The sequence below is a fragment of the Bos indicus genome, chromosome 13 (assembly GCF_029378745.1).
Source record: "Bos indicus isolate NIAB-ARS_2022 breed Sahiwal x Tharparkar chromosome 13, NIAB-ARS_B.indTharparkar_mat_pri_1.0, whole genome shotgun sequence".
NCBI classification, from domain to species: domain Eukaryota; kingdom Metazoa; phylum Chordata; class Mammalia; order Artiodactyla; family Bovidae; genus Bos; species Bos indicus.
Window position 1 is genome coordinate 44,012,167 of NC_091772.1, and position 144,179 is coordinate 44,156,345.

General features: G+C 38.5%; 1 long non-coding RNA gene across 1 annotated transcript; it reads left to right on the plus strand.

Annotated features, from left to right (window-relative positions):
- The first annotated feature begins 11,991 nt into the window (after positions 1-11,991).
- LOC139186508 (uncharacterized) lies at positions 11,992-70,408 on the plus strand. Its single transcript, XR_011570091.1, has 3 exons — positions 11,992-12,367; positions 27,931-28,028; positions 69,202-70,408. It is a non-coding gene; the product is annotated as an uncharacterized lncRNA (long non-coding RNA).
- Positions 70,409-144,179: the final 73,771 nt, after the last annotated feature.

Consider the following 144,179-nt stretch of genomic DNA (forward strand, 5'->3'; position numbering starts at 1 on the left):
TTCGGAAAGAATATTCATGGTTTCTTATTTTCAAAAGAAAGGCTGAATAGAAAGCTTAGTCTATAGGCGAGTGTATAGCCAGACTCTTAGAATAAGTGTGATGATCAGTCAAGGGCTGGGGTGGGTGGGGACGCTAGAAAGCCCCACTGTGTCTCATCTCTACCATGTCCTCTGGTTGAGACCAAAATGCTTTTCTATGCCCCAGGAAGGCACGATGATGTAAGTACCCTTCATGCTTCAGTGTGAATTAAAGAACTGATTAAAATTTTAACAAAAGGGAGATTAGGTATAAGGACACAGGTTATTGTAGTCTAGCAAATTCCTCATAAGAAAGGATTAAGACTATAATGATAAAGAAGGTTCAAGAAAAAACACTCTGGAAAGTTGTTTCAGATTCCTCTAGCATGTTTGAACAACAACTCAGTGAATATATTAAAACGGTGCATGATGCAATTCTAATGCCTTACTCAAATGGAAGCTAAGATGACCCACATTTATATTCTCATACTGCATTATCAAAGTCAAAAAAATATTCTCCTTGTGTTGTCAAGATTTTAGTTCTTAAACTCAAAATGGGCTAATGCACAATGATTACTACCTTAACATAGATGATATACATTTTAGCATACATTATTCAGCTACAATGATTTTTAATCCTCAGGCACTCTGATGATTATCTGATAAAAGTTTAATGGTACATTAGAGTAGATAGGTTAGATTTATTCCTACAAATATCAAAGCAAGCCTTGGTTGAACCTGTCTGTCCATTATCTTTAGGGGACTTATAAAGTTTTCTATTACTTATGTTATTATTTTTGTGTTTTTGTGGTAATCAGAGAAAAACAGTTTCTACTGGAATTTATTATTTTTGTTGTTGGCTTAAAAATGTTTTATTTATGCAATAGGGTGTTGATGTTTAGTTGCTAAGTCTTGTCCAACTCTTCGTGCCCCATGGTCTGTAGCCTGCCCAGCTCCTCTGTCCCTGGAGTTCTCCAGACAAGCATATTGGAGTGCATTGCTATTTCCTTCTCCAGGGGATCTTCCTGACCCAGGGATTGAACCCATGTCTCCTGCATTGCGCTCAGATTATTTACCGCTGAGCCACCAGGGAAGCCTTCACGTAGGGGACAGATAGATAAATGTTCGGCTGTTGAATTGTAATTGCTCACCAATTGTTCTAATGAAGGTTGACTGAAATGAAATGACATATAAAATGAAATATATGAAATGACATATAAAAATATCATTTCACTCACCATTGTTTAAACGAACGTAAAACAAATAATACTGTATACTCAGACATTTTCTTTCAGAAATCAGTCCAAAGCTGTATCTTTCTCAATACTTCCTTATCCCCTTGACTGTTTTTACATCTTTCCTTTCCTAAAACAAATAATTTTAAATGTTTCCTAAAACAAATATTCTCAAATATTCATTACAACGATCATCTAAATAACTAAAATAATGAAATTATCCCCTAAACACCGTCTGACATTGAACAAGTCTAACTCACAGCAGCTATTACTTTATGACCTGCCCTGTGCTGACATGGGAATTCCAACAATGTCAACATGGCCTGGCAGTAGGAGAAATTGCAGTTCATCTGGCAATTATGTTGGTTTTTTTAGTTGGGTTGGTTTCTGTGGATACACATGACAACAGATTTTTTGAATCTTGAGTTTTTAAAAACATTAATTCAAATAACCTATAAACCTTTCAACAGAGAGAATTAAATTTCTAAAGGAAAACCATACAAAAACCTAAGAGTTTTGAAATAGCAGCATATATTCACTTCACTTTAAAAAATCCAACTTGAAGACAAAATAAGGAACTCCTAAATGTTTTAGATGGACATTTTAGGGGAGAGATAGTTTCATAAATTAAGTGAAAATTCACATAGTATTTTTGATGCCTTCATGTCCTCATAAAAAACACTCGGGAGAACCAATGTAGCTTAAGATATTTCTTCTTTTTCAAAGGTATAGTCTTTTTTACAGGTAAATGTAAAGCCCTTGAATCTGATTTTTACTTACACCTCTAGCATGTCCTCGAGACACAATGAGCAATACGCTTTGACCTAAGAAGCAGTGGTAGTAATGGAGTGGGTGTGGGAATAAGGGGTATTAGGAAGGAGGAGAGGGTGGGGGTATGTAATACTTAATGAGGGCATGTTTTCTCACAGTCCTTGTCATAGGTGCCAAGGATGTACTAGCTAATTTAATCCTCTCTACAGTTGTGGGAGACAGGTATTTTTATTCCCAGTTCACAGATGAGGACACAGTTTCATCAGATCTTCTGCCTCATTCACTGTGGCCCAACCTGAACTCCAGTCTCCTAAAGGCTTTGTTTTCTTCTCTCTCTTTCTTAGCTGGTTGTTATATTGAAAAGATAAGGCAAATAATTTACCCTGAGGTAAATAACTGGTGGTGCTAGTGGTAAAGAATCCACCTGCCAATGCAGGAGACACCAGACATGTGGGTTTGATCCCTGGGTCAGGAAGATCCCCTGGAGGAGGAAATGGCAACCCACTCCATATTCTTGCCTGGAGTATCCCATGGACAGAGGAGCCAAGCGGGCTCTAGTCCATGGGATTGCAGAGTCAGACACATCTGAGTGGCTAAGCACACACAAACTATCTAAATCAGGTATGAGTTAAATTTGCTATGCCTCATTCTGGGTCAAAATTTCTTTTCATCCAAAAAAGCTGTGAAACTAGAAAACAAATTATCTGTTTCCACAATACAGTAATGGAACAGGCACAAGATCAACATTCGTATTTCTAAAGGGATAAAATAGAGTTAATAAAGGGGTCAGGTCATCAGTACAAGTTCCATTAGGTTATAAGACAATTCCCTGTGGCTTGATGCTCAATCCTCTGAGTTCTCCAGGATAGTAGCTCTGCCTTCTCCGGACTTTGGGTCCACAGTTCTGCCTTTGGAGTGGTTTCATCCTTCATTTCATCTCATTTCTGTTCCTCTCAGTCCAGGCTGGCTGTGTTTCTGCTCTTATAAAGTTCTCAAAAACATTGTGAGTTTCCCATGGAAGGCAAAGGGATCTACAATGATAAACAAGGGCATTCTACACCAATTGTCCCTGGATCACCCATCTCTATTCCTGATGTCTGCTGAGAAGGTTGTTTGAATCCATGAGTCATGCATCTAGTCTCTTTAGCAAATGGTTTTCCAGTCACACCCTTGGCCCTAGATCCAGAGCACATTATCTGCAAAGACCGAGAATTTTCCAGATCATCAAATGCTGGTTCCTTTTTGCCTAACAGTTCATTGCTCAGTTGATGTCATTCTTCTAGCATTTTACTACAAGCAGCAAGGAGAAACAAGTTCACATCTTCCAGCCTCACTTGGAAATCTCAGCTAAATATCCAAGTGTATTAATTACAAGTTCTTCTTTTTCACTCATTGGTAGAAAACAGTATGGCCAAGTTTTCTGCCGCTTTTAAACAAGGTAGCCTTTCTTCCAGGGTCCAGTAATATATTCTCCATTTCCTCTGGAGACCTTTGTTTGTGTCTCTTGTTTCTATTTCCTCTTCCTTAGGGTGATTTGTTCCTATGTTGTAATTTTTTAAAATTCATCTTCAGTTGCTTTTGTTGTTCAATACATCCTGTGTTGTGGAATATCCAAACAATTTGATTTTTTAATTCTCATATGTGTTTAGTGCTTTACTTTATTATATTCCTCATTTTGCTTTTTTGTTCATTGTATACAATAGTACAATTGATGTGGTATCTTTTTAAATTAAATTTTGAGTTTTGAGATTAGTAGATTCCCTAGAATACTTTGTGTAAACATTCATGTCATTTTCCCCACTGTCTTTCATTGCTCCCTGATGATTTAAATACTTCCCTTTTGTATCATTTTTCTTCAACCTGAGGAATTTACTTTAGCATTTTGTAAGTACAAGTCACTAATGAATATTGTCCTTGTTTTCTTTTATCTGAGATTGTCTTTATTTCAGCTTCATTTTTGACAAATATGTTTGTTGGATGTAGAATTGTGGTTTGACAGTTTTTTTCTTTATCAGTTTGTTATGTTGTTCTATTTTCTTCTGACTTTCAAATTTTCTGATAAAAAATCAGAAGATATTTGAATCACTTTTGGCATATAGATAATGTGTCATATTCTCTGGCTTTAAAAAGATTTTTTCCCTTTGGTTTTTAGCAGTTTGACTATGGCATGCTTACTCATTTTATGCACACCCACACTTGGGATTCACTGAGTCTTTTGATTCTGTAATTTATATCTTTCAGCAAATTGAGAATTTATTATTAATTCTTTCATGTCTAGTTTTCTCTTTTCTCTGCTTCTGGGACCCCAGCTATACATATGCTGGAAATTTAGATACTTTTTCACAAGTCCATAAGGCTTTGTTCACTTTAGTTTTTAAGTTTTTGTTGTTCTTCAGATTGAAAAAGTTCTATTGATCTGTCTCCTTATTTAATGATTCCTTCCTTTGTCAATTCCATTCTGCTGTTAAGTGCATATGTGTTTCATATACTGAATTTTTCCTTCTTGAGTTACCATTTGAGACTTTTCATAGTTTCTATTTTTTGATGAAACTTTTTATATTTTTATTTATTGAGAGCCTATTTTTCTTTTTGGCATTGAAAATAGTAAATATAGTGAAAATAAAATCATGTCTGTTTATTCCTATATACGTTCATTTAGGAATTGGTTTCCATTGATTGATTTTTTTCTTAAGAATGTATTAAATTATCATCTTTTTACCTGTTGGGTGACTTTGTATTGTTTCCTGAATATTCTGAAGGTACAGACTCTAAATTCTATTGTATTCCTAAATAAAATGGTGATTTTCTAAATTTTGGCAAGCATTATCTTGGACTCATAAAGACTGTCTCTCTGGCACAATTCAAAGTTTGCTTTAGTTTGCCCTGTTTGTGCATGGCTCAAAATCAGCCAGTAAGTTGGTAACTTCTTTACATAGGGATTCAAATCTGTACCTCTCTATCACTCTTTCTGAAATATATATGTATACATACACATATATATTTCATGCACAAGTCTTGATTTAGTGTGTAAAAACATTAAATTACACACACAATGATTTTTTTCTGTAAAGCTTAAATAGAATCTTAAAAAAAAAAAATCACTATTCAAGGGACTGGAAAACAAGCTTTTAATAAAATATGGTGGCAATATTTACTCCATACTATGTCCTCTGGTTTTTTAGGTCAGAGAAATAATGAATTTTCCACCAATGTTTTTACTTACAGTGCTGATTTCAGCCTGTTCTCAGGCTTAAGTCATTAAAAAATAGGAAAATCACCATCCACCATTTTGACTTCCAAATAGATTCTCTGCTATAATCTTCCTTTTTTTTTGTCTTCTCTGTTCTAATTCCAGGCAGTTAAAGAAAATCATTCAAGTTTATGACTTTTTTTGTGTGTGTGGGAAAATTGGTTTAGCAGGAACTTCCCTGGCCACACCTAAAGTGGAACACATGCAAAGTGATTTTGCATTTTTCTTTTTTTGCTGGAGCCACCAATAATTCATCTTTCCCAAATATATTTTCTCTTAATTTATCAGCGTGGAATTTCCACAATGCTTTGATAATGTTAGTTTGATCTCTATAGTTGTGAAATTCAAACTAGGATTTAATTTCTCACAAAAAGTATTTTTACTTTAAGTAAATGAGAGTACCAAGCAGATGGCTTAGTTCCCTTGTAGTATTTCTGGTCATTTGGGGGCATGTTTCTAGCACTCTTATTATGAATAGTATTCTTTAAAGAGTCCCAACATTTGCAAGTATCTATTTGAAGTTTGCATAAAATAAGACATTGACTATACTATCCTCTCCTCATATGGATGCTAAAATACCAACCACAATATACACTTTTGTTTTCATATCAAAGAAACTATCTTACACACACTAGACATTCACAATCTTTAGAAACTGGAAGTACTAGAAAACTGTTAATATAGGTATCCAGTTACCTTACACAAGAGACATCTTGATAACAAACAGAAAAAGATAGCCCCTGCCTGATGAAACCACTTAGAAAGTGATACAATGACCTATTTTCTGAGTATATCAGAGCATACACGTTTCTGGATCCACTACAAAGACAAGCCTCAGTCACACAGAGTTTATGGATCTTACAAAAATAGCAGGTCACGTACACTGCCAGAGTCACCACCCTGTGTACAAGTCACTCTCTGAGATAAGAGAAAGGGCCAGCTGGAATCATGGGAAAGTGATAATGTTACTTGTTACGTATTTTGATGTTGTTTAAAAAGAACTTCAATATAATTTTTGTGTAAGAATGTAAAACATCAGTTGATATGAATTTGTTTGAAAAGTCAAAATCCCTATAAGAAAGTACTGCAACATTAAGAAGAAAGTTATCCTAGGACAATGACTCATTTGAGTGCCATGTGCTTAAATGCTGAGAGCATTCCAAGGAAATCTTAGTGGTTTGGAACATTAGTTTTATTACAGGTTTAGCGATATTTTTGAAAATCCAAATATGTAATTAAAATGGCTAAAAGAAATATATTAAAATAAGCAGTTTGGGCACTTGTTGTGAACAGGGTATATTTTGATAACAATGCCTAACAGTCTATTATCTGCCTACAAACTCTAGGCAATATTAACATTCATTTGTGATTCATGTTTTCCTGATAATAATGCATTCTTTATTGAGCTATACTCTGTGACCTGCAGAACAAAGATTTTACTCCTGGTTGTTATCTAAAAAAATCAAGTAGGAAAATAAAATCTGTATACTCTAACTTGGAAAAATCCCTTAAACTATTTTTTTTAATTTTTTTTTAAATTTTATTTTATTTTTAAACTTTACAATATTGTATTAGTTTTGCCAAATATTGAAATGAATCTCCCACAGGTATACCCACGTTCCCCATCCTGAACCCTCCTCCCTCCTCCCTCTCCTACCCTCCCTCTGGGTCGTCCCAGTGCACCAGCCCCAAGCATCCAGTACCGTGCATCGAACCTGGACTGGTGACTCATTTCATACATGATATTATACATGTTTCAATGCTATTCTCCCAAATCTCCCCACCCTCTCCCTCTCCCACAGAGTCCATAAGACTGATCTATACATCGGTGTCTCTTTTGCTGTCTCGTATACAGGGTTATTGTTACCATCTTTCTAAATTCCATATATATGCGTTAGTATACTGTATTGGTGTTTTTCTTTCTCACTTACTTCACTCTGTATAATAGGTTCCAGACGATTTTAAATTTCATGGAAGTTCAAGAAATCAGAAGATGTATTTATCATTAAAGTTATTTTCAAAACCAAAGCCTAATAAAATGAAAAATGAACTTTTTTTTTTTTTTGACTGCACCGAGAGGCTTGTGGAGTTTTAGTTCCCCAACCAAGAACTGAACCCATGCCCTTGTTAGTGAAAGCATGGAGTCTTAACTACCTGGACCACCAGGGACTTCCCAACAGATTGATTTTTGAAGCCTGATTCTATTATTTGCTAGTTGTGTAACATTGGACATCTTATTTAAAGTCTTCATTTTGTAATTTGTAAAACAGGAATTTTTTCTATTCTTTGAAAGATTGTTGGAAGTAACAAATTTACATGACATGTGAAAATTAATCCTAGGCACAGTATCTAGAACATGGTAGTAGATGCTCTAGAGATGCTGCTGCTGCTGCTAAGTCACTTCAGTTGTGTCTGACTCTGTGCAACCCCATAGACGGCAGCCCACCAGGCTCCCCCGTCCCTGGGATTCTCCAGGCAAGAACACTGGAGTGGGTTGCCATTTCCTTCTCCAATGCATGAAAGTGAAAAGTGAAAGTGAAGTCGCTCAGTCGTGTCTGACTCTTCGAGTCCCCATGGACTGTAGCCCACCAGGCTCCTCTGTCCTTTGGATTTTCCAGACAAGAGTACTGGATTGGGGTGCCATTGCCTTCTCCTCTAGAGATGCTAGCTTTTTTTTTTTTTTTTTTACCCTTTTCTTTTATATTCATAGTTTACAAATTTAAATTGCATTGTGCTTTCCAAAGTAGACCATGGAATTTTGTAATACATCTGATTCTGCTTTAAATGGATTTTAACCACAAGGTTGTTTGAACTATGTAGCTTCTTCAGATCAATAATCATAATGAAGGATAACAAAATTTGAGTTTGAAATATCATAGTAAAAGGCACTAGCTAGGAATTCAAAGATACAAGGAGAATTCTATTGTGAGAAGTAACAAATTCAGCTCATTTGGTTTAAGCGATATCTGGAAGAGGAAGAGAATAGACTACACTTAGTTGCCCAGATTTATTCTGGAGGATAAATTATATGCTTACATTGAAACCAGGAGTGGTTTGCTCTGCCTGTAATCAATATAGAGATGACTTCCAAAAATGTAGCTTTCCCAAGGTTAAGAATGGAGCTTCTTATTTTATTTCTAGAATAATGCATATGCTACTTAGTCAAATTAAGAACTTAGCATTTTAAGGCTATTTTCTCTAGGTTCTGATGAACTCAAGTAAGGGAATTATTTATTAATTTGAAAAGATATGGCTGCACGATGTCAGGAGGAATGACAGAGTAAGAACTTTTGAAAATTTTCTATGTTATAAAATCAATGAGAATGTTGGCAGAAACGATCAGAATAGACTTTCTCAGATCTCAGAAATTAATCAAAGACAACAATCCAGGGTGTGTTAATTCAAGAAAAGCTACCTAATCTTGGGAAGAAAAGCAAGTCTGTGGAGTCTTATTAGAACTTCTCTCATCTCTCTTCCTCCCCTCCCAGCTCCATGGTAACCTTGGAAACAACATACATCTTGGGGAAAACCAGCAGCCTGGCAGCCACTGATGGTCCAAGCCCAATTCCCAGGGAACTGTCATTATTTTAATTGTCTATGGTTCCCCTTCTCAGCCTTGTCTTTATTAGACTTGACTCAGAGTCCCTCAGAACAGCAGCCTTTTGGCAGGGTATTTGCTGAAAACAAACATTGCTGTAGCAATATTTTAATAATTCAGTGATGAGGAACAGGAGGGAAAACAACAGGCAAATCAAAAATGTGAAAAGGAAAAGTTGGGGTAAAAGATGCTTCAGGGAGATTTATAAAGCTATGACATATCTGAGAGTCATGGAGCCGTGCACATGCCCAGGGCTGTGCTCATGCATAGAGGTAAGCCCTAAGCTGTAAGCCATAAGCTCTCTCTTCTGGCTGACCTTGAAACTCTGCTCAAATAAAAGTAAGGGATAAGGCAGAATTTCCAAATGCCAGCTGAGTCTTGAAGGGACACCTGCATACCAACACAAAACCCAACAATCAAGATGGGAACTCACTGCTTCTAGGCATTTAAGGAAATTTCTTTTGAATCACTAACTAACCAGTGAGCTAACAAAGAAGAGTATTAAAGACATCTAGTCTCATGGACTGGAAGACTCAATATTAATAACAAGATGCTTGGCTACCCAAATTGTTCTACATATTCAATACAATCTCTATCAATATTCCTCTTGGCTTTCATTGCAAAAACTGACATGCCGATACCAAAGTTCCCATGGACATGTAAGAAACGAAGATAGCCAAAACAATCTTGAAAGGGAGAGCAAACTGCTTATCCTCAGTTTTAAAACTTTCCAAGCTATAGTAATCAAGAATGTGTGGTACAGGCATAAGAGTAGACATAGAGATTAATAACAGAATTGAGGCTTTAGAAATAAACCTTGACACACACACACATACATATATATATAATGCCTAATACCCAGACAGCGTATTAAAAAGCAGAGACACCACTTCGCTGAAAAAGGTCTGTACAATCATATATGTATATATGAAGTGACAGTGAAAGCCACTCAGTTGTGTCCCCCTTTCTGTGACCCCATGGACTATACAATCCACGGAATTCTCTGGGCCAGAATACTGGAGTGAGTAGCCTTTCCCTTCTCCAGGGGATCTTCCCAACCCAGGGATTGAACCAAGGTGTCCCGCTTTGCAGGCCGATTCTTTACCAGCTGAGCCACCAAAAGCGTGAGTAGTAAAAGAAAAATTAGATAAATTGGAATTTATCACAATCCAAAATGATTGTGCACCAAAAGATACTATCAAGAGAGTGAAAGGACAGTCTACAGAATATGAGAAAATATTTGGAATATCCTAAAACATGGATGCACCTTGAAAACATTATGCTAAGAAAAAGAAGCCAGGAATGTTAATACGAAATATTCAGAAAAGGAAAATCCTCAGAGATAAAAACTATCTTAGTGTTTGCCAGGGACTGAGGGGAAGGGGGAAGGAAAGTTAGGGCTAATGGGTGTGTGATTTTTTTTTCTTTTTTTGGTTTGAAAATATTTGGGAAATGCATAGTGGTGATTGTGTATATGCTGAAAACTCCTAGAGTATACACTTTAAAAATGTGAATTTCATGATATGTTTTAATCTCACTTTTTAAAATGTATAAGAGAAAACATAGCCATGACAGGGCATCTGGTCCCATCACTTCATGGAAAATAGATGGAGAAAAAGTGGAAAAACAGTGACAGATTTTATTTTCTTGGGCTCCAAAATCACTGCTGACATTGACCGAAGCCATGAAATTAAAAGACACTTGCTCCTTGGAAGGAAAGCTATGACAAACCTAGACAGCATATTAAAAAGCAGAGATATCACTTTGCCAACAGAGGTCTGTTGGCAGTCAAAGCTATAATTTTCCTGGTAGTCGTGTGTGGACGTGAGAGTTGGACCATAAGGAAGGCTGAGCACTGCAGAATCAACACTTTCAAACTGTGGTGGTAGAGAAGACTCTTAGTCCTTTGGACTGCAAAGAGATCGAACTAATCAATCCTAAAGGAAATCAACCCTGAATATTCATTATAAGGACTGATGCTGAAGCTCCAATATTTTGGCCACCTGATGCAAAGAGCCCACTCACTGGAAAAGACCCTGGTGCTGGGAAAGATTGAAGGCAAGAGGAGAAGAGGGCAGCAGAGGACAGATGGTTAGAGAGCATCACTGACTCCATGGACACGAGTTTGAGCAAACTCCAGGAGATAGTGAAGGACAGGGAAACCTGGCATGCTGCTGTCCATGGGGTTACATAGAGTCGGACACAACTTAGTGACTGAACAAGAGCAACAATACAAACTGTTTATGGCTGGAAATGAACATATCTGGACATAGACTTTTTTTTTTTTAATATACAGAAACACTACGAATACTCATTTTCTATATTCCAAGAAACCTTAATTTTGTTACAAAACTCACAGCGACATTTATTAAATAACCATTTAAAAGATACTGATTTAAATGAAGTCACTGTATCTTTAACACCCGTTTATTTATGTGTTAGTCATGAAATCTCACCACAAAACTCTAAGCCTTAATCATAACAGGATTTGACATATTTGGGCAGTTGTTGATATATGTTTCATATCACTTCATTTCAAACTTTTGGCAACCTTTTCACATGGGTTCAGGCTCTTTTGTTCTCCTCTTACATATAAGGAACTCAAAAGAACAGAGCAGTTAAGGGGCGTATTCAAGAATAAATAAATCATGGAGACAGCACCAGTCTTCTGATTCCGATTCTTAAATTATTTCCAAAACACGTGGAAAGGAGAACTCACCCACAGAAAAGTCTCCACTAATTTAAACATTTGGTGAGAGCATTTTTCCTACAGACTTAAAAAACAAAACAAAACTAAACAAGCCACTATATAGTTTCCTCATTGTGAATGAGATATTCCCGCAGCTTTATTTTTAAAGCCATTCTTTTTTGAATGGCTCGAAGAACCTTTAGTAGTTATCAGTTCTACACCATGAAACAGAGTGTTCATAGCATCCTGTTACTCTTTAAAAAGACATTTCGAGTCTGGGAGGGTTCACAGATTGGAATACGTTAACATGCAGGACATGAATCTGTGTACACAAAATACCAGGGCAGATGGTGAAGTCATTGTGAATAAAAATAGGTCTATTTCTCACACAAATTCCTTCACAGAGGCATTCAGAAATCAACAAGGAAACTGAAAACACCCGGTGAAACCTGGCCGGGCGCAGTGACACCCTGCCCTTCGGGGACACACAGGATAGTGACAGGCAAATCTGTTTCAGCCTGCAGCTCTATCTGCCGAGGACTCTCAATAATTTCTATTATCGGTCGTTTTTGTGCCACCTAGCTTCCTTGGCTGTGTTGCTGGAATCTCTGAGTGGAGACTGAATGAAAGCAGCGTTTGTTTGCTGTGATTGGATCAGCTGTGATTGGATCAGTTACTCAGGGAGCCGAGCTGTGCGAAGGGCCCGAAACCCACTCCACCCTGAGTCAGAGGTGGAGCATCCCTGGAGACCTGTTCTCATGACTCACCAGCTGCTATCTGCAAACAGCCTCTGGGGGAAATGCCAAGTAAGTGTTTACTCTCCACGGTTACTTCACCCTGCCACTCTTGCCTTGTTTTGGTTTGAACTGAAGAAACAACAACTAAAGTGAGAACAAAATGTGACCAAGAATGTGTGCTTTCTCCCGATTATGAGGCTCTTTGGAGAGTCGCATGTGACTTCCCTGGGCTGGTATGGGGATTTGCTTTTAGAGGGAATATGACAATCCAGGAAACAAAGATAGAAGTCATCAATGTGAGGGAAGAGCTGGTTGGGATGGTGTGTGGTGTGGTTGATATACTTGTAGTATAAATCATGTTTATTGGTGCCATTCTTAAATAGAAGGCATTATAAATGAAGTCACATGATTTTATCTTTTTTTTTTTTTTTAATACTGCTTTTAGGTTAACTGTTTTTTTAAGATTTTTTTTTCAGAGTAGTTTTAGATTTGCAGAAAAATTGAGAGGAAGGTATAGAGATTTCCCATATTCCCTCTGTACTCCCCAAAGCCTCCCCATCAATATCCCTACCAGATGGTCCCTGTGTTACAGCTAATGAACCTACATGGACACGTCATCATCACCCGGAGCCTATAGCTGACATGGGTCACTCTCGATGTTGTACGTTCCATGGGTTTGGATAAACATATAATGACATGTATCCACCATTACAGTGTTAAAAAGTAGTTTCACTTCCCTAAGTATACTATGTCTTCTTCCTTGTCCCCCCCTTCCCCACTCTCTAAGCAATCCCTGATACTTTATATTCTCTACATAGTTCTGCCTTTTCCAGAATATCATAGGGTTGGAATCAAATGTTTGTATAGTTTCACTCTACACACTCTTAGAGGGATGGACAGGTTAAATACCAGGCAAGTGTTAAATGAAAAACAAAAATGCTTATGCTTGGAAATGACAAGTTCTTATTTATAAGTGTCACAAAACTTCATCCTATGTATTTCTGAATCATATGTTCTACATATATATGGATTCATTTTAAAGGAATTATCCCAGGTTTTAAAAGCAGATTTAAGAATATGATATGGTATAAAAAAGTCTAGACTAAGTTTTAATATTTGATGATGAAATCTCGTAAAATAACACAACAACTGTTGAGGTTATTAATGCTTGGTTTTCATGCCTCATGGTTCAGAATCTGCCATCAGGAAATACTGTGTAAGCCTGTTTGCTTTCAAATTTAAATTTTTCCCCTTGTTTTCTTTTCAGTCTATTTGGTTCCCTAACTACCACTGTTGAGGCAGATATTTTAATTTGGTTATGGCCAAGGCAAGGCTGTGTTTATCACATTGCCCACATTTTTCCTTCAGACCAGCACATGTAACTGAATTCTATGGGTACTATTGAAAGCATGTCTAAGAAAGGCATTGGGCTTCAATGTCTTTTACTGACTGTAAATAAATTGGTTGTGAGACTGGAGATCTGAAGGCTTTATTATATCAAAGCTGGCTCTGAGGAAATGCTGAATTTCATAAATAATAACAGCCAAAAGAAACTCAGATGTGTCAACTTCTAAAGCAAATTGGGACTTCGAATAACTTCCCAAGGAAGAAATGCTTTTACCAGCTGTAGAATTAAAATGCAGATGTTAGTCACACTTTGGGCTCTTCATTAAAATAAAACACTGACAAATGCAAAATCGTTTGTAAAAGTATGTGTGTGTGTGAATGCTGTGTATATTCTACATAAGTGTTAGTCACTCAGCCGTGTCCAACTCTTTGTGACTGAATGGACTGTAGCCCGCCAGGCTCCTCTGTCCATGGGGCTCTCCAGGCAAGAACAGTGAAGTGGGTAGCCATTCCCTTCTCCAGGGGATTTTCCCAACCCAGGGCTTGAACCCCCTCCATCTCCTGCAGCTCCTGTATTGGCAGGTGGATTCTTTACAGTCTGAGCCACCACATACATACATACATACATATATATATATATATATATCATATATAGTATATATACATCATATACAGTATATATACATACTGTGTACTCTTCATATAGAAAACTACATCTATATAAATATATACACAAACATAGACATGCATTTAAAAAGCATAGTACTAGGAAAAGTACATATGTACAAAGCTTATGAAGTATATAAGATATATACAAGTACAGTAAAGTATATATGCAATATAAAAGTACACATGTAACATTAATATTATTAATACATATAGTGTTTTAACACATACAATGTAACATTGTTAATATTAATAGTGTATACTCAGTATATAGACTAATATATTTTAAAATATATTCTATATTAATGTATAATCTTCCAATGCACATCGTACTATATACTAGTATGTTTTTAAAAAATGGAAAGAAACTTAGGTTCTCTGCGTGTCCCTATGTGTGACATCCATATTTTGCCTGGTTTATCTATCTGTGGTCACGATATTCTTTATCTGAGAACACATTTCTCAGTGCAGTCCGAAGGTCCCCAGGCTGGGGATCACTGAGGAGAGGAGGAACCACAGGAGTTTGTGATTTTGTAAACAACAATCTCCTTGGATCTTCCTACTAAGAACGGATGAAAGATCACCAGGTACTTACTGAAGGTGAACAGTAGGGGGCAGAGGTGTCCACAATTCTGTTTTGCCCGCTCTGCTTCTCTGAGGCCAGGAACTCTGACTTCAGACTACTTACCACACAAGAGTTTTCAGGTGAAGATTTCTTGTCTGTTCTCTTTCCAGCCTTGAAACAAATAACTTTTTATCTTGGTGAAGGTAAAACAAGTTCACCGAACAAAATTTGAAAAATATCTAAGGTACAAAAATAGAAACAAAACCAAAAATGACCACTGAAATTTCCATCGTCAAAGAATAAATATTTTGATAATATTGTTTTAGTTGGCCATATACTTGTGTGTGTATATGTACACATATGCAAAATTATAGTATGTACATAATGAAGTGAAAGAAAGTGAAATGAAAGTGTTAGTTGCTCAGTTGTGTCCAACTCTTTGCAACCCCGTGGACTGTATACCACCAGGCTCCTCTGTCCATGGAATTCTCCAGGCAAGAATGCTGGAGTGGGTTGCCATTTCCTTCTCCAGGGAATCTTCCTGACCCAGTGATTGAACCTGGGTCTCCTTCATTGCAGGCAGATTCTTTACCATCTAAGTCACCAGGGAAGCTTATGTACATAATACATACAATAACATATCAAATTACATTTTATATATCCTATTTATATCATATTATATATATCATATTCATTCACACACATACAGTTTTCAAAAATGCAGGTTGCTTTGAAATATTCAATTACATTTTGTTTCCTTTCTCACCTAAATTATACTTTTTCTGTGTCTGGGTGACCAACAGATAAGGTTCCTTACAAAATATACCAGGCTAAGCACTCAACAAAAGGAGTTCAATACTGTAGTGACCTCAGGTCACATGAAGGGAAAAGAAGATGTATTTCCCTTTTCTTTTTTTCAGAATGTCTGGGTCACCGAGACCCAGGCACCAGTTCATTATAAAGTCACATTCTATTATATTTGTTCCAGAAAGCCTCAAGTTGCTTGAGAATGTCAAAATCTTAGCACGTCCTATTGTCTACGAGCTCTGGTGTGATGTTCACTACTCTTGTATGAATTTTGTGCCTTAGAAATGTCTGTCTTGGATATTTTACCCTCCTGAAGAGATGTTTCCTTCAGCTTTTACTTAAAATATTTTTTAATCTTTTTTGTTCCCTATTGAGTAACTAGGAAAGCTTGACTAATATAATTGTTTAGACTGCCAAGAGTCAACAGTCAGAAATTAGATCAGCTAAACTTACTCTTTCTCTTAATAAATATTTTGTGAAATCCTACTACCATCTGATTTGTGGACGAATATTAAACAAGGTGGACTCTGCCAATGTTCTAGCCTGTACCTGAAATGTCAGTCATGGCAACAAAGTGGTGTTTTCCCCATAACTTTTATGTACGCTTAGAAAAACTTTATTCTGAGTTTTACTGACTCAGGGACACAAGCCTTTGAGAATTTGTAGGCCTACAGGGAGGCTGGAGATGTAGTTAGTCCCAGGGTTACACCTCAGAGCACCTGCCTTGTACTCTTGGGGCCCAGTGAAGAGTTGTAAGGCTTTCCCATAAACACCAAGCCAATTAATTTAATCAAAATTAACTTAATTCAGTTAACATCAGATTCTGTGAGAGAATTTGTTAGGTATTCTTGTGGATTAAAAAAAGATCTTCTTCTCATTCAAGAAATGTTACTGGAAATCAGATACCCATGTGCAAAAAGTAAATGATATTAGGAAATAAATCGTACTTTATGTGGAACTGGATGTAAAAAAGCAAAACTTTAAAAATGTAGAAGAAAAATATAAAAATCTCTTTATGTCCAGAAGGGAAAAAACAATTACTTAAACCAACTGTAAAGGAAAAAAAAAATGAATGCAGTCAATTTATCAATAAACAAAAGTTAATATATTAAATGGGCTTCCCTGGTGGCTCAGATGGTAAAGAACCCACCTGCCAATGCAGGAGATGGAAGAGATGCGGGTTCAATCCCTGGGTCAGGAAGATACCCTGGAGAAGGAAATGTCAACCCACTCCAGTATTCTTGCCTGGGAAGTCCCATATGGATAGAGGAGCCTGGCAGGCTATAGTCCACAGGGTCACAAAGAGTCAGACACGACCGAGTGACTGAACAACAACAGCAATATATTAAATATTTGATTAAATGTCCCCAAATAACAAGCCACAAATGGGAAGAATCAATAGATTGACAGTGCATGTAATCTCTAAATAAAACTAGCAGTCAAACTATTTGAAGTTCTCTAACACAGTTCTTAGAAAAAGAACAGGAAAGAGGGGAAAAAGTGAAGAATAAGAAGAGCAATTCACAGAAGAAGAATTTTTATCAGTCAATAAAGTGATTCAGAAGTGTTAAAATAGTGAAAAAAAAAAAGGAAATAAACTGAGTGTTGACTAGCAGAATATATGAGTATAGTTTTGTATTTGTAAACTATGTTATTCCCTGAATTTTTGTGTTCCTGAAATTGTTTATTAAAATAGTCTTGGTTGCCATAAAATTTTTTCATCTTGTTTTATGTCCCTGGATATGTTCTAGTGTTTCTGAGTTTATAGTCTATGGAAACTTGAATATAATTTGTATTCTACTGTGTTTAAAAATTGTATAAATCTTGATTATGTTGAATAGGTTCATAGTGCTTTTCAGGTCTACTATATCCTTCTCCTTTTCTGTATATTCATTCTAATAATTTTTGAGAGTTTGATATAGAAACTTCAACTAAAAATCTTAATTTATCTATTTAAAAAATAATTGTAGTAGAATTAAGTGGAACTATTTGTAACCTTGTTCTATATTTTCCAAGTCTCCTGTAAATGTGTTATCATACTTTCATAGTTTAAAAAATAAAAAAAAGAAAATATAAAAAATTAGTCTTGGTCCTTCTTCCAACAATTTATAAACAGAGCCGCTAAAAGGTTCTGGTGCTAGCCACTTAGGTTAAAATGTATGTGCCAATGGGGAGAAGTGGGTTTAGTATAACTTTGTTTACAATTTCTCAGGGAATATGATTTTAAGAACAAAAGAATTGAACTAAATTTATACAAAAGAAAATGTGTGCTTTTGATCAACAGCCTGATGGCCCTGAAATCTTAGGTATCTTCTGCCCAAGGAGGAGAGATCTAAATGGAAAGTTGCTTTCTAATCATGCATTTGTGTTTGAGTGAACTCTAATCTCAGCGAAGAGTGGAGAGTTCATGGAATATTAAGATCTGAAGAAAGGTAATTCCCAGGAAAAAAAATATGAACCAGAAGGAAGGGACAAGATGATATTAATATACTTGTTTGGAAGATAGGCAAGGTGGCAAGCCCTTTAGTTTAAGGGCTGTGAGGAAGGTGATTAGGGAAAAAAGTCCAGACCACTGAGTGCAGAAGAAAAAAAAAAAATCCAGTTACCATCTTCCAAAAATACAGATCTGATCTTACTTGCCTTCAATAGCTTTGCCCAATTGCTTATATTTTTGGTTTCATACTCTTTCCAGAGCAAGTTTGGTAAGACTGAAAAGTTATTACTGTGACTCCAAAGCTTTGGCATAGATCATTTGTATGACTCTGCCCTTTGCCTCCTCTCTGGACACTTCATGTGCTATTCTAGCATTCACTGAATATAGTGGGCAAAAAGATGATGTTGCTAATGGCTCTGAGATTCCATCTAAATTTAAAAGAGCTCCTTACAATTAACTCATAGGTAAATCTTTTTAATACCTTAAAATTCATATAGGAGGTTCCAGTCCTGGATCCTGTGTATGACTCAGTGTTGTGCAGAGCCTAAAACCTCAGGGTGGGACCCGGGACATGCCAGACCAGTGACGACAGATGGAATTTCCTCATCTTTTAATTATTGCTTGTGAAGCAGATCAGTGGCCGAAGGGAATCGCGTGTGATTTCACAACGCCATTGTGTCCTCGAGCTACCATGCTGCACAGAATTTCACGTGGTGGTAGTGATAGTGCTGAGATTGCTTTTCAGGATTATTTTATTAAATTTATCTAGTCTTCAGATTAAATAACATTAACTTCACAAAAGGATTATTTGGTGCCATTTAGCAATAGGCTCAGAGAAGGCAATGACACCCCACTCCAGTACTCTTGCCTGGAGAATCCCAGGGACGGGGGAGCCTGATGGGCTGCTGTCTATGGGGTCACACAGAGTCGGACACAACTGAAGTGACTTAGCAGCAGCAGCAGCAGCAATAGGCTGTGTTGCATTGAAATGTTTTTATATTACAGGCAAAACAATGTAAAAATTGGACATCTTATCAATCTATGAACCTCTATTGAGTGAGGTACAACCTTAACACTTTACAGAATTCAGAAGCAAAATCTATCGAATCTGTTTGAAAACATATATGCATGTATTAAGCAAGATGTGAGTTTATTTCTCCACTATGTAGCTGCAAATTTCTTTTTCATTTTCTGTATTTAATTTTTATTAATGGAGAACCCTTCACTTTAAATTTTAACTCCACATTTTTACATAGTTCCTAAGAGAAAATCAGTAAATAAAAACTGATGAGAGCAATAGGTGCTTTTCTCCCCAGCAACCTCCGCTACATGGGGGATAGCCAGCCTCCCTTATGTCACAAAAACTGAGCTGAGAGCTTCACGCTTTACTGGCTTGAGAGACCCTTGGTCTGTCAATCCCCAGAGACTGCTTTGTTTCCTAATTTGCATCATAATGGAAACAGAAGACTATTGGATGAAAGTTTGGAGGATAGATTCTAGCTGTATAAGGTAGTGAAAGCTGGCTGACTATGGAGAGCAACATGGAGTTTCTTTGAAAACTAAAAATAGAACTTCCATATGACCTGGTGATTCCACCCCTGAGTATATATCAAAACAAAACAACCAAAACTGCTAACTTGGAAAGATACATGCACCCTAATGTCCATTGCAGAACCATTTACAACAGCAAAGACATGGAATCAACTAAAGTGTCTATCAACAGAGGAACGGATAAAGAAGTTGTGGTACATATACACAATGGCATACTACTCAGCCATACAAAGAATGAAGTAATACCATTTGCATCAACATGGATGGACCTAGAGATTGCAGACTAAGTGAAGTAAGTCAGATAAAGACAAATATCATATGATATCACTCACCTGTGGAATCTAAAAAAAATTGTTTAAATGAGCTTATATACAAATCAGAAATAAACTCACAGACATGGAAAGCAAACTTAGGGTAACCAAAAGGGAAGAGGGAGGAGGGATAAATTAGAAGTTTGGAATGGACAGATACATACTGTTGCTGCTACTGCTAAGTCGATTCAGTCGTGTCTGACTCTGTGTGACCCCATAGACGGCAGCCCACCAGGCTCCCCCGTCCCTGGGATTCTCCAGGCAAGAACACTGGAGTGGGTTGTCATTTCCTTCTCCAATGCATGAAAATGAAAAGTGAAAGTGAAGTCACTCAGTCATGCCCGACTCTTAGCAACCTCATGGATTGCAGCCTACCAGGCTCCTCCGTCCATGGGATTTTCCAGGCAAGAGTACTGGAGTGGGGTGCCATTGCCTTCTCTGATACATACTACTATGTATAAAATAGATAACCAGCAAGGACCTACTGTAGAGCACAGGGAACTATATTCACTATATTGTAATAAACTATAATGGAAAAGAATCTGAAAAAGAAATATTTGTATAACTGAATCACTTTGCTTTTCGCTTGAAATTAACACAAAAATTATACTGCAATTAAAGGAAGAAAAAAAAAACCTCTCTGTCTAGAGGAAGCAGGTAAGCAAGGGAATATTCAGCAGAGGTACACATCTCAGTGGCCTGGGTGATGGGCATTGATAAAAGGTGAAGTCAGACAGTCAAGATGCTGCGTTTAGGGAACACTAGTCATGCCCAAGTATTGCTCAGGTGGAAATACCTTCCTGCTCATAAACAAGCCCTGCCTTCCTGAGGAAGGAGGAGGTCCTGGGAAATCAGTGTCGGGAAAATAAAATGAAAACATAAGCTGAAATGGAGCTTTTGGATGGTGTAGTATATTGAGAACATTAGAAAGCAGAAGAGAGTGGTGATCCAGGGAGCTGCTTACCCATGAATAAATGAATATTTATTGAGCAGGTTAATCGTCCCCTGTCTATTGAGGCAGAATCCGGATTAGTCATACACTTCAGGTGACAGTCTTGCCAAAATACCCTCTAGATTAGCCAAGGGGGTGCACAGCCTTGCAAAGCAAATTCAAATATTACAGCAAACATCTTTCCAGAAGGCACTGTCTTTCCCCTGACAAGCCTGCTGCCTTCTGTTTTCACCTGAAGCATTATGCTTGAGATGGAAAGCGACAGTGTGCACAGCCCTGCTACGTTCACGTCAGGGGACTGATTACAGTGACAGACAGGTTTAGAATGTGTCATGCTTCCCAACATAAAAGTCACATTTCTCCTAAAATCATTTAATATTTCATTCCTAGAATACTCAGTGATGCCAACAATCTGAGCCCTTTTACTTTGTGTTGTATAAAAAAAGAAACAGAAAACATTAATATCCATCAAAATCCCACAGCTGTCACTTAAAATCAAGTAGCAGATAATAGCGCCTGGCAGCCACCAGAATGCTCAGTATTTTTATGATTCAGAAAACATCACAATAAGGTTAAACAAATAGTATTTTTTATTAAATGTCACTCAATCCTAGGGCTGCTTATTCATCTGTTCATCTGTGTTCCACTCAAGTGACTCAAAGATGGTAGTTGCAATCAAAAGGCATCTTGAGCAGATACCTGAGAATTCTATCTGTCAGTCTTACTTAGGAAGTAAAAGAATAATAATAAAAAAATCCCAGGGGCAGGTGCAAAAAATGGCCTGATGAGATAGAAGGTGAAAACTTTGAGTCGTGCATTGAAGTAAAGCAAATACTTTTTAAAGGTTAAAATTAGTTGGCAAAGAAACTTAGGAGTCCTACATAGCTCTTTCCTTTCTGAATCCATGCATTTTCTAACTATTATATATAGAATAAATAAACAACAAAGTCCTACCGTATAGCATGGGGAACTATATTCAATATTTTGTGAAAAACCATAATGGAAAAGGATATGAAAAAAAAAAAATATATGTATTTATAACTGAATCACTTTGCTGTACAGCAGAAATAGCACAACATTGTAAATCAACTCTGCATCAATAATATTTAAAAAAAGAATCCATGCATTTTCTGCATAAAGAAAAACACAGGTAGTGTTTCTTTGACTGTACTTTGCAGATATTGCCTTTTTTTTTTTTTCCCCCACAAATTGAGGGTTGGTGACAACTCTGCATCCAGCAAGTAATCAGCACCATTCTCCCAAGAGCATCTGTTCCCTTCGTGTCTCTGTTGCATTTGTGAGAGTCATTCATTCGTGTCTGACTCTTTGCTACCACATGGACTATACAGTCCATGGAATTCTCCAGGCCAGAATACTGGAGTGGTAGCTGTTTCCTTCTCCAGTGGATCTTCCCCACCCAGGAATCAAACCAGGGTCTCTTGCATTGCAGGCAGATTCTTTACCAGCTGAGCTACTAGCGAAGCCTGGTATTTTGTAATTCCAGATATACTTCAAACTTTTTCATCATTATCATATTTGCTATGATGACCTATTATCAGTGATCTTTGCTCTTTTATGATTGTTTGAGGGGCCATGAAGTGAAGTGAAAGTCAGTCATGTCTGACTCTTTGTGACCCCATGGACTATACAGTCCATGGAAATCTCCAGGCCAGAATATTGGAGTGGGTAGCCTATCTTTCTCCAGGGGATCTTCCCAACTCAAGAATCGAACTGGGGTCTCCTGCATTGCAGGCAGATTCTTTACCAACTGAGCTATCAGGGAAGTCCAAGGGGCCATGAACTACATCCTTAAATGATGGTTAACTTGCTGAATTGCTGAAATGATCACAAGTGACTTAGATTACCACATGAACTTTGTTGATAAAGCAGCAGTCCTCTGACAGTCCTTGAGTAAGCTGTACCTTTCCAATCTGGTGATCTACATTTTAAGCTTAGACATTATGCCCTTTGTGAAATCTTCCTTGATTCACAGACATGCCTCCTCCATCAACTATCAGGATCCAGTATTATAAGGATCAATTCACTGGTTTCCACTGCTAGACTTCCCAGGTGGCTCCTAAAGAATCCGCCTGCAGTGCAGGAGACACGAAGTCTCAATCCCTGGGTCAGGAAGATCTGCTGGAGGAGAAGATGGCAACCCATTCCACTACTCTTGGGAAAATCCCACAGATAGAGGACCCTGGCGGGCTACAATCCGTGGGGTCACAAAAGAGTCAGATACAACTTAGTGGCTAAACAACAACAACAATAACAACAACTCTTAGACTGCACTCCTGGTTTGGGATTCAATGGTGTTTGATAAATAGCCTTTCAGTGAGGGAATATGTCTACATGGTACCTTGAAAGGAATTTGATTTTGTTGTTTTTAATCCTGGGGGCATAGTTGGTACAGTGAGAACTACAGACAGCTCCCTGTAAACCACGACTCATGAGTCAGCATTACCATTCTTAAACATCCACTTGTGTTCCTAATTCCAAATTAAATAAAGACCAGACTCTGGGGAAACCCCGTTCCTTAAAACAATAGCACAAGGATACATGTACATATCCATGTAAAGCTAGAGACTTCCAGGAGTAGAAATAAGTTGTGTATGTTTGGTTACAAAATCTGGGAAAAAGTCTGTGTACTAGGGTCTGAACTATAGTTTGAAAGTGTTTAATGGCAATCCACTCAAGTATTCTTGCCTGAAAAATTCCATGGGCAGAGGAGCCCCCTGTCCATGGAGTCATGAAGAGTGGGACACGACAGAGCACAACACAGCAGAACATTTATGGTTGGGATAGGTATCTCTAATTTGAATTTCTATATTTGAAACACAGGCAGTACCTCTACCACATTTCTTGTAAAGCATCCAGATTTGGAAAGTTCGCGTCGAGAGTTTCCAGATCCTCCGTGGAGCTGGCTTCTAGCTGACCCAGGGAGGGGCTGACTGTCCTTCTTAGGCCTCAGAGAGGAGGCGGGATGCCGGCGTCACTTAGAATCCCCACCACCATCTGTCCACTCATGTTCTCGCTTCCAGAACAGCAGCCATGGTCAGTTCTTTAGACTAAGATATATTGGAATTGGAATGTTTGGAAATGGGCAGAAAATAATTATTCTACCAAATCTTAAGTGGTCATGATCCTACCCCTGAAGAAATTCCAGGAAACCAACTTTGGGTGAAACAAAATACCACAAGGTGTGTGATGATATGTTGGGATGCTGTTCCATTTTCAAATGTTCTCACTTTCAAGTAGCTTTTCACCTCTGCTGTGCTGCATTCAAACATGTCGGCCAGTTCTTTGATCGTCTTTCCATCAAGAGTTGGGATCTGATTCCCTTTTTCTTGAATATGATCTGGGCTTTGGATGAAAACGATGAAGCTGGGATGGTACTGAGTGATTTCTGACACCAGCTCCTAGAGGGCAGTCATCTCTCTCTCCCTTTCTCTTTCTGTCTCTCTTTCTCTGTCTCTCTCTGTGTCTCTCTGTCTCGCCCTCTCTCCCAGAATGCTTACTCTTAGAGACTGGCCACTATTCATTGAGGGAGCCCCGGCCAATGTGGAATGGACAAGGGCAATGTTAATAATAATGTTAATTTTTACATGATTTGTCCCAACAATAAAATATAAATGGGGGAGGGGGATGTTTCTTTTTTGAGTAAAACAATGAAACCCCTTCCTCTCCCTTTTCCTCCAGCGAACAGGGGGTGCAGCTGGGGAGCTCCCAGATGGTGGAGTTCCCACCTGTCTGGGTTCTTGAAAAGAAAGAAGCCAACACATGTTCAAGACCTTGACCCTTTAATCCTTTCTAAAGGAAACGCAAGAAAAGGCAGAGGAATGCATGAAATAAGAAATGCAGTCAGAATAAAAGTCTAGAGATTTTCTTCCTGCTCGAGTCATCTGGCCACTCCCTTCTCACAGACAACAATCTTGTACGTTTGCTGGGAAAAAAAAAATGCTGGCACCAAAAGCCATCGAAGAAATTGATTTTTCTTCATGAGCAAATTTTTCTTTTTATATCTTATTTTCATTTTTAAGCCTCTACAGAAGATCCATTCTATGTTAGACAGGTTTTCCATCTTTTGGTTCATCTAAGTGGAGGATAAAAAAAATTGAACAACTGGAATGACTTTCCATTGCCAGGAATGGAATGCATTAACATTTAAAATTCACTAATTCCATTGATCCGCTGCTGGAGGACATTGTTTAAATTGTTCTGATTCTATCTCAGACTTGTGGGCAAGTGGGAAGCAAACCAGACCTGCAGGGGAATGAAACACTCTCTGTGTTTAGGATGGAAGGAAAGGGCAGCGGGGAGAGCCAGTGTTGCCTTATTCCTTTCATTTCAAGTTCTTCTTTTTCTTTGTTTTTGCCTTTTTGTCTTTGCTAAGGAAGGGGTTATTCTGAATTCACCCTCTGCCCATCTTGCCTGTAGCGTAGATCAGCGGCAGAGACGGTTCGTTTGCCCTAAACTATGTTCCTGCCAGGAGAATCCAGACAGGCTTTGCGTTGCTTCTCATTTCTATGGGGACTCGCTTTTTAGCTCCAGGAAGACTGATGACAAAGGAACTATTTTTGGCACCTCTAGGAAAGAAACATGCTGCAGCCTGTTATTTTCTATAATCCTGCTGTTTGGAGAGAAAAGTGCCCACAAAGCCACACTTTATCAGATAGCACTAAACTCTCTCTGCGGGTTTGTTCACTCTTCTATCCACTTGGCCGCAGTGCATCACATCAAGGGTGAACCAGTCCCACTGGTCCTCTGGCCCCACAGAGGGACCCAGGGTACACTGTTCCTTTTCTCACATCCCAGATTATACATCCTTCAGATATTGAAAAAAGAAGTTTTCAAGTGTTGAACAAGGATATCTTTTTTCCTTTTTCCTTCTGTAGTTTTAAAACTACATTTAAACTTTTAAAAATACTTTATTTAGGGCTTCCCAGGTGGTACAGGGGAAAAGAATTCTCCTGCCAATGCAGGAGACCCAGGAGACGCAGATTTGATCCCTGGGTCGGGAAGATGCCCTGCAGAAGGAAACGGCAACCCACGGCAGTATTCTTGCCTGGAAAATTCCATGAACAGAGGAGCCTGGTGGGCTAGTCTGTGAGGTTGCAGAGTCGGACACGACTGAGTGACAGCACACAGACACAAATATTTTATTTACATTTTAATATATCCCATGTTTCCACATGAATTCAATTTCTTTTTCTTAAACTCTATTTAAATTTATTTTTTAGTTGGAGGATAATTGCTTTACAATGTTGTGTTGGTTTCTGTCATGTAACCACCCAAATCAGGCATGGCTCAGTTCAGTTCAGTTCAGTCGCTCAGTCGTGTCTGACTCTTTGCAATCCCATGAATCGAAGCACGCCAGGCCTCCCTGTCCATCACCAACTCCCGGAGTTCACTCAGACTCACGTCCTTCGAGTCAGTGATGCCATCCAGCCATTGAATCCTCTGTCGTCCCCTTTTCCTCCTGCCCCCAATCCCTCCCAGCATCAGAGTCAGGCTATAACCACCCAAGTCAGTCATGGCTATATATATATATATATATATATATCCCCTCCCTCCTCAGCCTCACTCCCACCCAAGCTCCTGCCATCCCTCCCTACTAGGTCATCACAGAGCACCAGACTGGGCTCCTGTGTTATACAGCAGCTTCCCACTAGCTATCTGGTTTATACATGGTGGTGTATATATGTCGATGCTGCCTTCTCAGCTCATCTCACCCTCTCCTTCCCCTGCTGTGTCCGCAAGTTTATTCTCTACATCTGCCTTTCCATTCCTTCCTCACAAATAGGTTCATCAGCACCTTTTTCCTAGATCCCCCATATATGTGTTACTATACAGCATTTGTTTTTCTCTTTGGATGTCATTTTTGTATCTTATCATGGGAAGTCATTTGGGAATGTTATCCCTGTAGTCTTTTCAACCTCTGCTCCCACAAATATAACGCACCCTTGCATAGCCAAATTCAGGTTCGGCTAACGTCACCAAGTGGGGAAATCCCCCTGTGATTCCAGAGTGGTACGGTTGTCATAATCTCTCCTTGCATGGCCATAATTCAGCCACGTGTACCTGGTAATAGTCGTGGGCACCACTCATGTCAGCTATTAATGAAGACTATTCAAGAAAGAGGATGCTTGGGCATAGTAACCTGCCAAGAAAAAATAAACTTGATGAGAACAGCCAGTGAGAACAGAGTGGATTTACATGAAATCTCAAGCCCTGTACTACAGGATGAGAGCATGAGAGGCACGTGGGGACATAATTAAGATAATTTGGAGAATAATTTATGTCCATGCTGAGAACAGAAATTAAAATAACTGCAAGGCTTTAAACTTAGATGACTAATAGAATGTGGTGCCTTCAAATTAAAAAAAAAAAAACTAATGGAAAGAGATTTAGAAAGATACAGTATACGTAAAGAAAACTGGGATGTGTTAGATTCAGTTCAGTTCAGTCTCTCAGTCGTATCCGACTCTTTGCGACCCCATGGATTTGTAGCAAGCCAAGCCTCCCTGTCCATCACCAACATCCTGCAGCCTACTCAAACTCACGTCCATCAAGTTGGTTATGCCATCCAACCATCTCATCCTCTGTCATCCCCTTCTCCTCCCACCTTCAATCTTTCCCAGCATTGGGGTCTTTTCCAGTGAGTCAGTTCTTTTTCTTAAGAAGAAAAAACTGGTGATAAAGGATAATTAGCTTTCAAAATATTTAACACTAATGGAAGAGAAGGCTTCCCTGGTGGCTCAGTGGTAAAGAATCTACCTGTCAATGCAGGAGACATGGGTTGGATCCCTGGGTTGGAAAGATCTCCGGGAGAGGGAATGGCAACCCACTCTGGTATTTTTGCCTGGAAAATACCAAGAATAGAGGAGACTGCAAGGCTACATATAGTCCATAAAGTTGCAAAAATCAAACATGACTGGGCACACATACACAGGAAGGAGGAGAGGGTGAAAGCAGATATTTTTGTGTCTGTTTCTACAGGAGAATTGTTTAAGAAGAATCATAACAATGAGAGACGATGGATCAAAAACTTTAAGGAACATATCTGTTCTAGCCCAACGATGAATTAGGAAGCCTCGGTGAGTAGTGAGCACTTGTGATTTTCCAGTTTGAGGTTTGAGGTCCCTGAAGGTGTGGGGAGAATTCTTGCCTAGGATGGGAAGCTTGTGTCATTCTCAAATCCTCCCAGCCCCTCCTTCCTGCCACTTGATGCCCACATCCAATCTATGACTATTTACCATTGATTCTACATTGTTGTCTATTAAGCTGGTATTTATTATGTGCTGCATACAAAGTTAAGATACTTGGATGAGGTTGGTGAGAAGCACAGAGATGCTTCCTGTTCATAGGGGCTTATGCTTGAGTGGTAATGAGAGAGTGACTTCTTGGTCCATATTAGATGTTACAGACCTGGGCAAAACTTTGTTTATTTGTCCCTCCGGAAATTAACTTAATAATTATGACAGCTTGTGTACTTATTTGTTCTATCCACACTTTGAAAGCAGGATTGTATGTTATTTGCTCCTGAACATCCAAAGGTTAACTGCTGCTGCTGCTGCTAAGTTGCTTCAGTCGTGTCGGACTCTGTGCGACCCCATAGACGGCAGCCCACCAGGCTCCTCTGTCCCTGGGATTCTCCAGGCAAGAACACTGGAGTGGGTTGCCATTTCCTCCTCCAATGCATGAAAGTGAAAAGACAAAGTGAAGTCACTCAGTCGTGTCTGACTCTTTGCGACCCCATGGACTGCAGCCTACCAGGTTACTCCGTCCATGGAATTTTCCAGGCAAGAGTACTGGAGTGGGGTGCCATTGCCTTCTCCTAGGTTTCCCCAAATGGTAGGTTCTCCTTTCTAATTCAGAGCCAATGTTTACTAAAATTAGAACACACTGATAAATTCTAAAAGTATAATGTGATGTGTGTGAGTTTCTGTGGAGTTCTACTTAAATTGAACTTATTTGTGTTAGCTAAATAATTTGTCTTGCTTTAATGAAGATTCAATTTGTCAATTTTGTCAAGGGGGCTCTATCACAAACTGGAATGCTCCTTCTGTAGCCATATTCTGTTTGTCGTTTTAAGTAGGGCTTCCTTAATATCGTATAAATAATTACATTCCTCCAATATGGGTCTGGTCAGACTGTCTCATTCACTGTAAGAGAATCAGATTACATGTGGTGGGACAAAAAAAAAAAAAAAATGGCGTAACATTTTGAGTATTAGTTTTACAAAGCATGCAAAGTGTCTATTTTTGTGGTTTTAAAAAAATATTATTGAGCCAAATTTGATCTCAGAAATGTAAATGATACTAACAGCAATGCCCATAAACTTTAGGTAAATTTGCGTTTCACTGCATTACCAATTCTACTCTCATAACCATTTCAGCAACAATTGGTAAAAATATCTAGAAATAGACTGTACAAAAAATGAAAGCAAATTCATTTTTGTCGTGTGGTGAACTCATAATCCAAAGTTCCTATCTATAATTTCCTGTGCTGTTTGCACATTGATCTCAACAGGATTATTGTCAGTGAAACGATAGCAATGTTAAAAAATAGAATTTCTCACTGAGACAAAGAAATACCATTGAATAACTGAAAGGTGATACCTACTCTGAAGTTTATTATAAATATGTATGTCAGTTGGATTTTTTTCTCCCTTGCTCTGTGGCCCTGCTTTTCATGGGGTCATATATGTGAAGCCTGTAGACTTTCAGTATTACCAGCACAGGTTCAAGTGCAGTAGAAACTTGGAAACTGCCGCAGTGGTGCACACAGCAGGGACTTAACAAATAGGTACACACACGTCCCAATCTATATTTATGCTCACATTGTTCCTCTGTGTCCCAATCGAATGATTTCATTCCTTTATAAATTGGTTTACCCAAGAAGAATCTGTGTTTGTTCTTTCAATTATTCTCTCCTTAGCATTTACATTTATGTTTATTTAAAAAAAATACTTCAGCTTTTTCTACAGCAGTTTTAGACTCACAGTAAAAATTAAGAGGAAGGTATGGAGATTTCCCACTTACCCTACCCCTATCACAACATGCACACCCTCCCCCATCATCAACATCCCCACCAGGTGGTTCATTTGTTACAACTGATGACCTTATACTGACACGTCATCGTCACCTAAAGTTCACAGCTTATATCAGAGGTCACTCTTGGTGTTGTAGAGTCTATGAAGTGAAATGAAGTGAAGTGAAAGTCGTTTATTCGTGTCCCTCTCTTTGCGACGCCATGGACTGTCATGGAATTCTTCAGGCCAGAATATTGGAGTGGGTAGTTTTCCCTTCTCCAGGGGATCTTCCCAACCCAGGAATCAAACCTAGGTCTCCCGCATTGCAGGCAGATTCTTTACCAGTTGAGCCACAAGGGAAGCCCATACATTCTATGGGTTGGACAAATGAATAATGACATATAGTCACCACAATGATATTTTCTTTCATTTTTTAAATGATTTTTTTAATGTGGACCATTTTTAAAGTCTCTATTAAATTTGTTGTGCTATAGCTTCTGTTGTATGTTTTGATTTTTTGGCCACAAGACATGTGGGATCTTAGCTCCCGACCAGGGATCAAATCCATATCCCCTGCATTGGAAAATAAAGTCTTAACCTCTGCATAGCCAGGGAAGTTCCTATGGTATTTACAGAGTATTTTCATTGTCCTAAAAATCCTCTGTGCTCTGCCTGGACATCCTTTACTGCTTTAACCTTTGGCAACCACTAATCTTTTTGCTGTCTCCATAATTTTGCCTTTTCCAGAATGGCATAGAATTGGAATCATGCAGTACGTAGACTTTTCAAACTGGCTTCTTTCACTTAGTAACATGCATTTAAGTTTCCTCCATGTTTTTTCATGGCTTGATGGCTCATTTCTTTTTAGCACAAAGTAATTATCCATTGTCTAGATGGACCACGGTTTATTTATGCATTACCTACTAAAGGACATCTTGGTTGCTTTTAAGTTTTGGATATTTTGAATAAAACTGCTATAAATATTAGTGTGCAGATTTTTGTGTGGACATTAGTGCTCAAGGCCCTTGAGTCTAACAGTTGAAGAGTTGTCCCCCTTCCTTTCTGAAGTCAGTTTTGACTTTCTCATTTATTTAAGGTACACTAAGTGCTTCCAAAGCATTCCATGTTTTCTTGCTAACCAAGTTTCTTCTTGTTTCCTGCCATCAGAGAACTCTAATAGGACAGGCCCTATAGTTGGGCCAGAGCCAGTCAGCATGATTTATAGAGAGTTTTGTAAACAAACTGATTTCAGTTGTGCAATTCCAAGCTCAGAGCTTTGCTTGGACTGCATGCAGTATCAGCCTGGGAGGTGAGCATGATACATGAGAAAAGTCAGTTCTTACCTGCTCGTACATTATCAATTCTGTGTGCTACCTTTCTGCTGGAGCCATTCTCATGTTGTGTGAGTGTATATCGGTGACTCTCAACTGGCCTTGGTATTGTGCTCCCTGGCATGTGCCCATGCTACACACTTACATGAAGAACCAGTGGCCTCAGACTGTATGTGTGTATATATATATCATCATGTATAGATCTGAAGGGAGAAAGTTGATTTTCCATAAGATGCCATGTGTTATTTGTTTACTCAGACATGGTCATTATGGTACATGCATAACTGTAATTTCTGGTGGTGATTTGGGGGTCTGGAAGCTTGAACCTCTGTTCTTAGGTAAGTACTGGTTGTTCCACCTGCTGTTGCTGCCAGCTGCTGACTTCTGTATGATTTCCGTAGCTGGGTTGTAGTCAGTCTAGGCCAACTGGTAACTTATCAATCCAGTAGTTGAGAATTCATAAACTTGATGTTTATGTTGCTGTTCAGTCACTAAGTTGTGTCTGACTCTTTGCGACCCCATGGACTGCAGCACACCAGGCCTCCCTGTCCTTCCCTATCTCCCAGACTTTGCTCAAACTCATGTCCATTGGTTGATGATGTCATCCAAACATCTCATCCTCTGTCGCCCAGTGTAATTCTAAGTAATCTTCTCATAATTTTCTGTTATGCAGTATTTCCTACATTTGAACATAATTGTCTTGGAACAAGTAATCCAAGTGTTTAAATGTGAAAGATGTGAAAAAGAAAATGCTCTTCTCATGTTTGTTATTATTGTTAATTTGATTATTTTTGTTTTCTAATAGAGTTGGTTTCCTAGAAGAACTGAATTTTAAATATAGCCTTTCCCATGACCTTGTGGCCCTTAATATTCAAACTCAGTTATTGTTTAAATAGATACCAAAGAAAATTTGTTGTGTTAACTTTATGAGTTGTTTTAGAAATTGAATGATACAGAACCTATGACTTCTGTGCATAGAAGCAAATTTAGACTAGCATAGTTCAAATCTTTTCACTATGTAAAGTGATGTAAAATGGAGGTCCAGAGAGTGTGAGTAAATTTCCAGGATTGTGTGCATGTTAGGTTGCTTCAGTCGTGTCTGACTCTTTGTGACCCTATGGACTGTAGCTTGCCAAGGTCCTCTGTCCATGGAATTCTTCAAGCAAGAATACTGGAGTAGGGTGCAATGCCCTCCTCTAGGGGATCTTCCTGACCCAGGAATGAAAACTGGGTCTCCTGCATTACAGGCAGATTCTTCACTATCTGAGCCACAGTAGCCCTAATGGAAAACCTAACTAAAAACTTTGCAAAGAACATAACATATTTTCTAAATGTAATGTGCAAAATGAGCAAGCAAAAAAAAACCCCTAGAAACTGTTATGTGATGTAAAAAGGAGGATAATATTTTTATTTCCTGGAACTGTTTGTTCCCAATATAATGTACAGAGCAATTGAAGACTGAAAGCAAAATGGAAGATTGTCTCTGTTTGAGGTAAGATGACCAAACTGTGAATCCACTCTTACAGAACTATACAAATGGGAAGAAAATCTTTCTGAATGCTGTTTATATTTGCCATCATTTATTTTTTCTTCTCTATAAAATAATAAAATCTTTTGAAGTCAAAATAGTGATAAAGAAAAAGGGACTTCTTGGTAAACTCAGGAGTTTTTGCATTTGTTTTTATCTTCATTCCCTCCCAGGAGGAAAAATATAGATAGATTGTCTAATGTGTTTGACCTTATTAAGGGGTGTTTTGCATTTATATTGAAGAGTTTGAAAAGAATTAGAGATCAATGCTTAGGAAAGTAAAAACATTTATTCATATTTTAGTTCTTCCCTTCAGCAGATATTGATCAAGCTTATGCCCAGGGCACTGTTCTCGATGCTGGAAATACAGTAGTGACCAAAGGACAAAGGTGAAGTGGGGACAAGGATGTGGCTGGTATTCTGGGGAACCGCAAGGAAGCCAGAGGCTGGGGCAGAAGGCCCAGAGGGGAAGCGTGCCGGATGAGGTGGAAGGAGGTCAGGAGGGTAACAGATGGGCAGGTGGGACTCAGACTTCAGTCACTGAAGGGCTTGGTGTTTATGCTACTGGAGAAGGGAAGCCTTTTTAAGGCTTTGGACAGACACTTGTATGCCAACAGACTCCACTGGGGTTGTTCTGAGAATGGACTCTAGGGGACAAGAACAGATGCAGTGTGATTGCTTAGGAAGATTATTTGTGAAGTGCAGGCATGGACTATCGTGTCTTGAGTAAGGTGAGAGCATGGGGTGGAGTGAGATGAACCTGCAGGGGCCACATCTTGGTGTTGCACCTGGTAGGCTTTGAACTTGGCTTGGGTACTGGATAATGGGTGAGTTGAAGGAGAATCCAAAGGTTTGGACCTGAGCAACAGGAAGGATGGAGTTCCCACTTACAAATATGGAAAATTTTGTGCAAAGAGGCATTTTAGGGCTTGAGCTGGGTCTATGGAAGTGGTGTGTTGATATACCCCCATTCTAAGTAAAGGATTCTAAGTATTCTTTCTTGAATTGCTGATAATTAGCTATGTTTAAAAATGAATCATTAAACATCTAACAATTTATTTAAATTAAGTTTATTATTAGAGTGAGTTTTCTGGAATAGAAGGGGCAAGTGTTTTTCACTTTTGCTTTATAAAACAAGCACCGCTTACAATCACGTTTGTTGAACTGTTGGATTCTGTTTGCTTACATTTTATTTAAGATTATTTCCCATCAATATTCACAAGTGTAATTATCATGAGATTTTCTTCAATGCAATTTTTGTGAAGTTTTTGGATCAGTGTTTAACTTGATTTATAAAACAATTTGGGCGTTTTCTTTCCTTTTCCATGATCTGGCATAGGTCCGCGTTGGGGACATTAACTACGTCCAAAAATGCAATGTGACTTTTAGGGGTCTGGGACTCAAACCACTGGGCAGGTCAATGTCAACTCCCTTTTCCATCATCTTCCAGTTTAGAAGCCATAACCCGTAAAGTTGCTGTGGCCCACTTACAGATCCCACGTACAGAGGAACATGGCTGCAGGTAAAAGATAAGACTTAAGACTTATTAGTACTTACAGCAGACTGTCCCTCCTGGAGGAGGCAGGTGGGGGTGGCCCTGAAGTCTTTGGAGATGACAGCAGGCAATATGAGGATGACAAATCCTTTTGTAGGAACTGCCTCCAGTGATGGGACTTGAGATTTGCTCCTTCAGTTGGTGATCACATTACCAGACTGTTTACCCATATGAATAATTAATTCTCATGAAATTGCTTCCATTATTAACAAAAATATTTGCTACCCCGCACCCCACCCCCCCAAAAAAAAGCAAACAGGTGGCACAGTGGTAAAGAATTCACCTGCTATAGCAGGAGATGCAGGAGACACAGGTTCAATCTCTGGGTCAAGAAGATCCCCTGGAGGAGAGCATGACAATCCACTCCAGTATACTTGCCTGAAAAATACCATTTTGGGGATCTTCCTTCTATAGGGATCCTTCAAAAATCTCTGTAGCCACCAGACGAGCCTGGTAAACTATAGTCCATGGGGTCTCAGAGTAGGGTTACAACTGAACAGAGCAGACACACACACCTCAAAACATTAAAATTTAAAACAATTTATGTTCTTTACCTCAACTTCATTTATCATTTAAGTCAAGGCATATTTGGGATGGGTTGGGAGGTGAAAGAGGAAGAAAAATAACAGGTTTAACAATAAACCATGATGGTGACATAGCATGAAGTATATTATCTGTGAGTACATTTTTGTTAAGTTGTCACAATTATACAAAACACATTTTCAATGTCTAGGTTTATTGGACATTCCTGGATACGTATAGCGCCACTATGGGGCAAGTGAAATCTTAAATTCTATTTACTTACAAACCACATTTTTTTCTACATTTTTAAATGCAATTTACGAAACAATAGAAACTTGTTTACTGAGCCTCTGTCTGTAGTCACTGGGAAGTAAACTGTGCATGGGAAGGGGGTGGTTTAAATAATGAAGACAGAGTGGACTTCCACTTTTCTACTAATTTGCATTTTCACAAGGAAGATTAGACAGAGCACAAATTATAGGCAAACGTTTGCCTAGACAGTTACTTTAGGTTTATAATTAACATGTATTTGAAGTTTCCAGAAAACATGTTCTCTATGGCTTAAGGCTTTTTTTTTTTTTTTAATTACAGACTTAAGAAATTGCAAAAGAGACATGAATAAGAATTAAAATTTTAATTTATCAGATATACTAAGAATTTGTTTATTCATCTGATAAAGCCCTTGAATCATGAGGGTCAATTCTTGTATTGCTTTTCACATGAGATGGTGTTAAAACAACTTGATACCACAGCGTTCAAAAGGCCTTAACCATGCATTCAGCATTAGAGTGGAACTGTTCATAAACTCAAAACCATTGAAGAAGAGGAAGCTGTCTGTTGAATATAAACTGCCCTAAAGTCACACAGAACACACACAGAAGTTGCTCAGTCGTGTCCGACTCTTTGCGACCCCATGGATTGTAGCCCACCAGGGCCCTCGGTCCATGGGATTTTCCAGGCATGAATACTGGAGTGGGTTGCCGAAGTCACAGTATCCGGGAAACATGATTGCAGAATGAGGAGTGTCGCTCTGTAAGACTGTCCTCTGACAGTGAGACACCACTGCCAGGCTCAGGGCCAGCGCTGAGCCTCCCGCAGCCCACGCCTCACTCCCAGCAGGTGAGCATCTTTAGCAAATGTGCAGGAAGCTCCTCCTTTACGGTGACCTCAGACATGGGCTGTTAGAAACAGCGTGATGCTTTGGACAGATCCCTAACCAGAGTTTAAAAATGTCCAGTTGTCTTAGTGCTAAGATGGCCTGCTGCCTGGTTCGTAGAGTAACCTCATTGACTTAAAGCTAAGGGTACAATTGCCAAATGCCAGGCTTGATGCTAGGTGCACAGTCGTGCATTTATCCATTGAGGAATAGCGATCACAGGAACTTTATATTTCACTGACATTATCTACATTTTACAGACAGGAAAGCTGAGGCTCAGAGAGGTTACAGACAGAAATGTGGAGATCTCAACTAGGAAGTGAAGGAACTGGCCAGCAGAGTCTTTTCAGTACATCTGCTGGTTTCATGAAAACTGTGTAATACCTACATGAGAATTTCAAGAATTTGCTCCATTGGATAAGGAATCTGTAAAAATCTTTAACTGTCTCTTTGCTACCATGTACCCAAAGACACATAGCACTGTCCTCTGAGCTAGCCACATCCTCTAAGTGACCTGGAGCCAACATTAGTTCTCAAAACCACGTGCGTTTCCTCTATCTCTGTCTATCCATCTTTTTCAAAGCGCTCTGTGGTACTCCTGTTCCATATATTATCAGCAGGCAGACCAGAATCACATTCAGCAGGAGCTCAGCTTGGATTACAGATGTGCTGACTCAATCAAAACTCTCAAACTCAACAGCTTCCCTTTAAAAGAAAGTGTATAACACTTCAAGGAAAGTGCAATTTCAGCCATCGCTTCATCTAGTACAATATGAAGCTGTAGTAATGTCCAGTTGGATTAAGAAAAGGGAATACTCTGTTTAATTTTCCAAGCAAGTGACCTGTGATCCTGCTTTATATTAAAGTTTCTAGAAGGTATTTTCTTGTTTATAAGTGCTTAAGACTCACTTTTTTCCCCCTTTGGGAAATCTTCTACCAAACATAATTACTAACATTATATGCTAGACTGAAATGATGAAATAAAAATCAATTATGCAATTCAAAATGAATGTTCTGCTACTTTTACAAGAGGAATTTTTTGTAGCAATGTTCCCTATTCAGTGAGGAGGAGAGAGAGAACAAATAAAGACCCATCCTTCAATTTACCAATTAGAAGGGCACAGTCTTGACTATTTCCAACAGTAAAGCTCATTGCTTAGAAAACTATACTGTGCAAATAAGAGGAGCTAAGAAAGTCAGTGGGAGGTAACTCTAAAGCTTATTTCAGTTCAGTTCAGTTCATTTCAGTCGCTCAGTTGTGTCCAACTCTTTGTGACCCCTTGAATCACAGCACTCCAGGCCTCCCTGTCCATCACCAACTCCCGGAGTTCACTCAAACTCACGTCCATCGAGTCAGTGATGCCATCCAGCCATCTCATCCTCTGTCGTCCCCTTCTCCTCCTGCCCCCAATCCCTCCCAGCATCAGAGTCTTTTCCAATGAGTCAACTCTTTGCATGAGGTGGCCAAAATATTGGAGTTTCAGCTTTAGCATCAGTCCTTCCAAAGAACACCCAGGACTGATCTCCTTTATAATGGACCGGTTGGATCTCCTTGCAGTCCAAGGGACTCTCAAGAGTCTTCTCCAACACCACAGTTCAAAAGCATCAATTCTTTGGCACTCAGCCTTCTTCATAGTCCAACTCTCATATCCATACATGACCACTGGAAAAAATATAGCTTTGACTAGACAGATCCTTGTTAACAAAGTAATGTCTCTGCTTTCTAACATGCTATCAAGGTTGGTCATAACTTTCCTTCCAAGGAGTAAGCATCTTTTAATTTCATGGCTGCAATCACCATCTGCAGTGATTTTGGAGCCCAGAAAAATAAAGTCTGACACTGTTTCCACTGTTTCCACATCTATTTCCCATGAAGTGATGGGACCAGACGCTATGATCTTCGTTTTCTGAATGTTGAGCTTTAAGCCAACTTTTTCACTCTCCTCTTTCACTTTCATCAAGAGGCTTTTTAGTTCCTCTTCACTTTCTGCCATAAGGGTGGTGTCACCTGCATATCTGAGGTTATTGATATTTCTCTGGGAAATCTTGATTCCAGCTTGTGTTTCTTCTAGTCCAACATTTCTCATGATGTGCTCTGCATATAAGTTAGATAAGCAGGGTGACAATATACAGCCTTGACATACTCCTTTTCCTATTTGGAACCAGTCTGTTGTTCCATGTCCAGTTCTAACTGTTGCTTCCTGACCTGCATACAGATTTCTCAAGAGGCAGGTCAGGTGGTCTGGTATTCCCATCTCTTTCAGAATTTCCCACAGTTTATTGTGATCTACACAGTCAAAGGCTTTGGCATAGTCAATAAAGCAGAAATAGATGTTTTTCTGGAACTCTCTTGCTTTTTCCATGATACAGCGGATGTTGGCAATTTGATCTCTGGTTCCTTTGCCTTTTCTAAAACCAGCTTGAACATCAGGAAGTTCACGGTTCACATATTGCTGAAACCTGGCTTGGAGAATTTTGAGCATTACTTTATTAGCATGTGAGAAAGCTTATTTAGAATATGCTATTGTTATTTTTGGGTTTCCGTAGTGGCTCAGTGGTAAAGAATTCACTTGCAGTGCAGGATATGAGGGTTTGATCCCTGGGTAGGAAAGATCCCCTGGAAAAGGAAATGGCAACTCACTCCAATATTCTTGCCTGGGGAATCCCATGGTCAGAGGAGCCTGGCATGCTACAGTCGATGGGGTTGCAAAAGAGTTGGACATGACTTAGTGACTAAACAACAACAACATTGTTATTTTTATTACTCTATCGCCACCACCATCCCTAGTGAAACCTACAGACAGCTGTTACCGAGTGCAAGCTTGTACTGTTTGCCACGCAGCAGGTCAGTAAGTCAAGAGAATAGTGACTATATTCAAAAAGCCTCCTGAGAAGATGATGGCCTGGTGTCCCAGAGAACCAGCTCACCTGTGCTACGATACAAGCTTCTTTTATACTAAAAGGAGAGGGGGTGTGGTTGGTTGCTGGTGCGGGAATCCTTTGTTTTTACAACCATCCAGGGAGATATGATCACAATATTCCTATAAACCTCCAAAACAAGTGAGTCTCCCTTCTGTAACTTTTTATATATGTATGCATGGAAAGCTCTTATACCTTTAAAGGTCAGAGCCTTGAGAATGGGCTACCTTGTATATTTCAAGCTATAGGCAACATTCTTAACTTGTAGCAAAAACAATAAAGTACAAAGCTTTAAGTAAAAGAAACAGATCCAATATGGAGTCAGACTTGTTCCTCTCTATTACACAACCAGTCACAAGCTCCAACTAAGCTTTTCCAAATGAGGCAACAGCTTAAGCTACAATAATTGTTTTGCTTTGCTTCAGTATCTTCTGTATAAAAACCTCTCCCCAAGTCTTTCCTATGGAGTTCTCCTAAACACCTTTGGTTTGGTGCTGCACAATTTGAACTGATGCAAGCTCAAACTCTTGAAAAAAATTGTAATATGCCTTATCTCTTAATGCTATTAATCGACCACTTTCCAAAACAGTGATTTCACACTTTCTGAATGGCAGCCCACTAACAAGGAGCAAAACTTTCCATATTGCAAAATCCAGATTCTCTAATTTTCCCTAGAAAAAGACGTCAGTGAAGCACAAGAAAATATCAAGTCAAAGACATTTTGGGTAGATAATGCTAAGATGTTTATTTTATAACAAGATAAGGAGGATGAATAATTTTTGCCTTACATGTGCACGTTAATTGGGCAGTTAATTAAAACTGATAAAACATGATGAAAAAATGCAAGATGACACCCCACAATACGGATTAACCAAGTCACAACAATTAACTTGAAAATGATGAATGTACATTATTTAGCGCAAAAAGAGAGCCATCATTTCAAACTCTCACTCAAGACATTATTGATACAAACACAACCACAGTGTATTTTCTGTTGATATCCTGCAGATGCATCTGTAGGTATTCCTCCATGCTCTTGACAAAGAAACACTGAATTCTCTCCCAATTGGTGAAGTAGCCAGATTTTCCAGTAGACCAGTTCATTGAAATCCTCTAAAATTCCAGAAATGTGCTAATTTTGGTTCAATAATAATACATTTTAACAAACTTTAATAACTTGGTGATTAAGTTCTGAATGAAAAGACCTCATTCTATTTGTTTAGAATAGGAACACCCTTTAGAAAGATCATGAGTCAAATTAGGTTATTTGCTGACAATCATACAAGATGGGAGTGTTTGGCACAGCTATTTCACCATATGTTTTATAATTCTTAAAATGTCATCCAAGGAAGAAAGAAATTGTGTAGACTGCCATGAGATGATAATTGCCTTTTTGGAGGAGAATGCATAGTCAAGAACCAGATCCATATCAAAAAATGAAACATGGTTTATATTACCCCCCTACATTGATCACATCTACCAAATTATTTTGTGAAGTCACAATCAGGAAATAAGTTTTTAATACAAAAGTCATAGCCATCCAATTGCTTTAAAAAAATCATGTGTTTTTTTTTTTTTTTTTTCTGGACAGAGAAGGGAAGTGGGTGACAGGCTTTCCCTTGCTTCTACATTACCTATTGGGACCCCTGGTGACTGGGCTTTTCTCTTGTCTTAGGTATTCTCTGCTTGTTCAAAGGCCTTGGAAAAGTTTGATTTACAGGAAGAGCTGTGCAGCAATCAGAAAAGAGGACAAAACAAGTTACGTCTCAGTGTTAGAGTAAGCCAGTAAAAGGCACAGGAAGAAAAGCCTAGGAGATTGGGAGTTGGAGAAGGTGTTTGCTCCCAGAACAGTTACAGAATAGCAACCTCCAGGACCACTCAAAGAAATGTTGACTCAGGTCAGTCATTCCCTAGGATTTCAGTAGCTTAGTGCCCAGGTTATAGGAAATGGAAAAGAAAAGGGCACAGAATTGACAGAATAGTCCCAATGATCACAAGTAACATTGTCTTTTTTCGGTGCAAAAATTTCCAGCACAGATGTGCCCATGAGAAAATTCATCTAAGTAAGAAAATTAGACAGTTCCCAGACACTAGTGAGATAAGGTGTCACTTGTCAGAGCAGGAGCCCTTTGTGAGTGGTGTGGGGGCAGGGGTGTCAAGAAAGAACAAGAAAACATAAGCATTTTTAAAGCAAAGAAACCAGAAGTAGGGGAAGAAAATTTAACAGCTGCTGTTAAATTTCACACTTAAGTGTGAAACGTGGGGGAGAGTGAGAGATGTCTGAAGAATAATTTTGGAAATTTTGGATGTGTGAATGACTATGTCACCCCCTGATTCACCACTTCAGGAAGATCTACAGTAAATAGATGATTTTTCAAGGATATTGGTCTTAGAATATGATTTCTTTTGAATGTGATGTTGGGCTGAGGCTGATTTTGTCTGGGTTACATATATGTTTATTGGGAAAGTGTCTGTAAAGAAACATTTCCAGGTACGGTAAGGACCACAGTCACCTAAACATAAACTCATCAAATCCTTGCCCCAGGTCAACCAATCATTTCACGTGCCCTTATTTTGTTAATGGTGACACTAATTTCCCAGCAACAGAACAGTGTCAATAGCCTCCTTGTATTCTCCTGAGATTGCTAGTTTATTAGTATTATTATGAGCAGTGAATGGAGAACTGCTGATGGTTTAGCGTTGAATAAGTATGACATTTGAGTCCAAGTTCTATTATAACCAACATTAGCTGGTCAGCAATGACGTGCAGTATGCAAGTTCTTCCAGTAACTGCTTTCATGGAACACTGCTATGGCATCATTTTCATACCCTTAGTATATAGCAATATTAGTGAATTTAATTTGTATTGAAGATCACTTATTAATTATTATATAATAAGTGAAATGTTAAATAAATGCTTCAAAGCTTTTATGCCAAGGCTAAACAGATTGGTTCAAAATTGGGAAAGGAGTACGTCAAGGCTGTATATTGTCACCCTGTTCAGAAATGTGCTGTTAGATATTTCTAGAATGCACGGTTCCTAATCAATCAATTACTGCTTCATAATCTTGGTTATTGGTTCCTGTTGGAACCTACCTGATGTAAAAGTAGAGAAGCCAGGAGTGATACAGGAGCTGCAAAGAGGAAATTAACTCAATATATATTTGGCAGATTGGTCACAAACGTCATGTTCAGACATAAAAGCAATATATATAAAACATGAAAAAAAGAAGAAAGGTTAAAATCAATGGGTAGATAAGAGATACACACTTTCCTACATGAGGATAAATAAAACTGTTTTAGTTAGAAAAGTTCATGATTGTAGTAAAAGTGATGTAAATTGGTAGCCATTTCCTTCTCCATGGGATCTTCCTGACCCAGGGATTGAATCTGTGTCTCCCAGGTTGCAGGCAAATTCCTTACAGTCTGAGTCACCAGAGAAGTCAACTTTTATTAAAAAATATACAAGCAAGAAAATCAGTTGGTCTTCATATAAATAAGGATCCAAAGACTTCTTGCGTTTTTAAAAGACTAGTTTGATTCCTAAAGCACGTGTGTGTGTGTGTGTGTGTATGTGTGTGTGTGTTAGTTGCTCAGTTGTGTCTGATCTTTGCGACCTCATCGACTGTAGCCCACCAGGCTCCACTGTCCATGGACTCCTCCAGACAAGAATAGTAAGGTAGGTTTCCATTTCCTTCTCCGGGGGATCTTACCCACCAGGGATCAAACTTGGGTCTCTCGCATTGCAGACAGATTCTTTACTATCTGAGCCACCAAAATATCCTAAAGCATATTCTACTTCAAAGCATATTTGCTTTTTTTCCAACCTATAAACTCACTGATCCAATGTAATCATTCTTACAGAATAATGATGTGAAAATAGTTTTTATAAAAGAACAGGTATAAAATTATCAGGAATGGCAATTTCTTTTGAGGGATTAATACATTGATTTCATAATGGCATGTTATGGAGAAAGAAAGAGGGAAAGATAGAGTTAGATAGGTTGAAGGATAGATAGACAAAGAGAGACAGAAAGATGCGTGGTGGAGAGAGAGAGAAAAAAAGAGAGAGAGAGACAGAGGCAGAGTCTTAATGGTTCTCATTAAATCCAAAATCAGAACAAAGACTGAAAAATTGACAATAATGCACGTTGGTTGATTTCTGCTCTGAAATTAGCAGAACTGGCAGCTGACACGTCATCTATTTCAAAGTCATTGCAGGCAGAGAGGTTCTTAACTTCAGTGAAGGTAAGGCTTTTAGCAAATCTCTTGCATATGATCAATGATTGTTTAAGAATTACAGGCTGAAGATAATCACCCTGTACGATCCATTAGAGTTGGGGCCTTTTTTCCCTAAATGCTTTTAGAAATAGGAAGGGCATCATATTAATTCTCCTTGATATTTCATTAGTTTCATGTCACTTGTTTCATTAGTTATATGCTATTTCACATTGGTGTCAATGACACAATGCTAATTTCTTGACATGTACTTTTTTATGGTCTTCATGAATTGTGCTCATTATGGAAAATGGGCTGAATTTTTTATCGGTTTATCCTGAATGAATGATTATAGTGAAATAATTCACTTTGGAATTGTTGCCAAGAAGATACTTTTGCAAAAGTGTGTATATTGCTGTAGAAATTGTTTGTTGAGTATAAAAATTTACAGTATTTGACAGACAATAAATACTAATGACATAGTCACCATCTTCACTGAAATTTTCTTCCCTGACTACTGTCTTAGAAAATAAAAGCAATTTTTACAATCTGATCTATTCAAAAGACTCTTACTTTTAAAAATTGCTAACATCAGTGACATTTTAGAAGGTGGAAGAAAGGCTTTGAAGAATTTAGTATAACTTTGCTTATAAAATATATGAACAAAATTTGGCATCAGTATTTAGAAGGATATAAAATTGTTACAGTGCATTAAAACCTTGGAATAGTAACTATACTGGAAAACATTTTGGCTGTTTAATAAAATATTAAAGAGTTGTTATATGACTTAATCCATAGAATTGAAACTATAAGCCCATACAAAAGCTAATAATGCATGTGAATTGCATTATGCTTAATCACCAAAGAGTAAAAACAACACTAGCAGTTATCAGTGAGTGAATGGAAAATCAGAAAATGGTGTGTCAATATGATGAAATATTATGCAGCTATAAAAAGGAATGAAGTACTCATACATGGGACAACATGGACAGACCTTGAAAATGTTATGCTAAGTGAACACAGTCAAGCGCTGATAGCTATACATTGTTTTATTCCATTTTTATGAAATATCCAGAGCAGGCAAATCTATGAAGGTAGAAGTATACTCGTGACTTCCAGCTACTGGGGAGGGAGGTGAACAGGGCTTGACTAACTGCCAGTGGGCATGTAGTTTCTGTTTTGGGCAATAAAAATAATCTTACATTTGACAGTGGTGTTGACTGCAAAATCCACAGAATTTAATGCCTAAAAGGGTGAATTTTACAGTATATAAATTTGGCCTTAAAAGTATAGGAACAAGTGAAAATGACTGAAGATTGATTAATGTAAAATAGCTAGAGTTAGGATTCCACTGATATCTTGGTCTGGCATGTTTCCCATTAGATTGTGTTAAAACAAAACTAAGATTGGGATAGGAGGAAGATTTTTTTTAGGTCCATACTTGGGCATGCCTCTGTCCGTCTGGGTTTGTAGAAGTCTGGGAGACACAGAATGTGCAGAAATAGAGGGAGTGAAAATGAAGCAGAACTAGATATTTAGCAGAATGAAATAGATTTTGTTCTTTAATGTTTGAAAAACACCCCAGATTCCTATTTCTATTTTCCTTTTCTAGACTTCATACCTTTCTGGTAATTAATTAGAAAAGACACATTTCTCCATTTGAAAGAAAATACCCCCAAATCCCAGAGTCATTTCTATATTAAGGGTAAGTACATAGATTGTCAAAGAATAGCCATTATATTGTTATGAGTTGCCAACTGAACTTAAAAGCTATTGGGTTTTGAATTTTGTTTGTGCTTGGCAGAAGCCAGCTTCTTTGTTCAAAGAAAAAAAAAACATCTATAAGGGGTTTATGAGGTTGTCTGAACATCAAACAGCTCTCATAAAAATATCTTTGGATGATTTAAATATAAACAAATAAAAAAGATTTTAGTTTTCTTCTAATTATTCATGAATTTAACATTTCAAAAGCAAGGCTGGTGGAGAGGGTAAAGTGGAAAACTACTACATGAAGATTTATTTAGAATATTTTGCAAACCTTTGATGGGATAATGAAGAAAAACAATTTTCTTTAAAAGATAAGCATTGCAATGATCAATATGGCTACAATTTCTTTACAGATAAGGACCACTGGAAAGATAATTTTCAATTTGACAGCTGAATAAATTTCAACTTGTTGAATTTGAGTTTGAATACTTGTTTTCTTGCTTTTATTTGGAACAGACATAATTAAACTTGAATCCATGCAGCGGTCAAAGTTTTCATGCACGAAGTAAAAATATGACACATCACTTTCCTCATCCTAAATTTTCCTAATAGTTTAGGTAGGAAAATGTGATTTTTTTTCTGAATACATTTGGAAAGCTCTATATGGAATTAGAATTTTGTAAACAATATAGTGAACTTTAGTTTGCATTATTGCTGTTGTGTAGTCACTAAGTCGTGCCCAACTCTTTTGTGACTCCATGGAATGTAGTTCTCCAGGCTCCTCTGTCCATGGGATTTCCTAGGAAAGAATACTGGAGTGGGTTGCCATTTCCTTTGCCAGGGGATCTTCCTGACCCAGGGATCGAACCCTGGTCTCTTGCATTGGTAGGTGGATTCTTTACCACTGAGCTACCAGGGAAGCTCAGTTTGTAATATTATGCTACACCGAAAGAACACACTTATTAGATAAACCATATGTTTGATTCAAATACATTCTACTCAATATGACTTTTTTTTTTGTTAAGTGTGAAAGGAGGGAAAAGAATATATTAGTCCATTTAGAAAAAGAAAAACAAATACCATATATTAATGAATATATATGGAATCTTGGAAAAGGGGACCAATGAGCCTATTTGCAGAGCTGGAATAGAGACACAAAAGCAGAGAACAGACTTGTAAACACAGCAGAGAAAGGAGAGGGTGGGACAAGCTGAGAGAGTAGCACTCATATATATACACTGCCATGCGTAACACAGATAGCCAATGCGAAGTTCCTTATAGCACAGGGAGCTCAGCTCGGTGCCCTGTGACCACCTAGAAGGGTGGGATGGAGCGGGGGTGGGAGGGAGGTTCAAGGGGAAGGGGATATATGTATACTTATGGCTGATTCATGTTGTCATACAGCAGAAACTAACACAACCTTGTAAAAGCAATTATCCTCCAATTAAAAATGAAAATAAAATAAAAACAAGTGCATCAGTTAGTTTAATGAATCGGCACATTATGCGAATTCTACATGTCGGCCTCAGAGGTCCTTCTGCTTCTGAACCAGCAGCTATCTGGCACAGTCTGCATCTGCTGAATGCATCAAGCAAATAACAGATACATAATTAGTCATTAAAAGTGTGCTTGCATCAGATTGTAATTGCATTTGTTTTGAGTCAAATGTCCTAAGTGAGAAAATGTTTATGTGGAAAAATCACTGAAAATGATAAGGGTTGCAGGTAGCAGGAATCTAAGTTGTCTACCATTTGGATAATTCATGGATACAAGCAGGATCAAAACCAATAGCAAAAATGTATCTTTGTTGAATATTGGTAAAAAACAGAGATTAGATGCAAAATCGCTGGAGTGCACTCTCTCTGTAATCTGAGGGTCTGTGATTAGCCTTGTGTATTTGCTGAGTGTCCTGCAGAACATTTAATGTATACAATGCATTCTTGCCTCAACCAGAAAGCACATGTGTCAGACTTCGCTCCTCCTCAATATTCCCAAATCATCTCCTGCACCGAATCAATGAGGGTAACAAAATTACACAATACATGTAAAGGAATGCACGTGTCCAGGCTATTTCTGTTGACTTTACAGGACAGTACAGTACTTCCTTAGAATTATTTTTGCTCAATTTTTCATTCTCACCAAATTCATAGGGAAAGAACATGTGGTTGATTAGAATATGTCCCTTAACATATACACAACACTATATATAAAATAACCAACAAGTACCTACTGTATAGCACAGGGAACTACTCTACTCAATATTTTGTAATAACCTATCATGGAAAGTAATCTGAAAAAAATATATATGTCTGAATCACTTTGCTGTACACTTAAAACTAGCACAACTTTGTAAATCAACTAAACTTGAATAAAAATTAAAAAAATATATATGCCCCTTGCCTCCACCTCCTCCAGCATTTTTGTCAAGCTTCTGGGGATTTAGAACAATAGGAAACTAATTGCAATTGTCAATAACATATAAAATATGTCTTTTGATATGATGTGGAATTATATTTTTTATTTGTTTTTGGCTGTGTCTTAGTTGCCCCACACCATGTGGGATTTTAGCTCCCAGACCAGAGATCAAACCTGTGTCCCCTGCATTTAAGGCAGAGTTTTAACCACTTCCTGGGGAAGTGCCAGGAATTGCATTTTTATGAAGAAAGGAAACATTGTGATTTTAAAATTTTATTGTTGTAATGACTATCTAAGTACATTTTTAACTTAGTGTACATAAATCCCAAATTATCAGTTCTCAAGAAAAGAAAAAAATATATATATGTGTGTGTGTGTTTAATTTCCTTAATAATAAATGAAAGTGGAGCAACGAATTTTAAGCCAGATAGAAATAAAGGGTGATTTTGCAACTGGGGAGCTTATGACCTTAATATGTCACTGTTAATTAACCAAAAAAAAGTCTTATAAGTTTTAGTTAAGTGGTTTCTGCTTATTCTTTTTGAATTTCATCATGGAGCTAACAGTGTCATTAATCATGTAATTTTAAGTGAGCATAAACTCAGAAACTTTGAGAATGAAAAATGAAGAGAAAATACCCCCAAATCCAATGGCAACAATGACTTCTACAAAAAAAATTTACTAGAAAGGAAGCCTTTACACATGCATATTGAAATTGACAATATGAGGCAATTTAGGGAGCTAAATTAAATCAACTTCATCAGTCTGCGAGAGTGAACCAACAGCCTTCTTTGACAAATCCAGCTATTATTAAACCAGGCAGTGTACTCAGCCAGTTACCAGCTCAACTCTCAGAATGCTGGTGCCATGAAGATAGAGAGAAAATGTATTCTGTGAGCATCAGAAATTCAAATTTAAATTCTTATGTATAATCGGGTAGCAACTCAAATATTCCAGTTACTTGATTATCAGAGGTGAAGGCAGTTCAAATGCCTTTTGGTATGTTTTATCAATTCACATAAAGCTAGTACCTGCTTCCATCAATAAAAAAGGTGAAATCTTGAACCTAAACTATTGTCTTATCCTTCCTGGTACTGTCATTAAAGGCATCAATTCAATAATGGGGAAAAACAGTAGGCTTGGACTTTGGTTAAATGTAAATTTTGGGGATTATTTGATTTATTCATTGTATTTGTTTCATTCAAAGGGAAAAGAGTTGAAGATGGTAAATCTTAATTTCATGCTGCTGCTGCTGCTGCTAAGTCGCTTCAGTCGTGTCCCACTCTGTGACCCCAGAGATAGCAGCTCACCAGGCTCCCCTGTCCCTGGGATTCTCCAGGCAAGAACACTGGAGTGCCAGCACCCCACTCCAGTACTCTTGCCTGGAAAATCCCATGGACGGAGGAGCCTGGTAGGCTGCAATCCATGGGGTTGCTAAGAGTCAGACACGACTGAGCGACTTCACTTTCACTTTTCACTTTCATGCATTGGAGAAGGAAATGGTAACCCACTCCAGTGTTCTTGCCTGGAGAATCCCAGGGACAGCGGGGCCTGGTGGGCTGCCGTCTATGGGGTCGCACAGAGTCGGACACGACTGAAGCCACTTAGCAGCAGCAGCAACAATGGTAATAGAGGTAACTGATTACAAAGATGTCTTTTTGGCTGTGACCGAAAGGAACATTTCAATTCTAATTGTAGACAAATTAAATACACCAGGGATTTGGCACCTGACATTTCAGCCTGAGGAAGAAACAATGTATAATTTTCTCTTGGCAGACTAATTCTGAAGAGGCCTCTGTGTGTGTGTGTGTGTGTGTGCATGTCTGTTAAACAGGAGGTAAATGCCTTTAGAGCATGAGATAAACATCTTTAGAGCATGAGATAAACACATAGCACAGCACCTTCCACCAAAAAAAAAAAGCGAACTGCAAAGGAAAGCCACATATTTAATCTTAGATTTTCTATTAGCCACATGAATGAAAGGGAAAAAGATAAATGGGTGATATGAATTGTAATGATAACGTTTACTTATCCCAATATATCCAAAATAGAGCATTTCAAGAAACAACCAAAAAACCTTATGAGAAAATCCAGTGTGTGTTTTACACTTATTATTCAGTTTGGTCCAGCCCGTGTTTCTAGATTTCAACAGGTAGTGATGCCTAATTAGATGGCACAGGGACACAGGTGAGCAACTCTAGGTTTATTTGTGGCTTTGACACCATCTCAACCTACACTCATCCCTGAACAAATCACCCAAACATTATCCCTTCTTTATTCCACCTGTCAAAAGCGGGATTACATTTCCAACTATATAAAGTAGATTATGACCTAGAGCAATAGTAACAATAAACCTTTGCAAGGTTTTCAGACCTGACCTATAGTTATAATAGTTCTCCCAAGACCTGATGATCATTACTCATTACTAAATGTCTTTAATATTGTGATTAAAATTTGTTTTTTTAGGGCTGTGGGGTATAACTTTGTCAGGAATAAACCCAATTAGCTTTTACTATTTGTTTTCTTTGTGACTATGCCATGTGGCATGTGGGATCTTAGTTCCTTGACCAAGGATCAAATTAGTGACCCCTGGAGTCTTAACCACTGGACTGCCAGCAAGTCCTATCGATTAGCTTTTAGAAAAATGTCAGATATTTGTTGTTTACCTCCAATTCATTTTTGCATTGTTCTTTACTGACAGAACACTGCTTAAGAATTTGTGGAAGTGACTTAATCCCCTTCTTAGGGGTAAATCCTGTGATCCCCTGTGAGGTTGGGGTTCCCCAGTGAAGAGGCTGAGAGGGGGAGCCCTGTCTCTGCAGGATTTATTGGGAAGGTCACTCTTGGTGACCCTCTCTCAGGCACTGATAAAACAGGTGTGAGTCCCACAGGTGTAATTTGCTGAATGAGAGTGACAGACAGGCAGACAGAAACACACACACACACACACAGGACAGAAGGCAAACAAACTAGGGTACATAGTACTGATAGCATGTTCTGAAGCCCTGAGAATATCTAATTACAGTGTGTTTTCAAAACTGCCAGGTCTGTAAGAGACTAAAAAGTGATGAACAGTCAAGGTGCTGGTATAGCAATGGCTTTTATTGTCATTTCTTTTGCTGTTATTAAAGTTGAACAATGGTCTTTAGCAGCATGCCTGTAAGGTTGAGAATTTTAATCCCCTTTTAAGATGAGAAGAATGAATGAGAGGGAAATAGTTCAATCCTTTCAACAGATTAGTAGAATAGATTAGAGAGCAGGTAAGTGAAATGGCTCAAATTGCCTTGTAAGTCAGTGGCAGGACTTAAACTTTAGAGCCTGAGCAGGTATTTTTTATCACTTGGGTACCAACCTCTGAGCTGTGAGCATCTACATTAATTGATAGAGACTCTAGCGCAGGGATCAGACCAGGCTTTGGGAGTCAAACACATCATATTTGTTTCCCCGCTATTCCAAAAAGTTTAACTTTTATATTTCAGTAAGGGACAAAATGGGGAAATAAGGTAAAATGCTATAAACCTTTGTTTTTGTTTGTTTTGTCACTTTTTTTAAAAAAAAGGTAAATACGTGCTCTATTTTGTTGCCATGATGCTGGTCTTGGGTTTAACTCCTACTTGTTTCAGCAAAGATGGATTCTCCTCTCCAGGTTTATTACTTAAATAGTTATTCACTTGAGTAGCTGTGTTTCTGAAGCAATTTTGGTCATGTCACTGGACATGGTTAAAGTCAGACAGGCTGACAGGGGCCTTTCCATGTTCCTTACTACGGGTAATTGCTATTTCTACAAATGTCAAAAAGCACCATGTTTTCAAAGAGCTGTGAACACTGTTGTCAATTCAAGGACAGAAAATGTGCAAACTATTTCAACGCTTTATGGGTATTGATTTAGGAATAAACAATAGGAATCCATAGTTAATACTCAGGCCTCTTGCTTATAAATCCAGTGGCTATAAGCTGTAGACATCCATTAATTGGAAGGATCTAGAAAATGGCTAGGAGAGCATTGCCACCCTTCTTCCAGAGAAGAGTCATGATTTCTTTTAATCGTTCATTATCAAGCCTGCCAAATCGTAAGCAAACAAGAAAATATCCTAAACGGAAGCCATATTTCTAGTGGGCTCCTGTGTTAACATTTTTTGCTCAGAATGTGCTAATGTAATAAAGAAAGCTTGAGTGGCAGTTACGTCCACAAGAGAATTATAATACAGGCCAGAAGCTGAGACTCAGTGGCTGTTGGTGGAGACGTGGATTTCTTCCTGTGGTTTAATGCTCCGACCAGCCACTATTCAACCAGCAAAGACTTAAAGCAAAATACTGCTATGTGCTCACAAGGGATAGATTTCGTTTCCCCCACTACTCAGGGGAAGATAAGAAACCCATCTTCCAGGCTAGAAGGGGAGGTGACCATTTCTGTGCACAGGCGTGGAGGGAGCTGCTTTGGAGATTTTCACTCCTGGAAGGCAGGTGCCGGGCAGGCTCCATCATGGGCCACACTGGTTCCTGCTTCCTGAAGGCAGGCACTGAGGCCTCTGCGATCTCCGAGGACCACTGATGACACCTGGAGCAAGGGGATGCTGCCCAGGTCAGGGCCAAGCCTGCCCAAGGCCTCATATCACAGAGGGAAACACATCATGCTCAAAACAGAACACTTCCAATTACAGTGAGCAGACCTTTTGGTCTGGAGGTGACCGCTGCCCAGACCTCTCCATTTAAAGGGGAGCAAAGCCAGGATCCACCTTCCCTGAGCCGGCAGGTTCCTCCTGTGAGGCTCATAATTTGGGATGTGCATCCTGAGGAGGTAGAAAAGCCCTGGAGAGCTGAATCCATTTACCTCAGACTCTGATTGGTGTGTGTGCTTTGGGCCCCTACTGGTTTTGACAACTGAAGTGCAAACAAAATGATACAGAACCTGGATCATTATTTTCATCAATCATAAAACCTATACTGGATTCTATAGCCTGGTCTGGTTCAGACTTTGCAGTAAAAATGAAGTAGGAGGAAATGAACTCTGCAAGGAGAATCCACAAACCCCACTGTGTCTCTGGCTGTGGTAGGGAATGATTAAAAAAAAAAAAAGGTAGACAAAACTTCATACTTTCTTCTATTGCTTGAAAGTCTTCACTGTCTTGCCCTATTGTTTCAAGCATAATGTACAGTGTAAATTTCATGATTTTCTGTAAAAGTAAATTTTGCAGATTTTTTGTGACATCTTGGATCAACTCCATGGCCCATTTTTATACTGGTTTAATCTTTTCTTTATTAATTTTAAATAAGAGCATTAGCTCTTTGCCTAAGAATTATATTGCATTTATTACAATTTTTGTTTCTCTTATGACTTTGAGATATTTTAAAGTTAAAATGTTTCTATAATTTAAGTTATATATTTTGTCTATGGCATGTGTATTAATGTCAAGCTGAGAAAGTGCTTCACTCCATCTTTTTATTTAGAGATAAAATGATACCACATTTTCTTCTAAAACCTTTGTGGTTTTATTTTTAAAACTGTGCTACTTAATTCTCCTGAAATCTATTTTCATATAAAAAATGAACTATAAATCCAATTATGTGTTTTTTTAAAGAAAAGGTGAGACTGTTTCTCAACCACATTTATTGAATATGGGATTCAATATAAGATAAATATGCACCTAAATAAATCCAATTGCTTGCACTAAACAAAACAAAAACATATTGTCAAGCAAGACCATGCAATGGGGAAGGAGGAAAAATGATATAATTATGGGAACTTAAAGTTTTGCACTCAGAGAATATTATCATTACTATTATATATTATTAATTAATATTGAATGTTAATTTTTAAATGGGGAGCTGATAAATAGGAGGAGGATGAAGAGGTCAAAAAAGGAGGTGAGAAGTCAGCCTTAAACCTCTAACAATAATTTGGGATTAAAAGCTGTATGTAAAAAATCCATTAAATCTATTGAATAAAAATATACAGGATCCTAGGGCTTCCCAGGTGACACTAGTGGTAAAGAACCCACCTGCCAAAGCAGGACATGTAGAGCCATGGGTTCGATCCCTGGGTCAGGAAGATCTTCTGGAAAAGGGAATGGCAACCCACTCCAGTATTCTTGCATGGACAACCCCATGGACAGAGGAGCCTAGTGGCCTAGAGTCCATAGGGTCACAAAGAGTCAGACACGACTGAAGCAACTCAGCACATGTATACAGGATCCTGATAGTTTTGGGGTAGAAAAGAATGAAAATAATTTATTTCAAAAGAGTGAAAATAGAAAATTCAAATGGTTTTTAAAAGTTAAAACAACAGATAAGAAGATACATTGTATATCAGAGGAAAGTTTATTATCTATTGGAAATATGCTGAGTTTTTAGTGCAATGCCTGACTTGGATAAGTGTGCAAGAGGTAATTGACAGTGTCATGGTCGCTGTTGTTACTGTTCAAAGTGTACACTTTTAGCTTTATTTTTTAAATAAAATATTCACATTTACTTTATTAATTTATCACTTGATAGACACTTTAACTGTACTATTTTGCTATAATGAATAACACTGTTTTGAATATTCATGTACAAATTTTCACGTAGACATGTTTTTAGTTCTGTTGGATATGTACCTAGGGGTGGAACTACTGGGCCATATGGTGACTCTATGTTTAACTATCTGAAGAACTGAAAAACTGTCTTTCCAAAATGACAGGACCATTTTATGTTCCCATCAGCAATGTATGAAGTTTCAATTTTCTCACGTCCCTGCTAACATTTGTTACTGTCTTTTTTACTTATATATTATTATATATAAGTATTATATATTATATATATATTATATATTATTATATATTATATATTATATATATATTATATATAAGTATATAAGTATATACTTATATATAATATATATTATATATAAGTATATATATATATTATATATAAGTATATATATATAATATATATATATTATTATATATACTTATATATTATTATAATTATAAGTAATTATAATAATTACTTATTACTTATTATTATTTACTTATTACTAAATTACTTATCGATAATAAGTAAAAAAGAATATGCCCGACAATGCAGGAAATGCGGGTTCAATACCTGGGTTGGGAAGATCCTCTGGAGAAGGTCGTGGCAGCCCACTCCAGTATTCTTGCTGGAGAATCCCATGGTCAGAGGAGCCTGGCAGGTTACAGACCACAGGGTTGCAAAGAGTCAGACATGACTGAGCAAGTAAGCACAGTGAGTGTAAAGTAGTAGCTCACTGTGGTTTTGGTTTTCATTTCTCCAACAAATAATAATACTAAATGTTTTTTTTTTCAGATGTTTATTGGTCATTTATATATTGACTTTTAAAAATGTATTTTCAAATCCTTTGTCCATTTAAAAAATTGGGTTATTTGTCTTTTTTACTGATAAATTATAATAGTTGCAAATTCTAAGATTTATTAGTATTTCATCCCATTCTGTGAGTTGTCTTTTTGCTTTCTTGACAGTATTTTTGATGCACAAGCATTGTTAATTATTATGAAATCTAATTAATCTATTTTCCTTTTGTTGCTTGTGCTGTTGGTATTGTATCTAAGAAACCCTTGATTAATACAAAGTCACAAAAATTAACATCTGTGCTTTCTTTTAAGAATTTTATAGTTTCAGCTCTTACATTTATGTCCTTGATTCATTTAAGGATTTTTTTTAATATGATGTAAGGCAAGGGTCCAATTTCATTATTTTATATGCAGATATCCGTTTATTCCAGCACTGTTTGCCGGAGAGGCTCTTGTTTCCCTATTGAATTGTCTTGGCTCCCTTGTTGAAATTAACCATGAATGTAAAGATTTATTCATAGACTTGTGAGTCCATTCCATTTATGTGTATGGATATCCTTTTGCCAGCTCCAACCTTCTTAATTGCTATAGTTTGTTTGAAATCAAGAAATGAGTTCTTCAACTTAGTTCTCCTTTTCCACCATGGTTTTAGTTATTTGGAGTTCCTTGTGTTTTCTTCACTTCATATTAATAAATGTTTTATTTGGATTATCTTAATTTACCACCAAACAAATACATGTTCTCCAGCTGGAGGGATGTATGTAAGTATCTCACATTGCTTGAGAATGGAATGTGAAGTCAAGTGGGCCTTAGGAAGAATCACTACAAACAAAGCTAGTGGAGGTGATGGAATTTCAGTTGAGCTGTTTCAAATTCTAAGAGATGATGCTGTGAAAGTGCTGCACTCAATATGCCAGCAAATTGAAGACTCAGCAGTGGCCATAGGACTCGAAAAGGTCAGTTTTCATTCTAATCCCAAAGAAAGGCAATGCCAAAGAATGCTCAAACTACCGCACAATTACACTCATCTCACAAGCTAGTAAAGTAATGCTCAAAATTCTCAAAGCCAGGCTTCAGCAATATGTGAAGCATGAACTTACAGATGTTCAAGCTGGATTTAGAAAAGGTAGAGGAACCAGAGGTCAAATTGCTAACATCTGTTGGAACATCAAAAAAGCAAAAGTGTTCCAGAAAAATATCTACTTCTGCTTTATTGATTATGCCAAATCCTTTGACTGTGTGGATCACAATAAACTGTGGAAAATTCTGAAAGAGATGGGAATACCAGACTACCTGACCTGCCTCTTGAGAAATCTGCATGCAGATTAGGAAGCAACAGTTAGAACTGGACATGGAACAACAGACTGGTTCCAAATAGGAAAAGGAGTACATCAAGGCTGTATATCATCACTCTGGTTATTTAACTTATATGCAAAGTACATCATTCGAAATACTGGGATGGATGAGGCACAAGCTGACATCAAGATTGCCGGGAGAAATATCAATAACCTCAGATATGCAGATGATACCACCCTTATGGCAGAAAGTGAAGAGGAACTAAAGAGAAGAACAAATAAACAGCCTCTTGATGAAAGTGAAAGAGAAGAGTGAAAAGTTGGCTTAAAACTCAACATTCAGAAAACTAAGGTCATGGCATCTGGTCCCATCACTTCATGGCAAATAGATGGGGAAACAGTGACAGACTTTACTTTTTTGGGCTCCCAAATCACTGTATATGGTGACTGTAGCCATGAAATTAAGACACTTGCTCCTTGGAAGAAAAGTTATGACTAACCTAGACAATATATTAAAAAGCAGAGACATTACTTTGCCAACAAGGGTCAGTCTAGTCAAAGCTATGGTATTTTCCAGTAGTCATGTATGGATGTGAGAGTTGGACTATAAAGAAAGCTGAGCTCCAAAGAATTGATGCTTTTGAACTGTGGTGTTGAAGAAGACTCTTGAGAGTCCCTTGGACTGCAAGGAGATCCAACCAGTCCATCCTAAAGGAGATCAGGCCTGGGTGTTCATTGGAAGGACTGATTCTGAAGCTGAAACTCCAATCCTTTGACCACCTGATGTGAATAACTGACTCATCTGAAAAGACCCTGATGCTGAGAAAGATTGAAAGCAGGAGGAAAAGGGGATGACAGAGGATGAGATGGTTGGATGGCATCACCGACTCAATGGACATGAGTTTGAGTAATCTCTGGGAGTTGCTGATGAACAGGGAGGCCTGGCATACCACAGTCCATGGGATCACAAAGAGTTGGACATGACTGAGCAACTGAACGGACTGACTGACTGATCTCACATTGTCTGAGACAATCTGCACTGATGCTCAGTATCTTAGTATAATTAGGTGTCTTCCTTTTTATCCCCAAGGAGTCCTATTTTGAAAAGCAAATACTTGGGCAACCTCATTTTAGGTCACATCGGAGCTGCAGTTCTTTCAATATCCAAGTAGGGAATTGAGTATGTTAGAGAAGTAGGCACAATCCATTATCCACTCCAATTCCATGGCTTTTGAACCTATCCTTACTTCAGCTTTTTGAGATAAACTTATCAATCATTTATAATGTCAATTCATCTCTCATAGGATATCCTCTGAGTTAAAGTAAAAATCGATCTTTTAACTGACTCTCTCCCTTAGGACAAAGCATGGAGAAAATGTTTATTTAATTTCTCATTTTTATCTCCCTAAGATTATTACATTTGGAAATGCTTTAGAATGTGTGTTAGTTGCTTAGTCGTGTCTATTTGCAACCCCATAGACTGCAGTCCATGGGATTCTCCAGGCAAGAACACTCGAGTGGGTTGCCATTTCCTCCTCCAAAAGAAACTATAGAAAGAAAGAATGTGAAGTCACTCAGTCATGTCTGACTCTTTGTGACCCCATGGACTGCAGCCCACCAGGCTCCTCCATCCATGGAGTTTTCCAGGCAAGAGTACTGGAGTGAGTTGCCATTTCCTTCCCTGTGCTTTAGAATAGTATTAATATTTAAATATTTTCTTATTATGGCCATAAGAATTTACATAAAATATTTACACTTAGCAAATAAGCTTTTTAAAATCATACTCAACAATGTGCTATGCTGTGCTTGCTTGCTTGGTCGTGTCTGACTCTTTGCTACCCCATGGACTATAGCCCGCCAGGCACCTCCTCCAGGGGATTCTCCAGGCAAGAATATTGGAGTAAGATTTCATGCCCTCCTCCAGGGGATCTTCCCAACCTGGGGATCAAACCCAGGTTTCCCGCTTTGCAGGTGGATTCTTTACCAACTGAGCCACCAGGGAGGCCCATACTCAACAATACCCAGCAATAAATAACAGTCAATTAAATTTTAGCATTGCATTCATCAAGTATGATACAGTAACATAGACAATAAAGATAAATTTGGCAAAGACTTTAACCATGTAATCGACCTTTTAAAGTGAGTAAAGGGTGGAAAAACACCCAAGGCGAAGTATAAGAAGAGCAGTTTAATACTGTAGAGCAAATAAGATGAGGAATTTATAGCTACAGGAATTTGTGTATAGGTTGTTTGGTTTTACTTTTTACTTGGAAAATTAAAAATTATGGAGGCCTGGAAAAATATATGAATACATAGTTTTCTAATCCAATAATTGTGAGAAGAATGTTTGTGAAATAGAAATCAAGGAAGAAATATTAGAAATTTCTATTAAATATTTTAATTGTATTGGGTTTTGGTTTCCTATCTGTCTTTGGACATTGACTTAGAGAAGCGTCCTTCAACATAAAAAAAAAGTAGCTAAATAACAAGACATTATACAGCAACTTACAAGGGGCACTGGCATGTCCTGTGATATGAAGAAATAAAAAAGTGAAAGTGAAAGTTGGTCAATTGTGTTGGACTCTCTGCAACCCCATGGACTATATATTCTTTACCAACTGAGCTATGAGGGAAGCCCTTAGGTTAAATAATATTGAACCTGTTTTCCTGTGTGTGGGGGGAGAGAATTTATGAAATAAACAACCACCAATGTTGAGTACCTGAGGCACATTCAACAAGATTTTGGATCACTGTGTCATTTTAAAACTCTAAAACTTATTTGCTTATTGCAAAAGTCTTGTTTTATTTAAGGGGACAAGTGTTTTTATATGAAAGAGAAAAGATGAAGAAGGAGAAGAGAGAACGAGGATGCATGGCTCTTTTGTGTCTTTTCTTTTCTGTTGGGAATATTTTGCTTCTGTATTTCAGACAATTCACCAGTGGATTCTCAACAAGGTCAAGAATGAAAGGAACGTAGGTGCCCACTGTTAGAGAAACCCGGAAGAAGCCTCAGGATCAAGTCATGAACTTAGTAAACACTTACGTTTGCTTTTGAAGACTGTGTTAGTGGAAGTGTGAATTGAATATGTATTGAGTTCCACAGTTTTTCAAGTTAAAGGTCACTTCTAAAGCAAAAGATTTCTCCCTGACTCTCCCCACTCTACACACATTCTCTCTCTCTCTCCCTCCTGTAAGGTGACATTTGTAGATAGACAAAAAGATTTAGTTTCCAGAATTTATGTCATGTACTGAATGTCTTAAAGAAATGCATTGCAGGCCATCTAATTTCACATCAGTGATGATATTAGGAAGAAATGGCAAAGACTGATAAGGATTGAAGGATGGTGTATAAATAACCTGACCTGAATTACCAAAGAGATATTCTGAGGTCATTTATACAGTAGAATAAAAACTAGTGTATTATACTGGGTTGGATAGAGTGTCTTGCTCACAAAGAATTAAAATTCACTTTATTACTCTATGTATTTTGAGAAGTATGACATTTCTCTTAAGTAAAATCTACCTTGCTCTAAAATATATCATTGAAAAATTATTATTATATAGCTAATATATTTAGAATAAATGCCTATCTTGATCAAACTATAGAAACAACTCAACTAAAACAAAAATATTCTATTCAAGCAACCAAATGGTCATTTATCCTATATAAGCCAACGCATAGAGACACAGTCATGTTAAAAGTGTAGCCCTTATCCACCTGCAATTAGCTTTGTGGTAAAAATGACACCCTACTCAGTTATTCATTCATGATGGAAAATGCACACAAAAGAAATTTGGGAGCTAGAGATAGCTATTTCTTTTTATTATGGCACTTGAGTCTACTGGTTAATTGTTAGATATAATACCATTCACTGCCCCTGGAAACAATGACAACTTTCTTTTCCACCTCTGCAATTGCCTCATGAATCAAAGAGCTCTGGTAGGCTGCAAAAGTAATAATAATAAAAATGCACCATAAATCTCTCTAAGCAATTATCATATTTCATGCCTTATTATTAAATGGAACTTTGAATTTTTCAACTTAGGTAGAATGATGATTTTATGTTGCGTAAAATGTCTTTCATGCAAATGTATTGCAATATGATATTTGGGGGGAGGGCACAGGAATTCATAAGGGGACTCACCTCATTTGTGATAAAGAAGGCTGAAGGCAGGTGTGTATACTGGTCCTTCAGTATACATTCCACCTACATTCCATCATGCCTGGGCAAGCAGTATTATCCCAAAGGAGGCAAGTCCTTGACTTCCCCATCAGCTCGTCTAAACCATTGTCTTGGAGAAACGTATTCAGGACTATTTTACTATTCTGCATCAAGACTGAAAACAATATGAAAATATACTGCTCATTTCCTTTTTTATAGCAACCCTAAGGTAATCCTTAAGAATCACAACTTGTAGAGAGGGAAAATTACCCTTTCATGAAGCAAAATAAAACTTTTGACAGTTGATTTTGAAACACATCTTTCTTATGGGAAATTAGAGTGGGGACATTGTGAGATACAATAGACAGTGCTCTTAATAACATCATGAAGCAGCAGCAAGATGGGCATCTACAGTAGTAGATTGGTTCTTGTATTTTGAATAATTTCCCCTTGTATATATAATGCTTGCCAAAGTCTGAAAAGCGCTGCAACAGATGTTAATAAATGCTTTTGGGTTGACTAAATTTTAAAAATTTTTGCATGATTATTCACACATGACAAATTAGAAACTACATGAGATAACACTATATATATGGTCCCTTTTCTCTTAAGCATTCAAATCTAAGACCAAATTCTGAAAACAAAATAACCAGCGGAGGTCATATTTCAGTCTAGAGTAGATACATTTGAAGAATTCTAGACAAAGCTTTATACAAATAAAGATTCATACTGTGTGAGTCATGGTGTCTGCCAATATGCTACTTCATATGGATAACAACAGTAATATCACAAAGGCTTTGGAAAATCTTGAAGGGTGTGGTGGGTATTACTGCCCACTGAAATTGTGTGTGTGCTTGTGTGTGTGAGAGACACAGAGAGAACTAGAGACAGAGAGACGGAGAGAAAGAGAGAGACCTCCACCCTTAATAAATGTATACAGTCAATGTTATTTAGTTTATGGAAATCCATTCTTCTACTAGCATGGTAGAACTGAGACTCAAATTTTACATGAGGATAATTCTCATTATATTTAATGGGCAATTTTAAAGATTGGAAAGTATCATTTAACGTTATAAAATTCCAATTAAATGACTTCAAAAGAGTTGTTATTCTTGTAAATTTGGTTGAAGGATATTGTGCTATAACAGCTTTACATGAATGTGATTGTATTTAATTCCTACCACTGCTTTGTAATATATGCACAATCATCCTTACATAAGGAAATTAAGAGGTAATGAATTCTAATACCTATTACTTGCCAAAGAAAACACTGTCTGACTTTGTAAAGGTACACAATTTTCTTAAAAACATCAATAATACTTTGAATAGGCAACTTACATATTATATCTGTATATGTGACTTATAAATATATATGAAGTACTCAAATCACCCATAAATGCATGTTTGTTATTATTGGTCTCCTCTTTTATGTTCTTAATGATATATCATGAAATTCAGTACCAAAGCAGAATAATACAAACTGTGACACACAGGAATACAGTTCTTTATCAGATTCTCGATGCCAGGAGGTTAATTTGGAGGGCACTGAAACTTTTAAAAGAACTAGACTGAACCGTTACCTTATGAAGTGAATGCACACTGGTTTGTCATTTGAACAGATGCTGTTTGTCTCTGAGTCTCTGCCTGACCAGTAGAAGCTGTTGGTCAAATTAATGAACCAGGCTTCTCTGGTGACTCAGATGGTAAAGAATCTGCCTGCTATGCGGGACACCTGGGTTTGATCCCTGGGTTGGGAAGATCCCCTGGAGAAGGGAATGGCTACCCACCCCGGCATTCTTGCCTGGAGAATCCCATGGATAGAGGAGCCTTGTGGGCTACAGTCCAGGAGGTTGCAAAGAGTTGGACACGACTAATGATGCTAAAGCTAAAACTCCAGTACTTTGGCCACCTCATGTGAAGAGTTGACTCATTGGAAAAGACTCTGATGCTGGGAGGGATTGGGGGCAGAAGGAGAAGGGGACAACAGAGGATGAGATGGCTGGATGGCATCACTGACTCAATGGACGTGAGTCTGAGTGAACTCCAGGAGTTGGTGATGGACAGGGAGGTCTGGCGTGCTGCAATTCATGGGGTTGCAAAGAGTCGGACATGACTGAACAACTGAACTGAACTGAACTGAAGCTGCTAACACACAGTTAATGAATCACTCCTGCAGGCTAGCAAAGCACCTTCCATGTTTATTTTATATAATGCTCGTCACTATAGGGAAACTACTTACTCACCCCAATTAGACATTAGCTACAGGTATTGGTCTTCTTAAACATCTTCCCTAATAAGGATTTATTGCAAGATGAATACTATAGAAATTAAAATAATTGTTATGCTTGAGACAGACTCCCTAAGCCTGCAAAATTCTTACTATACTAACCCACTTCTTGAAAGAAATTTGTGTGCATATTCTACTCAGTTATTAAGATAATGTATGTTTATTATGAAATGCTAAACATGTGAGGAGAAAGGAAAGCAACCTGTAATTTCCCCGCCCAGAGATAACATTAATAGAATGAACACCTGTGTACAGACTTTAAAACTAGGATTCTACATTCCATTCTGTTATTACTTGAACATTTGTCCTTGCTAATACATGTTGTATGTCCTCTAAATTCTCATTTTTCTGACTTTATCATCATTTATATGGCAGTTTTCAGCTGTTAGACATTTAGCTTATTGTTTATTTTCCACTCATATTATAAAATGTGATAAACATATTTTGATGTAAATCATTACATTTATTTCTTATTTCTTTAGGGCATATTCCTAATGGTATTGCTGGGTCCAAAGATATAAATATTTACTGTTTTGATCTATATTGACAATTGCCTTCCATAATGTTTGCAGAACTTTGCAGCTTTGTCATCAGTATAAAGATGCCCATTTTCCAACATTCTTACTAACAAGGAATATTGCCCTTTTCAATCACGTTGGTTTGGAAGCAAAACTCATGTTTTGCTGCTTTTAAAATTAGAATCTTTTATTGTTAAAATGATACAATATTTTCATGTGTTTGCTTTTCCCTGTATGTATCATCTGTTCATACTTTGCCCCTTTTTCTATTGTAGTGTTGACACTTTTCTCATTGACTTACATGGAAGTTAAATAAAGGAAGAATAAGGACAATGGTATTGTGTGCATTTTAGACTTTGTATTGTGAGCATTCACTCAGGGGCAAGCTACACATACTAAAGATCAGGAAGTAGCCGATTGGTAGAGTCTGTGCACAAGTAACTGAGATAAAAATTTAGATTCTTTTATTTAGGAAAAAATCCCAATCCTTGAAATACACTTGAGAAGTGAAGGCACAGCCTGTTTTAAACCATCTTGTCCAGGGTATTTTAAAGGATAAAATAGCTTCATAATAATAATGATAATGTAAATAATAGCTAACATTTACTCTGAGTGTATGTATGAGGTACTTACCAAGTTCTTCACATTCTCAGAACCATCCAATAAGCAGGCAGTCTTTCTATTTAAATTTTATAAACAAAAAAGCTGACCCTTGTAAGGTTGCCTGAATCTTGTATTAAATTTAACTCATGTACTTTGGAGAAGGCAATGGCACCCCACTCCAGTACTCTTGCCTGGAAAATCCCATGGACGGAGGAGCCTGGTAGGCTACAGTCCATGGGATTGCTAAGAGTCAGACATGACTGAGTGACTTCACTTTCACTTTTCACTTTCATGCATTGGAGAAGGAAATGGCAACCCACTCCAGTGTTCTTGCCTGGAGAATCCCAGGGATGGGGAAGCCTGGTGGGCTGCTGTCTATGGGATTGCACAGAGTTGGGCACGACTGAAGCAACTTAGCAGCAGCAGCAGCAGCATGTACTTTACGATTTTTATGCTACCCTAAGTCACAATTTTTAAAAATCCCTCTATATCTGCATTCATTTTTCCACATTTTTGATGCTATAGTACAGAAACTCAATTGCTTTGTCTTTTGATCAGGCATCATACTATTATGATTTATTAGTTCTCATAGCCATTTTGTAGGTTTCTAAGGATTGTGTTTATTAATATAAAGGGTAAGGATTACTGAGAATAAGCACAGTTTTACCTCCATGTCTGGAACCCATTTCTCTCATGTGGCCTGTGGATGAGTTCTGAAGTAGAGGTCAGGTCTGCATGTTGATTCATTCAGTTTGACTGGAAAGAAAAGCATTGTGCCCAGCTCTCTATTTAGGACAAAAGTTGGAGTTAGTCCTCCATCCCAATAAGGTATTACTAAGTACTGCAGATTTTCATGGGAGTTTTAGACTCTCTAAGGGCATGCCTGAAATTCTCAGGTGACAGACATTTGTGGTGAGGTTGCTTGAGGTGTTTGGGGGTGATAACCCACCCAAGTAAGGTTTTCTTGGGTTCACATTTTATGTTTTGGGCAACTCCATCAAACACACAAGGGTAGTACACTGTTGACTGTGCTAGTTTTCCATAAAGGAACCGTTAATTAAGAATTACAAAATGAAAAATAACAGACTGTTTCACTTCTTTTTTTTTTCCTTGCTTCTTTTTCTATTTTGGAAACAGTACTCCAAAACTCTCTCAGCAGTTGAGTTAAACAACGGCAGAATTGCATTAGAAGTGAAGCTTGCCTAAATTGGCATTCTGGAAGCCTCCCAAGAACAGAGTAAAGCATGCTTGGCATTTCAGGTCCATTAAGGGGTGAACTGTGACCAGCTCCAAATGTTTTCTGCTCTTTCAACACCAGGTCTCTCTATGAAGTGGCAGTTGACTATAAAACAGGTTTTAGCCTGAAATGGAATCTTACTATTTCTCCACCTCTTTTCATGCAAATATCGTTTTAAAAATAACATCAGTGGATGAATATAATTCTTTAACTATTTTACTTGACTAGTATACATGTTATGGTAAAATTGTAAGTTATGCAATACAATTCATACTGTCATATAGAATTTTTTCTATTATTTGAAAGCAGAATAGTAATAAAGACCTGTGAAAAGATGGAAATACATTAATCTCATTTTCTCCATGTTATAGAATTAATTAGTTTTGAATTTATTATATTTCTTTCCAATTTGGATAAGTATTATTTTTCAATCTATGTGCCTATGTGTGGATACACATATAGGTACTTATATTTATTTTACATCTAAGCATAAATATTTACATCTTTAGGTTTTACATATTTTACTTTTTATGCTACATATTTTAGATTTTAATATTTATATATATATGAGCATAAATATTTATATGCTTATTTTTATGTTACATCTAAGCATAAATGTTTATATGCCTATATCTGTGAATATCTGGATTAAAAAATAAGAATCACCTACTGTGTTTATATTTCCTCATCTAGGGCTTTTATGCATCCCAGATATAATAAAGGTTTATTGAGCATCTACTCTATCAAATCACTCCTCTAGATTTTGGGGATCTTTCAGTGAAAATTTAGACCAAAGTTCTTCCCTCATGAATTTTATGTTCTGTTAGTTGCAGCATTTTTGACTTACGATTTAGGGTAAAGAGAGTGCATTTGTGGTTTTATGCAGTATCAAAAATATTATTGTATAGGAAGAAGAAATAATTGAGACTATTTTTCCTGAGTTCTTGCACATTTGTTCTTGCTTCAATTACTAAGTGTAAGATATTTTATCCTGATCAACTCCATTTTAGTACATTATATAAGTGCAATCTTTATTAAGAAGTACCTGATGGCATTTTGTATTCTTATTTTAGATTTTAATAAATACTATGCAGCACAAAAAATGACAACATAAAACTGAAATAAATATGCAATTATTTATTTTCTACATTAATTTACTGACAGATAAGGTAGCATAGAGATTTTTGTGTTGTGTATTCCAAGTTCAAGATCCAAAGCTGAGTTTCTTCTTAAGCATAATCTTCTCTGTTCAAATTGATCATGCAGTGTTGTTTATTTGATTATGAAAATTATGTAAGAGCTTATAAGAATGTATGGGCTTCCCTGGTGGCTTAGCTGGTAAAGAATCCACCTGCAATGCAAGATACTCGGGTTCAATCCCTGGGTTGAAAAGATCCCCTGGAGAAGGGAACGTCTACCCACTCCAGCATTCTGGCCTGAAGAATTCCATGGACTGTATAGTTCCTGGGGTCGCAAAGAGTCCGACATGATTGAGCGACTTTCACATGGTAAGAATGTATAAACTACGGCAAGATAGCATGTGAAAATTGATGATAAAATTGCAGATTTGACACTGGTTTTTTAAACCCTGCTGAATTGAGGTTTTCTTTTGCTTTTAATGTCATTTATTATTTTCTTCCTAAGTTTACAAGTAATGCATGTTCATTGTAGATAGGTAAAAATACATGAAAGCACAAAGTAAAATTTAATAATAATCACCCAGAATGCTCACCCTACCCCTAAAAAATCAGTATTAGCATTTTAATGCATTTCCTCCCAGTATCTACTTTAAAAAAAAAAAAAGATGTAATTGGTCTACATCACTGTATTAGTTCTGACGGTACAATACAGTAAACTCACTACAGTTCTTACTGGTGACACCACATTTGTGTCATTGTTATTATTCAATATATTTTCTCAGTTAATTTATATATACTTTGTACAATATTCTGTATAAAATAGAAGCAAAAGAAAATTTAGAAAAAATGCAGGCCTGTGGCAATGTATTGCACTAGAATTTACAGCAATATTACTTCTAGCTTATTTCTAGTAGACATTGGTTAGATAGAGACTAACTCTCACTGCATTGACTCATCTGTATTAAACAAAAGGACTTCCTGCATTAAATTAACAAGGGAAGCAACCTATATAAGTAATTAGGTAGGAAAGAATGGTAAAATTAATCCCAATAAATGGTAAGAGAAGGGTTTATTTTAGTAAGACTTGGACATTTTGCAATAGTGAGCATAATGTTTTGTAAGTATCATTAATCTTAGTAAAAGGCTAATACCAGTAGAAATGGAAAACAGTGAAACACCAAACCCTGATCTATGTTTTAGCTATAGTCTTAGAATTAGGGTTTGTGAATCTAAAGAGGAACTTTCTAGTTTTTTCTGCATCTTTTGATATGTCAGAGAAAGGATTCTCAACAAAATTGATAAAAAAGCAGGCATTCTTTGGAAGCATGAAATGCTTAATGTTAAAATCACACACATACATGCACAAAATACAGATTGTAAAAGTTTAATATTGTGACCTTCAAAAGAGCTTATTATACAAAACAGAAATCAACATCCTTTTTCAACGATGACCAGGGGATCAATTATCAGTGGCATTAAGCCTGAAGGCAGGTCATTGATCATTTCTATTGCCATGGCTATGATGGCTGTTGCTGCAGTTAGTGAATGCTATTGAACCTGCAACTCAACCCTAATCATGAACAGTAGCTACCCTCTGCTCCCCAGTTCCCAATATTTCAGGAGAACAGGGTTAGAAACGCAGGCTTGAAAGGTCACCAAACCCTCATGGATTTTTTTTTTTTTTTTTGGATGTAATGTTTACTGTAAAAGATACTGGGAAACAGTTCAATAAATATCTTCATGTTTATTAAGGTGCCTCAAATTCTAGGCTAAACATTATTTTTATTTCATGTATAGCAAAAGTCTGCTGCAAAATCCTGTTGGTCCATCCTAAAACTTTTGGATAATCAGAGATGGCCACTGCATATTTACGTAGTCAGCATCTTTAGTCTCTTGAGAGAAATGGTGAGTGGAACTCTTGATCCTGCTACTAAGGACCGACAGTATCAGTACTGAAATTTTCAGGAGGAAGAGACAAGCCTGCTCTACTCTCTATGGTGAAGACATAAGTTGTGAGGGACACTTCCTGAAAATTGAAAAGTAGAAACAAATAAACAAAAAAATCCAATTTCTTTTGGGCTATCATGTTTACTTCACTTTTACATTAAGTAATATAGAATGGTTTTATGTGTGAGAGTGTCTAGGGACACTAATAAGCTTGAGCCCAGTTTTGCATGAGGGGTCAGAAGAATTGAAAGATCCAGACTATTTATTGGCAACCTGATGACGAACTATATGTATAACAATAAAACAAAAATCAGTGCAGGGCAAGGAGCAGCACCTGGAAACATATAAGTCATGAGTAAAGACAGATACAGAAAGCAAGAGGGACCTATGTGATGGCAAAAAAATATGACCTAGGACCTTAATTACTGTAGCAAAAATGAAGCCCAGGGAAAATGGCATGAAAATTTTAAAAATCAATTAAAATGTGTTCTTTCCCTTTTTCAGGAAAGATAAGGGGGTCTTGAGATACTTGATGCTACAGTGTTGATGTTTAGGTCTCAGATTTCAAAAGACCTCCCTGGCTATCAGCTCTCATGGCCCTGGTCCTTCCTTGGTGTGGATTCTGGCTCATCTGATGGAGAATTATGTCATATAGGATATGATCAAGCATCAGCTGTAGCTGTAGTATCATCTGAGGCTGCTGGGGGAAGATCTGCTTCCATACTTGGTCTTTGTTATCACATTCAGTTCCTTGAAGGTGTCAGGGTGAGGCCTTCCCTTACTCTTGCACCTCTGCCATGACTGAGAGAACATACCCAAAGTGAAGACCACGGGCACAGACACCCCCCTACCCCAGAGCCCGCCAACTGCCCAACACATATATAGTGAGCCCAGCTAAGAAAACAGGTCCCCAAAGCCAGTATAAACCACAAAGCCACAAAGCCCTGAGCTAAATAAAAGCTTATATATTCAGCCACTGGTTTTGAGGTGATAATGCAACATCATTCTGTAGCAGTTAACTGAATAGCACTTACTATTAATCTATCTCAAAATTTTACCTCAGAGGAATTCTCATTTATTTTGAGAAGTTATTAGTGTTATCAAAGGCTGTGTGTATGTGTGTGTTTACTGGGTTGCAAAGCTTAGTAATTCATCTTATCAGTTTTAATTTTTTACTTTTGGTAGCTCAGCAATTAATTTTTCTAGTAATAAAGTCAATGCTGCTTTAAGACCCCAAATGTCAGATGTGACTTCCAGAGGATATTATATATAAATGGTTGGATCCCAGAAAAATTTCCTAGATGTTAGTATGATTTTTTTCCCACCAAATTTCAGATTTTAAAAATTAAGTTGTCTCTAACTTGTACTTCTTATTTAACTTATATGCAGAGTACATCATGAGAAACGCTGGGCTGGAAGAAGCACAAGCTGGAATCAAGATTGCTGGAGAACTATCAATAACCTCAGATATGCAGATGACACCACCCTTATGGCAGAAAGTGAAGAGGAACTCAAAAGCCTCTTGATGAAAGTGAAAGTGGAGAGTGAAAAAGTTGGCTTAAAGCTCAACATTCAGAAAATGAAGATCATGGCATCTGGTCCCATCTCTTCATGGGAAATAGATGGGGAAACAGTGGAAACAGTGGCAGACTTTATTTTGGGGGGCTCCAAAATCACTGCAGATGGTGACTGTAGCCATGAAATTAAAAGACGCTTACTCCTTGGAAGGAAAGTTATGACCAACTTAGATAGTATATTGAAAAGCAGAGATATTATTTTGCCAACAAGGGTCCATCTAGTCAAGGCTATGGTTTTTCCAGTGGTCATGAATGGATGCGAGAGTTGGACTGTGAAGAAAGCTGAGCGCTGAAGAATTTATGCTTTTGAAATGTGGTGTTGGAGAAGACTCTTGAGAGTCCCTTGGACTGCAAGGAGATCGAACCAGTGCATTCTAAAGGAAATCAGTCCTGGGTGTTCACTGGAAGCTGAAACTCCAATACTTTGGCCATCTCATGCAAAGAGTTGGCTCATTGGAAAAGACCCTGATGCTGGGAGGGATTGGGGGCAGAAGGAAAAGGGGATGACAAAGGATGAGATGGCTGGATGGCATCACTGACTCGATGGACATGAGTTTGAGTGAACTCCGGGAGTTGGTGATGGACAGGGAGGCCTGGTGTGCTGTGATTCATGGGGTCGCAATGAGTTGGTCACGACTGAGTGACTGAAATGAACTGAACTGAACTTGTGCAAATAAATGGTATTTGCCCTACAGAAGAGTTTTAATGAGATGGCACTTGACACTTGCCTTCATCATGGTCAAGACATTTGTTTTGAAATATGAAATTGATCTACCTGTTGCCTCTCAAGTTTTCGGGGAAAAAAAAAAGACTCTAAGAGTTAATTTCCACTTTTTCTGATCTTGTTCAACAAATGTTACCATACTTTAAAAAAAAAAATAAGTTTCTTCTTTCACTTTCATATCAATGGATTCAGCTAATATCTTCCAGGTGTAAATCATCTTTGGCCCTTAGACAAGGCTCTTAATGTACAAGTAAAGAACAATGCCAAATATTAAATTGCTATCAATTAATTTCTAGTCCTGTGTGTGTTCAGTCACTCAGTCATGTCTGCTTTGCAACCCCGTGGACTGTAGCCTGCCAGGCTCCTCTGTCCATGGGATTTCCCAGGCCAAGAATACTGAAGTGGGTTGCCATATTCTGCTGCAGGGGATCATCCCAACCCAGGGATGGAACCCATATCTCTTGTATCTCCTGCACTGGCAGACTGTTTCTTTACCATTGCACCACCTGGGAAGACTCTTCTTTCTGAATTTTTTTAGCTGAAAATGTGCCTATTTAAAAATGTTTCCTTCAGCATTGGTTTTTAAAGCCTGCTAGTGACATTCCAAGTGATATTTTTCTAACCAGAAACTTTTATTACAGAAAGTGTGATAGGAATTTTGAGAAAATACATGACCTCTCTGAGCAGCCATTGACCTTGCTAGATAACATGAATGGTACTACATAATGGGAAAGAATTCCACAAGTAACCCCAAGGAATGTGTGGCACTCAGTGATAATCTTATACTTGAGCTAATTTCATGATCTGAGCTTTGTTCAAATATTGAAAAGAAAGCCGTGGGCTAAAACTATAATTTGCTTCAGTGGATTAAATTGTACATGAATTTAATTTTTTTTTTTTTTTTGTACTATGTGGGTGTGCTGTCTGTCCCCTCTGGAGAGCTGATCTCAGGCTACAACCCTCCTGGCAGATGTCAAGCATCCAACATCTCAGGAAGACATGGTTAGCAGCTGGAGCCTGCTCACAGTTTGGTGGAAGATGCCTTCTCTGGGGCTGAGATTGCAGCAGCCCCTTGCCTTCTGGTTCTGGCTGTTGCAAGCCTGCCTGTCTGCCTCCAGGTGGGAGGGGCCAGTGTGCAGCCGGCTAGCTCTCCTTCTAACAACTGAACTGACTGAGCTGGTGTGTGTGTGTGTGTTCAGTCGTGGCAAACATTTTGTGACCCTATGGACTGTAGCCCGCCAGGCTTCTCTGTCCATGGGATTCTCCAGGCAAGAATACTGGAGTGGGTTGTCATTTCCTCCTCCAGGGGATCTTCGCGACCCAGGGATCAAACTCGCATCTCCTGCCTTGCAGGCAGATTCTTTACCATATGAGCCACCTAGGAAGCCCTTTTTTCTACTATATTGAGATATTATTATTTTGCAGTAAGCCACACATATTTAAATTCCACAATTTGAAGAATTTTGACCTACGTATGTACTGTGAAACCATCATCATAATCAAGACATCAAACATTTTCATCTCAAAACTTTTTTCATGCCCCTGGCCTATTCTACATCCCACCCCCACTTCCATCCCAGTTGATCTTTTCTTGGATTAGATTTCATTTCCAAGCATCTCATATGAATGGAATTGTAAAGCATCCATGAGATTTTATCTGTTTTCTTGTGCCAAGAGTAATTATTCTGAGGTCCACCCAAGCTATTACATGTATCAGGAGGTTGTTGCTTTTTATTGTTGAGCAGTTTTCAATGGAACAGATATACTATGCTTTATTTACCTATCATCTGATTTGGGATGTCTTTAGTGCTTGGCTCTTACAAATAAGGCTGCTGAGAGCACTCATGTATAAGTCTTTTTTCTGGACATGTATTAATATTTCCTTCTCTTTTGGGTAAATATTAGTAGAAGGGCTGCTTCCTGTGGTTACTGTGTGTTTAATTTGTTTAAAAACATGTCAATCTCTTTGCAAGGCAAACCCACCTGCCAATGCAAGAGACGTGGGTTTGATAGTCTGGGAAATCCCTTAGACAGAGGAGCCTGGTGGGCTACAGTCCATGGGGGTCTCAAGGAGATGGATACGACTGAGCATGCACACACCTGTATCATTCTCACTCGCAGGATATGAGACGCCTAGAGATTTTCTACCCTCAGGCAAATCTTTTCAACCACTCAGGAATTTAACACAACATTAAAAATCAACTTCGATTCAAAGAGTCCACATTGCAGGTGAGGGACTCTTTACCATCTGAGCCACCAGGGAAGCCTTTGATTCAATAAAATACGTTAAAAATTAAAAATGCAATAAAATCGCGGTTTTGTTTGAACAAGAAGAGTTTGAGTTGCATGGGATAGACGTGCAGGTGTTTGGATCCATGGCTGATCTATGGCTCAGCACTGAAACTGGCAGGGAATGAGGACTGGGGATACTTGATTTGGAAGCCAGAACACACCAGAGTTGAGTGGTAAGAAGAGAAGGACACAGAAGAGCCCTGAAAATTAGAAGTTCAAGGGAGGAAGAAACTGCGAAACGGATCATGATGTGACTTTCAGACAAATACAGCAGGTGGCCCACGCAGGAAGCCAACACAGACCACAGTTACGGGACACATTATAGGTGGAGCACTTTGGTCCTTTCAGTTTCGATGGACTGGTGATGGTAGAAGTTGTGTATAAAACCAAACAAAGCCAAGGGAGTGTAGACAGCTCTCTGGTCTTTGACCCAAGCAGAAATTCATTCTGGGGAGGCAAAACTGCCAGCTTCCAGTGGAGCAGACTTCCTCCCTAAGTGGTACATTGCCCTTAGTCAGCATAGCTGGAGAGAAAAGCTAAAGGGCTCTCCTCAGAGAGGAACAGGACCATTAAAATCTGGCTGCTTGGAGATGAAGTCCTTGTCTCTTAATCATCATGCTTTAATTCTTTAAAGTTTTGCCAAAGCCATCATAGTGCCTTGAAACAAGGGTAAGTTCTTTGATATCTCAAATAAGATGAAATAAATGCATGATGCCTGTATTCATCAACAAATAAATAAATCAGAAAAAAACCCCACAAAATTTCTGTCAAAGAGAATAAATTTAGTTGTGTTGATGGAAATAATCAATTAAAATAATCTATGTTAGGAATAGAAAAGGGTTTTACTCTTGGCAAGCTGAGGAAGATAACCCAGGAGACACAGATTCAACAAGCACATGAACTGTGTTCCCCAGATGACAAAATAGGTGAGTCTTACAAAGGCAAAAACCACAGAGTTGCCTAAATTGTTTTTCGAGAGTCATATTGGAGCTGGCAAGAAGTAAGTGTGCTTCTCAAGCCAGGATTTGTTGGGGTCTAAAATGGTTGCATGCTTACAGGGAGAGACTGTGAGGGTGCAGCTGGCAGCTGCTCACAAGACAGCTGGTGGTGTCCTTCAGTTTGACACAGTTCAGAAAATTTAAGTGCTCAGGCATGTGGGGACATGTCCAATGCCATGTCCACAATGGCCACCCAGCTCCATCCTGTGTGTCCAAACCACAGTTACTCCACTTTGATTTTAAAACGCATTCTTTTCTTTAATGGTGAAAGCAGATGCACAATGCATGTTTGATAAGCCATAAGACAGCCTGTTCCGGTTAGCATAAAGTAAGCATTGTCACTCAATCATGTCCAACTCTGCAACACTATAGACTGTAGCCCGTCAGGCTCCTCTGTCCATAGAATTCTCAATGCAAGAATACTGGAGTGGGTAGCCATTCTCTTCTGTAGGGGATCTTCCCAACCCAGGGATTGAGCCCGGGTCTCCTGCATTGTAGGCAGACTCTTACTGTCTGAGCCACCATGGAAGTCTGGTTAACATAAAGTTCAAGTCCAATAGTGTATAAGCCAGGATAACTTTCCCATACCTCAATATGTGAAAATTTTTTCCATCAAGCAATAATAATGTTGAATTATCACATTAAATAACAAATGATAATTTACTGGTCACAATCTAAGGAACGAATATTGAGCAACTGTTGAAATACATAGCTTAAAATTGCCCACATTGTGGACACAGGAGGGGAAGTTTGAGGGGTTGGGAGGAATTGAGAGAGTAGCATTGATATATATGTCCTACCATGTGTAAACTACATAGCTAGTGGGAGTATAGCACAGGGAGATCAGCTCAGTGCTCTGTGATGACCTAGAGAGGTAGGATGGGGATGGGAGGGAGGCTGGAGAGGGAGGGGATGTATGTATGCATATGGCTAATTCATGTTGTTGTGCAGAAGAAACCAACACAATGTTGTAAAGGAATTATCCTCCAAAAAAAACCTTGAAATTGCTCACAGATCACTTTATCAGGAATGTTTCAGTAATTTTTAGATACTCCTTTCATTTACATTAACTTTTGTTTCTTTACTCAAATTATCTGTGTTCATTAAAATAACGTTTATGATCTATATAATGGCATCCCCTTAATTCTGAAAGGATTCTATGGGATTTTTACAGAATGTCTTATAAAATAAATGGCAAGATAATTGTTTGGTTAGCACATGGATGGTAATGATGGGAAAATGGAGTCGACATTAACAAACATTAAAATATGTTTGGCAGTGGGATCTAGACAACAAGTTATAACAGCCAAAGAATAGTATCTAATTAACCCTAAAAACAGGAGAAAGACTGACTTTTCCCCTAGACTATAAACTAAAAAATGACTTGCTTTTAAAACCATCAAAAAGCTCCTCCTTCCCCAACTCGGTTGATAATAAGCCGCTGTCTATCCCAAATCTTGGTACTTACAAGGCTTTTACAGCAAATGAGAAAATAGTAAAGTTAATGCCCCTTAACAGAAATTTCATTTGCACCAGTTCATTCTGAGTATGACAAATCCATTCAATACACCCGATCTTTACACAAAAATGATTTAAAATGGACGATTACATGGGTATAGTAATTGAACTTTCCCCCTTGGCTATGAGAAAATCATGTCTTGAGTAATAAAGACTCCTTGAAACAACTGAATTTCAATACAAAGAATGACCTCAGAGGCTGGGGTTAATTTCTCACTTAACTTCTCCATTTTCTCCTGCTTGTCCCTCTCTTTTGGAGTTTCTTTCATATCTTTCCTGATGTCTCTGAACTGTTCCACTTTCCCACTGGAAGATGGGCTGTTCTTTCTGCCCTAAAGGACACATTACTCCACTTCCAAATGGGTTAACTTTGCCACATACATTTTTTTCAGTTAGTGTGTACCATATGCGCTTGATGCTAAAATATGCACTGGGAGTTTTTTACTTTCCAAAGTGTGGGGTTTCTGACTTCACTCTTTGATCTTTATAAAGCCATATGGTTTTTCTGACCTTGGGTAATGTAATTGAGGGTGTGCCAAGGCTGTTGGATATCCATCAGAGGTAACAGAAGGCTCTAACAGAGGACATAACACTACCTTCACCACCGGAAGCATCCTCATCTTTGTTCTTTTCGAAGGATCAGACAAGAGACTTGAATTGTTACCAACATAGTTGAATATCAAATTCCATGCTTATGAGACTAAAATATTCTTCCCATTGTTAGAATTTTCCCCTGGAAGATTATCCAATGTATATGTCAAATGTACAACCAAACCAGTATAATTGAGCAAGTCTAGCATTCTAAAACCTCCTTCTCTGACTAGGCAGATAGGATTCAGTTCAGTACTTTGACATTTTTCTGTCTAATTAAAATGTTAGGGTACTTGATTTCAAGGAGGCTGGGAAACCCAATCCAAGGTTTTGAGTTTTTATATAATTCTAAATTCTATTTTACTTTAGTCACAGCTTTGGTAATATCTAGTGCAGGGAACTGCAAAGAAAAATTTTAACATTGTGAGAAAGTAAGTAGCTTTACTAAAATATCAAGTATAGAAAAATCAGTTTGTATAAGTTGCCTGAGAAAAGTGAAAGTGTTAGTTGCTCAGTCACTATGTATTAATAATTTGACAAAAGATGCTGGCAGGCATCCAAGTTCGAGTATATTATGCTTTGTTTTTTCTATTTTCTGGATGGATAACAACTCTATCTTTTCCAGCCAGTGAAATTGAGATATTCACATGAAAAATTACAGCATATTCCATGCATTTTATTCTGTCCATGTTTATGCCTTAATACATCCCTATAGCTAGGCTGTTTGACAACAAATCATAGTGCATTCTTTTGGGTAAAATTCAATTCAATTCAGTTGCTCAGTCGTGTCTGACTCTTTGCGACCGTGCGGACTGCAGCATGCCAGGCTTCCCTGTCCATCACCAACTTCCGGGGCTTGCTCAAACTCATGTCCATCGAGTCAGTGATGCCATCCAACCATCTCATCCTCTGAGTTCCCTTCTCCTCTTGCCTTCAATCTTTCCCAGCATCAGGGTCTTTTCCAATGAGTCAATTCTTCGCATCAGGTGGCCAAAGTATTGGGGTTTCAGCTTCAGCATCAGTCCTTCCAATGAATATTCAGGACTGATTTCCTTTAGGATGGACTGGCTTGATAGCCTTGCAGACCAAGGGACTCTCAAGAGTTTTCTCCAACACCACAGTTCAAAAGCATCAATTCTTCAGTGCTCAGTTTACTTTATAGTCCAACTCTCACATCCATACATGATTACTGGAAAAGCCATAGCTTTGACTAGATGGAACTTTGTTGGCAAAGTAATGTCTCTGCTTTTTAATATGCTGTCTAGATTGGTCATAGCTTTTCTTCTAAGGAGCAAGCATCTTTTAATTTTCATGGCTGCAGTCACCATCTGCAGTGGTTTTGGAGCCCAAGAAATATAAAGTCTCTTACTGTTTCCATTGTTTCCCCATCTGTTTGTCAGGCAGTGATGGGACCGGATACCATGATCTTAGTTTTCTGAACGTTGAGTTTTAAGCCAACTTTTTTACTCTCCTCTTTCACTTTCATCAGGAGGCTCTTTAGTTCTTCTTCGTTTTCTGCCATAAAATTACATAAAATGTAAAATTACATAAAATGTTATATGAATTAAAATTAAATAAATGTTATCTGAATTTGAGAGTCATTTCACATGTAGAAATATAAGAAATTTCTTTAATTTCCAGGGCATACAATAAGCTTATTAGATAGAGAAAATTATTAAAAACGTGCTTTTCTCTTCATTTACAATTGATTCTCAGAGGGGCAAAGACAGGTGGAAGGGCCACAACCCCACATTCATATCTTCATTGAGGGACAGTTTTTCAGAGCACAATAAATAAAATATTTTGAGAATGTGATTCCACCCATGAACTGTAAGTTTCAGGTCAAAAATAGATGCCATGCAATTTTACTAACGCTTGCTATATAATCATTCATCAATAATATAGCCTTAATTTTTCCTCCAGTAGTCATGTATGGATGTGAGAGTTGGACCATAAACAAGGCTGAGACCAAAAAAAATGAGCTTTCTAACTGTGATGCTAGAGAAGACTCTTGAGAGTCCCTTGGACTGTAAGGAGATCCAACCAATCAATCCTAAAGGAAATCAACCCTGAATATTCATTGGAAAGACTAATGCTGAAGCTGAAGCTCCAGTACTTTGGCCACCTGATGCGAAGAACTGACTCATTGGAAAAGTCCCTGATGTTGAGAAAGATTGAGGGCTGGAGGAGGGAGGGGATAGAGGATGAGATGGTTGGATAGCATCACTGACTCAATGGACATAAATTTGAGCAAACTCTAGGAGATAGTGAAGGACAGGGAGGCCTGGCAAACTGCAGTCCATGTGGCAGCAAAGAGTTGCATATGACTTAGCAACTGAACAATCTTTCCTCTATGCCTTCATGACTTTTGAGAATGAATATGCTGTTGATATGAATTTTAAGGCTCACACCGGTATCATGAATGCCTTGTAGTGATCACACAAATTGTGATTTTGTGGTTTTTTCCCATCACACAATAACCAACAATTACCATTTGGTAATTGGTAATCAAACTTCCACTTTGGTAAATAAGGGAGCCAGTGGGTTGGAAGCATTTGCCTTTAGAAGATAGGTATGTAATTTTAAGAAGTTGTTTTTAATATTATTGTGATGTATTAGTTCTAAATAATGTAGAAGCAATTTGGATTTTAAGCATGTGGTCTAGGAAGGCTCAAGGGACAGTGTCCTTTAAAGAACTCAATATGCTAAACTAACATAAGTAACCAGGAGTTTAGGGAATATCTGCCCTAAGGGCTCTAAGGCTCTGTGTGTATTTTTCAAGGGAATACCCATGGGAACGTGCAGATCGATGGCTAAATAAATCCATGGCCTCTGACTTTGGTTAGAGTGAAAATACTCCTCTGTCACGTGTTTGGTTCTCAGTTAGACAGAGGCTACTGGCCCATTTCAGCAGAGAATGGCTCAGCAGTAAACCTCTGTCCATGGGCTAACACACCTGTGAAGAAAGCTCTTTCAGAAAGTGACAGCAGGAAGCTAAGTGGAAAGAACCAGAAACTCCAGAAACAATCAGGTAGGCACAACAATTCCTGCCCCAACTACACCCACTGGGAGGCTTTAAACCCTGCAGGGGAGGTGGTCAGGAAGACGGTAGCATTTTCCATCATTGTGGAATCTGCTGAGAATTCAACCTGACTTTGAGACTTCTAGGTCTCATCTCCAGATCAGATTTAAAAACTGTTATCCCAACCACCAGAATCCTCCTACTGAAAAAAAAGTCATAATATGGATACCCTCAACCAACTGATTTATGATTTTGCCAATTCAGCAAAAGAAGTGTGTTTGATTTTATCAAATTGCAAGAATCCTCTGAAACCTTGATTTTTAAATCCTTTCTACATCTTTAATTTCTTTATACTCAAAAGAATGTCCTTATCAATAGACTAAATTGGGAGGTTGGATCTTAATATCCCAGCTGCTCTGTACAATAAAGTTAATATATGATGTTCATTTTTTTTTTCTTTCACCACTGGAAAAACAATGGCCAGCAATTTGCCTTGAACCGCAAATCTGTTCTTTTGGCCAAGTGAGGCTATTTCTCAAATTTCATTGTAAAAAAATGAGCAAGTCGAGGATGGAAGATACAATTTTCTAGTAAGTCACTGGTTCCAATCCATGAGTTACTTATTCTCACAAATAATCCTCCAAACCAGTATGACACATGAACTGTAAGTCTCAAGTCAAAAACTGCCTTGTAAAGGCACCATTGATCATGTATTATCTGCTGGTGCTGCTAAGTCACTTCAGTCCTGCCCAACTCTGTGTGACCCCATAGACAGCAGCCCATCAGGCTTCCCCGTCCCTGGGATTCTCTAGGCAAGAACACTGGAGTGGGTTGCCATTTCCTTCTCCAATGTATGAAAATGAAAAGTGAAAATGAAGTCGCTCAGTCGTGTCTGACTCTAGCGACCCCATGGACTGCAGCCTACCAGGCTCCTCTGTCCATGGGATTTTCTAGGCAAAAGTACTGGAGTGGGGCGCCATTGCCTTCTCTGTGTGTTAGCTATGGCACAGGAAAAAAAAGTTTTAATCAGCAGCCATAGATTCTGTTCCTCCAGTAACAGAATTGATAAGAAATTTCTAACATTTACTTAGGCAAATCTTTTTCTTGTATCACATATATAAAGTAGAAGATCTCATTGTAATATGCATCATACTGCTATGAAGACTGACTAGTCACACACCTTTTGTTGTCATTGGAATGTCAGCATGTTATAATGTGACTTTTTAAAAAAAATCAAATCAGGATAAATTGGTGTCGAGCCTTGTCTTGAGTAAATTATTCCAAGATCTATATACCTCTCTCACACAGGTTTTCTATAAAAAGAAAGAGAGAAATTAAAAATCTGTAACATCTCTTTGTTAGGAGATTGTGTAAGTTTCTGTTGTAAGTTTTTATCAGAAAACATTGAAAAATGCAATCTCTTGGTGCCTCGTTTAGTTAAGAGTTTTAGTTGGGTGTCTCCTTTGCTCTTTCCTCAAATTAACTAAAAGGGTTGTGAACAAAGAATTGTTAATAATCAGTGTGATTAGCAGGGTCCCCTGGCCCTTTCCCAGCACCCACCTTTTATGAGCAATTCTCTGGTCTTCTTCATAAAACTAAATTGTGGGTTGTGGATAATGCCTTGGCCCGCCCGTTTGACAGATGCACAGGCTAGTTTTGTGGTGGGGCCAAGGGGCTCACTCGTGAGCCGGGGAGAGAACAAAGTGGGAATAACACCTAAAAGTCCCTAAAACTGCCTTGGAAAGGCACCATTTATCATACCCTTGAAGTGCATATCCATTTTTTTGGTGTCTTGAAATGTCCTTCTCAAAGACACTCTCTTTTAATGGGTGAGGAAGAATCCTCATTTTGCTAAATCCTGAAAGAGTAGACCTATGGATTCATTTAAAGTCTTATTACTAGTAAAGGCTTAAGCAATTTATCTGATTATAATGAATGACTAATTGACTAAGTAGATAAAGAACATTCTAATGTGATGTCGAGAATACCTCCTAGGTAGATAGCTAGGTAGATAAAGCAAATACTGCTTTATCATCACCTCCTTTCCTATTTTTTTTTGCTTTTATCTCACTAAGTAGATTTTATTACCTTTTAAGGAAATCAAACACCAAATATCATTATCATCTTTGAGCTGCACATATTATTAAAAGGGCAGAAATACTGATACTGGGGATAATTTAGAGATATGGCTTATTCAGAGAGAATGATTTGAGATACAAATTGCTTTCTAAAGTCTACATTTATAAACAATTGGTAATGATATTTCTAGCTAATTTCACCCAGGTACAACTCGAGTCACTCACATTACCATTTGGCACTCATAAAGTGGGTGGGTTTATTTTATTTCTATCAATAATCACTATGGATGCATTTACTCATTGTGAAATTCATTCTAACTGGATTCACTAGTTTATGTAGGATGTTCTCAACTCTTCAGGTAAGAACTTAGGAATCATTTCATTTCCTACTTTTAAAAATAAAATTTGCTTGCAGTTAATAACACAGTACAATATCTGAAAGATATGTGAGATTTTTTGGTTCTTTGAAAGATAGGAAATCACTTTTAAAGAATGGGTTAATGCATGGGTAAAAAGCAAAATACTCATCCAATTTTAAATTCTACTCAAAACCCACAAAGCCTGGAGCTTCAACATGAGATAATGATTTTGTTGCTTTCCTTAAATCATTTTTCCCCTTTCTCCAATGATTTTTTTTTTTAATTCACTGATTCATAGAAAACAACTCCAGATCTGTAAGCCTTAGGTGATCATTTTAAAACTAGTTGAAGGGAGAACTTGACTCACTCATCTTCTTTTTCACTTGTTTTTGCTCTTTGGGGAACAAAGGTAGTACAGGGTTGTTTGAGGTGGTCCAGTCCTATGACTTTGGAAGTGAGCACATCTGAGTGCCCAGAGAGATGAAGCCAGTCACCCAGAACACACCAGACACTTCACAAAGTCCAGTGGACAGTCAGGCCTCGAGTCTGGAGGACAGAGGGCCTGCATCTGACACTGACCTTATCTTTTTCCAAACATAATGTGGTAACTTATTATTGGGTGTTCCTGGTGGATCAGTGGTAAGAATCTGCCTGCAATGCAGGAGATGCAGGTTCGATCCCTGGGTTGGGCAGATCCCCTGGAAGAGGGCATGGTAACCCACTCCAGTATTCTTACCTGGAGAATCTCATGAACAGAGGAGTGAGGCAGGGGTCGCAGAGAGTTGGACATGATTTAGTGACTGAACAACAACTTATCCTTATGCTTCTTTATTTTTTAAAATTTATTTTAATTGGAGGCTAATTACTTTACAATATTGTGGTGGTTTTTGCCATCCATTCACGTGAATCAACCATGGGTATACATGTGTTCCCCAGCCTGACCCTCCGTCCTACCTCCCTCCCCATCTCATCCCTCAGGGTCATCCCAGTGCACCAGTCCTGAGCACCCTGTCTCATGCATGGAGAAAAGACAAATCTCTTTAACAAGTGGTGCTGGGAAAACTGGTCAACCACTTCTAAAAGAATGAAACTAGAACCCTTTCTAACACAATACACAAAAATAAGCTCAAGATTGATTAAAGATCTAAATGTAAGACCAGAAATAATAAAACTCCTAGAGGAAAACATAGGCAAAACACTCTTTGACATAAATCATAGTAGGATCCTCTATGACCCACCTCCCAGAGTAATGGAAATAAAAGCAAAAATAAATAAATGGGACCTAATTAAACTTAAAAGCTTTTGCACAATGAAGGAAACTATAAGCAAGGTGAAAAGACAGCCTTCAGAATGGGAGAAAATAATAGCAAATGAAGCAACTGACAAAGAATTAATCTCAAAAATATACAAGCAACTCCTGCAGCTCAATTCCAGAAAAATAAGTGACCCAATCAAAAAATGGCCCAAAGAACTAAATAGACATTTCTCCAAAGAAGACATACAGATGGCTAACAAACACATGAAAAGATGCTCAACATCACTCATTATCAGAGGAATGCAAATCAAAACCACTATGAGGTACCATTTTTTTTTTTTTTTTGCTTTCACTCAATAAGTTTAATGACAACACTCACACTCAATAAGTTTAATGACAATACTCAATACAATGGAGTACAAAATAGGATAACACACCTTCGGGTAACTGACATGTCCTTTATTCCATGTTGTCCTATTAGAGTTTTATTTACACCAATACTGTGATATGCTTAAGATATAGATCAGTAAATAAAAATATTAAAGATACCAGTACAGAATATTCATTCAACAAATTAAAGCAAAAACCAAAGCTCTGGAACAAGACAAGCCTTAACCAAAAATGTTTGGATGTACCCAGGGAACTCCTCTTGTGAGCCATATCCCAGGTCTCTGGTCTCAGTGACCCTATTTAATAAGCACATCAACCAAGAAAGGCCAGCAAAAGGTTTTAAGAGGTAAGGAAATGTAGACTTATTCTGTAATACACAAAGTGCTCATTTCAGTAGATCCATTAAGAGAGAACATCTGAGAAAGATCATGAATAAAACTCACTCTGCCCAAATTGTTAGACATAAGTTTTTATAGCACTATTTTAAATCTATATAAACAAGTTCAAATTTTTTAGTAGTTTCTTAAACTTTTAGGACCACAGATAGCACCTTATTAACATTTGAACAACTGTTTCTATTATAAAGGTAGTTCATGTATGCTTATGTTAATAAACATTAGAAATTGTAAAGGGTTTTCTATAATTTCCAGTTTTTAAGGGAATATCCACAGTGTTCTCCATAGTGGCTGTACTAGTTTGTATTCCCACCAACAGTGTAAGAGAGTTTCTTTTTCTCTGCACCCTCCCCAGCATTTATTGTTTGTAGACTTTTTGATAACAGCCATTCTGACTGGCATGAGATGGCACCTTATTGTGGTTTTGATTTGCATTTCTCTGATAATGAGTGATGTTGAGCATCTTTTCATGTGTTTGTTAGCCATCTGTATGTCTTCTTTGTCTTCTTTGGAGAAATGTCTATTTAGTTCTTTGGGCCATTTTTTGATTGGGTCACTTATTTTTCTGGAATTGAGCTGCAGGAGTTGCTTGTATATTTTTGAGATTAATTCTTTGTCAGTTGCTTCATTTGCTATTATTTTCTCCCATTCTGAAGGCTGTCTTTTCACCTTGCTTATAGTTTCCTTCATTGTGCAAAAGCTTTTAAGTTTAATTAGGTCCCATTTATTTATTTTTGCTTTTATTTCCATTACTCTGGGAGGTGGGTCATAGAGGATCCTACTATGATTTATGTCAAAGAGTGTTTTGCCTATGTTTTCCTCTAGGAGTTTTATTATTTCTGGTCTTACATTTAGATCTTTAATCAATCTTGAGCTTATTTTTGTGTATTGTGTTAGAAAGGGTTCTAGTTTCATTCTTTTAGAAGTGGTTGACCAGTTTTCCCAGCACCACTTGTTAAAGAGATTTGTCTTTTCTCCATTGTATATTCTTGCCTCCTTTGTCAAAGAAAAGCTGTCCATAGGTAAGTGGATTTATCTCTGGCTTTCTATTTCGTTCCATTGATCTATGTTTCTGTCTTTGTGCCATTACCATGCTGTCTTGATGACCATAGCTTTGTAGTATAGCCTGAAGTCAGGGAGGTTGATTCCTCCAGTTTCATTCTTCTTTCTCAAGATTGCTTTGGCTATTTGAGGTTTTTTGTATTTCTATACAAATTGTGAAATTATTTGTTCTAGTTCTCTGAAAAATACTGTTGGTAGCTTGATAGGGATTGCACTGAGTCTGTAGGTAGCTTTGGGTAGTATACTCATTTTCACTATATTGATTCTTCTGATCCATGAACATGGTATATTTCTCCATCTATTTGTGTCATCTTTGATTTCTTTTATCAGTGTTCTATCCGTCAGTTCTATTCAGTTCAGTTGCTCAGTCGTGTCCGACTCTTTGCGACCCCATGTATCGCAGCACACCAGGCCTCCCTGTCCATCACCATCTCCCGGAGTTCACTCAGACTCACGTCCATCGAGTCAGTGATACCATCCAGCCATTGCATCCTCTGTCATTCCCTTCTCCTCCTGCCCCCAATCCCTCCCAGCATCAGAGTCTTTTCCAATGAGTCAACTCTTCACATGAGGTGGCCAAAGTACTGGAGTTTCAGCTTTAGCATCATTCCTTCCAAAGAACACCCAGGGCTGATCTCCTTCAGAATGGACTGGTTGGATCTCCTTGCAGTCCAAGGGACTCTCGAGAGTCTTCTCCAACACCACAGTTCAAAAGCATCAATTATAGTTTTCTATATATATGTCTTTTGTTTCTTTAGGTAGATTTATTCCTAAGTATTTTATTCTTTTCATTGCAATGGTGAATGAAATTGTTTCCTTAATTTCTCTTTCTGTTTTCTCATTGTTAGTGTATAGGAATGCAAGGGACTTCTGTGTGTTAATTTTATATCCTGAAACTTTACTATATTCATTGATTAGCTCTAGTAATTTTCCAGTGGAGTCTTTAGGGTTTTCTATGTAGAGGATCATGTCATCTGCAAACAGTGAGAGTTTTACTTCTTCTTTTCTGATCTGGATTCCTTTTATTTCTTTTTCTTCTCTGATTGCTGTGGCTAAAACTTCCAAAACTATGTTGAATAGTAGTGGTGAAAGTGGGCATACTTGTCTTGTTCCTGATTTTAAGGGAAATGCTTTCAATTTTTCACCATTGAGGATAATGTTTGCTGTGGGTTTATCATATATACCTTTTATTATGTTGAGGTATGTTCCTTCTATGCCTGCTTTCTGGAGGGTTTTTACCATAAATGGATGTTGAATTGTGTCAAAGGCTTTCTCTGCATTTATTGAGATAATCATATGGTTTTTATCTTTCAATTTGTTAATGTGGTGTATCACATTGATTGATTTGCAAATATTGAAGAATCCTTGCACCTCTGGGATAAAGCCCACTTGGTCATGATGTATGATCTTTTTAATATGTTGCTGAATTCTGTTTGCTAGAATTTTTTTAAGGATTCTTGCAACTATGTTAATCAGTGACATTGGCCTGTAGTTCTCTTTTTTTGTGGGATCTTTGGTTTTGGTATTAGGGTGATGGTGGCCTCATAGAATGAGTTTGGAAGTTTACCTTCCTCTGCAATTTTCTGGAAGAGTTTGAATAGGATAGGTGTTAGCTCTTCTCTAAATTTTTGGTAGAATTCAGCTGTGAAGCCATCTGGTCCTGGGCTTCTGTTTGTTGGAAGATTTTCTGATTACAGTTTCAATTACTGTGCTTGTGATGGGTCTGCTAAGATTTTCTATTTCTTTTGGGTTCAGTTTTGGAATGTTATACTTTTCTAAGAAATTTTCCATTTCTTCCAAGTTGTCCATTTTATTGGCATATAGTTGCTGATAGTAGTCTCTTATGATCCTTTGTATTTCTGTGTTGTCTGTTGTGATTTCTCCATTTTCATTTCTAATTTTGTTGATTTGATTCTTCTCCCTTTTTTCCTTGGTGAGTCTGGCTAATGGTTTGTCTATTTTATTTATCTTCTTAAAGAACCAGGTTTCAGCTTTGCTGATTGTGGCTATGGTCTCCTTTGATTCTTTTGCATTTATTTCTGCCTTAATTTATATGATTTCTTTCCTTCTATTAACCCTGGGGTGCTTTATTTTTCCTTTTTCTAGTTGCTTTAGGTGTAGAGTTATGTTATTTATTTGATTTCTGTCCTGTTTCTTGAGGTGGGCTTGTGTTGCTATGAACCTTCCCCTTAGCACTGCTTTTACTGAATCCCATAGGTTTTGGGTTGTTGTGTTTTCATTTGTTTCTATGCATATTTTGATTTCTTCTGTGATTTGTTGGCTATTCAGAAGTGTGGTGTTTAGCCTCCATATGTTTGCATTTTTAATAGTTTTATCCCGTTCAGTTCAGTTCAGTTGCTCAGTTGTGTTTGACTCTTTGCAACCCCATGAATCGCAGCACGCCAGGCCTCCCTGTCCATCACCAACTCCCGGAGTTCACTCAAACTCACGTCCATTGAGTTGGTGATGCCATCCAGCCATCTCATTCTCTGTTGCCCCCTTCTCCTCCTGCCCACAATCCCTCCCAGCATCAGAGTCTTTTCCAATGAGTCAACTCTTCACATGAGGTGGCCAAAGTACTGGAGTTTCAGCTTTGCCATCATTCCTTCCAAAGAACACCCAGGACTGATCTCCTTTAGAATGGACTGGTTGGATCTCCTTGCAGTCCAAGGGACTCTCAAGAGTCTTCTCCAACACCACAGTTCTTTGGCATCACTTCTTCGGCGTTCAGCTTTCTTCACAGTCCAACTCTCGCATCCATACATGACCACTGGAAAAACCATAGCCTTGACTAGACGGACCTTTGTTGGCAAAGTAAATCTTACTGCATCGTGATCAGAAGAGATGCTTGACATGATTTAATTTTTTTGAATTTACCAAGGGTAGATTTATGGTATCTAGATATATATGGTATCTAGATATATAGATAGATGTGACCTATCCTGGAGAAGGTTCCATGTGCACTTGAGAAAAAGGGGAAATTCATTGTTTTATGGTGAAATGTCCTATAGATATCAATTAGGTCTAACTGGTCCATTGTATCATTTAAAGTTTGTGTTTCCTTGCTAATTTTCTGTTTAGTTGATCTATCCATAGGTGTGAGTGAGGTATTAAAGTTTCCCACTATTATTGTGTTACTGTTAATTTCCCCTTTCATACTTGTTAGTATTTGCCTTACATATTGCGGTGCTCCTGTGTTGGGTGCATATATATTTATAATTGTTACATCTTCTTTTTGGATTGATCCTTTGATCATTATGTAGTGTCCTTCTTTGTCTCTTTTCACTACCTTTATTTCAAAGTCTATTTTATCTGATATGAGTATTGCTACTCCTGCTTTCTTTTGGTCTCCATTAGCGTGAAGTATATTTTTCCAGCCCTTCACCTTCAGTCTGTATGTGTCCCTAGGTTTGAGGTGGGTCTCTTGTAGACAACTTATATAGGGGTCTTGTTTTTGTATCCATTCAGCCAGTCTCTGTCTTTTTGTTGGGACATTCAATCCATTTTCATTTAAGGTAATTATTGATAAGTATGATTCCGTTGCCATTTACTTTGTTGTTTGGGGTTTGAGTTTATAAACCTTTTCTGTGTTTCCTGTCTAGTGAAGATCCTTTAACATTTGTTGAAGAGATGGTTTGGTGGTGCTGAATTCTCTGAGCTTTTGTTTGTCTGTAAAGCTTTTGATTTCTCCTTCATATTTGAATGAGATCCTTGCTGGGTACAGTAATCTGGGCTGTAGGTTTTTCTCTTTCATCACTTTAAGTATGTCCTGCCATTCCCTTCTGGTTTGAAGAGTTTCTATTGAAAGATCAGCTGTTATCCTTATGGGGATCCCCTTGTGAGTTATTTTTTGTTTTTCCCTTGCTGCCTTTAATATTTGTTCTTTGTGTTTGATTTTCATTAATTTGATTAATATGTGTCTTGGGGTGTTTCACCTTGGGTTTATCTGGTTTGGGACTCTTTGGGTTTCTTGGACTTGGGTGGCTCTTTCCTTCCCCATTTTAGGGAAGTTTTCAACTATTATCTACTCAAGTATTTTCTCAAGGCCTTTCTTTTTGTCTTCTTCTTCCAGGACTCCTATGATTCAAATGTTGGGGCGTTTAACATTGTCCCAGAGGTCTCTGATGTTGTCTTCATTTCTTTCAATTCTTTTTTTCTTTTTCCCTCTCTGCTTCATTTATTTCCACAATTCTATCTTTCACCTCACTTATCCTATCTTCTGCCTCAGTTATTCTACTGTTGGTTTCCTCCAGAGTGCTTGCATTATTCATTATTGACTGACTCTTTTTTATTTCTTCTAGGTCCTTGTTAAACTTTTCTTGCATATTCTCAATCCTGCCTTAGGTTAGAGCTTTTCACGGGGAAGTTCTCTCTCTCTCTCTTTCCTCTCCCCCCCCCCCGCCCCGGCTATCCCGTGGTTTGTTTTGCTATCTCACATTTCAGTTCAGTTCAGTTCAGTCGCTCAGTCATGTCTGACTCTTTGCAACCCCATGAATCGCAGCACGCCAGGCCTCCCTGTCCATCACCATTTCCCGGAGTTCACTCAAACTCATGTCCATCGAGTCAGTGATGCCATCCAGCCATCTCATCCTCTGTCATTCCCTTTTCCTCCTGCCCCCAATCCCTCCCAGCATCAGACTCTTTCCAATGAGTCAACTCTTCACATCAGGTGGCCAAAGTACTGGAGTTTCAGCTTTAGCATCATTCCTTCCAAAGAAATCCCAGGGCTGATCTCCTTTAGAATGGGCTTGTTGGATCTCCTTGCAGTCCAAGGGACTCTCAAGAGTCTTCTCCAACACCACAGTTCAAAAGCATCAATTCTTCGGCACTCAGCCTTCTTCACAGTCCAACTCTCACATCCATACATGACCACTGGAAAAACCATAGCCTTGACTAGATGGACCTTTGTCAGCAAAGTAATGTCTCTGCTTTTGAATATGCTGTCTAGGTTGGTCATAACTTTTCTTCCAAGGAGTAAGCGTCTTTTAATTTCATGGCCACAGTCACCATCTGCAGTGATTTTGGAGCCCCCCAAAATAAAGTCAGCCACTGTTTCCACTGTTTTCCCATCTATTTCCCATGAAGTGATGGGACCAGATGCCATGATCTTCGTTTTCTGAATGTTGAGCTTTAAGCCAACTTTTTCACTCTCCACTTTCACCTTCATCAAGAGGCTTTTTAGTTCCTCTTCACTTTCTGCCATAAGGGTGGTATCATCTGCATATCTGAGGTTATTGATATTTCTCCCAGCAATCTTGATTGCAGCTTGTGCGTCTACCAGCCCAGAGTTTCTCATGATGTACTCTGCATAGAAGTTAAATAAGCAGGGTGACAATATACAGCCTTGATGTACTCCTTTTCCTATTTGGAACCAGTCTGTTGTTCCATGTCCAGTTCTAACTGTTGCTTCCTGACCTACATATACGTTTCTCAAGAGGCAGGTCAGGTGGTGTGGTATTCCCATCTCTTTCAGAATTTTCCACAGTTTATTGTGATCCACACAGTCAAAGACTTTGGCATAGTCAATAAAGCAGAAATAGATGTTTTTCTGGAACTCGCTTGCTTTTTCAATGATCCAGCAGATGTTGGCAATTTGATCTCTGGTTCCTGACAGAATGTGGTCCACTGGAGAAGGGAATGGCAAACCATTTCAGTATTCTTGCCTTGAGAACCCCATGAACAGTATGAAAAGGCAAAATGATAGGATACTGAAAGAGGAACTCCCCAGGTCAGTAGGTGCCCAATATGCTACTGGAGATCAGTGGAGAAATAACTCCAGAAAGAATGAAGGGATGGAGCCAAAGCAAAAACAATACCCAGCTGTGGATGTGACTGGTGATAGAAGCAAGGTCCAATGCAGTAAAGAGCAATATTGCATAGGAACCTGTAATGTTAGGTCCATGAATTAAGGCAACTTGGAAGTGGTCAAACAGGAGATGGCAAGAGTGAATGTCGACATTCTAGGAATCAGCGAAGTAAAATGGACTGGAATGGGTGAATTTAAATCAGATGACCATTATATCTACTACTGTGGGCAGGGATCCCTTAGAAGAAATGGAGTAGACATCATGCTCAACAAGAGAGTCCGAAATGCAGTACTTGGATGCAATCTCAAAAACGACTGAATGATCTCTGTTCATTTCCAAGGCAAACCATTCAATATCACAGTAATCCAAGTCTATGCCCCAAACAGTAATGCTGAAGAAGCTGAAGTTGAACGGTTCTATGAAGACCTACAAGACCTTTTAGAACTAACACCCAAAAAAGATGTCCTTTTCATTATAGGGGACTGGAATGCAAAAGTAGGAAGTCAAGAAACACCTGGAGTAACAGGCAAATTTGGCCTTGGAATACGGAATGAAGCAGGGCAAAGACTAATAGAATTTTGCCAAGAGAATGCACTGGTCATAGCAAACACCCTTTTCCAACAACACAAGAGAAGACTCTACACATGGACATCACCAGATGGTCAACACCGAAATCATATTGATTATATTCTTTGCAGCCAAAGATGGAGAAGCTCTGTACAGTCAGCAAAAACAAGACCAGGAGCTGACTGTGGCTCAGATCATGAACTCCTTGTTGCCAAATTCAGATTGAAATTGAAGAAAGTAGGGAAAACCACTAGACCATTCAGGTATGACCTAAATCAAATCCCTTATGATTATAGAGTGGAAGTGAGAAATAGATTTATGGGACTAGATATGATAGATAGACTGCCTGATAAACTATGGACTGAGGTTCATGACACTATACAGGAGACAGGGATCAAGACCATCCCCATGGAAAAGAAATGCAAAAAAAGCAAAATGGCTGTTTGGGGAGGCCTTACAAATAGTTGTGAAAAGAAGAGAGGCGAAAAGCAAAGGAGAAAAGGAAAAATATAAACATCTGAATGCAGAGTTCCAAAGAATAGCAAGAAGAGATAAGAAAGCCTTCTTCAGCAATCAATGCAAAGAAATAGAGGAAAACAACAGAATGGGAAAGACTAGAGATCTCTTCAAGAAAATCAGAGAAACCAAGGGAACATTTAATGCAAAGATGGGCTCGATAAAGGACAGAAATGGTATGGACCTAACAGAAGTAGAAGTTATTAAGAAGAGGTGGCAAGAATACACAGAACTATACAAAAAAGATCTTCATGACCTAGATAATCACAATGGTGTGATCACTGAACTAGAGCCAGACATCCTGGAATGTAAAGTCAAGTGGGCCTTAGAAAGCATCACTATGAACAAAGCTAGTGGAGGTGATGGGATTCCAGTTGAGCTATTTCAAATCCTGAAAGATGATGCTGTGAAAGTGCTGCACTCAATATGCCGGCAAATTTGGAAAACTCAGCAGTGGCCACAGGACTGGAAAAGGTCAGTTTTCATTCCAATCCCAAAGAAAGGCAATGCCAAAGAATGTTCAAACTACCGCACAATCGCACTCATTTCACATTAGCTCCCTCAGATTGCTTCAGGGCATTCAGGCTGAGTCCTTACCCTAAGCAATGCAGCCTGTGCCCCCCTGTTCAGCCCCTGCTGGTGGTGGAGGCGAGCATCTGGGCTACTTCTCCACTGAGAGTTGCAGTTAGGCACGTAATTTGTGGGTTTTATTTATTTATTTTTCCATCCTGATTATGTTACCCTCTGAGATTCCAAAACTCCCCACAGACCCCAGTGAGAGGGTTTTCTGGTGTTTAGAAACTTCTTCTCTTTTACGACTCCTTGCCCGGAATGGGTCTCCATCCCTAACTCTTTGTCTCTCTCTTTATCTTTTATATTTTGTCCTACCTTCTTTTGAAGACAATGGGCTGCCTTTCTGGTGCCTTGTGTCCTCTGCCAGCATTCAGAAGTTGTTTTGTGATATTTGCTCAGTGTTCAAATGATATTTTGATGAATTTGTGGGGTAGAAAGTGGTCTCCCCGTTCTATTCCTCCACCATCTTAGGACTGCCCACCTCCCTTTATGCTTCTTTAATCTGAAAACAAACAACCTTGCAGGGTTTTTCTCTCTATGTAAAAGCACATTTTTAAAAATAAAATTTCTCTGTTAATAAAATACCTTTATTTGTTTTTAAAATCTCTGAGTTAGAAAATTTAGCAAACAAGTAGAATTTGCATTTGTCAGGCTCAGGGTCCCTGGTCTGGTTGCTGACCCTTCTGAGTAGCGCTTATTCCGACATGCTGAAATCCGAGGACAATCGCTCAGAAGGTTGACGGTAAGGTGTATCCTTTTCAAGGGTTGCAGGATTCTGAAGATGGAGCCTCTTGAAGGAATGCCTCTATATGATGGGACATCAGATGGTCATGTGTATAATTTTAGATGAAGATTCTGCCTGTAGCTTCTTCCATCAGGCCACATCTATTTATGCAAGCATTTATTTATATCCCATCTTGTTTCCTGAGGGATGTGTGGCCACACCACACTCCACACAAGGCTAGCATTTCTGCCCAAGTTTAGACACGCCTTCTGCAATATTTAGAGACTCTAAGTGCATCATTAATTCTGAGGCATCTAGATATTTTGAGTCATTAAGTACTAGCCCGACCTGCAGGACAGTCCCTAAGGCATAAATGCAGAGAAAAAAATGAATAAGTTATGCAAGTCATAAGCAAAAAAATAGAGTTAAAAAATATAAAAGCAGAAAGTAAGAAAAGTGGCTAAGTATCCAAATAGCCATATTTTTTAAGCAATGTTTCACTTATACAAAAATCAATTCAAATCCATATCCTCAAATTCTAATAATATACTTTATACTAATAAGTATCAACATCTTGTCTCACTTAGCAAAATGTTAATGCAATGCAAATGGTATTTCTCTGTCTTAAATAAATGTACTCCACTTGACTATAAATTAATAGAAATAGATCCAATTATAAGACTTTAAAATATTCCCTCTTTTAAAACCAACTTCTAAATTATATAATGTAGAAATGTAGAAAGAAAACAGAATACATCATTGGGTCAATATCTTGCCATAAACATCTCAAATTAATTATTAACTTCCTACAATCAACTAATTTATTTTGGTCTGCTAAAACATAAAGGATGCCAGATGAATTGTTGTTAATTACATCAATAGCATCTGTAAGGCTGTATATTTTCTAGTGAGGTTTCATTAGCTGTATTTATACGTGTACTATTATAAACATAGTATGTATTGGTTTTTATCTAGAACCATAGTCATCAAGGAAAGAACTATCAGAAATGAAGAAGTAGGGTAAGAATGGTATAGTTCAACAGAGGGTTAGTGATGACACAAGAAATAGTTGTTTGGAAATCAGTTCACCTTCCCTTCAGCCAGTGTTTCCTTGCAGTCTTGGGCTCTCTTGTTCTCAGGAATTGACTGCAACAGTGTGTCTTAGATGTTAGTACACATAGAAAATACCTGAGGATCTTGCTAGAATGAAGATTTGGATTCTGAAGGTCTTGCATGGGACTCTTGAATCTGAATTTTTGACAACCTCCTAGATGATGATGCCAAGAAACCAACTGTTTGTACACCAGTGTTGTAGGGTGATAAATCTCAAATGTGGTCTCCTATCCACCTGCTACAGATTCATTATATGGCTTAGTTTTTAAAAACTGCAGAATTCTAGAGATGACCCCCAGACCCAGTGAATCTAAATTCCAAGGCGAGGACAGAATTCAGCAAGCCTTCCACATGACAGTGTCTGCCCTGCAAAGCTTGAGGAATTGGGGAATTCTCAGGTCTGTGCATTTAACCCTAAATGTGTGACCTGAGAGTCAAGGGTAACTTTCAGAAAATAATTAGATGAGTACAGGCTGCCAAGAAGAGAACTGGTACCGATAATTACTACCTGAAAGATGAAATTCCAGATCATTAACTTTTTAAGATAACTGTCATCTTTCTTGTTTGATGCTTTTACTCCTAGAGTGGGAGTCCTGTGGTAGTAAAACCCATCCAGTGATTAAGTAGGTCTGGGCTGGGGGTCCAAGAATTTGTGTTTCTGAGTTCCTGAAGGATGCCGATGCTGCTGGTCTGGGGACCACACGTGGTCCTGCACGACTACATGATCTTGATAACTCACAAAACAGAATGTTGATGTCCTGTTGGATTTACTTATTCAATCCAAGTATCATTTAAAGATGAATACAAACTGAGATGGTCCATTGGGCTAAAGAAAGAATTATGAAATAGAATCTCTGCAATTAAAGGAGATAGGTTGTAGCTAACATATAACATCATTTGATGATACCTCAAGGTCAGTCAGTCAGTCACCTGCTAAAATGAATGTTATGCCCACTTTAGGAATTCTGAGAATTCAGTGTGGCCTAGATTACCTTGTATTGTTTTAATTAACAATATGGTACTGCAATGTTCCTGTTTGCAGTGATAGCAGATTGAAAGAACTTTAATTCAATATTTGCTGACTTTGGTCCCTTTCTATGGAGGAAGTTATATCTTACAAATACATGATGACTTTGTTCCTTTCTTTCCAATTCTTTAATTTTTACTGCATTTCATTTTGTTTCTGATGTGATTTTTAAAAAATGATTCAACATATCACATGATTCTAAAACAGGCTGCTGTAGTGCTTGATCTGAGTGTGCCCTTTCATATCCATTCATGGGGAGGTTTAGGGAATGCCCTTCTCTCAAGTCTCATTCACTCAGACTCTGATATGAAGGGTGTTGAAATTACATAATGAGCAGCCTTTTTCAAAAATAAATACATAGACTTAAGTCTATCATGTCTTTTATGTTTATGTTTAAAGATGCACTGGGAAAAGTCTTACGGCGAATCTGTCCCCAAGCCATCTGAATCTCACTTTCAATCCCCACAAGATTTAACCCCTGACTTTTGTATATTTCCAGAAATTTTATTAAAACAGATATGAATAATATATAATGCTATTTTAGATCTTTTCTCATAAAATAGTTTCATAAAATACATATTTCCTATACCTTTATTTTATTCACCTAAAACATATATGTGTGTATATATATACACACACACATATATATATATATATATATGTATATATATCTCAGATGGTAAAGAATATGCCTAAAACGCAGAGTTCAAACCCTGGATGGGGAAGATCCCCTGAAGAAGGGAATGATGGCTACTCACTCCAGTATTCTTGCCTGGAGAATTCCATGACAGAGGAGCTTGGTGGGCTGCAGCCCATGGGGTCCCAAAGAGTCAGACATGACTGAGTGACTAACACACATACACACACACATATATACATATATAATATATATGTATGTAGATAGATATAGATATTAGAGATTTTCCGTACAATATTCAGCTATTTAATTCTTTCAAATTTCTACTCTATAGATTCATACCTCTGCACAGATTCATCATAATTTATTTGACCACTTTCCTGTCAGAGGACATTAAGGTTGTGTGCTATCATAAGCCAGACTCCAACAAATGACCTAGATCATATGTTACTTTTATTGTTGTTCAGTTGCTAAGTCATGTCAAACTCTTTGACATGACTTAGCTCTAACCCATGGACTGCAGTAAACCAGGCTCCTCTGTCTTCCATTATCTCCTGGAGTTTGTTCAGATACATGTCCATTTAGTCAGTGATACTATCTAACTATCTCATCCTTATCCTTTTGCCTTCAATCTTTTCCAACATTAGGGTCTTTTCCAATGAGTCAGTTTTTCACATAAGGTGACTAGAGTACTGGAGATTCAGCTTCAGCATCCATCATTCCAATGAATATTCAGGGTTGATTTTCTTTGGGATTGACTGGCTTGATCTCCTTCTAGTCCAAGGGACTTGCAAGAGTCTTCTCCAGCACCATAATTTGAAAGCATCAGTTCTTCAGTGCTCAGCCTTCTTCATGGGCATTGTGTTGAGCAAAAACTGTCAGTCTGAAAGGTCATATATCATATGTTTCCATTTACACAACATTCTCAAAATGGCAAAATTATATAGATGGAGAGCAAATTAGTATTTGCTGGGGTTGAGGAAGGTAGGGCTGGGTGGAAGGGTGTGTCTGTAAAAGCACAGCACAAGAAGACATTTGGGGTGATGGCACAGTGTGTATTTTGATTGCAGTCATGGTTATACAAACTACACTTGTTATAAAATGTCACAGAACTACACTAGATGTTGTACTCGGAAAACATCCACATTTTGCTATTTCACTATAATTATGTTCACTGTAACCACAGAGGGAGCCTGGGCGAAGCCACAGGGACCCCTTCTGTCTCATCTCTGTGACTTCCTGTGAATCTGTAATTATCTGACAATGAAAAGTTTGTTAATTAAATCAAAAGCCAAGATAATTTTTACTGCTAATGACTGCACCACAACCCAAATCCGGCATTATAACATATAATTAACATACTGAATAAACAGCTTTTATTTATATAAACACACAATAATAATGGGAAAATATTCCTTTCCCAGTAACATCAGGAAGACAAACCACATAAGATTAGCATTAGAAAAGTGACAATATCTGTGTGAAGACAACTTTCAAAACTTTTGAACAATGGAAAATTATGAACATGCCAGATAACAAGATCTAACATCACAGAGATGCTTTGCCTTCATTTAATATGTAAATTTAAGATTATTCCCCACCAATAGCAACAGATTTTTAGCAAGGATTAATTAACCTTGTTCTAAAGTTCATAGGAAGAAAACCACAAATACATAAAAACTGGGGTACTGAATACTAATTAAAAAATCATTGGATGGTGAAGAGGAGTCATTCTAACAAATATTAGAACATTTAAAAGTGTCAATAAGTAAAACAGTTGGTTACTGCCATGTGTATAGGCAGAAAAAAAATTATAGAACAGAAAGGAAAATCTAAAAATTGAGTTAAACTTATGCAATATTGTATATGCATTTTTTAAAAGTCAAATCAGTAGAGAAGTGAGTTCTACATATGGTGATGGTGGGCTCATATATTCAACTCTTCTAATGAAGAGGATAATAAAAGTTAGGGAAAAAAATCTTAAAAATCAGATTGGTTTTATCAGTTATCAGAGATCTAACAACACAATGAGAAATTATGATGCCAAGATATGAGATAAAAAGGGAACACTGGAGGTGAGCTGGAACCTCAGGCAGCTTTACAGCTAGAAGCATCTTCAAGTAAGAGGTATTGTGTCCTAGAGGCTGAGAGCATGAGAGCAGACACCACAGAACAGTAGGGCTGGGCCATGGGGTTCAGGGGAAAAGCATGTTCAAAACTGTGGACAAGGTTGTCATTGTAAAGGAGGCAGTTTTCTTTGGTGACCTTGCTCACTGTTCCTTCCCAGTCCACCTAATCAAGCCCTTCTAATGAGCTGTGGACAGCTGGTACCTGCTGGGTGCTAGCACTCTCACACACTGCATCCCTGGGCATGAATGATGGACATTCCTCCTTTCAGTCATTGTTATACTTTGGAAGGAGATGCAAATGCTCAATGTTGCTACTTCCGAGGCTAATAATGAGATTCCCAAGTCCTGGCACTTAAGCATTAGATAAAAATTGAATGAGAGTGAGAAGTTTTAGAGTCTACTCACATACCCCATCTATCTGACAGCAACTGCAATTAAATACTGGAAATCCCAACACCAAAAGAAGAAAATGAAAAAAAGGAGTGAAATGAGGGAGGGAGCGAGGAACAGAGCAAGAATCAGAAAGGGAGAAAGGATGCTGAATGCCATCTCTCAAGGGCAGCAGAGCCCAGGGGCCCCAAGAACAATGGAGCATGATCTGCAAAAACTCTGTCACCACACTGGACACCTGGAACTAACGTAATACTGTAAATCAACTACACTTCAATAAAAACAAAATCAAATCCATTAAACAAGAAAAAAGTCTGTGCTCCTTTTTATAGCTCAGCAGCATTCCATGGAACAAATGGGCCAGTATTTTTTGGCTAAAATTCATCTATTAAAAAGCATTTTTAGTTTTTTCCAGTTTCCTGTTATTTCAGAGGGAGCTGCTGTGAAGACCTATGTACAGGTTTCTGTGTGAACAAATGTTTTCATTTCTCTGGCATCAGTGCCCAAAGGTGTGATGGGTGGGTAGCATGCAAAGTATATGTTCAGTTTGGGAAAAAATTTCTCCAACTGTTTTCCAGAGTGGCTGACTCAGAGGGGAGAGTAAAAAATATGCTTTCACCCTCTCTGGTTTATAATATAATCGTCTCCAGTATTTCCTCTACATACACGGAGAGGTGTATCAGGACATCATTAATTTGTGCTTCACCTATCAAACAGGACTGAAAACAGCACAGGAGAAGGAAAAGTTATTGTGTTCAACCATATTTTCGCTTACTGTGTGCTTTCTTTCTTCCTGATATTCTAAGGCCCCTTCTTTCATCATTTCTTTTCTGTTGAGAGAATTTCCTTTGAGTGTAGGTATAACACATCATTTTAGTTTTTTTTTTCACTTAGGAAAAGATGTTTTCCTTTGTCTTTAGTTTTTAGAAGTTTAAATAGGATGTACGTATCCTGTTTGGATTGATGGGTCTTTGGCTGAACTTGGGAAATTTCCAGCCATTCTTTCTTTGAATACTTTTCAGTTCCACATTCTTCCCTTCTGGTGTCCAGTGAGGCCAACATTAAACCTTTTGTCTAAGTTCCACATGTCCCAGAGGCTAAGTTCATTGTTTTTTTTCAGCCTATTTTCTCTCTGTTGTGCCAATTTCTGTTGTTTCTTCAAGTGTACTAATTCTTCCCTCTGCTCTCTCTGATCTGTTGTTGAGTTCATTCATTGAATTTTTTCTTTGTTACTGTATTTTTCAGGTTTAAAATCTGTTTCTTCTTTATATCTTCTGTTTCAGTGTTGAGACAGTCTACTTTCTCATTTGTTTCAAGTGTGCTTCATTGAAGCAATTTTCTGTTGGCCAGTGGAGCATCTTTTTCAGAGAATTCTACCATCTGTGTTGTCTGACTGAGCGACTGAACTGAACTGAACTGATCATCTTTCCTTGTTCACATTCAGATTTTCCTGGTTCTTGATGGGACTGACTTTTGGATGAATCCTGGGACTCTGGGTGTGGTGTCATGAGACAGTGGCTCTTAAGTATTCTATCAGCAATGATCCCACAGCCTTGGGTAAGGGTGTGCCCAACTTGTTACTTCTAGTCAATGGGGAGTCTCAGTTCCCTGCTTGGCCAGGGTGAAGGGGTCCTTGTTACTGCCAGGGGGTGAGGTTCCCTAGGACTGACCCCACTCTGGCTGACAAGCAAAGGTGCCCCATTCCTCCCCCTCCTCCACCGTGTGACTTCAAGGGTAGTATATGAGGGGGACCCTGTGTACAAGGGACAGTGATAGGAGTCCCTGGGTTGGGAGGCAGGGGGCACAGGGCAAGATGAATAAATCTGTCTGCCCTTGTGATGTTTGATTTTCTTTTCTTTTTTTTTATTTCAGTGTTTCATTCTTAAGTTGTTTTCAGTATTTAAGCAATTGTGTTTGTTTCAGTACCGGTATCTATGTACCTGAAAGACGCTTACTGTCTTTTACTAATTACAAGCTCCTGAAGTTCATCTGAATTCTATTACCATTTTTAAGTATTTATTTTATTCCTACATAAGCCCCAATGTTTATTAAACTCTGTAGCTACTGGCTAATATAGTCAGATAATGGGTTGTACATAATTAAGCTGATTTTTACATCGTCACCAGAAACAGGCACAACTCCAGAAACGGACACTCAGAATGTACATGGGGAAGACTCTGTATGATAATTTAAGGGCCCCATAGATGTTGCACTCAGCTCATCCAAGTGTGCAGCTTCTGTCATGCCCTTGGTTCATTGATAAAAAAGTTGGGGAATGACATTCACAATCTTGCTGGAAACTGCTTTGTTTGTTGTAGCTCCAAGAATGAACCACTCATATATTTTACATTCTATGACTTGGGTTAGACAAATCAAATAGAACTGAAAATAATTTGATAAGAGACAGCTGTGACTATCTAAAAGCATGGCTATTAAAATCCTTTCAGTCCTTTCATTCCACATGAATGTAATCATGCTTTATTTATGTGGCAGAATTGATTAGCAGTCTATTGAAGGTACATTCACAGAGTTCCTTTAATTCAGAAAATAATCACCATCTCCTCACACCAGACAAACCTAAGTTCCTCCAATCTTCTCAGCTTTATAAAAGGTAATGAAATTATCCATTTTCCCCCCAAGAAATAATCTATTGAGGGGAATGGGTAAAATTAATTAAATTATAACACATGTAAATGCTTATCTCAAAGTGGCATATTTTCCCCATAGCCTCCACAAAGTTTCCACTTTTTAAAATTTTTTTAAATTTATTTTTAATTGGAAGATAATTATTTATAGTGTTGTGTTGGTTTCTGCTGCATAAAATGTGAGTTGACCATTAGTATACATATATCCCCTCCCTCTCATCCTGCCTCCCACCCACCCCACATCCCAGAGCACCTGGCTGAGTCCCCTGTGTTACATAGCAGCTTCCCACTGCATGTGTGTGTGTGTGCGGGTGCACATGTGTATTAGTTGCTCAGTCGTGTCCGATTCTCATAGGCTTCCATATTTTCTCTTAGACTCTTAATCCAGAACAAAAGTTTCCTCTGGCATTCTGTTTGCTGCAAGGATAAACTCAGATTTCTCCTGACATTCAGGAGCCCAGCAAGCCCATCACACAGAATTCTATTTTGCCCCAAAGTCAATTTCCTGTTCCAGCTCCCGTGATCCAGTCATGACAGGAAAATCTGATTCATTTCTTTTCTTTTTTGAGTAGGACTGCATTTTATGGATATACAGTTTACTTATGTATTAACCCATCAATGGCCATTTGGTTTGTTTACAATTTGTCTGTCACAAATAAAGCTGCTATGAACATCCCTGGATCTAAATGTAAGAGCTAAAGGAATGAAAACTCTAAAATAAAATATATTTTCTTTGGTTTTACAGATATTTCTTAATTATGAAACAAAAAGCAAGGACTACAAGAGAAAACAAATCATTGATGCATACTTACAAGAATTAAGACCCTCTTCAGATGACATGGTAAAGAAAATGAAAAGGGGAGCTACACACTGGAAGAAAATATGTGTGAAATGTATGCTCAAGAAAAAAATCTGTTTTTAAAATATATGAAGATCTCTTACAACTGACTAACCACAGGATAAAATAATTTGAAGAAATAAACAAAGATTTGAATAGATTCTTCACCAAAGATGATATATGGATAACTATCACATGAAAAAAAATGTTCAACATATTTCTTCCTTATGGAAATAGAATTAAAACTGCAATAAGATACCCCTACATGTCCACTTGAATGGCTAAGATCAAAGAGTGACCACACCACCTGTGTACGAGGATGTGAGCAACTGGAGCTTGCTTTTGCTGCTGGGCACATGTAAGAGGGTACATCTTGCATCTGCCTTGGGAAATACTTGGCAGTTTCTTAGAAGTTAGACATAAAGCTACCCCATGACCCGCACACTCTGTTCTTAGACATTTACCCATGTCTATATGAAGATTCCTAGCTTTAAGTTGAAAGAAAATACATCAAGCTTGATGTATAGAAACCATCATCTCACAGAGTGATTGCAGCTTTGTAATATAGACTAGTCCCTTAAAGTTCACTTAAAGTCCACAAGGAGAGAATACCAGGTGCTCTTCATTTTCATTGGTTATATCCTACAATGTGGTGGAAGTCAAGGACAGGAAAAATTACAGTGCAAGGGGAAGAAGTGATACATAAATACAGAGAGGGATAAAGACACTACTCACCACTAAGAAATAAATTTGAAGAAGCTATATGATAAAAAAATCCCAACAAATAAAATAATTTTAAGACAAATATACTAAACACATAGAATGATTCCACTCTGTAGTCCTAAAATATTCAAGGTTAGTTCTCAGATACATTTCATGGGGACAATGTGCAATGGCAGAGTAAGAATTAGACAGCAAATAAGGCCCAGGTTCATCACTTGACCTCCCTGGAGTTCAGTTTGATGTTAGGCTTATATGAGCCCTGGAGAGTCTTCTAATCTAAAGGGTCGATTTTCCAAAGAACTAGCTCTCTCATTTGTAAAAACCTACCATTTTGGATATTATGTTTCTAGGGAATGAAATGTTTTTGTCAGTGTTATTTCTATATCATTATAACATCTCTACTCCTACCAAACTGAGGAAAACAAGGGTGGACACTGATGTATGAAAAGACCATTTAAAAGACAAACTCCTTGAAGACAGTCTTAAGTATATAAATGCTTTATCAAGTCCTGCATGACAAACAAAGATGAACAGTCTCTAATGTAATATACGGAGCTTCCCAGGTGGCTCAGTGGTAAAGACTCTGCCTGTCAAGCAGAAAACCTGGGTTTGATTCCTGGGTCTGGAAGATGACCTGGAGAAGGAAATGGCAACCCACTCCAGTATTCTTGCCTGGAGGATCCCTTGACAGAGGAGCCTGATGGGCTACAGTCCATGGGGTCACAAGAGAGTCAAGAGTCTGACACGACTTACAGGACTAAACAACAACAGCAACATTATATACTCTTTTAGACATTAGATAATGTATGTTAATTCACATCAACAATGAATATTATGTAAAATGAACAAATGCAGCAAAACCCTGAATTTTCCTGGTAGCTTAGCTGGTAAAGAATCTGCTTGCAATGCAGGAGACTGGGGTTCGATTGCTGGGTTGGAAAGATCCCCTGGAGGAGGGCATGGCAACCCACTCCAGTGTTCTTGCCTGGAGAATCCCCATGAACAGAGGAGCCCGATGGGCTATATAGTCCATGGGGTTGCAAAGAGTTGGACACCACTGAGCAACTTAGCACAGCACAACACAACACAGTAAATCCCTCTTCTTTTAGTTTCTCATGTACTAAATTAAGCTGTCTAATTCACATCCAATTGACAGCTACAAAATAAACCCTTCCAGAAATATGAAATCTTTGTATAATAATTCTCCCCATGTTTCTGGTAAATAAATAATTGAGGTTTAAGAGAAATGCTATCTCTGCTCTCATTTTGAAAGAACAAAGACCAAGCATCCTTTTTTAGTTTTTTAAAAATTCTTCACAACATAGATCGTCACTTCTATTTGAAGGAAGCGAACATTAATATTTCCTTTTTATCTTAGTGTGCTTATAAAGTAGTTCAAACGATTTCCACACATCTGATTCTTAGATGGTGATGTATCATGTCCTCGAAAGATGTAATTTTAACATTTTCACGCTTTAAAGATTCTCCAAAGGACTGAGCCTTTTGGCCTAAATTATCAGGCTAACCAGCTGATGACCTCAGTTCAAGTCAAGGGAAAGAAAAGTCAAAAATAAGACTTTGCTGTTTAGTAACAAGTAGAGTAGAAATGACACTTTCTATCATGGTCTCAGTCATAACTTTTAAGAATTTGCCTAAGCAGTCAGAGATGTAGACAAAGAATCTCAAGTAGAGTTTCTCTTCATTAACAAAAAATGTGTCCTGACAACCTGAAAAGGAATCTCAAGTAAACTGAGATAAGTCAGTAAGGCAGGTAGATTTTCTTTCTTTTTTTTTAGAAAAGATATTTTGTATTTCTTCAGTTTTTAAATAATTTTATTTATTTATTTTTTATTTTCACCTGAGCTCAGTCAGTAAAGAATCTACCTGCAATGTAGGAGACCTGGGTTCTATTCCTGAGTCAGGAAGATCTCCTGGAGAAGGAAATGGCAACCCACTCCAGTATGGACAGAGGAGCCTGGCAGGTTACAGCCCATGGTGTCGCAAGAGTCAGACATAACTTAGTGACTAAACCACCACCATTTTCACCTGTGCTGGGTCTTCATTGCTGTGTGGACTTTTCTCTAATTGTGGTGCACGGGCTTCTCACTGTGGTGGCTTCTCTTGTTGCAGAGCGTGGGCTCTAGGCACACAGGCTTCAGTAGTTGTGGCTCCCAGGCTTAGTTGCTCCAGGCGATGTGGGATCTTCCCAGATCAGGGATAGAACCTGTGTTTCCTGCATTGGCAGGTGGATTCTTTACCACTGAGCCTCCAGGGAAGCATAAGGTAGGTAAACATTCTATCCTTCTCTCTCATAACTTATTTTTTATTCCTTCTTTCACTTTCCTGCACTGGAGAAGGAAATGGCGACCCACTCCAGTGTTCTTGCCTGGAGAATCCCAGGGACGGGAGAGCCTGGTGGGCTGCCGTCTATGGGGTCGCACAGAGTCGGACATGACTGAAGCGACTTAGCAGCAGCAGCAGCAGCAGCAACAGCAGCAGCAGCAACCCCCTCTTTGTATCCAGCCACACAATTACATCCTAAACTGTCCTCCCCGATAGGAAAACAATAAAACAAAACCCAAACATGCATTTATCTGTTTCAGATCTCCTGATAATAAAAAGGAAAATTAAGTGTATATTAAACACACATAGGTATATAGAGAAGAATTTTCTTCACCTACAAGGAATATATGCTTGAATCACATGAGCTAGCCTGGCAAGCATTATAACATTTGTTCTGTTTCTTTAAAGGAGGGACAAACCTCTGTGTTCTCTCCAGATACCTCCCTGAGCACCATTTGTCAGCATTTAGTAGTTCTTGCTTGGCAGTAATAATCGTTCTAAGTTTGACAGATTTACGTAATTTCAAATTGTTTTCAAGGCTCACTTTCAATTCATGTTTTAAATTGCGGTATATGAAGCATGTAAAACACTTGTTTCAATGAGAACATGATGCTTGCACTTAGTATTTACACAATATGAAATAAATCATGTCAGAATTAATAAGGTCTAATTCTATTAATGTCAGAAAAGATTAACGTAGGTTCTCTTTCCTAAGCAGACTTACTCGATACTCTTTGAATTATTCTTGACAGTGTTAAAATTAGACTAAGCCTGCAAATAAAATAGGCTAGCAAATAAATTGAAGTAATAAATTAAGACACTGTGTAAACAAAGGTATCTGTGCTAGAAGAAGCCGGTTTGATTGAAAACCCTTAGCAAATTTGTCATCAACAACACACTTATTAGTATATCTCTCTTGATGGTTCTAGTTGCCTCGGAATGGAATTTGTCTCCTTTATGTGTTTGTTATGAAATTTGAGTTTCTTACTTGGATGTAAAGAAAGTTAATGATAATTAAGAGAGGCCATATCAAAGCAAGTACATACGATTTAAAAATATAACAGAAGAGGTTTTGTCTGTCAGTTTGATTAGCTTGATCAGAGGCAGCTAGAATTTGTATCAAAACCTCACAAGGTCACACAGTTAGAGAAAATGTGAGTGAGTGGCTTAATCTGATTATCTCTTTTAGTTCTACATTTATTTCCATTTTTTTCCCTTGTGCAAGTTAGTCCTCATGGGGATGTATTTTTCCAAGAAGTGGAAAAAATGTCTTTAATTTAACCTTTCACTCAACTTCTTCTATCCAGCAAGAGAAAAACATTGCTTTCATTAAAAATTGTTTTTATTTTAAAGTATGGTTAGAATTCCCACTGTCAGTAAATGATATTATTCCTCTATTTCATTAAGAGAAATATAGATCAGATTGGGGCTGCTAGAAAAGAAAGAGTGCAGTAACATTACCTAAAATAACATACGATTATGTAGGAACAGTATATATCACCATTTTCTTAACAGGCAAATACTTGACAAGGGTATTGTGGGTATGTATATATTTTTTTATCATGCATTTATATTATTAAGGATATAGGCTATTTGAAGCTTAGTGTATATGGTATTTATTTGGCTCTTTAAAGTATTTTGTGTAAAGTTTATTATAATTCAAAGAACAGAACTTAGTCAACTCAAAGAAGAGAAATTTACTGTGAAATAAGCCATGTTTTTATTTCCCCCCAAAGAATGTGGTTTGGAGACATGGCTTTATATTTACATGGCTTCACATATTCAGTTGAAAATAATATAGTAGTAGATCATCATTGCCACTGGGAGAGGCATTGGAGGTGCTCTACATGGAGGTTTCCGGGACCCTGCCCCACACCTCTCTCCCTGGGCTGATTGTAACCTCTCTCCTGTAATAAACCATGACTGTGGGCACTACAGCTTTCACTGTGAGTTCTATGGGTTCCCGCAAATTATAAAATCTGACAGTGGTCATGAGAATCCTAAACTCACAGCTTGCGTCAGAAGTGAGGGTTGTCTCAGAGACTCCCTAGCTCTGCAGAAATCACTGATCACATATAGAGTATTCTCGCCCCGAATGCATTAAACTTGACTGTTCATGAGACAACTCCAGAATGTAGAACAGTTAATAAACTGGACTCTCTAAGTATGTCAATAATAGGAAATCAGATAAACAAAAAAGGTGGACAGGTTTCTCCTCACCACAGAATAAGTCTTTGGTTCAGACATTTTAGACCAAAGCAAGTCCTGTGCCTGAACCACTAGGTTGTCTCAAGGGTTTGCTGTGCTTTGTCTGGTGTAAGCCTGGGGCTGGGAACCAGGCTTGCCAGGTCTCATGAAGTTGCTAAGCCTTAGCTGGTTTGCTAAGCCTCAGACACCACCTCCAAAACTGAGGGTGGAGCCCGCCTTCCTAATCACTTATATTATATGGGGGGGAAATTAACTAACAAAATGTCCAATACACACACATAATTTGTCCAGATTTGGGGTTCAAACAACCCAAGAAATAAAGGTCCAGCTTCTCCTGAGACTTGTCTTGGATTACAAGCATGGAGCTATGGACAATACAAATGCAATACAAGATTTGGATTCCAACCACAGAGACCTATTTTTTTAAGCATATTTTTGTGTTTAATTTTTAAAAGAAAAATTATTTTACATTGGAGTATATAGTTCATTTACAATGCTGTGTTAGTTTCAAGTGTACAAGCTATGTGATTCAGTTATACATACACATATATTTATTATTTTTCAATTTTTTTCACATATAGGTTATTACAGAGTGTTGAGTTCCCAGTGCTATATAGTAGGTCCTTATTAGTTATCTATTTTACATATAGTTAGTGTGAATATGTTAATCCCAAACTCCTAATTTATCCTTCCTACCCACCTCTTCCCTTGGGTAAACATAAGCTTGTTTTCTAAGTCTGTGAATCTGTTTCTATTTTAAAAATAAGTTCATGGTATCTTTTTTTAGGGGGGAGCGGGTCATCTCTGCTGACTCAGTGGTAAAGTATCCACCTGCCAATGCAGGAGACCTGGGTTTAATCCCTGAGTCAGAAAGATCCCCTGGAGGAGGAAATGGCAACCCATTCCAGTATTTTGGCCTGGGAAATCTCATGGGCAGAGGAACCTGGCAGGCTACACTCCAGGGGCTCACAAAGAGTCAGACACAACTTAGTAATTAAACAACAAGACACCACTGATACTGATGACAAATACCTGTACCTACTGCTACCATATCTTTACATGAAAGATGAACCCTCATCCGACTATATTCTTTCCTCTAACATGGCCAGGTGAGAGCAAGAGTCAGATGGCCTTGAAACTTAAAATCCCATGATTCTAAAAATAATAGAGAAAAATAGAAGTGATTCCAAAGAGAAGTCAAAAAAATGAGTGTGTTAATAAAGTAGATGTCTTTAATAAATTACATTGGACCTAGAAATTAAAAACACATCTGAAACAAAAATAACACTAAAAACAAAAGTAAAACTGGGAAATAAAGAAATTAAAAACAACCCAGGGATGTCTCAATGTAAATGAGCTGACTAGATGATGAAACAACCACCACAGAAGAATCTGCAGATGATAGCAAATGAACATAAAGCTTCAAATTACATGAATCTAGGACTCTAGTTAGGAGTGTTGTGGCAGCCACATAGAGTGAGATACTGGAATCAGAAATGGTAGGTTTGTTGTCAGCACAGACAAGTTGAAATAGCTTAAAAAAAAAGCTATGATATTTTCCTAGTAACATAAAATTAAAATTAAATGGCCATTATTTTGAAACGTTTTGTAAGGAAAGAAATTCTAATCAGTCATAGCAGTTTGGGTGATTATGTTTCTGATTAGTCTAGAAGAAAATACACATAATAAACTGGTTTTATTTTTAAGTATAGAAAATAAGCCAATTTTTCTTCATTATGATTAAGAAAAAATTACAATGATCAGCCTGAAAATGGTGTCTGTAATTCAAATATGAGGACTAAACACACAGACTAAAATCATAAAAGTGACTAATTTTCTTTTATTGGGAGATTATACATTCTCTATAAATCCTCAAAATACAAGTAAATACTAATTTGTAATAGTTTGTAGCTACCAAATGGAAAACTGGCTATAAAAGAGAATGAAGCATATGTGGCATTTCCATGGGGACTCTTGGGTAGTCCAATGAATAATGTGGTCAAAATCCATTCTGGGAAAGGTTTCCTAACCTGATTATCTCCGTAAACATAGAACATTGACTTCTGCATCTGACAATCCCCCATATCAATGGATTAAGTGCACAATGGGCTGCCAATCATTTTCCTATTAACATGACACAAAATACAAAATATGAGAGCTGTTTCGATCTTGATGGGAAAAGATCAATTTTTTTTTAACCTGTTCAATCCTGTCACTCATATTCAATAACAATTTACCCTTTAAATGCTACTTAATTTAGCCTTAATTTATTTCCTGGCAAATGACTCGAGGTGAAATTGAATTCAATAAGGACTCATTTTCCCTTTTTAACCTTCATCCTTTCAAAAATGCTGAGGCACAAATCACTGTAGCATTTTCAACTTTATTTTTCATGTAATTTATTTAAAGAAGACTATGAGAAAATTAAACAAAAATCTGTATTGTCTATTTGTTTAGACTACATCAGGCTTCTGCTTACAAGTGAAGAGTGAAGTGATCATATGAACAATTACTAAATTATTCAATTAAAATATATTTGAAGATGTTGGGAAGCACCCAAAATCAAAGAGAAACAAAGGGAGAGACGAAACCCCAAAAATGAAATTAGAAGAACTTTAAGTTGTGACTTCTCAGGTCAATGACTCCGTCAATCAATCTCCTTGGCTAAAATAACAAAAGGAAAACTACAAAAAGCAGGAAACACTGCAGCATCATTAGTTAAAGGTGCCAGATATCAGCGTTCAGGACTGGAAACCAAGTTGGAAATGTGGAGGAAAAATCCAGGGCAGCCTGATGATATCTGGGAGTAAAAGACTCCCAGGAGATGGAGAGGAAAGACTGCCTTCGCCAAATAAAGACAGGAGAAAAGAGAGAGGGGGAATCATGACACATGGAAGATGCCCTGGGAACTTTACTTAGAATAAGGAAGCAAGGTTGATGCTCCAAATCAAGGGTGAGATGGGCAAGGTGGGAAAATTTCTCTGAAATAGTATACAAATAGAGAAGAAAAATAGTTTATATGTATATATATATATATATGCATGTATATGTTTTATATAATAAAATAAGAATGGTGGTGGTGGTGGTTTAGTCAATAAGTCCTGACTCTGTGAGATCCTACGGACTGTAACCCATCAGGCTCCTCTATCCATGGGGTTTCCCAGGCAAGAATACTGAAGTGGGTTGCTGTTTCCTTCTCCAGGGGGTCTTCCTGACCTAGGGATTGAACTTGTGTCTTCTGCATTGCAGGTGGATTCTTTACTGCTGACCCACCAGGGAAGCCTAAAACAAGAATATCAAATAATTATGTTCACAGTCCTACTTATATCTGTTTGTGTGTGTGTGTAAAATGGTAGAGACAAATATATTAAGAAAATCATAGAGGAAAAATTGCTACAATAGAAGAACTCAAAACTGCCTTATTGAAGCTGCACCCTGTACCCCATGAATGAATGTGACAATCTGAGTAAAGCCATGTTTTGTGAAATCTGAAAATCCTAAGGATGAAGAAAAAATTATAATACCTTACAGAAATAAAAAATGAGTTTCCTACAGAGCCACAGAAATCAAAACCAATTCATACTTCCCCATGGCTTCACAATGGAAGAGAAACTAAAATCGAGTGGTCTCATGCCTCCCAGACATCAGAAGCCAGGAGGACAATGGAATGTGCCCTTCAAGTTCTGAAAGAAAATAATTTTCCTCCTAGAAGTTATGCTCATCAGATCCATCCAGTGAGCAGAGAACAGACAGGCAGTGGCTGGAAGTGCTCACCCCTTGGGGGCCATTTCTGTCAAACCTGTTTAGGTTTTCACGGTTGGGCATCCTCTTCTGACTGTCTGCCTTATTCACGTCTCCATACTAATCTCCACAATGTATTTCTTCTCAGCATCTCTGTCTCCCCTCCCCCACCCCTTCCTGTCTGTGGGCACCGCATCCATGTCCACCTCTTCCCCGCAGGACACTCTCTAATTCATCCCTCACATAGACCTCACCTCTTTCTGAAATATATTCATCCCACTAGATGAGCTTCTCACAGACCTTAGGATAGAGTTTCATTACGTTAGTGTGGCCATGATGCTCTGGTCCTGTAGCTGGAATCTTCAGAAGGGGAACTGAGTTCTCCAAAGCCACTCGAATCAGTTACACCATGGTTCCAACACTATGTTATTATTTTATGGATGACATTTTCTGGATCTCCCTCTCTATTTGCAGGATCTTATCCCACATTCTTCAGTCTGCCTGAGTGATTCTCTCCCAACTCTCATCCTGTCTGACTCTTACTCATTCTCATTCCCTGTCTCTCATTTCTCTGGACTTTTGGTTAATGCAATGACCATGTTAATTTTTGACATCAACATACACTATCAAAATGCAAGTAAAATTCACCATTACAGTAGCTAATGAGAACTTCAGGTTAAATTAGCTGAGTATAGGGTCATTCCAATGTTACAGGGTCTGTAATTAAAGTGTTACAATAAAATATTATTAAAAGTTTTGTATTCCAACTCCCAAGTGGTGCAGATTTAATAATGACAATCTTCGCTTCTTTTTCATTTCCAGGAATACTTTCTTCCAGGGAGAGAGTGGCAGCAGTAGCGTGGCACAGAGGGAACAGAAATAATCCAGATGATACTACTGTGCATTGTAGTATGAAGAGAGACTTTCAATGTCCATGATAATCATGAAAATATTGTTACATTTTTATTGAAGAAATTACAAACCTAGAGACTAATTGCAAAAATTGTACAGTAAACAACCATGTACCCTTCATCTAGATTCACTCATTGTTAATTCCTCCCTCTCTCTGAGGGTATGTATGTGTGCATCGTCATCCTCTCCCTCCTCCTGCCCCTTCATGACATCATTCTGGTTATTACTATGGCTGACTCACAAAGAGCGCGTTGCAGATACACCAGTCCTTCCATCCTAAAGACATCCTCATCTATCTCCTAAGAGCAAAGTGGTCACCTCACACATCTACTGTGTAATCAGCAAATTCAGAAAATGTCGCATGGTACAACAGCAGTCTGCCTTATAGACAATATTCACATTTCACTAATCATTCTGTTACAGTTTTTTTTTTTATTTTTTTTACAGTTCTTTTTCAGTGCCGCTTTTTCAAGTCAGCATGCAGTCTGTCAGTTGCTTTGCTTAGCCACCTCGTCTCCCTCTGAAACAGCTCCTCAGTCTTATAATTTATAACATTCACTTTTTTGAGGAATGTTTTCAAACTGGCCCTTTGTTTATGGGTTTCTGACCGCTTCCTATGTGAGACTCAGGGGGCTGTGGTTTGTTTGTTGGCAGAGATGCACCCTGAGTCGTGTGGAAGCCCCAGCTTACCACACTGGGAGACGCAGAACTGTCCCCACCGGTGGATGTGGACTCTAGGCACGGTGCTGCGATGGCACCACTGCCAAGTTACCTTTCCCATTGTCATGAATAAGTTACCTTTGGGGAGATACCTTGAGGCTGTTCAAACATCTTGATCCCACCAAACTTTTGCTTCATGATTTTAACATTTATTGATGGCTCTTGCCAGGCTCACTTATTACTGTTGCGGTTGCTAACTGGTGATTTTAGTACCTCCATTATTTATTAGTTGGCATTCCACCATAAATTAGGCTTTCATTCCTCCACCTCCACTTTGTAAAGCTAACTTAATCATGTTCACCGAAATGAGCCTTGTAAATGTTAAGCTACAGCTAAAACAGCACAGGGGGTTGCCTTTGATATATAGTGTATCAGTGGACCACTGCATGGACAACTCAATCTGAATTCAGTCCTGATTTTACTGATAACATGCATGGTTGTTAGGAAAATCACTTCATATCTCTAAGTTTTAGTATTTGCATCTATCCAGGGAGGGTTTTCACTACTTTGTATCAACATTTTCTTTCAGTTTTGATAGTCTATAACTCAAAATGTTTCCATTGGTGTTTGTGTGACCCTAAAGATTTGTAAGAGAGGAAATTCCCTCTTCTCTGTCTCAAAGCCAGCTTGATTAATTGCAATTGGCCAAAAACTGGCAATGAATCCCTAACACCATTAACTTATTTTGGTTCTCATTAAACTTTAAATTCACTTACTTTCCCTTGACCTTGTCTATTCCAAGCTTATTCTCATCAGCGTTTTTTCTTTGGCAACCATATTTGGAAAACGCACAGATTGAGCACCAGTGTGGGAGGAATTCATACAGCTAAAAAACATTCCCTGAAATGATCACGGGTATTTCAGTTTGTTTCAGGACTAATTATAGTCCTGCAGTTCCCACACTGAGGCTGTCTGCGGGTTAGATACCTGGACTGAGAGAGTTGTCATCCCAGTCATAACATTCAAGGGGAGTGATTGACTAAAAGAAAATCTGTTCCAATTTTGCTGTAAACTTTAAAAAAGCCATATAATGGTTTAAAAAATGACCGTAGATGCGTTCAGAGTAAATTCTACCTTATAAACTCTAAAACTATGAGAAAATCTGCTTGAAAGCTAAAGATTGACAAAATATATAACTCCAGGAGCCATTTAGAAATGATAATTTTAACATCATTACTAATACTTAATATGAATCTAGAGTGCGGAGTGAAAAATCATCCTGAATATAATATGTGGAATGTAAAATAGTTGAGCATATATTAAAGGTTTAAAGTTTCCATTCCATAAACATCAATATATTTGCTTGCTTCTCTTGACATTATTCAGAGAATAAATTGTATGTGTATAAAACAATTTGTTACTTTCAGGCCTGTCACTTTAAAACTGTAAATTTTAAGTTGAAAAGTATTAAGGAAGGTTTAGAATTCCACTGTGATTTTTCTAGAAATAAAATATTTGAAAAATTCATGATTAATGGTCACTCTATCTATATCTATCATCTGTGTTTGATATGTATATGCATATCTGTGCATAAATATATCTCTCTAAATATATGATCATAATAGATCATTTTTATTGAGTACTTCTTCAGAAAGAGATGCTAAGCACTTCACCTGAATTATGACTTTGTATATATTATGTCATTCAGTCTCCTTAATAACCCTATGAGATAACTACTACCACTGTCCCATTTAGCAGTCAAGGAAATCAAGTCAAAAGCAATTAAGTGAATTGTGTATAGCCAGACTATTAATAAATGGTTGTACCCACTGGGGAAACACAAAGCTAAGCACTAAGTCTTTTACTCTTAAGATTTATTTAAACTAATAATCTATGTATGGATGCATTTCTTTATTTTTTCTAAAACATATTTATAATATAACATCTATAATATATAACGTCTATAAGATATATTTGTGTCTGTGTATGTGTGTGAAGTCGCTTCAGTTGTGTCTAAGTCTTTGTGATCCCATGGACTGCACCTGCCAGGCTCCTCTGTCTATGGGATTTCCCAGGCAAGAATACTGGAGTTGGTTGCCATGTCCTGCTCCGGAGGATCTTCCCAACCCAGGGATAGAACTTGAATCTCCTGTGGCTACTGCACTGCAGGCAGATTCTTTACTGCTGAACCACTAGGGAAGCCCATATTATAGAAGCTATAGACTTATAGCTCTTTTGCATACTAATTTGCATCTGATTTAATATTTACATATACACATATGTATTATATGATCACAAAAACGTTATGTACATAGAAAATTCCCATCCATTTTTCAACAGACGAGTCCAGAATGCCATGTAGGCTGTCCTGGTTACAATTTGATTGAATTGTGTCTGTGTTCTCTTGGACAGTGTTAACTTTTAAACCTTGTAAGACCCCAAATTGTGGGAATGGAAAGCAAACACATTCTATAGAAGTATACAGTGAAGGGTCTGCTCTTAACCTTGTCCCTTGCTTCTCGGTTCTTAACTATGGTGTCCAAACACAATGACTTGGCTGTGGATATTTTAGGACCACAACTCAAACTTGAAGGGTGCTACCCTCTGGCCGAGCCTTCAATGGTTCGGTCTACATTCTGTCGCCTGCTTAAGGATGAGAGGCACCTGGCAGTGCCAGTCAGTATCTTGGGTGAGAGCCCTCTGCCTCATTCCTTTGCTATAAAAGGAGGTGTTTGTTGGTCATGATTAACAGGTTTTCAGAAAGTCCACAAATGGTGACTCTGGCAGAAGGTCTGCAGCAAGTGAAGGAAAATCATATATCAACATTTTAAAATAAAGAGTTCCCCTCTTCATTATAAACTCTAGTGCAATCAGCCTGCTGTTGGGTAGAGTGTGAGTACTTTCTGGAAGAGTGCAATCCAAGGATGTTCAGAATTGGTCTGTCCTATAGAACAGGAAGCAAACAACCCATCAATCTTGGTGAGTGGAATTGAATAAATTGATGGTCAATAATGATTTTAGAAAAGTATGTTGTTGCTAGTCAGTTGCTAAGTTGTGTCTGACTTCTTGCAACTCCATGAACTGCAGCACACCAGGCTTCCCTGTCCTTCACCATCTTCTGGAGCTTGCTCAAACTCATGTCCATTGAATCGGTGATGTCATCCAACCATCTCATCCTCTGTCACCCCCTTCTCCTCCTGCCCTCAATTTTTCCCAGCATCAGGGTCTTTTCCAATGAGTCAGCTCTTTGCATTAGGTGGTCAAAGTATTGGAGCTTCAGCTTCAGCATCTGTCCTTCCAATGAATATTCAGGTTTGATTTCCTTTATGATTGACTGGTTTGATCTCCTTGCAGCCCAAGGGACTCTCAAGAGTCTTCTCCAGCACCACAATTTGAAAAGCAGAGATATCATTTTGCCAACAAAGGTCCATATATGCAAAGCTATGGACTTTCTGATAGTATGTACGGATGTGAGAGTGGGACCATAAAGAAAGCTGAGAAACAAAGGGACTCTCAAGAGTCTTTTCCAGCCACACAGTTCAAAAGCATCAGTTCTTTAGTGTTCAGCATGCTTTGTTGGCAAAGTGATGTCTCTGCTTTTTGATATGCTGTCAGGTTTGTCATAGCTTTTCTTCCAAGGAAGAAATTAATTAATTTAATTAATTTTAATTTTTGGATGTAGTTACCATCTGTAGTGATTTTGGAGCTCAAGAAAATAAAGTCTGTTACTGTTTCTGTTTTTTCCCCATCTATTTGCCATGAAGTGATGGGACTGGATGCTGTAGTCTTAGTTTATTGAATGTTGAGTTTTAAGCCAGCTTTTTCACTCTCCTTTTCCACCTTCATCAAGAGGTTCTTTAGTTTCTGTTCATTTTCTGCTACTAGGGTGATATCATCTGCATATCTGATGTTTTGATATTTCTCCCAACAATCTTGATTCCAGTTTGTGCTTCATCCAGCCTGGCATTTCCCATGATGTACTCTGCATTTAAGTTAAATAAGCAGGGTGACAATATACAGCCTTGAAGTACTCCTTTCCTAATTTGGAACCAGTCTGTTGTTCCATGTCCAGTTGCTTCCTGACCTGCATACAGATTTCTCAGGAGGCAGGTAAAGTGGTCTGGTATTCCCATCTCTTTAAGAATTTTCCACAGTGTGTTGTGATCCACACAGTCAAAGGTTTTAACCTAGTCAATGAAACAGAAGTAGATACTTCTCTGGAATTCTCTTGCTTTCTCTTGATCCAACAAATGGTGGCAATTTTATCTCTGTTTTGAACCTTTACCTAACATTCCAGGTTCCCAAGCAATACTTTTCTTTACAGCACAGGACTTTACTTTTACCACCAGACGCATCCACAGCTGAGCGACGTTTCTTTCTGGAGCTATTAGTAATTACCCTCTCATCTCCCCAGTAGCATACTGGACACCTTCTGACTTGGGGGCTTATCTTCCAGTGTCATGACTTTTTCCTTTTCATACTGCTCATGGGGTTCTTGTGGCAAGAATACTGGAGTGGTTTGCCATTCCCTCCTCCAGTGGGCCACGTTTGGTCAGAACTCTTCACTATGATCTGACCGTCTTGGGTGGCCCTGCACAGCGTGGCTCATAGCTTTGTTCAGTTACACAAGCCCCTTCACCATGACAAGGCTGTGATCCACGAAGGTGCAGACATGTATATGAGTAACTGAACTGCTTCTCTGTTTTGTATGCTTTCCAGCACCTCCCCCACCCTGCCACCTCTCACTCATTCAGTTGTTAAGGCACATCTCTGGAACCTGTCTAATCTTGTATTGGCCAAATTGAAGAGCCAGGAAAATTTCTATCACAAGTTAAGATTTAGTAGGAAAATCAAGGCTCCTGGATTGCTGATTCCAGTGATAGTGACACCAGCCTTTCCTTAGTCCAGCATGCTCCCAGGAGTTAAGAGCTGCTTTAAGGTTAGGAGGTAAAAATTCAGGGAGAAAGGTTTGAGGACCACCAAGGTGAGTGATCTTTTTCCACCTCTTAAATGGCTTTTGTTCACCAGAGGCTGCGTTTTATGTGTGACAATTCTAAAAACTTGAAAAGCACCTCATTAAGCAAGCATGCAAAAATGAAAGCAGTGTGGAGCCAATTGGGTGCAGTTAATTTTTAATTATTCTCTCTCCACTCTGACTTTGCTTATTGTTAAGCAGCTAGAAGGCTAGAACCCCCTCTAGGGAAAATCACCAGTTCTGTCTGAATGGGAATGTCATTACAGTACCCAGTTCAAAAATAGGTTATGAGTGAGACTGACACTTTTCAGAACAGCTTGTTTTTTCCTCTTTAAATGTCATCATGACATAGCCTAGTCTCCACAAAGCCAAGGTGCACAGAAATGTACGAAAGAGGTTGTGCTCACAGTCCCCTGGCTCCCGCTCAAGGGAAAGTCCTGTTCCAACTACAAGGAAAACACCGAGGCCTGAATTAAGAAGGAAATATTAACATCAATTAGAAAAACACACTGATCTTTTCACAGTCAGTGGAATAACCGGCCTTTATCATTTGGAGATTTAAACAATAAAAGGAAAATTTGGGCTGCTATGAAAGATTAGATTGGTTTTAAATCATCCACATATTCAAAGTTTTGCTGCTTTTCACCAAAACACACTAATCTTTCCCTGGAACCGTACCAGTCTGTGATGGCTGACAAAATCCACCAGGCTGTCTGCATCCCTTACGAAATGATGAGAAAAAAACCCAGAGTTTGTCAAAGGTGCTGTCATGTAATTGGGGTGCCTATGTCAGAAAATGCAGAGTGAGAATTGGGACATAACATTAGGGGTCACACAACTTATTTAACTTTTTTCCAGATCTATCAATCACAGATACTATAAAATTACACACAAAAATAAAATCAAGAGAACGATAGTCCTTGTCACTCTAACTCTTCTGACAATATAGATTTTAAGGTAAACATTTTGGGAGTGCATGCACTCTCAGGAATGAGAACAATTACAGTCAGCTCGCAGTAACAAATAAATCCGAGTGTGAACTTCTTGTTGATGGATTGATAAGTGTTGATGTTTAAATACAACAGTGTTGTAAGTTGTTACTGTATGTGTATCACGTCACATCCTACTTATCAAGTGTAAATCAATTTCAGTTTCTCTAAGATAAACATGAAAGTCTGATAGCTGTTTCTAATATAAAAGGCATTTTAGTCTATCTCACCTTGCAGATAAGCCTAAATGGAAGTGCCCATATTAAAAGCAGGATATTGTTGAGTTGTTCTGTTTTTCCCATTTTGCAATGGTTTTGCTGCTTGAAAGAACTGCCGCAATGGAATGTTTTATCTGGAATTATACTGACTTGATTTTACAAAAATCAGGAATATGAGTACTAAGTATTTTAACTGGGCTCCCCAGGTGGTGCAGTAGTAAAGAATCTGCCTGCCAGTGCAGGAGATGCGGGAGACACGGGTTGGATCCCTGGGTTGGGAAGATCCCCTGGAGCAGGAAATAGCAACCCATTCCAGTATTCTTGCCTGGGAAATTCCATGGACAGAGGAGCCTTGTGGGCTAAAGTCTGTGGGGTCACAAAGAGTCAGACACGACTGAGTAGCTGAGCATATACAAGTATTTTAATTGGTGAACACAAGTACTGTACTCTCCATAAAGGTGCTAAGTTAGTGGTCAGCCCACTTTATGTGTCCTCAAATCCCCAGATTGGTGCATTTATCTTGAGAGCCTTTGGGTGTTTCCTCTGTAACCCGTAGATTCAGGGACATAAATGTGTTTCTAATTGACTTGAACTTAGCTCATCGAAGTCTGGTTTTGTGGAGGAAATGTGATGTCCAAGAAGCTGCTGAGAGGCACTTTTCTTGGAAAAAGGAAGTAATGTTCTTTGATTTTGTAGTTCACCAGCTGACGTCTAAAGATTGGAATTTAGTTCCAATGTATGAAATCACCAAGTTCAAGTGCATTCTAAATTGGGCCTGGCACTGGGCCATCGCTGACTAGAATGATGTCATAGTACGAGGTTAAAAGCAAAGAAACACCACCTCTGGACCAAAGAAGCAGAAATTGCACTTCCAGGATTTCTTTCTCTTGAAATTCCCTTTGGTTGAGGCCAAGATGCTTGTGTACAGACATGGTCAATCTGTGATGTCATATTTCCCAGTAATTCTACAACAAATTTATAGCTCCTTGAGGAAATGTATTTAACATCTTAAAAATTCCCTTTAGTGTTTTCTAAAGATTTTATTGCTCCATAGACTCCTTCCAATCTGCAATAAATATTATGTTTATACTTTGATAGCTCCATTTCAGAAAGTAAACTGTGCGTTCCTTTCAGCATTTTTGGAGAAAGCAACCCCTGCAGTGGGGAGTTCAAGACTTCAGAGCCACAAATCTTGGAATATTTCTGCTTTCTTGGCGACATGATCATGTACAAAATTCTCTGTGCATCAGCTTTTTCATATATATAATGGATAGTAATGCTCACCTGCAATTATGGCAAAAAATGTAAATGATATCATACCTGAAAAACAAGTAATCGTGGTTGACTTTCCTAGCCACTCAGCAAATGCTAATTTCCTTCCTTCTTCCTGCCTTGAACAGGAAACCTCCCTGCCATTGACAACTAGCTCGTATAAAGTGTTTTGTTAGATAACAAAAACCTGCTTTTAATCACATTTCAGGGAGCGAAATTCCTATGGCAACTGAGATTTATTATCTTCTTGGAGACCTCAAAGAGTTCAGTGGAACTACATTTTGAATTTGAATTTAGACATATTTAATTAAAATTTTCATCATGTCAGGTAGACTTTTTGACCTCCCTACAAAGAAGAGAAATATTGGAGAGCTTCTGGCCACATTCCCCTCTCTCTCTCTCTCTCTCTCTCACCTACAGCCTTTCTTTGCTCACTGCTCTGTCGAGCATCTTATCAGCTCTGACAATATCCATCAGGTCTGTGAGCTGATCCACCAGCACACTGTTGGGAAGAAATGCCATTGTGAGGATTCTTATTCCATCATAAAGCTGTTTTTTGTTTTTTTAATTAAAGTGACAATAAAAATATATGTGTGTGTCTGTAAGTTAAAATAATTGTTAAAGTCATTCTCTAATGTTTGCATTTAGAAAACACTCACAATGAACTATTTCACCAAAGCATGTCCATGGTCTGTGTGAATGGGGTAGGTAATCTTAACCCACGGACCCTAGGTAACCCATCCTGCATACAGGTTGTTATCTGTTCCCTCACCTGCTCTCTGAGAGAGATCTCACTGGCACCCACCACCACGAGCATCAGCTTTTAGAAATGATTTAAGGTTGTTTTTCATTCAAGTGTCTCTGTTCTCTTGGTTCTTAAACATTTATCATCTCCAAATTCGTGAGCAGTATTCATTAAAAGTGCTTTTTGTTTGTAGCTAAAAACATTCAAACTCAAATCAGTCAACTGTAAAGGAAATCAACCCTGAATACTCATTGGAAGGAGTGATGTTGAAGCTGAAGTTTCAATACTTTGACCACCTGATGTAAAGAACCATTTCATTAGAAAAGAACCTGATGCTGGGAAAGATTGAGGGCAGGAGAAGAGGGCAAGAGAAGATGAGATGGTTGAATGGCATCACCATATCAATGGACATGAGTCTGAGCAAACTCCAGGAGATAGTGAAGACAGGGAAACCCGGCATGCTGTAGTCCATGGGGTTGCAAAGAATCAGATATGACTTAGCCACTGAACAATAGCAATAACACTCAGCTTTATACATGAATGTGAAAGATCTAGCTAAGAGAGTTGTCTGTACACACAGCCAGGAGCAAACCTGGCAAATGTAGCGTTCTCTTGAGAGTGCTTTTTCTAGCATGTTTCTAATCATGTTGGTTGACAAAACTGTCATGTGGTACCCACATGGCTGAGAATTATCTCTAATACTGATCTGAGTTTGTTGACAGAGCAGAAAAAAATGGAGAGTTATTGAACACTCAATGAGCAAATATACAATCCAGGATAAAGTAATTTTATAAATAACATACAAAAGGGTTCTGGGATTTAACTTCTGTATTTTCTTCATTATGACATTGATTATGGTGCATGCTATGGGCTGAATGTAGTGTCCCCCCAGATTTGTGTTACTGAAACCTAATCCCCAGTGTGATGGTGTTAGGAGGTGCGGCCTCCAGAGGGTGATGAGATTATGAGGGTAAAGCCTCATGCCAGGATTAGTGCCCTCACAAGAGGTGTGAGAGACATGAGGTCCCTTTGCCAGGGAGGACACAAGAGGCATCCTCTGCAATCCAGGCGCAGGTCCTCACCAGACCCTTGATCTACGACACTTGGATCTTGAACTTCCAGCCTTTAGAAGAGTGAGAAATCAACGTCTTGTTGTTGTGGTATTTTGTAATAACAGACTGAGATGACTAAGTCAGTACCTGTAGGCAGCAGTACTTCAAAAATAATCACTCTTTTTAAAAAAAAAATCTAGGAATAAAACTACCACATGACACAGAAATCCCATCACTGAGCATATACCCTGAGAAAGCCATAATTGAAAATGACCCATGTACCCCAGTGTTCACTGAGGCACTATTTACAATACATTGCAGCTGTTTACAATAGCTAGGACATGGAAGCAACCTAGATGTCCACTGATGAATGGATAAAGAAAATGTGGTGCATACATACAATGACTACTGTTGTTGCTCAGTCATTAATATTACTCAGCCAGGAACACATGTATACCTGTGGTGGATTCATTTTGATATTTGGCAAAACTAATACAACTATGTAAAGTTTAAAAATAAAATAAAATAAAATAAAAAAAGAACTAATTTGAGTCAGTTCTAGTGAAGTGGATGAGACTGTTATACAGAGTGATGCATGTCAGAAAGAGAAAGACAAATATTGCATATTAAGGCATACATATGGAATCTAGAAAAGGGGTCCAGATGAACCTCTCTTCAGGGAAGGAATGGGGACACACGTGTATAAAACGGACTTGTGAACACAGTGGGGGAAGGAGGGACTGGGACAAACGGAGGAATCAGCATCGACATACACACACTACCATGGGTAAGATAGCTGGTGAGAAGCTGCTATTCAACACAGGGAGCTCAGACTGGTGCTCTGTGATGACCTGGAGGGGTGGGGTGGAGGAGGGGAGGGTGGCTCAAAAAGGAAGGGATGTGTGTGTACTTAGGGGTGATTTGGCATTGCTGTACAGAAGAAACCAATACAACTTGTAAAGCAATTTCCCCCAAATAAAAAATAGATTAAAGAGAACAAAAACAATCACCCTTGTGGTTTAATCTGAATTTTAATTTGTGTGTTTTCTAGATTATGCATGTACATTTCTGTGTGTTCCACACTCCCATGGACCTTCCTGGCTAATAGTGGGATACCATATCTATGTGAATCCTGATTGGATTTCTGAATTCTGGCTTTCTAAATGTTTATGTTCTCTTTTAGCCCATTGTCTTACACTGGTAATTTGCAGGAAGAGACATGAATCAAATGTTCTTGGCAAATCAACTCATTTGTCCGTTTGCTTCTCCCTTCTCCTCTTAAAGTAGTTTCTCTTTTATTACACCCTCTGACTCAGCTTTCCTGTAGTGTTGATGAGGGGATGGAATAAAAACTGAAATGGTATTCTCCACTTTTCATTATGACTTTTACCAGTTTTCACAGTAGCTAAGGAAAGAGAAGAAATCGTACACAGTGTTTAGAGCACGGTCTCTCAGTCTCGGTTTGATTGATGTGTTAGGTTGGGTCATCTTTAATGTTGGGCTGCCCTGGGCACTGTAGGATATTTCGTAGCATCCACCCATTAGATTCTTGGGACAACTTCCTCCCTCACCAAGAAAATTAAAAAAAAAATGTGTCCAAATATTGTCAAATATCCTATAGAGACAAGAATCACCCTCTGTCGACGACAACTGGTTTAAACCAGTACCTTTTTTTTAAAAAAAAATATTTTATTTATCTTTAAACATTTTTTAAAGACTTTTTTATGTGGACCATTTTTAAAGTCCTTTTTATTGAATTTGTTACAATATTGCTTCTGTTTTATGTTTTGTTTTATTGGCTGCAAAGCAGGTGGAGTCTTAGCTCTCTGACCAGGGATCAAACCTGTATTCCTTGAACTGGAAGACAAAGTCTTATCTACTGGACCACCAGAGAAGTCCCAAGCCACTACATCATATTCCGAAAGGATATTTTCACATGAAGTTACTTGAACTGCTTGGCATTAAGTGATATGCAAAGTAATTTATTAGTAGTAAACTATGCTGTGCTGTGCTTAGTTGCTCAGTCATGTCCAACTCTTTTTAATCCAATGGACTGTAGCCCACAAGGCTTCTCTGTCCATGAGGATTCTCCAGGCAAGAATACTGGAGAGGGTTGCCATGGTCTCCTCCAGGGAATATTCCCGCCCCTGGGGTTGAACCCAGTCTTCTGCATTGCAGGCAGATTCTTTACCGTCTGAGCGCCAGGGAAGCCTAAGAATACTGGAGTGGGTAGCCTATCCCTTCTTCAGGGGAACTTCCCAATCCAGGAGTTGAATTGGGGTCTCCTGCATTGCAGGCGGATTCTTTACTAGTTGAGCTACCAGGGAAGCCTCTTTAGTAGTAACTACAATACAAGAAGGCTGAGCACCGAAGAATTGATGCTTTTGAACTGTGGTGTTGGAGAAGACTCTTGAGAGTCCCTTGGACTGCAAGGAGATCCAACCAGTCCGTTCTGAAGGAGATCAGCCCTGGGATTTCTTTGGAAGGAATGATGCTAAAGCTGAAACCCCAGTACTTTGGCCACCTCATGTGAAGAGTTGACTCACTGGAAAAGACTCTGATGCTGGGAGGGATTGGGAGCAGGAGGAAAAGGGGATGACAGAGGATGAGATGGCTGGATGGCATCACTGACTCGATGGACGTGAGTCTGAGTGAACTCCGGGAGTTGGTGATGGACAGGGAGGCCTGGCGTGCTGTGATTCATGGGGTCGCAAAGAGTTGGACACGACTGAGCAACTGATCTGATCTGACAATACAATAATATTTTATTTACCTTGATCAGTCACTATAGACAAAACACTATGTTAAATTCTGCACATGCATAATCTAATCTTACCCTTAACACAGACTCTCGAGGTGTATATAGACCTGGCAGGATGTACAAGCAAACGGAGAGCTTCAAATTCTAATGCCTTAAGGGCTGTTCAAGGTGTCCATTGGCATAACCTAATGCACTTCCTTACTTCATTCAGCATCAGCTGATCTGTTTTACTTTTTAAACATTTTAAAATATTTTCAGCCATTGATTTTGATCAGAATGAGGAATCATTAAAAGATACTTACCTCAGATTTCTCCTTTGAAATAAATCCCGCCATTCTATTTTATTTTTCTGTGTTCTCATCAGTGTCAGACAATACATTTAATTGATTTTCCTTTCTGTTCTATAGCAATTGCATCAAATTGTGTATTTAAATGCATTCTTGCCTCTTGAACTGTCACTTTGGGAAGTAAACTGGCGATGGAGTCTGCCTTTGGCCCTTGAGAATTATTAGTAGAATGATACTACTTTGTTCCACAGATTTTCTTCTCCACTGATGAAAATTGATTTTTAGTATGCAGGGCAAGATTTTTTCAACAGAGAGAAATGCACAATGAATACAATTCCTATCTGATATCATATGACTTGTTTTACATACACAATTTTCACATAGGACAGAAGAAGAGAGATTCTTATTTTTATTAAAACACTCACATTCATCGATGATAATTTCTCCAGAATATGGTCCTGTTATCAGAAAAATCTGTGGGCAGCTTGTCCAAAGGAGGGAGTAGAAATTCATAACTCACTGTCAAGTCACTGACGCACTGGTCGAGGCTGAAATTAAAACTGTGTCTCAAGACAGATTGACATTCAAGGCCAAGTTTCTTCCATCTCCTACAATTGATGATAGAATTTCACTGGATAGGCTCATCTGGACAACTTGAAAAATTATTTCATATCCTGAACTCCAATGATTAATAAGTATTTTATTCCTCTCAATAAATCACAGACTTATGGAAGATAAATGAACAACCTTTTCTATGTCCAGAGTGCATCAATAAAGAATTCTATATGTTAAAGAAAAAGTGACTCCCAAGTTAGAAATGTTAAACATGCTATTGAATTCCAGAAGGAAAGTATGAGAATGACCTGCTCCATTAGAGCTATTGGGCTTCCTTGTGCTATAACCATTGAGCACAGTCAGGGCCTATTTCCAACGTGTTCCATTTCTCTGGCTCCTCTGTCCCTGTCTAGAAAGAAATAAAACTTTTGAAGAAACAACCAGAATTGTCAGACATGAGTTTCACGGATCATTTCAATCTACGTGAGGGGGCCAAGAGGGTGCCTGGCAGTTTGGGCCTTTACATCATCCAAGGGAGAAGAAAGGGTGCCGTGGACACAGTTCAGCTTTGAATTTGACAAATGTCAGACAGAGTTGCATCATTTAAAAGCAAATGAAGTAACAGCAAATAAAGGGCTGGAGAATGTGACAAGCAATATTAAACAAGAAAGCTGCTCATCAGAAGAACAAACTTCATGAGCAATTACAGGGAAGTTTCTAAAAACCCCTGATTGTTCTGAAAAAATCCAATTTGAAGTGATTGCTGGTCATGACTTCCATATTAAATTGAAAATATAATGTTTAGACTTGTGGTTGCCAAGGGGGAGAGGGGTGGGGAAAGACGGATTGGGAGTTTGGGGTGAGCAGATGCAAACTATTATATATGGAATGGATAAGCAGCAAGGTCCTACTGTGTAGCACATGGAACTATATTCAATATCTTGTGATATTACATCAGGTGGCCAAAGTATTGGAGTTTCAGCTTCATCAGTCCTTCCAATGAATATTCAGGATTGATCTCCTTAAGGATGGACTGGTTGGATCTCCTTGCAGTCCAAGGGGCTCTCAAGAGTCTTCTCCAACACCACAGTTCAAAAGCATCAATTCTTCAGTGCTCAGCTTTCTTTATAGTCCAACTTTCACATCCACACATGACTACTGGAAGCACTTAGGGATAAACTATTACATAAATAGTTAAACATTTCATTATTTACCAGCTCGTCACTACTTAGCCTAATAGTACCCCAAATATTAATATTTTTGCCGTTCCATAAAATAAATCAATAATATGAAGAATAAAACCTGGTCGTCATTAAATATATTGAAAAGATGGTAAAAAACTAATTAAGTATTGGTGATAACCAACAGCAAGGTCTGACATAAGCTGTTGTGTGTATGGGCTGCAGGGAACAAGGTGTTACATTTGTGGCCTGGACACAGTGGTGGAAAGACAGACGACAGGAGAAGAAAATCTGCTCTTGTCTCCAGTTCTATGTCAGGACAATTGCTGCCATCCAATCAGTACAGAAATTGGAAAGGAGAAGTCATCCTAGGCTAAGCAGCTGGTGAGAACAGGCGGACCAGCTGCCCTTGGGGGTTCACTCCTGAAGAACACCCCCTCCAAACACAAGAAAGCTAGAGGAACACACAGTAAAGACATTCACCTATTGATTCTACACCCCCTAAAAAGTTTCAAAATGAATCCGTGGCTGGACTGGTCCACTATAAGGGAGCCACATTACCGGCAGTGGTTCTGCACACCCTACTTTGGCCCATCCTCTCCACTCTAGCTGACCTCACCTGGAGGTGCACAGCCCAGACCTGCCTCTGGTCTGCTTCTGACACACCCAACATATCTCATGTGGTGGTGAGAGTCCCAGAGAGAGTGAGGTCAAAGGCCAATGGCTAAAATCCTGAGGGCATTGCAGCTATGACTGGAGTGACAACAGATGAGCCAGTATAGACCACTGGAGCCTGGATGGTTGTACTGCATAAAAATAAATAAAAATAAAAGACAAGGAATTTAAGATAAAAAAAATCTTAAGAAGATGAAGGGTATTTTTCATCTGAGACAGAAATAAGAATTTACAAAATATTGGATGGAAGTAGTAGATACAACTGGAGAAGGCCATGGCAACCCACTCTAGTATGCTTGCCTGGAAACTCCCATGGATGGAGGAGCCTGGTAGGCTGCAGTCGTGGGGTCACTGAGAGTTGGACATGACTGAGCGACTTCACTTTCACTTTTCACTTTCATGCGTCGGAGATGGAAATGGCAAGCCACTCCAGTGTTCTTGCCTGGAGAATCCCAGGAATGGGGGAGCCTGGTGGGTAGCCATCTATGGGGTCACACAGAGTTGGACATGACTGAAGCGACTTAGCAGCAGCAGCAGCAGTAGATACAACACGTAGGAGCTGAAATCAAGGAAGCAAGCACCCAGGGCAGAAGGTGGCGGAAGCTGCAGAATGATTGGGGCAAAAGATGCAGGTGAGGCTATTATAAACAGTGCTGCGATGAACATTGGGGTACACGTGTCTCTTTCCCTTCTGGTTTCCTCAGTGTGTGTTCCCAGCAGTGGGATTGGTGGATCATAAGGCAGCAGATGAATGGATAAGAAAGCTGTGGTACATATACACAATGGAGTATTATTCAGCCATTACAAAGAATACATTTGAATCAGTTCTAATGAGGTGGATGAAACTGGAGCCTATTATACAGAGTGAAGTAAGCCAGAAAGAAAAACACCAATACAGTATACTAACGCATATATATGGAATTTAGAAAGATGGTAACAATAACCCTGTGTACGAGACAGCAAAAGAGACACTGATGTATAGAACAGTCTTATGGACTCTGTTGGATAGGGAGAGGGTGGGAAGATTTGGGAGAATGGCATTGAAACATGTATAATATCATGTATGAAACGAGTTGCCAGTTCAGGTTCGATGCACGATACTGGATGTTTGGGGCTGGTGCACTGGGACGACCCAGAGGGATGGTATGGGAAGGGAGGAGGGAGGAGGGTTCAGGATGGGGGGCACATGTATACCTGTGGCGGATTCATTTCGATGTTTGGCAAAACTAATACAATATTGTAAAGTTTAAAAATAAAATAAAATTAAACTAAAAAAAGAGAGTATGTATAGGATAATCCCATTTAGTAAAAATATTTTAAATACAAAAAACAAAAAAAAAAGATGCAGGTGAGGAAGCCTAGGGAAAAACAGAAACAGACCTTCACAAATGGAAACATCAACGTCTGAATTACAGGAGTCCTGTAAGAAAAGAACAACTGAAAGAGATGGGGAATTTTAAGATCCCCTCGTGGCAGGCTTCCAGGACCCAATACAGTATTGTTAACTATAGCCACCACAATGCACATTTGATCCCCAGATCATTTTATATCTGGAAGTTTATGTCTCTGAACCATAATTTATATGGGTAATAATTGTGTTTTTAAATAAAAATTTTAAATGAATATTTATATCTCTTGGGTTATCTTTAATTGATATTTATATCAATTATGGTTCAAAGACATAAACTTCCAGATATAAAATGATCTGGGGATCAAATGTGCATTGTGGTTGCTATAGTTAACAATACTATATTGGGTCCTGGAAGCTGGCCACCTCATGCAAAGAGTTGACTCATTGGAAAAGACTCTGATGCTGGGAGGGATTGAGGGCAGGAGGAGAAGGGGACGACAGAGGATGAGATGGCTGGATGGCATCACTGACTCGATGGACGTGAGTTTGAGTGAACTCCAGGAGTTGGTGATGGACAGGGAGGCCTGGCATGCTGCAATTCATGGGGTCACAAAGAGTCAGACACGACTGAGCGACTGAACTGAACTGGGGGCTTCCCAGGTGGCACTAGTGGTAAATAACCCACCTGTCAATGCAGGAGACATAATAGATGCTGGTTGAATCCCTGGGTTGAGAAGATTATTAATTAAAATGCATAAAACTTCTAGCAAATTACTTTTATAGTTTATCCTGATATCAATGAAAAGGAATATATGAAAAGTAGTAGTTTACATTGAACTGTTTTATTTAAGATTATCTAATGCTTTTAAGCATTGTAGTTTAGAGAATTTTGAATTATCCATGCAGTTGTTTTTTAAGAGGATTGGGAGAATTGATAAATAACAAGAGGCTTTTTGAGCAGCAGCAGTGACATGTCTGTTTACTTATTGCAGTATGTCTCTTGGTCAAGACTAACTTTCCTGAGCAGAAATTTACCTTCAGCATCCTGTTCATCTTGTTTACTTCTGCTTGAACCGAGTAGGTGCTCAAGAAAACTTTGTTGAAACAAAATGACATCTTGTCATTGACCACTGCCCCACTTCTAGAGGGCTTGCCAAGGGGAAACATATAGCAGTTGATTTCAATCAAGATTCTCTGAGGATCTGCTAACTGATTCACATCTGCCAACCCTGGAGGAGGGCATGGCAACCCAAGCCAGTATTCTTGCCTGGAGATTCCATAGACAGAGGAGCCTGGCGGGCTATAGTCCATAGGGTTGCACAGAGTTGGACACGACTGAGCGACTTAGCACTCAGTCACCTCTGCCAAGTAAGAACTATTTTATAAAGTAAAATTGTCAGTTGCATACCTACTGTGTACTTAGCATCATTAAATCGTACACCTACTCGATAATCATGACCAGATGGAATGAGCTGATATCAAAGAGCATGTTTTTCCCCTCTCTACCTACAAACACAAAGTAAAAAAAAATAGAATTTTCCATCATTTATTTTCTCTAACAAGAACATCTTCAGATGTATTAGCCAAACTTGGAGTCACTCCAACTCTAACACTTATGTCTAAATTTAGATCTAATGAAGTGTCTGAATGTACCAAGCCCACATTCTCTCCTTTAGCATCGAGACACTTTTATTCAGCTTACATTCATTGCCAAAGAGACTATTCACATTTTTTACTTTGAGTTTCTGGCTCACAAACTCGGACTTCCTTCAAGTGCTTGGGAAAAGCACAAACATATTCATCAGGAAAAACCAAGTTTGTGGAGAAAACTGACTTAAGAGAATAAGAGATCTCTCCATCTAAATGGGTCTTTAAAATTCCTCCAGCCCAGCATTCCCTGACTGCTCATTTCCTTTCAAACCAACTTTTCTGGTGATTACCCAGCCCTCTAAATACCTTCCCTGCTGAGGAAATCCATCCACCTTTGACCAGCTCTGACTGGCAGGGCCCTGGGACAAAAACCTAAACCCTTTTCGCTATCACCTCCAAGTACTTCAGATGTGTTCATTTGGATGCCCAGGTTGATAGCTCATTCAGAAGACCCCCTTTTTATACGTAAGGACAACCATCACATCCCCTCCCTCTCCAGTCTCCTATGCCCATGCATCCCAGCCCCTCCCCCTCTCCAGGCTAAAACACTAGCTCATGGGTCCTTCCTCACTGCTTGTCTTCCTCATTTTTCAAGTTGCTTTGTCATCCTGGCTAAAGGAATATTTGCTTTAAAGTCTTAAAATGAGAATGTATGAGAAACTCTGCAGGGAGGACAAGGCATTCGTGTTACTTTACACACTAGAGATTGAAAACCATGCTCCTATAGATCAGAATAATAGCCAGTCTCTCTCGTACGAGAAGCAATTGTCCTTCATTATCCAACTCTATCATCTTAACTACCTTCAAAACTCCATTTCCAGCCATATCCATCCTACATTTTTTGAAACATAGAATTTGTTAATTTGTTTACTGCTATGTAATGTCTGGGTATATTAGGTGTTTTAATGTTTTCATAAATTCTCATATCCGTGTAAGAGGCTTTTCTCTGTACTACTGCAAAATGTTAGTTCTTCAATCATGTCCGATTCTTTGTGACCCCATGGACTGTAGCCCTGTCCATGGGGTTCTCCAGGCAAGAATCTTGGAGTGGGTTGCCATTTCCTTCTCCAAGGGATCTTCCTGACTGGGATCAAACCCAGGTCTCTGGCATTGTAGGCATATTCTTTACCATCTGAACCACCAGGGAAGCCCACCACTGCAAAATGTGGTTTGCAAATATCTGTCCTCAGACAAAAACAGCTAACACGCACTGAGTGCTTTCAGTATTTTGCAAAGTCCTTCCAAATATTATATCATTCAATCATTCCTGCATTTCAAAGAGGAGGCTGTGAGAGAACAAATGTGCAGCCCAGACCCATCTAGTCAACTGTGTAAGTTTATACAGAACCAAATCCAGCCCTGGGGAACCGAGAGGTGTATACATAGCCTCTATTACTCTCCACTGCTTTGTGCTAATTTAGTTTCCTTATGGCAATCTTCGAATTCTAAAATGATCTTTCTCATGTATTTATTATGTTCTACTTTTACGTATCAGAAGCTGTGGTTCACTACAATATGGACTTTGATACCTGGGTCCTTGTACATGGAAGATGCTTAATAAATATTTCTTGGATGGATGGATGAATGAGCGGATGAAAGAGTAGATGAAAGGAAGGATGGATGGTAAATAAATGGGTAAATGGTAGGTGAATGATGGCCCTATTATCTGGGTCTTTACTTTTGGTGTGTGAAGGGAAACGAACTAGACTGAACAGATACATACGCTTTCTCCTGTTTTCTCTCCAGAGGGTCACTAGTTTGAGGTCATATTATACTTTCTAATGTGTGGTCTATAGAACAAGCATCAGAATAAAATGGCAACTTATTAGAAATTCAGAACCCTAGGCTGCACCCCAGACCCACTAAATCAGAATCTTCATTTTAACAAATTTCTGGTTAATCCCATGTACACTAAAATTTGAGCGTTTTGGGCTATCACTTTTTTCTTTTTTTTCTTCTAATGACAGGTAAACAGGAAAGAGTTCAGACTTACAATAAGCTTGTTATACACCCGAGAACACTTTTAAATTAAGAAGCTAAAAATTCTTTTGGTTTCAACTTAGAAAAGAGATGATAATTTTCCATATGTCCTGAACGTAACAATAATAAAAAATTAAATACCATGTAACACAGAAAAAATTCTAAGAAAGTCATACAAAACTAAGCTAAATTAAATCCTTTCTAAGGTTCTAAAAAGATGATTAAAAAAGAATACAGTTCATTGGCAAGTTTGACCAAATATTATTTAAAAATTAAAGTTACTTTTGAAAATTTCCTTAAATACTAAAAACGTGATTTACTAAAATTTGAAAAATAATTTTCAAATCAAATAGAAAAATATGAAAAGAAATGGGACAGCATGATTTCATACAATTTCTACATTTATTATCCTTGAAAGTGAAAGTGTTAGGTCACTCAGTTACCTCCAACTCTTTGCAACTTCATGCCGTGGACTGTAGCCCGCAAGGCTCCTCCATCCATGGGACTTCCCAGGCAAGAATATTGGAGTGGGTTGCCATTTCCTTCTCGAGGGGATCTTCCGGACCCAGGTATTAAAACTGTGTCTCCTGCTTTGGCAGGTAGATTCTTTATCATTGGGTCACCTGGTAAGCCAGAAATACCGAAGAATTAAAAGCAAATAATTCAGGGATGGTTCTAGGAAGATGGTGGAGTGGAAAGTGTCAGGAATCTATTTCCCCATTCAGACAAGAACTGCACTGGCAGAATCTGTCTGATGTAACTACTTGAAAGTCTGGAGTCTATTGAAGGCTTGCAACTTCCAGGGGAAGAATTTGACAGTGAGTTTCAGTGCATTTTAGCCAGTTTTCAGCTCTTAGCATAGTAGCAGCTACCCACCCCCACCCCCAGGTCCTTGGTAGACACCTGTAGGTGTTCTTGGGGGAAAACTGCACTCAACAAGCAGAAGCCAGGTGGGCATCAAAGGACCCTGTCCCCTAAATACCAGGGGTCTTTCTGTGACTGCTGTTTCTGATCACAGACATGCAAAGAGGCAGCCCTGCTGTTGCCTCTGTCCTCCCCCAGACCACCTGACCTGACTTTCAGAGCATTTAAAGTACCAGCACCCTGTTTTTCCATCCTTCATTTCCCTCTTTTGTCTCTTTTGGAGGCAGACATTAAAGACGAGGACATTTAAAAGAACTCAGGGAGTTAATCCTAACTAGACACTCATCCTGGGCTTCCCTTGTGGCTCAGCTGCTAAAGAATCCCCCACAATGTGGGAGACCTGTGTTCGATCCCTGGGTTGGGAAGATCCCCTGGAGAAGGGAAAGGCTACCCACTCCAGTATTCTGGCCTGGAGATTATAGTCCCTGGACTACATAGTCCATGGGGTCACAAAGAATTGGACATGACAAAGCGACTTTCATTTTCACTTTTCAGACACTCATCCTATCTTGTTAGAAGTATCTTTTTCTTTCTTCTTCTTCTTCTTCTTTTTTTTAATAGTAACAGCTTTATTTCTTGAGGCTTACTCCATGCCAGGCACTTTTCTAAGTGTTTCACATAAATTAACTCAATCTTTTCTTTTCAAAATTAATTTTTATTGGAGTATGGTTGTGTGCTGCGATTCACAGGGTCGCAAAGAGTCAGACACGACTGAGCGACTGATCTGATCTGATCTGATGGTTGCTTTACAATGTTGTTAGTTTTTTCTGTAGCAGTTTCTTATCCCTGTGTCTTTACTGGGCCATTTGTTCTTGGAGAAGAGGGTCATAAAATGCCTTTCCTTTGCTAATTTCTATAATGCATGGTTATTTTACTCAAGATTATGAAATAGTAATACAAATATGAAGCACACTTTTATTGAGTAATTACTCTATATGCTTGTCTCATTTAATCCTATCCATAACTTGAGAGATGGGTTATGTGGTTCAATTATTTGTATGGATGAGGTTCCTGATGCTTAAAAGAGTATGAAATTCACCCAAGGTCAAAATTAATTAAGACCAGAGTTAGACTGGAACGTGTCTGGCTGGCTCCAAAGTTCTTGGTCAGAAACTCCGAAATCTGATTAAGGAGAAAGAAGGGATTTCGAAGAACAGATTTTCACCAAAAGGACCATTTTAATACTGAGAAATCTGAAGTTTTGGCAAGCCAATGAATGCAAAGAATGTGGACAGTCACTCATTCTATTTCTGTGAATTAAACACCTGAGGTATATATATATTTTAAAGGGAGGGCAGTTGTGGAATGTGTACAAATAAGGGAGGGGGAGTTTATCATTTTTGAGCATTGAAATTAATTGAAATTTTCAGGAGTAGATTGCATTAAGAAAGTCCCTCGTTACACATCCACTCTGAGTTAGCACATATGCCTAGAATGACATGCTTGTTAATAAGAGATAGTTTAAAATAGGCATTTATCATAATTCTTCTCTTGGTAATGTTCTTTCATTTATAAAAATAAACAATTTTCAAAGTAATAATTCTTTTCATTGTTTCCTTGAATTTTTAGAAACTATTGCCATACTGTTTTATAATTAGTAAAAATGTCATCAAATTATGCATAACTCAGTACTTTAAAAATCACTTTTTGCCTGGACTTCATAATATTCTTCAGTGCTGTCATTTAAAAATGACTTTATGTTTAAACATGAAAATTTGCAAGTAATTAGTTCTTTTAGCAGACTAATTGCTGTTGCTATTTAAAGCTAAAAGTAGACAATACAGCTATGTCAGTTTGTAGAGAAAGACTTCTGCTCTAATATAAATGAATTCATAGAAAGTTTTTAGGATGTTTCTAGCTGTTTTTCCCTAGGTACATATTACTTTGGTTAGCTCCCATTCAGGGCTATTGGGCTAATGATCAATAATCTGAAATTTCACTAATACAGCTTCAGTGCAATTGTTGTAGGAGACACAGTGCTGTCGATTGGGTCATTGATTTTTAAACTTCACATCCCCTTTGTGTACTGAGTTATTAATCAGTTCCAATGGCTCCACTGGAGATGGGCTGATTAATAAACGGTTCTGATTAACTCCTTGATATATCCTTGACCCAATTACCATTACTGCAAAATTGTTAAAGTCTTTCATCATACTGTACAAGTAATCTATAAGGAGTTCACCAGTCATCAAGACACATGCAACACCATTATTTTTCAGACATAATGGAGATGACCTCCCTTTGGATAATACTCAGCTTCATCCTGGATGTTAATAAAATAAACAAGGGAAAGTCACTTTAGACTGTGCATCTACAGAAGTCCAGAAGCAGCACAGAAGGGAGGGGGCTGAGAGTGGAATGTTTTGGCTCGAAGACTAGGAGTTTTGGCTGCTTTTACTGAGTCCAGGAGCACTCATACAAATCCCAGGAAGCCATCCTTCCTGAAGACTTGTTTCTTCACGGGAAAAATAAGGGCAGCAGACAATAGGATCTCTAAAATACTAGTAACGTTGTCCCAGTCTTAGGGCAGCTCTTGTTCCTGCATTCCCTGGGAACTTTCCCCACAAAGGGCAGGTTATCACAGCAACCGCTCAATGTTTGTGTTCTTGGTGAGGAGCTGCAGACCCCAGCTCTGATGGACTGAGACACAGCAGCTGGGTCCTCAGGCTCTGGGGAGTAGATCTGTTCCAGCCCGTTCATCTGTCAGCTCCCTGCTCTTACTCTGCTGAGGCCTTGCTAGCATCTCCTCCAAAATGCGTGTATCACTGAGGTTTAATTGACAAAAGCTGTATGTATTTAAGGTGTACAATGTTTTAATATATGTATATACTGTGAAATGATTATATTATCAAGCTAATTAACATATTTACCACCTCCCAGTTAGTGTTTTCTTTCTGTAGTGAGAACACTTAGGGTCTTTAGTGAATTTCAAGAACACAAAACAGTATTGTTAACTATCGTCACCACGCTGTATCTAGATCCCCGGAGCTTATTCATCTTATCACTGAAACTCGGTATAATTTGACCAGCATTTCCCCATTTCCACCACCCTGTAGCAACCGCCATTCTGTGTGGTATGTGTGTGTGTGTGTGTGTGTGTGTGTGTGTGTGTATACAGACATGTGCACACACCAGATAGAATATTAATCAGCCTTAATAAAGAAGGAAATCCTGCCATTTGGACAACATGATGAACCTGGAAGACCTGATGCTGAGTGAATTAAACCAGATACAGTGAGATAAATATGGCATGATCTCATGTATATGTGGAATCTGAAGAATTCAAACTCCTAGAAGTCACTGTTTCTTCAAGGAGACAGGAGGCGGCATACTAGCTCTTTATCCCTGTAGTGCACATGTCCAAATGAAATCTCCCTTGCAAAGCTGAGCTTTGGCTTAGAAGAGACACTGTATTTAATAATGTACATTGGTTGTCATTACCATTACCATTATTTTAATAATTTGGTGTCCTTTTAATGCTTCCCCCTTTTCCCCCTTTTACTCTGTGTTCCAAACAGTGAGTCATATAATTCTCTATAGTATCTATTTCCAAATGAGTCACACACACACACACACACACACACCCCAAAACAGGTTTGCTTAGAATTTCCATCTGAGTTGACACAATGAATTGAGAAGTGATTCCATAAATACAGTCACCACACTGTCCATTAGGTCCCAGAATTGACTTCTTCCTACAGAAGGCAGCCGAGTGACCTCTACTGTTACCTGATCAATAGGGATAGAGAGTAATCTATTTTTCTTTGCTCTCGAGGAAGCCAGCCTCTTCTATGTCCCAGCTCCTTGCTTTTACAGAGGACTTTTCACTATTCAGGTCCCAGGAGCTATTACTGCAGAAGTAAATACAAAAGACAGAACATAAGTTATTGTTGAAATGTCACTAGGGGAGTAAACAGTAATCTGAAAATGGCACTTAGGCGAGAAAATGGAGAGAGAAGAAAGGAGGGCTCTTTAGAAATGAAGGACAATTAGTCAAGTCAACAGTTGTGATAAAAGGGACTCCATTTGCCCAACAGAAGACCTTTTATCCCAAAGATGGTCTCTTTCTTTCCACAAAGTTCTTTCTTGTCTTCCAGGCAGGACCCACAAGTGTCGTGCAGCCACACACGGGTCTTGCTTTTATCCCCTCCACCATCTCCTTTGTCTGAATTGGTGACCAGGTGGTCAGTTCCCTGGAGTAAGTGCTACTAAGGCCATTAGACCCAGACTCAAAGAGTGGTCCTCCACTGCTCCATTGTGGAGCTTTCTTTCCCTCACTTGACCTTGGGCACCTAATTGACAGGATAACACGAGGTTTATCTATACTTGACAATGAGAACACAGTGGATGACAGCTCTAAGAGTGCTCTGGCATTTGGTTTCAGGCTGCTCTGTGGGTTTCAAATTCCTATTCTGATCCTTTCCAAACTCCAAGAAGCTGAGGATTCTTAGAAAAACAAAACAGAGTTCCCACGGCAAACACAGAGATAGACCCAGAGAGCATCCATTGACCTTGCTTTCTGGAATATTAGAAACATCTAAAATTTATCATCCCTTTGCAGCTCTGTGATACACTGTTTCTCAGGATGTCTACTACCTGAAAAGGAAGAATGAGTTGTCTACAAACATATATAGTTCATAGCACATCACTGCAGGCGTGAGGTTCTGTATGATTTTGCCGTAGAAGGACACAACCCCCGGTATGGGCAGCCCCAGCTCAGTCACTACAGAGGAGCCTTTCTTCAAGCATATAGGGTCTTCAAAGTGTCCTCACCCAGTGCTTTTAGACCTGCTGACCCTCAGGCTTTGTCAAAGTTCCGCTTTTGAATTCAGAACCTTCACCTTAATAATCTCATGGGGCTGGACATACAGCTTTATTCTCATGGGTCTAGGGAATGACTTTTCTATTTTATGACCCCATTTTGTAAGAGTTAGACTTTATTTTGCAAATGCTTATTAAATCAGTCTCAAAATGCCACAAGCAAGTCCCATCCTCTTGTGAAAGGTAGAACTTGAGACATCAAGCCATTTTTCTGATTCATATGCAGTAATGCCTTTGTATAAGAAATGTGTCCTGATAAGAAAATAGCTGACAAATGCTTATGTTCATTGATAAGCAGTGTTGTATAGAACCTGCAATTCATTGCCTTTTTTTCTTCCCACCAAATGACTCTGGCAAAGTTAATATTAAAGCACACACAAACTTGTAAGACAGAAAAGATTATTCATTATTAATAAAACCTGAACAGCCAACAGTCCACATGTTAACCTTTTTGTAAAAAGCAAAGGTTTCAACATGTGCATTTATGAACAGTAAGTGCTTTGATTTTTGGCAAATATTATAGAAGACATGAGAACAGAAAAGAAAGAATCAAAATAACAGCAATATAGAGACAAAAAGCACAGAGTTTTATTGAGTCATCTTCTTTTGCAGTAAATGCTGACATTTTTCTAAGTTGATATTTTGACTGAGACATTATCATAAATGACTTTCTTGCATTGAGCATATTTATAATCTAATGCAGCAAACTGGCTGGTTATCTATCTCTTTAAAGACAGTAGAGCTCAACAATATTAGAACTGGCTTTTTAAAGGCATCAAGAAATTAATCTTCATTGTCATTAGTATAGAAATGAGAATCTCTTTTCGTTCACAAACTTAGATAGGTTGACACTCAGAAAGTACCAACAGAGGCCTGAATGTAGCCAGATGTTGAATTGCAGTGCAAGAACTGTGAGCTAGATTTTACTTCCCTGGAAACTCTGTGGTTCAATGTAAGTGGATAGCATTCATTTAATTAGATAGTCATGGGAAGTTAAAGGAGTTTCTGCATAGCCATGTATGCTGTCCCAAGAGTCCACATGAAAGTAGGATTCTTCTGGCTTGCCAGAGAAATGTCTCCTGACCTAGAAGTTCAAAGTGAATATCACATGGACTTTAGAGCAACTAGTAACCAACAGCTTTAAGCACTGTGATTATCACTGAGGATAAATGATGGGTCGATGGAAAAATGGCTAAGTACTTTTGTATTTTTATTTCATGTTGTACATGTTAGAATCTGTTCTGCCTTTAATTGCTTAAATGTTTTGCCCCTGGGGTTAATTCCGTAATAGTAATTTCCCACATTTTCCTATTTCACAACCGATTCTGAAATATCTTTTATTTTTTCTTAGAAATATACAATGTATTTCACTCATAATCTCTTCTTCTAGCTTATTTAGAAACACTCTCAAAACCATGGAAGTTAACTTTTCATGGAAAAATGTTGGCCACCATGTATTCAGCTATCCCACCCACAGGACAAAATAATAGAAACATAATATTAAGAATAAAGGGCCTCCGAGGTGGCTTAGTGGTAAAAAAAAAAATCCACCCACCAATGCAGGAGACACAGGGGTAAATGGCAACTTGTTCCAATATTCTTGCCTGGGAAAGCCCATGAACAGAGGAGTCTGGTAGACTACTGTCCATGGGGTTGCAAAGAGTCAGACATGACCGAGTGACTGAGCACACACACAGTAAGAATTAAAAAGGTAAGTTAAAAAAATCCCAAATCCAGGAACTCTGTGCAACAGGCAGCTGATTGTTATCTCACTGATGAGGGATCTCCCATTTTCATCATGGCTCACGTGAACCATCTGAGAAATGGTCTGTGTTAGTTATTTACTGGCTCAGAGCTTCCTTCTAGCAAAACATGACAAAGAATGATGACCTGTCTGGATTCTACAAAATTTTCTGGCTCAAAACATTTAACTGCATATTGATTGATGTGGCGGCTACATTCCCCTTTCCCCATAAGCTACAAGCATTTAAATAGACACTAGTAGAGTCACCTTTTCATTTTAAGAGTGAATCCAAAGCAGCTCTTGAATGGTCACGCTCTGCCCTTTTTGGCCGTGGTGTGGACTCTGGCTGAGATGCTGAGCTCAAGCCTCAATAGAAGCAAACAGGGCAATTTGACGACTGCTTAAAAATGAGTGCAGTAATTCCTAGCTGATGACTTTCTACAAGCATAACTAATCTAATGTTTTGCTTCCCATGCAATGGTGGTTATAGTGTTAAATGTTAAGACCTTATTGAAAGTTCATTGTTATGTGTCTCAACCAAGCTGATAAATTATCAGCCATATCACTCCCTACTTTTTTCAGTGAGGCCGAGGAGGCCCTGGCTCCAGTGGTCTCCAACCCCAGCTTCTCTCTATTTATTACAGAGACTTGGGCCTCAGGGTGGGAGGGTATAAGGCAGAGGATTTGAGTGAAAAAAGAATAAAGGAACATAGTGTTACAACATTAATATTATGCCTTGTATCCTTGTAAAGAATCTGCCTGCCAAATGGGGGACTTGGGTTCCATCCCAGGGTGGGGAAGATCCCCTGGAAGAGGGCATGGCAACCCACTCCAGTATTCTTGCCTGGAGAATCCCATGGACAAGGGAAACTGGTGGGCTACAGTCCATGGGGTTGCAAAGAGTCCGACAAGGCTGAGCAATGGACATTTTCACTTTCCCTTGTGCCCATGAATCAGAGGAGTGAGCCTCATGAAAACAAGTCATCTCCTGGCTTAGCAGAGCTACTGTCTGTACTTCTTTAAAGGAGTCCAGAGAGAGGAGTGGGGACAAGATATGGAGTCAGGATCCAGAAGTTCTCAGTCCCCGCTTGTTTCTCCAAAGGAGAGAGAGGAAAACGTGGGCCCTGCTGGCTGCATCTGGAGCAGGACAGCCTGGATCCAACCCCCTACCCCCACCCCCCAAGAAAGCCATCCCAGCCTGGATCCACACCCCACTGCCCCAGCGAAGCCATCCCCCGCCTTCCAGGCTCACTTGCACATGTTATTACAACTCATACATTTCCGCAGATTTGAGCCTGTAATCATGGTATAGAGGTTCTTCATTGATGGACAATTTTCAGGGCGAGAAAATTACTACGAATCCATTCCGAGGAAACTCTCCCCACTCTGCCTCATTATTCCTCATCATATTCTTCGGCACCCTCACCCATCTCCCTTGCCAGTGTTCACGCCCAGCTGATACTTGTCGACATTTATTCAGTCTTTCCCTGGTCATCACTTAGAAGGGTTATTCATATTGCATTCCCTTAACGCGTCTTCATAAATCAATGCAAACAGCCCCTTCATCATTTTCATTGCTTTTCCCTAAACTGCCGTCAGGTTTTTCCATGTCTTGCACACACAATTAGGAATCCAAAGGCCACATGAATACTCTAATAGATGAGCATGCCGGGTTCTCTGGGAAGCTGCTTCCTCAAGCACAGATCAAGTTGATGGTTTTAACGGTTACAGTTTTAAATTTCATGAACCCCCTAAAAAGTATCTACCCTCCTGCCACAGTCTTCATTCCCACAATCACACGGTTGGTTAGACAGGCAAGAGCTTTTATTCCCAGTTTAGAGATAAAAGTGCTCAAGTATCCACCAAAAGTAGGGTATGATGGCAGATGTTTCTGCAGGAGACAATTTCTATGAAGCTTAAATTTATTTCAGTTTATCAAAAATATGTACATTAGACCTTTTTTTAGTCAATTGAATCATTTGAAGATATCTAGATAAATTTAACAGAACCAAAAGATTATGAAAATGACATGTTTTTATATTACTTTCTTGGAGCCTATACCCTTTGTGGTAAAAGTGGTTTAAAGCCAGATAAAAGTGAGAATAATTCTAATTCAAGAGTCTATTTGGCAAAACTAATAATTTGTAAAGTTTAAAAATAAAAAAAAAAGAACTATTCATCATCTTAAAAAAATAAATAAATAAATAAAAGAGTCTGCCCAGGCTTCTCACCATTTCCTGACAGGCACAATCCCTTTATTCTGAAACACATCTTATCCCTTAAAGGGCTTGTCCACACCTGCTGTAGAATGTTTGTCTCTCTCGAAATTCCTAGGTTAAAACCTAAACCCCAGAGTGATGGTATTAAGAGGTAAGGACTTTGAGGGGGTGATGAGGTCATGAGGATGAGGCTCCCATGAATGGGATTACTTCCCTTATAGAAGAGACCTCGGAGAACTCCCTGGCCCCTTTGTTCAGGTGAGCACACAGTGAGAAGACGACTATCTGGAACTTTGAAGAGGACCTTCACCAGAACCCGGCCATGCTGGTGCCCTGATCCAGGGCTCTCAGCCTGTAGAACTGTAAGCAATAAATGTCTGCTGTCTATAAGCACCCGTGTGTGAGCATCACCACACCATTCCCATCCACACACACAAACACACACACAACCTGAGACACATCTCACCTCCTTTAAATTGAGTAACTGCATTCAGGTGGCTTTGGGCAGCCCTGGAGCACAGGAAACCAACCCTCATTCAGAGGGAGGAGGCCTGGGTCTGAGTCTCAGCTCTGCCACTCACAGCGCCAATGTGTATACATGCATGCTAAGTCGCTCAGTTATGTCTGACCCTTTGCAACCCCATGGACTGTGGCCCACTATGCTTCTCTGTCTGTGGGATTTAATAGGCAAGAATACTGGAGTGGGGTTGCTGTTTCCTCCTCCAGGGGATCTTCCCAACCGAGGGTTTGAATCCCTGTCTCCTTCAGTTCTTGTGGGTGGATTCTTTACCACTGAGTCATGTGGGTCCCATAGTGCCAAGACTCATTCTTAAACATGCTAGTCAATCAGAGATGTTATCATCCCAGGATCTTGATTTAGTTCCAAATCCTGAACTGTGGAGGAAGCCCAGCAGCCCAGACACAGAAACGACAGGCAGGTCAGGGACCCCTTGAAATCTGCCCCAGCGATGTGAGCAACATGGTATTATTGAACAGATCCAAACATCCTTACTCTTCTTACTCAGAAAAGGATCTTCAGCTGTGTCTATGTTTCCAAACAGACAGCATTTACCTTCTCCTTAACTCCAAGGTCAGGCTGTCCTTAAAGATACTGACCAGTTCCTGGACATTCTGATGGACCTTTGGGCTCAGGTTGGACAGGTCCTGGCTGGTCAAAAGAAGAAGTTTAAAAAAAAAAAGAAAGCCCTGTGTTTATTTACCTTGAATAATACTGGTGGCTGTTCTTCTAAACAATGATAGAAATACCTCTTGCAGTGAGAAAAAATATTTTTCACGTATTTGTGGAGGAGGGGGAATAAAAAGCCAACTTATTTTATATTTTCAGTCAGAAGTAGTACAAGCATATTTTAATTCCTCTGGGATGAAACGATTTCATGCTAATATATAAATGCTAAATTTATCTACTGAGACTTTAGCTAAATATAGTTACTCTATACAAATAACTCTAGTTCTTCAAAATGGGGACCTAAAACTCCCTCTAGTGAAATTTAGTTTTTCTGAAATGTCTCAAATTTTGAATTGTTAATTCACAGTTTACACATTGAAAATTCCACACTGATAGTTTGACAAATTAATTTTTGTAAGTTAAAATTCAATTTTATTTTTTCTTTGGTTGTTGTTGCTTAATTGCTAAGTGGTGTCCAACTCTTTGCAACTGCATGGACTGTAGCCTGCTAGGCTCCTCTGTCCATGGAATTCTCCATGCAAGAATACTGGAGTGGATAGCCATTCCCTTCTCCAGGGATCTTCCCAACCCAGGGACCAAACCCAGGTATCCTTCATTTCAGTTAGATTCTTTACCATGTGAGCCAACATAGAAGCCCTATTCTCTCTTTAGGAAAATCAAACGGTAATTTAAAAACTTTTTTATTTAAAAGATGTGTGTGTTTTTCTGTGTGTATGTGCTCTTATGTAAAAAGAAAAGCTATGACAAACCTAGACAGTATTAAAAAGCAGAGACATCACTTTGCTGACAGAAGTCAGTATAATTAAAGCTATGGTTTTTCCAGTAGTCATGTATGGATCTGAGAGTTGGACTGTAAAGATGGCTGAGCGCTGAAGAATTGATGCTTTCCAACTGTGTTGCTGGAGAAGCCTCTTGAGAATCCCTTGGACTGTCAGGAGATCAAACTAGTCAATCCTAAAGGAAATCAAACCTGAATATTCATTGGAAGGACTGATGCTGAAGCTGAAGCTCCAGTCCTTTGGCCACCTGATATGAAGAGCCGACTCATTGGAAAAGACCCTGATGCTGGGAAAGATTGAAGGCAAAAGGAGAAGGATGAGATGGCTAGATAGCATCACTGACTCTATGAGCATGAATTTGAGCAAACTCCTGGAGATAGTGAAGGACAGAGGAGCCTGGCATGCTGCAGTCCATGGGTTCACTAAGAGATACAACTTGCTGCTGCTGCTGCTAAGTCGCTTCAGTCGTGTCCGACTCTGTGCAACCCCATAGACAGCAGTCCACCAGGCTCCGCTGTCCCTGGGATTCTCCAGGCAAGAACACTGGAGTGGGTTGCCATTTCCTTCTCCAATGCATGAAAGTGAAAAGTGAAAGTGAACTCGCTCAGTTGTGTCTGACTCTTTGAGACCTCATGGACTGCAGCCTACTGGACTCCTCCATCCATGAGATTTTCCTGGCAAGAGTACTGGAGTGGGTTGCCATTGCCTTCTCCAAAGAGATACGACTTAGTTACTGAACAAAAAGTGGTAACAATAGATGGATTTCTCTTACATGCACAGAACTTGAGTGTAGCAGAAACTGAAAGCATTAATACTTGAGCTACATTTCTTAAACATTATTGAAAATTCAATTCTCTGATCTAGTTTCCTAATCACATTTCTATTTCTGAAAATTAAATTTTGTTGTTGTTCTGGTTCCATAGGTTTCTAATGGCATTCTCCGTAGACTGCATACAATATGAATGAGTTTATAAAGCCTCATACAATTTATGCCTCATGCGTTTGATCCTGCATCCCTGTCCCAAGATATCCAGTTGGCAAATCCCTCACCTCTTCAAGGCTTTGCTCAAATCTCACCTTCTCAATAAGACCATTCCCTTCAACACCATCACTATCATAGAGATACTAATCTCTACACCACATTTTACTAGCTTTTCTTTAACTTCTA